The sequence below is a fragment of the Venturia canescens genome, chromosome 11 (assembly GCF_019457755.1).
Source record: "Venturia canescens isolate UGA chromosome 11, ASM1945775v1, whole genome shotgun sequence".
Lineage (NCBI taxonomy): Eukaryota > Metazoa > Arthropoda > Insecta > Hymenoptera > Ichneumonidae > Venturia > Venturia canescens.
The window spans coordinates 5,946,343-6,058,280 of NC_057431.1; the positions used below are offsets into that span (position 1 = coordinate 5,946,343).

Genomic DNA, 111,938 nt, shown 5'->3' on the forward strand with positions numbered 1-111,938 from the left:
TTCCCTCAACACAATTTCGTCCTACATCGAGCCGCGGATAAAAATTCTTTCCTAAAAGAATACATTAAGGGGGTGGGCCGAGTGGAAAGCGAGCGCGAGCACGCACAATGGGAGCCGCGCGCGCGTTCCTCACGAAACTCCTCGACTCGGCCCCGCTCCCGTCGCCCCGCGCCCGGGAGCGCGTCGGGCTAAAAGCCCAAAAAGCTTATTCAGATATCGAGAACCGGCTGCTCGATATTTCCGAATCCGCTAACTTTGCCGCTCCTCCTTAATCTCCCGCGGGAATGTCTCGACCCCCGCGAGCCGCCTGCGCTGTTTTTTATGTCTTTTAAATAAAACCGGATAGCGCGGACCGTGCGAGCGGGGATTCGGAGCCCTCGTGCGGACGGATTAAGCAGGTGGGAGTGTCTTTGGCCTCGAGTGGACATCCATTAGTCGGCTTTGCGCGCCCCCCTTAAAGCTCTCTCTAATTTTTCTTCCCCGGCCTCGGCGCCACTGGAAAAGCCACATGGGATCGCCTCAGGAGCTTCGACGCCGGCTCGAGTGACAACTGACAGGAGCAGCGCCTCCTCGTCGCCGATCTGCCAAGCTCACGGGCAAGCCGATTGTCTCGGGTTACAAAGGCCCGCCAACCGGATTTACTTCCCGGCGCAGTAAAAAAATAAGCAAGGATCCGGGCGCCCCTTAAGGGCCGACGGGCAACTCCGCTCCGGCAAGTTCCAGGAAACCGGCGAGGGGGTCGACAATTTTGAAGAAAGGGGGAAGAATCGTGTCTTCGAGTTCTGGCCGTGATTGCAGCCTCTCGGTGCACGAAAGGCCAACGAGTGTAGCCGGGATTTAATGAATTATTTAAGCTCGCCAGGACGATAGGCAACTCTCCCGGAGAGATAAAACTCGAGGAAGAAGAAGAAAGATGGGAAGATGAGGATAATGGTATTGCGTGACAGTCGACTGATGAATATTAACCTGGAGCAGCACGAGAAAGAGAGAAAACCTACCAAAAGTTGGCAGCTTTATCTCCCTGCATTACTCGAAAATTTATTCATATATAATGAGCGCCTGAATTATGCAGCGGGTTAACCCCTTGCTCGCCCCGCCGAGCCTCGGCCTATGCCCTGACGAGACCCCCGCAGCAGCCTGGCGCGAGTCTCACAGCCTCAGAACTCCTCTCGCCCTGTTCGCAGCCGCTGTACATATGGGTCACTCCTCAGGAGCGAAAATGCGATGGGATTCGTTCGAGGACGCAGTGGACCGAGGCCAGGACCCGATTTCCCGGAGTCGGGAACCTCCGGGGGCGCCAAATTCCGCGCAGGGATCCGGAAGTGAAGCTCCGAGCTCGTCCGAGTCTCAACGCCCCATACACGAGGATTCGCAAGTGCAAGAAGCAAGAAATACTTGGCCGGATTACGTTCGGCGAATAGCCGGGCGAGGGTCTGAGCGTCGAAAATATTCGTCCCTCCGCGGTCGAGGGGACGCATTTTTCGTGAGTGCGGAGGAGAATTAAGCTACGAGGGAAACGAGGATCGCGAGTATTTGATTATTACCCTTTTAATCTCCGGGCGCGTTATTTCCCCGAGGTTGATAATAATTAGTCGGAGGGTCGATTGCCCAAGGCATGTTATACATTCATACGAACCAACTATTTATTTTCCACGTTCCACCGGACCCCGGACATGCGCCTGAGGATTCTTCATTGGAAAATTCTCCCTGCCCCCGGCCCCTTAAGGACGCGATTAAGAGGAGAATAATTAGACACTCGCGTCAAGGGCTGAGGGCCAAAAGTTGCGAAACACGCGCCGGTTCACTCAAACGGACAGACACACGGAGCGAGGAGCTCTCGCGGCGTAGCTCGAAAGCAGAGCCCCGGCCTCCCGCTTCCTGCTGTCTCTCGCGCGTGTGTGCGCGCGTTTGCCTCTGCTCCTGTCCATTATTTATTCAAAGGGCATTACAGGCTTCGCTAATTATAATTTATATCGCAGGTATACAGAGAAGAAGCAACGCGGGAGACACGACTGGCAACGGGATGCCTGGAGGACGATTTTCCATGGCAGGGAAGCACTCCACTCCTGGAATCAAACCCTCCGATCGATCGGGCTGACAATCGCTGGATCGTTTCGCTCGAAACTCCTCCTTCTTTCCCCACCAAGTCCGAGGCCGCCGGTGGACCGTGCCAGGGAAACTTTCACCTCGTCCACGAGCAGGACACGCGGGGGCTCGGGGAACTCTTGGATTATTCAAATGACGAAATAACTCAATGTCGTACTGGAATTTGCCGAGACTGCGGAAGCGAGAGCGCGCCGCCGGGAGCCTGTCCCAACGAAGGGACGAAAAAACGCGCCAATCGGGACTCGGGACTCGGGAGGACGAACGAGACCCGAGCCAAGTCCAAAGTGGGCATTTTTTCCTGTTCAATCTCGGTCGAAACTAAAATAGAGCCAGGAGACCATATTTGGGAAGCGTGACGTAACTTCCGGTTCTAATCGACCGGAAAATGTGGCGTTTGGACCTTGCTTCGGTCCTGGGAGCCTGTGGGTACTTCTGACGTTTTTAAGGCTGATCCTCTGCGACAGCCCCAACCAAAAGTTATGTACTGTCTGCATATTAAGGAAGTTGAAGCGATATATATGACATCATACGAAAAATACATTAGATTTTATTATTCCAAAATAATGAATTGAAAATTTACGTGAATCTTCTTGAATAGCGCTTAATTATGTGTGAAAAATTTGAAGAGGTTTCACCGCCTAGTAATCGAAATATTCATTGTCGAAAATGACAAGGTTAAACATCGGCTCTTGTGGAAGCTTTCAAAAAATTGCAAACTTCAACAATAAATATCTCAATTTCACGACGGTGAACCATCGGCATATCACGCCAGAAGTTTAATACTATTTTAAGCTTTCTGTTTAAAAAATTTTAATGTGCAAAGTTGGAAAATAGTTTTAACATAAGATACGCTTCAACCTCCTTAAAAGGCTTGATAATTCGTTCGGATCGTAATCAATAACTTTGTAAAGAGCCTATATACGTACTCGGTGCCAGCAGATATAGTACAAATATCATTTGCTTTCGTAAAATTTATTCTAAAAGTATTTTTGATCCGACATCGTGAGTACATTTTTTGACGGAACTATCCGGGTTACGCTTCAACACGCAGAAAAGGTTGTCTACACAGACGACATTCGCTTGTTCGCTTGCAAAATATATCGTATGCAGCCTAAACCTTCGTACTTCTCGAGGCTATATCTGTCAAACTAAATTGATTACATTTTGATTGATTACATTTATTATGCCGCGGAGTATACTCCAAAGGGCAAAAGATAAGAAATGATACAAGCAGAGACAAATGAAGCTATATAATAACAAAAATATAAAGTAAAAATAAAAATAAAATATAATAATATAAAATAAAATATAATAATGAAGTTGATACACAGCATGAAGAACAAACAAACGAAGGAGATATACACTAAAAGGAGAAGCAAAAAAAATTAAAATCAAAATAATCAAAACAAATGTCGAAGATTAGTGTAATAAAGTAGGCCATTAAGCTAGACTAAAACTAGAACTAAAACTAAAACTAAAATTAGGCTGGAGTACAGAGAGAATAGATGGTCAATCACCTTGATTTTTTTTCACAATATCTGTGATATCCTGCTCTAGCTCCTCCTCGTTTTTTATAAACTTCCTAATTTTAGTACTAGCGGTAGAATTAACCCTAGAACGCATGACTGGGGTGTGAGCACACCCCACGCGAACTTCAAACTACGCTCCCGTCCTAACAAGTCACATTATCGACGGATTTTTTTATATATAAATTCAATTGAAATTAGTTTTATCGTACATCATTCTTTTCGTTATAAAAAAATGAAGAAAATGGTGCAGGATAAAGTCAGTTTAGCATCGTAGGACCGGATTTATAAACAAAAAAAGAGTGGGGTGCGTTCAAACCCCGGTCATGAGGTTGAGGGTATGAAAAAAGGCACATGAGGTGTAGGGTTAATAATGTGCCGTTTGCTTATGCATGGTCCATATGTTACGTGTTAATTGAGTCAACTTCGATTACATATATCTCGGGTTCGGGATGGTGAAACTTGTTAAAATTTTATAGAGGTGTTGTTCATATGTTAAACAATACGTATGCCAAATTTAAATGATTTCCTAATTCAACTGTCTCGTGGAGGAACCACCTTAAGGACTCGAAAGAGATATTCTTGCGGGGGACGATCTCCTTGGGAGATCCTTGCGATATTTTAGTACATAACGTGAATTCGATTAAATATTGACGGGGCTGAAGCTCGCAACGAAAAAACATTTGTCACATTCGCCAAGTTTTTATTTCACCAAGTATCCGCGTGAAAAAGCAGAGAATCGCAAATTTGGCAGGCAACGAAATTATTGGAGGGATTTTTTTACATCATCCCGCTCGATTCGAAAGTTGCGAACCTCGTCAATTTGGCAGGGGGCAGCAGCGGAAACATTTGTAAGACGAAAGGAGAGAGGGCAAAAGGAATGTCGGTCGACGGTTGGGTTTAAGGGGGATTTGAGTAAATAAAATGAAGAAGAGCTTTGGCTCGTAGCGGGTGGGAGGCAATCAGCGGTTTTTCCTCGATTCCGTCGTGGCCTGTCACTCAGTCAACGAAGTAGAAGGACAGGAAGGGGGGCTCGTGCGGTTCGGCTTCGCCGGGGGGGTGCATTATTCATTATGCAGCTCGCAACACGCCGTCACCTGCCACCGCAACGGGTTCCGCTCTTCCTATTCTCGGTCTCTCTCTCTCCTCCTCTTTCTCCTGCCCTAACAAGTGCGGAGCCTCGAGGCGAAGAGATGTCGTGGGTATTGACCAGCCCGCGCCGAGGATCCAGGCCCAAACAAAAGGTCCCTGTGCGATTCGACGGATGGGAAAACTCGGAAGAACTTGCTCGGGGGAATCGTCCCCAGGAATCTTTCTATCGCGTGCCAACTTTATTCGCACTTGGATAATTAATGCCTCTCCGGAGCTGAGGATCTTGGAGCCACTGATTTCCACCTCGGAGGTTAAACTGCTCTGGAAATGGGGGAAAAAACGAACGAGCCACTTTTTCAGAGAACGAGTGTTCGACGGCAAATTGAAAAATCCTGTCACCCCCGCCGGGCTCCAACTCTTTCGCGGCAACTCTTGAAAGGTCCGACACCGTTTCGTCCCTTTTCTCAATTTGTCTCGTGAAATCTCGAGCCCCAGACTTCTCCGGTGAATCAACCCCTCGGCGCGGCGGATCGCGAACGCTCGCTGCTGATCGAGGCAGCGGGGGCGGGGGGGGGGGGGGGGGCGAAGGGCATTGGAAACTACTTTAAAGTAATTAGAGGATTGTCAAGCCGTTCTATCCTTTCGCTCCGACCCCTGCTCACGACCCAGAACTCCGGCTCTTCCCATTAGAGCTGTCCTTCGAGTGGCCTACACACTCGCTCCATATATTTCTCGAGTGGGATCATCCCCCTCGCTCAATTCTCACCCTCCGAGAGTTCTTACTTTCGATATGTAAACAAATCGAGCCTAGAGCTTGCGCACGCGGAAGTTCCAACGTCGCTAAACTGGCTTCGGGTCAATCGGAAGGGGAAACCTTAATTTGGGAACCTCGCTTGGACGAGAGTGTTTGGGGGGGGGGGGGGGGGAATGTTGTTTCTTTGTTTCTGAATCTCATGAATTTTACGAACTTTTCGATCGTTGGGCACTGATCACAATCAGCACAATGCGACTTCCAGTTCTTATGTCTGGAAAGAGACTTTCCAGGGGCTCTTCGGAATTGAATTTTTTTTCAATTTTATTCAAATTTTCAGGCCCTTTGGATCATTGGAAACGATCAAAGGAGAGATCCAACAAGAAAATAAAGTTTTAAGGAAGTTGGAGGCATTAGAATGAAAATTATGTCATCGCTTTTAAACCGATGGCGTCTTATGAAGTGAAGCGTACAAAAAAATCAGACAGTTTAGGAGCGACGTTGCTGCGAGTAAAATCGACAACAAGTTGGGCCAAATAACATGTAATCTTGTGGAAGTCGAGACACATTCAGTGATATTTCCGTTAAAAATTATGATAAAAATGTGAAATTTTTTGGGCAACATGAGCAAAGCTTGCTGGGTAATGTCATTTTTTGTTTCCTCGTAGAGGAAGCTATGTAATGATGAATTTTTTTTTTTTTTCCAGTTTTCAATGTCAATGTGCTCAAAATGTTCCAAAACATCGAAAAATCATATCTAGAAAAAATGTCCGGATGTGTGCGTGTGTGCGTGTATGTGTTTTGGCACTGCAAAATTAAAACGCTTATAACTCGGAAACGGTTTGAGATACAGGACTACCGTTTCGCACAGATGTTAATCTATACGAGCTCTTCATTCTCTGATAATTTTGTCAGAATTTGTAAAAAATTAGGAATCCTACGACCTTTTGAAATTTTCATAAAAAGGGTGTCGACGCTCCAACTTTCGAAAATTTTAAGATTTATTAATAATTTTTTTTTTATAAATAGACTATTATAATAGGAAGGCTGGTATTGAATTTGGGGAACATCGGTTGAGCGGTTTAAATTTTATGATTTGTTGAATTTTACGAAAACATGAGAGTTTTTCAAAAAATCGTCTAACCCCTTGAATTTTTGGAAATTTTGTAAAATATCGTGTACAAGTCTGTACTTCCTCTATACTTTCCAGCAAAGTTGTCGGAATTATTTAATTTCAATGTAGATAGAAAAACGATGAAAATTGAAAGCTGCAAACCGTTTTTTCTGATGACTCGTCATTCAGTTGTTTTTTATGGATTTAAACAAAGAGATAAATTTATGTTCGTAAAAGAAGGTAGAGAAAGAAACATTATTTGCTTGTATACAAAAAAAATGCTGCAAATATTGCTTCCTCAAGATGGTGAAGATGCACGATGCTGAAAGCTTCCTCTATCCGAAGAAGCCAAAATGAAAAATATAGCACCCACAGAGTAAGCTTTGAGCATCGTGCATCTTGACCATCTTAAGGAAGCAATTTGCAAATTTTAATTTGCAGCATTTTTTTTTCAGATTTATTAGGAGATTTGCTGAGATTATATTAATCCGTTTCCCGTGGAGTTTTTTGAGGCTAGGATCGTCACCGTCCGTATTATCGACTGAGTTTTTCGTCTTTTTTTCCCAACTCTTCTTCAAAGTGTATGCAACATCGCCAAACTGTAAACTGGCCTAACTTTTGGGTAAAAAAAATGACTGTACAGCCTCAACTTCCTTAATAAATTTGAGTTAAATCGAAAGAGCATCGCCGGGTTCTCCCTGAATTTTTGGAGCCAGCAAACGACTCGACGTCCAGGAATCCTTGCCCGACTCGTGCAGGCCATTCGTCCAAGTGCAGCTCGATTGGCTCGGATTTTGTACTGGTCAAAGAAAAAAAGTGGAGTCAGGATCGTGGATGAAAATGGTGGGAAGGACGAGAGGCGCGGGGAGCGAGCGGTGGTCACTCCAGTCGCATTAGTTAGGACTAACAACGCCGGCGGACAATCAAAAGCTGATGGGCCATGATTCGCTATGATAATGAAGCATGAATACGTCATGAGGCGAGTTGAGCCGGGGACGCCAACTCCTCGCTTCGCTTACCGGCCCAACTACACACTATGCGGTGTATTCCCGTTATATAGATAAAGGGAACGAGGGAGGAAGAGGGAAGAGGACCCTCGGCAAGAACGAGGAAAGCTTTCCACAGGAGGGAGACCGACCGAAGGGGGTTTGCTCTCGGCTCCTGCTCGACTGCTGAAGGGATACGAGAAAAGCTTCGCCACACAGACAGTCTCCAAGTATTATAACTGTACCGGGCTTTATCCGGTAACCTGAAGCTCCTCGTTGCGGTCGCGTTATTCCTCTGTTGACGTTGGAATTAACCCTGGAAGAGTCCACGTCGGTCGAGCTCCGTCGCGGGGCCTCTTCCAATTCGTTTCGTCCTATTTTTTCCTGGGAAGAAAAAATCAGCGTTTTAGTACGGAGAACGTGAAAATCGGGGGGGCTTTCCTGCTCGAGCCCCAGCGCCGGGGCAACGAAATAGAAGCTGTTGATGACCTTCCTCAGGAACGTCCCGGAGGCCCGGAGGAAATAAATCTCTGTGACGTCGTGACCGGGATTGGAGTCGTTAATAATAAATCGCACTCGCACGTGCGTTCTGGCGCAATACACACCGAAGACGACGACGCTGCGACGACCGAGCACGGGCCGGAAGCGCGGAAGAGGCTGGACCAAAAATTCGGCTCGTTCTCCACGTCCGCAAAGCCCTCGAGCGCCACCGCTCCTGCTCCTGGAGGCTCGCCATCCCCGCAGGAACCAAAATACCCGAAGACCAGTTTTAAAATACTGGCGGGGATGCCCTGCGTGGCCGCCTCCGCTCCGGCGCTCGAGAGGACGCTCCACGCGGAGAACGAACGATGCAGAGGCTCGCAGGGAGAACCAGGGCCGCGTCGCACACCCGCACACACACTGACGAAAAGCCACGAGAGAACGAACTCGTCAGAGAGAGCGAGAGAGATAAAATACCAGAGTCACGAATAAGGGGTGAGCGAAGAGAGACCTGCGTGGCCCGCATTGGCTGTTGAATTATAAATGAATGGAGCGTAAGGGCTGTTGCCTGGCAACCCTTGTGCCCCGCGTTAAGACAAAATGGTGGTACTGACTCTCTGTATATTGCGAGGGAGAGCAGGACGCGCAGCAGCCCTGGTGCGTTTCCACACGCAAAACCATTTCGCAGCCCCCTTAAGCCTCTTCCTCGCGACCTCTCTCGACGTACTCTCCCCGTTCTCGACCATCGTTCACCGTCGTTGAATCGGCTTTTTCCTGGATATTTAGTTCCCGAGCTTTTTTTTAGTGCTTTTTGAAGTTATGGTGAATTTTGGTTTTTCGTTTTGTCTCATGGATTCACCGACTTTTTACGCAGGCATTCGAGCCCTTTTCTAGATGATCTTTATCATTTTTTTCGTCATTTTTGTAACTTGGAACTGGAACTTTTGGATTTTCTCTTTTTGCTTTCTCATAGAGGAAACTATGTGATGATGAACATTTTTTTTTTTTACAGTTTTCAATGTCAATGTGCTCAAAATGTCCCAAAACATCGAAAAATCATATCTAGAAAAAATGTCCGGATGTGTGTGTGTGTGTGTATGTGTTTTGGCACTGCAAAATTAAAACGCTTATAACTCGGAAACGGTTTGAGATACAGAGCTACCGTTTCCAGATGTTAATCTATACAAGCTCTTCGTTCTCTGATAATTTTGTCAGAATTTGTAAAAAATTACGAATCCTACGACCTTTTGAAATTTTCATAAAAAGGGTGTCGACGCTCTAACTTTCGAAAATTTTAAGATTTATTGATAATTTTTTTTTTATAAATAGACTATCATAATAGGAAGGTTGGTATTGAATTTGGGGAACATCGGTTGAGCGGTTTAAATTTTATGATTTTTTGAATTTTACGAAAACATGAGTTTTTTAAAAAATCGTCTAACCGCTTGAATTTTTGGAAATTTTGTAAAATGTCGTGTACAAGTCTGTACTTCCTCTATGCTTTCCAGCAAAGTTGTCGGAATTATTTAATTTCAATGTAAATAGAAAAACTATGAAAATTGAAAGCTGCAAACTGTTTTTTCTGATGGCTCGTCATTCAGTTTTTTTTTGTGGATTTAAACAGAGATAAATTAAGGAGTTTCGGTACAAAAGTCTAAATATTAAGAAATTGATGAAATTTGGTGATAATGTTCTTCAACATCAAGTGCGAAAACACAAATTTTTTCAAAATTTTCTTCTACTTATTTATCGAGTAATTATGCATTAAAGCAGATTTCTTATGCCCGGAAACGCTATGCTTATACACGTAAACTTTAGTGATCAATTACTCGATAACTGTGTAGAAGAAAAATCTTAAAAAATTTGTATTGTCAAATCTGGCACTAAAGAATATGTTCACCAAATTTTATAAAATTCTGAATTTTTTGAAATTTTTTATGCTTTTAGCATGGTTTAGCATGGCAACATTGTATCGCCTGTACCGAAACTCCTTAAAGTTCGTAAAAGAAGGTAGAGAAAATTCATTATTTCCTTGTATACAAAAAAAATGCTGCAAATTGCTTCCTCAAGATGGTCAAGATGCACGATGCTCAAAGCTTCCTCTATGAAGAAGCCAAAATGAAAAATATAGCACCTCGCAGAGTAAGCAGATGTTTTGTTACTTTTTGCATGGAGCTTCTCTCCGTGGCGCAATAAAGTCCTCGGTCAACCAGTTTTTCATTCATTTTTATTTGGAATTATCGTTGCGAAGCCGATGCTCTGGATTTCTTGGACACTTGCGCCTGTTTTCTGGGATTTGGTTCTCCAAAATGATTTTCTTGCCCTGACAGAATTTTGGGAAAAAAGCTTTTTCGTTGAAGGCATTTGGGAAAGCTCGATCGGAAGATTTTTTCGTGCAGCACCTCTTTGCTGTCGCTTTCGTTATCGGGTTGTGGATTTCCTGCTTTTTTAATCTGCGTCAATTTCCTTTTGCCCGCTGCGCCTTAAAGCCAGAAATTTATCGTGTGCTTTTGTTTTATCAATTTTTCATTCTTTTTCCATGTATGGGATTCAGTATTTTTTTATTGACAGTTTCGCGTCGAATGCCTCTCGCTCACTGAGCCAGCGTTTAAGGTACGATGACGAAAGATTTTAAGGCACGTGCAACATTAATGGCGAGAACTCCGAGGCTCGTTTTGGTTGGGATTTTTTTTTGGATTTTTGAGCGCGAGTGTGAGCGACGAATGTCGAGAATCGATGACTCGATATCGGAGGTAAAATTTTCGTATTGTTCGAGAGGATTATTCGGCGTGAAGGATTGACAAGAGTGTCGGATAAAGCGCGGAGAAGCTCGTCGTAGGAGCGCGACGAGTCGAAATGAATTTGTCCGATATCGAATTTTCAATCTGTAGGAATTTCGGGATCGCGACCGCCGCCGGCGCCGCTTGTGGGTCACGTGCCAATTCGTTTTATTGCGATATATAAATATACAAAGTTGGCTCGAGCCGTCGCGTCGTCGTCGTCGTCGCAGTCTGAAAATGAAAAATCCGATAATCTGAAATACCTCGACGCGACGAACGAGACGAGAAGAAAAATCCCCTCGAGACACAGACGACGAGGTTCGCGTGAAGAATTGGCCAAATCTAATTTGCCCGGAGCACCCCCCCACGCTTCTCTCCATCTCAATTAAAATGGATTTATTCCAGAAAAAACATGCATTTCAGCTCGAATTACGTCTCGTCGGTTCTTATTTTTGGAAGATTATTCATCCGAGATGAGAAAACAAGTTGGGGAGGAAATAAGTGGCCCGGAAATCATGGGACTGCAGCGGGCCAATGGACCCTCGAATCGCCTATTTTCCCTCCTCGATCAAACGGCCACACAGAAATCCCAAATTTTTCTCACTTTCGCCAATTATCATTCAATTCTTCCCGGAAAAGAGGGAGGAGAAAAATTTTCGTCAAATCCGAAACTGCCCTGTCCTCGGTTCCCAGGGTTTATCGATGATTTCATTTCCGTCGTTTCCAGGTCGACTTCTCTCGCTTTCCTTCTCAAGATTCCTAAATTCCAAATAATATTAAAAACCCACAATTTTTCCAATAATCAAATGCAAAATGTCTTGATCAACAGCTCCAAAAATGATAAAAAAAGAGCCCAAAAAGGGTGAAAAAAATCTGAACATCCAAAAAACCATTTTCTCCCCGATCCTTCGGTAAAACCAAAAAAATCCTGTGTTTCGGCGTTCCGCATTTTTCCAGATTCTCACCCCGCCGACATTTCAAAGTTCGACAGCAAAAACGTTTCTCCGACGATCAACGGAGTTGCACCAAAGTAACGAAAACCAATGGAAATAAGAATGGGGGCAAAAAGTCAGTGAAAATCACTACTCCGGATGACATTTCGTCCCCTGAACGTGAAAATTTGTATACATTTGATGGGAAGGAGCGAAGCGAGCAGAGTGGTGACTGACAGGAGGCGTGGGTGGGTGGGGGGTAAAGCAATATGTTTATATTAGCCGGATAATGAATTCATGTTTTGTCGAGAGAACAGGTTGCAGGGAGCGGGATGAAAGATCGCGGAGGCAGATGCTCTTTTGTGAGGCAGATGAGCTCTCGTCATGGAGCTGCTCGTATCGGTAAAAACCGAGGCGGCGAAAAGGGGGATGAAAAACGAGGGAGAGAGAAAGTGAGAAATTTTTTGGATGGAAGGGAGAGTTCGAGGGATGGGAGATGGTGCATCTCGAAGCATTGGGAAAAAAAGAGTCGAATAAAATCCCACAGGTCCCACAAGGGGTGGCGGAACGAGCGCTCTCAGATGAGAGGGACGAGAAAAGGGGGGGGGGGGATGTCCGTGACAATCCTGACCATTCGATACCGCTCAAACGCTCGTTTGCCCTTGTTTGTCCGGATTATTATTGCTTCGGTACTTATACAGAGGCTCATCCCTGCAATCGAGGATCTCCACCCCTCCTTAATGAGATAAAGCCTGAGAACACCCCAACGATAAGCCTGGCCCCCTTCGTCCATCGCTTCTTCTCTCTTGCTCCTCAAGACTTTGATGCTGACGTTCGCAACCAGGGGAAATCAATTTCTGATTCGATGCTCTTTCCTCCTGGCAGATTTTTCATTTTCCAATCCAGCTCGTCGACGGGGAATGCGCTCGCGTACTTTTTCCTGAAAGCAATAAACTTTGAGAAATTTGCACATTTTTTTGGGCCAATCGCGGACTAGCTTTTATCTGGGAATTCAAATCACACCTTTCTTTAAATTCCCTCGAATTCGCTTGCAAAAATTGAATCTCCCTCGCGAACGCTCCCGGGGAGCCCTCAAAGCTACCAACACCGGAGTGCCTACGAAAAAACAACGGGAAAAACGGAGCCCGAGCCGGAAATTCACGATTCCGGGCCAACGAAAAGAGCCTAGAAAATGGCCCGGTGAGCAGAATCGTCACGACGAACGAGTCTCAGTATTTTCGGTTTTAAAAGTGAAAGAAACGAGCTCACGGAATCGAAATCCAGCAAGCTCGCATGAAAGTATCTTAAATTGAGCTCAAACTGAACCGATAATTTTGTAAAAATCCACGATTAATCCAAATCTATGATTAATCCAATATTCCTCAAAAAAAAAACAAAAAAAAAGAAAAAGAAGATAAAGAATCGAGTTAGCGGAAGATCGTGGATGCGAAAGTTATATAGACACGCGTTTGAGGGTCCCCTGGGATAGGAAATCCCAGGCGGTTATATCGACCCTCATAATATTTACGAGTGTGTACTGCGGGGCTATAACTGTACGGGATACACTCGGTATGATATTTCAAGTCGTTTGGCGAAATAAGTCCGCGCAAAACGCGTATAAAATCACACTTGAATAGGGAATATTGGAATTTATATGCGTTTGGCTCTCCTCCTCAGCAACCGAGTTGCTTAACCCTCGCCTCTGCGAGTGTGCAAATGCGAGAGAGACGGAACGGGGGATGGGGAGCATCCCCAAGGCGACATTCTTACGGCAGCATTACTTTCCCGAGGCTGCTGCGATCCCGCGATGTGACCAGTGGCTGGAGGAAAAAGTACGTCGCGAGTCCACGTATCTGTAAATAGGAATGGTTAGCTCAAGCAATTTTTTAATCTAAAAATTTGGACTCGAACGTTGAAACGTTCGTGCAGTCGAAGCTACCAGGACTTGGGAGAAAATGCCTGGAATTAATGATCAGAATGTAAAATATTTCAAACCCCCCACCTGCCCCAGACTTACTCGTCCTCGATATTTGGGTTACAGTACTATTTTGGCCCTTCCAGTAGTTCTTCTTCGTAATAGAAACGATCCTCTCGTCTAGACTCATCAGACATTCCCCGTCAAATCTAGACAACGAGCAGCGAATGCTCCTCTCTGTCTCACTTTTGCATCATTTATTAATCCGGTCCCGACTAATTTCCTCGATATATAGCCAACCGACTGACAAGCGAACATTCGACGATCATAGATTTCTTGAATTTTGGGTCATCCGGCTCCGAATAACTCGCTTTTATCTCTCCCCTTTTCTGCTCCTGCAAAGAGACACACACAGAAATTTGAAATTCACCGTTTTTAGTCTCCACACCCCGGCGCGGCGCTCCACCAGCCACGAGAAATATCCTCGAAAAATAAAGTACCTACGCAAAAGTGTCTACTGGCAATGGCGAATCTGAAATCTTAAAAGCTCGCAAAGCGCATTGAATTGGGGATTATGAATAAGGGATCACGCGGAAATCCCTCGGGCGTCGATGGATGAGATGCCCCCGGATCGTCCCCGTCCTTGTTCAGCTACACGCACATTACCCACTGCCAGCCAGCCCGGGAGAAACCCCGCTCCTGAGACTAAGCCATGTTTGGGGACCAAGGGCCAAACGCCAAGGGAATAAACATGCTTGTTCCTCCGGTTATGATACGCTCAACATATGCGATGCATTCTCATCGTATGTCAACTTCTTTCAACCCATACCACCCCCTTAACTCACGGAAACTCGGGTCTAAACACGCGTCAGCTCTCCCCGCTAACCAGCCTCCCAACAATTTCACTTTCTCGTACGAGAACATCCAAACTTTCCGAGGGAAAAAACGGGGACGAGTATCCGAGGAACTTTCTTTCGGGCCTGCACATTTTCGGAATTAACATTTTGGAAAATAACGAAGGCAAGAAGCTCGGAAATGGAAAAAACGCTTTGAGGAAGACCAATTTCCAAAATATTTTTCCTCGGATTAAAAAAAGCTGGAGCTCAAAATGTTTGATTTCGAAATGGAAAATCAGGATTTTAAGGATAAAGAATTTTCGCAATCGCCGACAACTTTCAGCTCCCTTGACCGAGCATTTTTTTAATCTCACAAGTTTAACGATTTTATTGAGAAACTTGAGTTTTTTGTTCGATTAAAGAGAATCGATTCGGAGACTTTTGGAATGGCTTGGAGGACCAACGAACGCCATCCAACGTTCCGGGGCCGAACTAAAGCCTGGAATAACGAGGCAGAGTCTTTACCGGTTGGCCGAAAGCGAGTGGAGGGATAAGACGAAAAGGGAGCGATTGAGAAGGATCGGAGCGAATCCGGAGTGTGAGTACTCGAGAAAAAGAGGAGCCTCGTTCCGGTGGATTGATACCAAAAATATTTGGAAAATTTATTAATCGCTCCTTACAAACTTTTTAACAGCCGAAACAGTGGTAGAATAAATTTCATCTCTTGGTTATCTCGCGTGGCCCGAAAAGAAATGAGATATTGAGAGCCTTCTGTTATTTTCGTTATTTATTTACAAAGTTCTCTTCTCCTTACACGCTCACGTGTGTACTCCAAATCTATTTTATCTTCCCTTAATCACGATCGATATTTAAGTTTATCTCACATTTTGTGCATCCTCTAGGCAAATTAAAAGGAAAGTTTAAGAAAAGATTCGTGATAATAATCAATGGCAAATGAAGGGGTGCGCGCGAGGCTCAACGGAACTTTGCTCTACTCAACCGGTAAACCCCCGTTTCCGTTTGAAACGAGAGGACAAAAAATTCGAACGAGGAACGATAGGAAATGGGTCCGACGTCCAACCCCTCGTCGGGCTCGTCGTCGGAGTTGATCGTTAAACTTGTTTCTCAACGTCTAATTTCTTGTGTCTCGATTCGTCGAAAACGGCAAGAAAGCCTGCTCACATAATCCTTCGGATTCTCGAGTTTTCTTAGCCTTTCGTGTTTCTTTCCAAATAAGTGAACGTGCTGTAAACGGAGGCCTGTGCAACGTTCGTGTAACTGCTGATTAAAAGATTTATTCGAGGAACGCGCTCTCGCCTCTGGACGAAGCTCCGCCTTCGCTCTCTTCCTCTAACTTCAGTCCCAACACACACACACACACACACAGTTTGGTGCTTCCTCGGCTCTCACGAAAGTATCCTCGCTGATGAGTCCAAGTTCTAATGATGCGCTGATACTGGTCGATGTTACTTGGCTGGCGTCTCCACGGGACTCGCGCATCTCGTCGGCAAGGGCTCCGCTTCCGATTCTGAAACTGTCCTCGTCTCCATCGCACTCTCCTCGTTCGTCGTCGACGTCGCTGTCGCCGTCGTCGATTCGCTTCCCTCGAGCCCCGGGCCACCATCTGTAAACGGTTTTTCAGAGTTTTCAAAGCTGACCTCGGACACTCTAGTTTCTTGAGAAACTGAAATATTTTCGAAATATCGAAATTTATGAAACGAAACAGTTTTTGAAGGCGATCGACTCGAGCTTATTATGAAATTCAGCGATTTCAAGTTTCTGAGATCATTTACCGGGACAGGCGGGATCTGCCATCAGCGAGAGCATCTTTTCTTCGGGCATGTCTTTCGTCAGTTCTTTGAAATGAAGCACCTGGTCTGAGAAAGATTGCCAGAAGGACTGTCCCTCAGGGACGGTGAACATGGCCTGTCAAAAGGAAAAATAGTCTCGTTAAAAAGGCGACGAACATTGGAGCAGTTATCTAGCTTAGTTTACGTTGAAATGTCGAGTTACTTTGAATTTGTTGTAAATGTGCTCGGCTTTTTGTCTTATTTGTTCAGCTTTGAGTTTGAAAGTGGTCTGAAACAAAATAAAATGAATGAAACGAAAAAAAATCGAGTTTCAAGGATTTTTCAATGTTTTTCGTCCCCTTGACTCACCACTTCTTCCTCGCTCAATTTCCAGTCCGCCAAATTGCCGATGTAGCGTCGCAACTGCAGAAAAATAAACGAATAAACTGATTTTCTGAAGGAAAATTAAAGGTTTGGAAAATTTGATTAAAATGACTTTCTTGCTCACCCTCTTGACGGTCTCGACTATTTGGGGATGCTTTTTCAACATCAAAGGGTCGATGGAGAGTGCGAGCATGTCATCCATCGCTTGCAAACATTTGTCAGCGTCAGCTCGATCCAGTCCAAGATTCGACTTGATTTGGGCGTCCAATTCGAGCAGCTGAGCTTCCACGCGAAGCCATCTGTGATTTAAAAAGTTTCGAATAAGGCGTGACCAATTTTTGGAATGCTTGTGCATATGGAAAAAAAAAAGATGCGAATAAAGTTTACCGTAGTTTATACTTTTTGCGCTGTATCGCTCCCTCCTTTGATGGAGTTTTTTTGTTTTCCTCTGCAAAGCAAAAATGAAGATTGAAAAACCTTGGATAGATGTTAATCGATAAAAATATTTGTCGCTGACTTAAACCAACTTTCTGTCATGATTTTTTTTCTTCCAGCGGAAGGCGAAGCTTGATTTTCATTAGATTCGTCGACTTTACTTTTTCCTCGAGATCTCGTGGAGTTTTCTGAAATAAAATCGACGCTCGATTGACTTGGACGATTCTGCGACTCATTTTTTTTCATCTGAAAAAGAAGCGAAGGGACAAACCATTTTTATCGGTAGTTTCAGCCTCCTCTGAGCTGGAGAAATCGGCAAAACGTTTTGGTTTGATTTTGCGTCCGCTGCGACTCACGACTTCCTTGCCAGGCGAAGATTCTTCCCCCTGAGAATCCCCGGCGGTGGATTCTTGCTTCGGGGTGCTGTCGGCCGGGGTCAGCGAACCTTTGGCACGGCCTCGTTTTTTCTTTGCTTCCGGAGTGTCCTGGAAATTGGATTCATAGAAACACGATTAGCGAATGATTGAAAAAAAAATATTGAGGAACTGCATTAGCGTATGTAAGGAATCATCGCACAAACCCTCAAAGCTCGAGAAAGGCTTGTCGGCTCTTCCTTGTTCATTTTTTTATCGGGACAATAATCTTGCAAACTTAGATTCTCAACAAATTTTGCATCGTTTAGATCTGTCCCGGGACAAATGTGAGGAAAAAGGGACGGAAAGTAAACTCACTGGATTGTTGGGCGTGGCGGAGAGAGTTCTGCGCTTGACAGACTTTTTTTTGTCTCCTTCGTCGATAACCAAGGGCCCGCTTTCCATGTCGCTGTCCACGGCTGGTCCCAAAGCCTCTGTGGCACTGTTTTTTTCCGAAGCTTCTCCCGATAAAGCTGGTTCCGATGCCAAAACTGCTTTGTACAGATCAAGACATTGAACGGTTAAATGATTGAAAGAACGATCTTGCTCACCGTCTAAATCCACCGTTTTATTACCTTTCAGATCTTCCAGAGAAGCTGCTTTGCCCTCGTCGCTCTTGAGCTCTTTTTCTAGCGCTATTATCCCATCGTGGAATATTTTTCTCTTCAAAGGCTTTGTGAATTTGTCCTTGTTGTCAAGGTACACAAAAAGCTCTTCCACTTTGCAAACCGCTCTGAATCAATCAATTTATCTCTCAAATATAAGCAAATAATAGTGAAAATGGAAAATTCGGTACTTTTACACTGCAAAACTGTCTCAAAAAAACATTTGTTGACGCTCATTTATTTTTCATAAACGAAAACCCGAAAGCCTGCTAAAGGGGCGTAATTTAAATGAAAAAATCATTCTAAAGAAAACGAGTGTTTTTCTCGAAAAAATTCAAAATTTGCATTTGCTACAGTCTCGCAGTTAGAAACGACTGAATAAATTCGACTTACGTTTCTCCCGTTCCGTAAAAGTAAACATTGTATTTGGCATTCTTGGTGTTTGCATCTGTCACTCCTTCTATCTGTCAATATTATTGTACAAATTCGTTTCATCATCTTTTAACGTCTGTTTAATTCGAACAGGATTGGGGTTAAGTGAGTAGAAGAAACAGAAAAAAAAAATGGATACTGAGGTGTGATGACTATGGCGTCGTAGAAAAATCCGTGAAAAAATGATTGGAATTGAAAGAATCGAAACGAAAAAAAAAGCACGTTTGTACCGGTATCCCGGAGGATAATGACCGGAGAAATGGCGGCTAACAGTTCGTAAAGCTGGCGGCCATTCGACATAACCAAATATTGCGTTTTGTTTACGATGTTTATCGAGAGGGAAATCGGGTTGAAAAAACGAATTGGAGGGTGTTCGTAACGAGCGAAGTTGAAAGAAACGAAAAAGGATTGCACTTACTCTCGCTGGCCACGCTGGATAACCTCGAACTTTGGCAAACACTTTATCGCCCGCGAAAAACTTTTTCGTCAGCTTGACCATGTTTTTTCTGTCTGTTTTCCTCTCGAAAGAGTGAAGCGTGCTATTTTTCGAAATCGAGCGACGCTAGTCGTCGCTTACCACAGAGTTTCTCACTCTCGTCCCCTTCACTACGAGCAACAAGATTTTAATTGAAAAATCTTGATATTTCTCAATAAAAGCGTTTTACAATATCGGAAAAAACGTCCATTTGCAACGAGCGTTTGCACTTGTGTGTATGTACATGCGCGATATGCGCTAACGAAAGAAAAACATGAGCGCGATGCGCAGAGGACGCGGCGTGCTCTTCGAGTCTCATTCGTCGCCGCCGAACGGCGCCACCAACCGGATTCACCACCTGGTCATCTGTCGTCGTGTCTTTACAATTTTACAAATATTTTTCAAAGTCAAAACGTCAAAGTATTTTTCCATTTTCTCGTGAATTATAGAAGAGCTGCTTTTATCAATTACATTTGATTTCATCACTTTTACGATCCATGAAAACAAAGTCAAAACAGAGAAGTCAAAAACCAAAAACGCCTCGAACGACGACTGCTGTTCGGTTTCCAGCATAAAAAACTTCATTTTATTGAATTCGGTAAAAAAATAAGAGACATATTACATTGCGAATAAATAATACAACTAGAAGGGAAGATGGCGTTCATGGAAGCGTTGTGTAAATACATAAACAATGGAAAACGAAACAAAAATAACGACGAATAAGGTTACATGAGGCGTTTGGAAGCTCTCGTGAAGACTTCGACAGCGGCGAGTGCTTCCTTGGCGGTGGGAACGATGTACTGAGCGGGTAAGATGAAGCCATGTTTGCCCCTGTCCCTGAGTTCGATGGTGTAAGAATACTTGATCTTGAGTCGCGCCTTGGCCCAATCGTCGGAGCCGCCGGCAGCTGGATAGAGGGTGTTGGCGCTGTTACCGACAGTATAGACACTGGAGGCGCCACCGGCGATCTTCATAGCGGCAGCGGCCTGCTGACCCACTTTTTCGAGGTCAGCGTAATCGGCGGGTACGCGTCTGTTGTATCCCCAAGGATAAAGAATGAATTGTCCGTAGCTGTGGAAGGAGAGGAAGGCCTGAAACGAGAAAATACGTCAAACTCGGCGGGGCGGAGCCGCGGGGAGGGGAGGGGGGAGAATCCCGCCAAAAAATTGGCGCGAAGGGGCGGTAAAGAGCTTGCCTTAAAATCCGCGGCGCTAGCCTCGAAAAAGTTTTTAATGGCGTTTGTCTCCGGCTCGGAAAATGGCCCGGTGCCGGCGTAGATCTCCCGGCAAGTTCGGTTGCTCGTTCCAAGCCCTCCCCAGCAGTAACCAAAGTTTCTATTCAAATCGACGCCTATACAAACCCCCCCGTTCTCCGGACTGCTGCGATTCTTCCTCCACAAGCGATCGCCTCGGAAAGTGTACTCGTATCTGTCGCATTAAGGTAACAACCAGCACTGTACCGCATGCTGATAAAATGAGTGCTAAATTTTCAAAACTCTTACAGCACGTCTTGTTAACATGTAAAAATATGAAAAACGACAGTTTTGCAAAAATCAACTGACGGATGCCAATTTCCACGGTGACGCATTTTCACTGTTATTTTTCAGATAATCTGCCTTTTTCATTGATCTTATTGCAACTAGTCTCATTTTCTTGCTTTTTAACTCGATCCTTTCGCCGTCGCAGCTAATTGTTGACCGAGTGAAAAACTCGTGTCATTCGTCATTTATGAAGGGATGAATTTGAAGAAAAATCTACGTGGTGAATTCGTCGAGTAGCAAAATGAGACTTGGTGCAATAAAATCGGTTAAAAAAATCAATTATTTGAAAAATACCTGGCAAAATGTGTCATCGTAGAAACTCGCATTTATCACACTTTTTCGCGTTTAATCGGTTCGTCGAACTTGGGCTTAAAGCGTTTTGGAAATTTAGCACTCCTTTGACTAGCCTGCCGTCCACGAGTTACCTCACACCCCCCAAATTCCCCTTAACAACACAACACAAGTGTGCGCTCGCGTGTGTCTCATTCGAAAATTGAATGATTGGATTTACCCGTCAGGATTCACCACTGGTAGGATGTAATAATCCGCCTCTAGTTGCTCGCTGTTTTCGACCAAGTGATTGATGATGTACGTGACCGCAGCCGGCGAGATCCATTCACGAGCGTGAATACCACCGTCTATCCAAATTGCCGGTACGCCCGGTTCCCCTTTGCTTATTCGAAGCACCTTCATTTCGTCGAAAACAAGGATTCTTGAAGCATCGCCTCTCGGGGAAACAACTATTTTATAATTTTAAGGGACTAACCTTCAAGGGACGTCCTTCGAAGGATTTTCCGATCGAGACCACCGAGCAAAGATCGGGAAAAGTTTGCTCGAGATAGTCGAGATAACCGTGAATGTCTTCCAGCCGATGGTAGCTCGACCACTCCATCCGATGACCTAGATTTTTGACACATTTCCTCATTTTTACGAAGCCTTCGCTCGCGATCTAAAATCACGGGAGAAACAAGGACGGCGGTCGGGAAATCGGGCTCTCCCACCAAGCCTTCTTCAGCTCACCCCTAAACCGCCAAGTTTCACTTCCACCACTAGCTACGGGATAACGAGCAGGACGCAGCCGGCTTCGGAGCCGGTGAAATCTCTTACGATCCGGCTTTATCACGACTCCCTGCCACCAAGCGTAACGAGCTAGAAAATCACTTAGATTTTTCCTAATTATTATCGTTCAGTGGCATCTTCCGTTCCGGATATCATGCATCAGTCAAGCGTCCTCGAATTCGATAATGTTAAATTTTTAAAAAGTTTCTCGTGTCTTTAGTGGCGAGTGCGAGTCGAAACTGTCGCTCGATCTCAGTCCGCCGGTGCATTAGCCGAGTCGATTCTTCCACGGGCAACTTTCGCGCTAACGGAATTCGTCCGCCATTTTGTTTCATGAAAATTAAATTCCGGCAGTTGCCTCGATATTTGTCGACAAAAGTTCGAAAGTGCTCGAAAAAATGGAACTATTTGACACGCGTCATTGATCGAAATAAAACACACGATCCGAACGAGTTAAGTGTTTATTGAGGAATGTTTGTTCGCGATAAAATTTGAAGAGCCGCTTCGAAACGGGATTCGTGCCGCGCCCGAGACGCGGGAGCGTCGCATTAATTCCAACAGCTTTCCCACCGCGCGCGGGACGACGAGCGCGATATTTGCCAAATCGTAAACTCGAGAAGAGGCGTTAGTAGACTTGACCAAACGATAGACCCACACTTGCCTTCCCGGAGTAACTGTTATGTTAATCAGTATTGTCGATCGTCTTGAACTGGGTTAACGGATTCAATCGAGTTGTCGGAGGACGATAACCTCAAAACCGGTCGGCTTTCCATGCGGTACAACAGTCGTACGAAATCATTTTATTAGACAGTTTCAAGCCCGAAATTGGAGGAAGACACTCAAAAAAGTCCCATTTCAATTCACTAGGATCACGCTTCCAAATCGAGATTTTCGTTGTTTTCAGCTCGACAAGCCGAACTCGAAAATAAAAATGAATGTAAAAAAAAATGAAATCCCACTGTGTGTTCGAGACGTTCGCTTCGCTCCTCCGCCGCCAGGCGGCGCAGGAATTTCGCTCTAGAATGGCGTAATAATTTGAGTGGAAATTGAACTTCGGAGTCGAAAATGAGAGAAAAGAAGGAAATTTCGTTATTTATTTTTTCACTAATATTGACGAATTTCAATCGAAGCTGAAATTTGAAATTTTCCGTCAGGATCTCGTGAAATTCTCAAGTTTATATATCGAAAGTGAGATTTGCAAGGAAGCGTAAAAAAACTAGTTCCTGGTTGAATGAATCGAGATTTTTTTGGGGGTTAGTAGATAGCGAAACGAGGAGAAAATAGTCGGCAGAAAAAGCAGGAGATTCGGCCCTTCCTGGAGTAATTTCAACAGACCTTTTCGTCCTTCGAGTTCTTCCATGAGCTCGGGAGATGGCAAGGGATTTTCCTGGTCAATGGCCTGCTGGAGATCGGGTATGACGACGTCGTACTTGACGCGTCGTTCTCGGAGGAAGCGAGAGACGCGGGGGATGCGTTCGGGAAGAACGAGAACGTCGACCGCGGCGTCGTTTCCCGACCACATCGAAATTTCTGTCATAAAAATGGGGGTTTAAGAGAATCGCTCGAGGGACCGTCGACTGAGATTTACCTCCGGTTTCCTGGAGAAATGAGACGAACTCAACGTGGTCCGGGTCCGGGACGACTCTCCAGAGCTGGGCGCCTTCGTAGGAGACTTTTTCCTCGGGGATTTCGACCGCCTTGACGACGACGGTGTCGGCGGGCTCGTCGCCGTCGTCGATCGGCAACGCCAGGATGCTACTTTTCACCCCGATCTCGCGACACTCGGCGCTCCCTAAATTGACGAGGAAAATGGCAAAAACGAGAAATCCGACGGGGAATTTTGACTCGAAGACTCGGCCTCCTCGGGCCCGCGAGCAAGCGGACGAACTCATCCTGACCAACTGACATTGCTCCTCCTCGATCCACTACCTTTTATAATATTCTCGCACCTTTTTCCTCTCTCTTTTACCGAGGACTAACGGTAACATCGTGCAAGAACGCTGCGAGCGAGAAAACCGCTAAATAATTCGGAACACGATCACGAGCGAGAGAAACTCGTCGAGATTTAACCGTTCGATTTTATCGATTCGTTTGACGCCACCATTTTTCACACGGTATTAAAAATCTTCGGGTTTTTTCGATCACGGATTAGGCTCATGTAAAAATACGAAATGTCAATGAATCAAAAGTTCAGAGTCACGGAAATTTTATTCCCGAGGAGCGTGGAGCCACCGAAGTTCGAAACGGTCGTTAAAAGGACAAAAATAAAGGGCCCGATGACGCAAACTGAGGTTACAGCGCGACAAGGCTCTGGCGGGGGGCGTCCGAAGCGCGTAGTCGATTTTCATTGGTCAGCGCGAACGAAGCATGGAAGAGCGGGAACAAAGGTCGACGCTGCGGCTTCAACCGTCGCACGTCCGTGGCGTGGGGGTGGCCCTCGCGCCTTTTCCGTCCGCGTTCGGCGGGGGAACTGAACGGCGATAAACTCCGAGGGAAGAAAAGCTCGAGTTAAAGCGCGGCGGAGTTCTTCGTCGCCAACACAACCGCGCGAGTCGCTTACGGCGGGAACTCGGCTCCGGCGAATTAATACGCAACGAAAGACACGAGTCGCGCGGCGGACTTCTTCGAGCGCTCAACGAATCCCGAGACTCGACAGTCGCTCCGAGCCACGCGGCGCTTTCTTCCCTCGCACAGCCTCGCTCTCTCATTTCTCTCGCTTATTTATCCACTTTTATCTTTCTCGCTATTCCACTCGAGCAAGTGATCGCTCCGCCGATCCGTTTGTACATTTTTATTATAAAAACACGATCCCCCGCGCTGACAACGCCATTCCCGAAGTTTTCTTCAACGCTATTACACCATGAAACTCCTTTCCGGATTTATCGCCGTTCTGGCGATCGCTTCATCGGCCCAGGTATCGTTATTTCGTTTATTTAACCATCTTCGATCCACTCAATTTTCGTAATCACAAATTCACTTATTTTACAACCGAGTATGTCAGTTAATTTCTAAAAATTTTCAATTTCGCTCATTCACGATCTACCCGAAAATTCCCCGTCTCTGCATTCAACTGTCGCGACAACAACACGTCCGTTCCTCGTTTCTTTAATCGCGATTCCCGAGTACAGAGCTCTCCATAATTTAATTAAGCCAATAAAATCTGGAAATCAATAAAGATGCGAAAATTGGGGCAGTGCGTCCGTCGAATTAATCGAGTCTGTTGGAAATCGAGGCCGGAAATGAGATCAGCCTCCTGTCGTGCAAAGATTTTTTCGATAGAAAAATAAACGCGTTTTAAAACATTGAAAAAAATGAGAACGCTGCTCGGTGCGTAGTGATTCTTGCCGTTTTGCTCATAAGGTTTCTTCATCCCCTCCCCCCCCCCCCTTGCTCCTACGCCGTCAACGTAGCCATTGCGCGTAACAGCGCTTCCGATAGACCGACGCGCTCAACAATGGCCGCGGCGTTCGGTAGAAAAGAACGAAAAAATGTTAGTCATAATAATCAGTTTTTTTTTTATGTGCTCTTCGATATTCAGGGCGCCAATTACAAAGTCACCGATCAAGTTTATCTCGACATTATGATCGACGATTATCCAGCCGGGAGAATAGTGATCGGGCTGTTCGGGGAAACTGCCCCGAAAACAGTAAAGAATTTTTTGACGATCGCGACGAAGGGTATCGAGGGCCGAACTTATTCGGGCTCGAACTTTCACCGCGTCATCAAAAAGTTCATGATTCAAGGTGAAGAGCACGAATATTGCGAAAAATTCGACGAAATGGACAAAAATTTGATTTTCATTTTCATTCGAAAAAGGCGGTGACATCGACAAGGGCGACGGATCCGGATCGATCAGCATCTACGGCAAATATTTCAACGACGAGGGCTTCGAGCTCAAGCACGTTGGCCCGGGCCTCGTAAGCATGGCCAACGCCGGAGCCAACACGAACGGCTGTCAGTTCTTCATAACGACGATCGCGACGCCATGGCTCGACGGGCATCACACAGTTTTTGGAAAAGTGCGATATTTTTTAAACTTTTGTCTACGCCACTTGGAAAATCTCATTTTTCCGAAATTCGCCGAAAGCGATTTTCGAGGAAGCGATGAAAAAAAAACTTGAATTTTCCGTCCAATTTTAATCGAAAAACATTCAAATCTTACGATCTCGAAAAATTAGGCACCCAAAAAAGTCTTTTTTGACAGCTGCGAAAAATTGAAAAGCAAAATCAGCGTGCGCGATCTTGAAAAAAAATCACGGAAACCCCCCCCCTGCAATCTTTTTTCCATTTTTTCACACTTTTAACACGAAATTAGCTCAAACGAAATTCGTGAAAATTCGTGAAACCTGTTTATCACTTTTCCTTTGGAGAAGAAAAAAAATGGATTTTTGTGAGGAGTTTGAGACCGCTGAAAAAAGCCTGAATTCTGCTCCCAATTTGGATCGAAAATATTCAAATTTTACGATTTTCAAAATGAGGCTAAAAGTGTTTTTGACAGGTGAAAAAATTAAAAACTAAATCAAAATAAATTTTTAGCTCCAAGGAAATATATGAAAATTCGTAAAACCGGTTCAATCCCTTTTCTCGATTGAATTGAAAATTCAATTTTTTTTTTATTCAAAAAAAGAAAAAACGGATTTCCACAATGACGAAAAGAACGTCAAGCTCGATTCGTGTGTTCGCAGGTCATCGAAGGGATGGCCGTGGTGTTTAAGATCGAGCAGACGAAGACGGACGTGGACGACAAGCCGGTCTCGCCGGTCGTGATCCTGGAGAGCGGCTCGTTGCCGGTTACGGAGCCTTTCGTCATCTCCGACGATCCTTACGAGTAATGAAAGCCAAAAACGAGAAAATCCAGTCCCCGCTCTCTATTCCGATAATTGCACAGCTGAAGAAGCTCCCTTAAATGTATTCGCCTCCGGTCACGGGCCCGTGACTTTAGATTTCATCGAAATTCGTACTGGAGTGCCTGAAAAAGTGTTTGTCGAGCGAGGAGTGAAAAAATGTTGAAAAAAACGATGAAAATGTAGAAAAATTGGGAAAAAGGATAATCGGACTGTCAGTAGCACCGCGGATTTGAATGAATGCCAAGGACCGTGCTGGTCACTCAATCAACTCGATTGCACCGAGTTCGTGCGACGATTGAGTGACCCACATTTGAAAAGCCCCCGGTTCTCTCCTTAATTCTCATTTTATCACGGATTGAAAGGAGAAGCAACCGAGAAGAGTGTTTGTTGGCCTCTCGCAGGTTCTCAATGTTTTCGTCGCGCCCCCTCCTTCAATTCCCCACTCAAATCTCTTCCTGTCCCTCGCCTTTTCGGCTTCTTTTTATTTCCTTCCAACGACGCTCATCGAGACGTTTTCGACAAATAAAATCCAGTACGGACTGAACGAAACTCGGCGTGACGCAGCTCCCCTCATCAGCGCTGTCAAACACTCTTTCGCCTGCTGCTAGTCGACTTTGTACGAATTCGTAAAAATCAATTTTCCGTCTCTCCCCCTTAATAGTTCCGAGATACCTTTGAGAACCGAGAACGACGAAAATACTGCGACAATCAACTCGGAATTTTGCTGTCATTTTTTGTATTCGAAGCAGCTGAGACTGGATAACACTTTGGCCGATTTTCACAGAAACACTATATTCACTGATTTTTGAGGGAGCAACTTTTCCAGTGCGTTTTATTTTTACAGCTTTATCAAAAATGTTCCGAATTTTTGACTAATTTTAGAGAGAACGTTGGAAATGACGAATCATTCATTCCACTTCAGTTCAAATTTGACAGTTCAACTGTCAAAAGGGAGAAAAAGCTTTTGACCAAAAAATGTCAGTTTAAAGTGTAATTTTGAACGAAACCGTAGATCGTAGCTCGTAGAATTATTCTCTAGTCGCTCTACAAATTTTTCTTCGAGCCACGAGATTTTTCTGCTCCCCTCTCCAAAGCTCTGAACAGCTACGACAGTTTTTTATTTGACGAAGAGTGAAAACGAGTGGAAAAGTCTCGATGACCGAGTAAATCTTAAGACTGAGTTCCGTACGTCATTAGCCGTAGACAAAAACTTTACTTTTCTACCCGAAACGCACACCTTTCAATCCTTAGTGTGTATAATGAAAAACTTGGACAGTATATGTATATAAAATCGTTGGACCTGGAGCACAATAAATTTTATCACACGCCCGTATAACGCCGCTGTTTGTGTTTCGAAGCCTCGTAGAGCTCGGTAGAAATGTCCTAACCTAGAAATCGGGCACTTTTGTTTGAAAACTTGGAAAAATTCACTGTTTCAGTATCTGGGGGTGGCTCAGAGCGACCGCGATACCTCTGAGCTTCAGTTTTTCGATTCTTGGGTTTTTTCACTGGATGATGAGGCAGCTGGACGTGTAAATCGAGGAGGATAAATAATCGGTAAAAGTAAAATTGAGCAGGCACATGCACGCTGTTGGATTTTCAATCGAATTTGAGAATGAACAAATGCGGGGATAATTTACCGACGGTCGGTAAGAGCGAGCACTCAGGAAAAAGTTATTACCGGCCGAGCGAAAAGAGGTTAGGAACGATTTTTCTTTTGCCGTTCGTCGGGTGGAGAATTCGACACTTTTAACTGTCGGATTTTTCCCCAGAAAATGTCTTATCTTATTATCAGTTCGTCTCGAGATAACCTTTCGTCGATTCATTTTTATCTCATTTATGTGTTGACGCGATGAGTCTTCTGTGCGAGCAGGTTCCGAATCGATAGCCGCGGCGGCTGTAAGCTGCTGCGGAAGAACCGGCTTTTGTGCGCGTGTGTGTAGAATTTTATGACAACAGCAGCGAAAGAGAAAGAGAAGAAGAAAGATGACGCAAGAGAGCTCGTGGCAATAACGCAACGAGTCGTCGGCTGCAACGTTCGCTCGCCTCAAGTCAGTCGTGAGCTGGCGGCTGGTCGTCGCGGGCCTGTTTCACGTGCTCGTGGCCTTGTCAGTTCGAGTTTAACAGCTGTTAATCGTCGAAGCTCGTCGATAATGTGAATTTGTGTGTTTTATCATTGAAATTTTATTGTTGTTATTGAGTTATCAATAAAATATTTTCGTGTCCTCGTTTCCGAGTCAGTGTAACGCGTTGTTTTTATTTGAAAGAAAAAAACGGATGCCGGTCGCACCGCGTGTTGTGGTGACGCAGTGCAAAAATAAACATTTCTCGATTCGCCAGCCCCCCGAGGAGCCCGAATTTCTATCGATCATTGCAAAAATCCTTTTTTTTTTGTTTTTCTCCTTCGACGCACGCATGTTGCTTAACTCGGGGGTGAAAAATAGCGTTGAAACTACACCGATCGGGGAAGCCAGCGAAGGATGCGTTGAGTTCGCGCACCGATCGCCACTCGCAAGGTTTGTTTTCCTTTTTTCTTGCCTCGTTTATTAAAACTCTGCGATTTTGAGCTTTTCGAGCTCGAGGGGAAAGAATTCGGGGAAATCTTTTTGCCCCGAGTCCCAGCTGACTCCGGCTTCCCCGTCAATTGTTTTCAATCCTGCCGGTGTTTTTGAGCGGTGACCTTGAGAGCCTGAAAAACCGCACGTTCTCTGCGGAGTCAATCGTCCCAGCAAAGGGGCCACGAACATGCTTTTGTCTCCATCGCTTTTTTGTCATCTTAAATTGAAAAAAAAGAATCTCGAGTAACTCGATTATCGACGATGTTACGACCCGAAATGTGCGGTCGAGACCTCCGAAGCACAAAATCTCGGCGAACGATTCGCATGAAATTTCGACCGATCAAACAAACCCAAGCATTTACGCATTCCGCAGCAGAAAAATCCAAGCTTTTGAATTCCAAACTGTAAATGAAGAACGACGAGGAAGAGCGGAAACGAAAATCGAGTGAAAAGCTAAAAGCACGCTAATCAACGGCGGAAATCGCGCCCGCACGCGAGCCGGTGTTTTAGCCTTTTCGCGCCTTTTCCTATCGACACTAATAATGTTGGGGTGGGGGGAGCGCGGTTCGCGGTGGTAGTTCGGCCTTGCATCCTCGCTGCGATAATCGAATGTGTGGACAAGACTAGCGTGCGAAATGAAAAATAGTATGAAAAGTGATACAACGCGGGGGCTCTCGCGGCGCGACGAGGCGTGACGGGGACTTGCCAAGTCAGAACAAAAGTTTCGCAGCGAATAATTCACACGTGAATCATGAATGAGGTCGCTAAAATGTCCAACTCGATAAATAAGAACGTGAAACATTCCAATTCCGGTTTTTCCTTCTCGAGAGCCTGCCAACACACTCCCTTATAGGCGAATAAAAACTTTTCCGGAGTATTAAATCCTACGACAGTAAGACTTTATTTAATTTGATAAAAACAATCCTTTTGCGTGACACACGCGACGCACCCGGCCTGGCCCCTCCCGCTACCTTTTTTTCTCTCTTCCACGATGATCCCAAGTCCCTGCTTAATCTCGTTATTTGGCGCGAGGGAGTGGTGGGAACACGCGACCAATCAGGGCGCCGTGTCTCATTAGATATTTCTAGAGTCACTTGCGCGCGACAAATTGTCACTCGTTATTTACGCCCGCTAATAATTCACCCTGCGAAGTCCCGACCCCGTAATCACCGTAATTTCTGTCATCGGCTACCCAAAAGCCGCCTTTTATTTTTCCATTCCAAAATAAACGTGCCGTTGATCTTGAATTTTAAAAAAAGTCAGACGTTCCGCAAAGATCAGATTTTTCGAAGCCGAAACTCAGAACTCGCCATCCGTGAATTCCTCGGTATTCGCGCCGTCGAGCATAATTTTCCGAGAAAGTTGCTTCGAAACGATCCGCAAGAATGTAAACACGAAAAATCACTGAAACCTTCCGGATATCAACAAACTAAGAAAAATCGCTGTTTCCCGCTATTCTGCGAACGTCGTCAAATTTTTGTGTAAACTGGCTGAATTCTTCGTGGGGGAGCATAAAGTTCAAGATTGGAGAAGCGAGCGAGCGGCGTCGTCGCGATGTTATCGCCGCAATAAGTCGTGTGTCATGTATTCCGGGGTGCACAAAGCGCGTCTGTCGTTGAAAACGGATGATGAACCAAAGCCGGAATATCGACCGGGAGGAAACGCGATACACGCGTGTAAGGTATCGATGTATAAACAGGGGGCGAGAGCGAGAGTCAAAACTCAACGGTTTTTTATACGCCGCGGGAGAGATAAAGGAAAAGAAAAAAACGTACGAAAGCAGCGTAACCGATCCCCAAGAACACGAAACTAGCGAGAACGTTAGAGGACAGATTCTCTCACTCTCGCTCCAGTTAACCCCCGCCCCTCGGCGCCTCCTTTGTGTACAGACCCACCTGAGTGTAGCATAACCGGAATTTCGGACTATCGCGCGTGTTCCAGATTTCCGGTCGTGCCCATCCCCATTCCATTTTCCTTTTTTTCATTTATCACATTATCGTCCATTATTCTTATGAATCATAAAGAAATTAGTTTTTTTTTTCAGTTTTATCCAAGCGTTTTATTATTAATTAAATACATTTGCCGATTTTGTTTTTACATTTTGAAATAAAATCAAATTTTTCTCACTTTTTCACACCTTTCGAGTGCCCTTCGGTCGAAAAAATTCGAATTAATCGTAGTCGTCGAAGGAAATGAAACTTTATTCGCCCTTTCACTTTTTTATTAGCATATTTCAAGGAAATTTTGGAGGAAAGAAAAAAGGTTTTTGTTTCCGTGTTTCTTTCAGACGCAAACTGATAATTCTGGCATCCGTATGCCGGAAAAAATTCAAATTTTCCCAAACTTTTCAGTAGGCTTTCGACGGAAACTTTTTTTGTTACATTTTTTGAAATTTCTGACGTTTTTTCTCGCGTTTTTCTGCACTGGAAAAAGGCAACGGTTTTTAAACTTTGGCTTCGAGTCTCTTGTTGCGCAGCATTGACGAAATGGTTTTAACGTGCGAGGCACGTGGGCAAATAATCGAAAGTGCATTCCATCCGAGAGGACAATATTTAATTATTATTCGTAGTTGTTCGTGGTGCGCGTCCACGCCTCGTTCGTTTTTCAAAAGACGCATAAAACGTGAAAAAACGGAAAACGAGGAGGCTCGTAATTGAGCGGTAATTAAGTTGGGCGCGGCTTTCTCACTCTCGTGCAGACATTCTCGAAACTCACCTTTGCAACTGTCCGAATGTTATTATTACCGACGCTCCTTCGTTTTCTACCCCCAAAAGTGCTTCAAACTGAAAAACCGTTTTTCCTCATCCTCCCTTCAACGGTTACGAGCGCCCGTGCTCGCGGCGACTGCAGCGCTCTCCTCGCTATACACGCGCACTAAAATTGGGTCGGCGCTTCGAACTTCACCATAAAAACAAATACGTGAGTGGCACGAGAGTGTTTGACTGCGGTACCGAGAGCCACTGCATCCTTTTTATCGATCCTCGAGCCCCTTCGCCCTTGCGTCTTCATTCCCTTTTCCCCTTCTCGATAATTTTTCTCAAAAAATTTCACGCTTTCATTGCAAAATTTGGCCAATTTTTTTTCGGGCAAGTTCGACATTATTTTTCGTCGTCAAGCTATTCGCGGCGGGCTCCGAGCACCCAGAAATTCAGTATATTTTTCCTCCTTCCTCATTTCGCTTTGTTTATCTTTTCAGGATAGCAGGGGAAACGGAAGCTCGACAGAATGGGCTCGTACTGGCTCAACGTTGCCGTTCTCAGGGTCATCATCCCAGTGACCTTCGCAGCTTGTAAGTTATCGAGGAGCGATGTTTTTTTTTGAACTTTGAGACGAATCGCGGTGCATGCGGCCAGCAAATCTTGATTTTCAGGTTTTTATTGTATCCCGAAAAACTTTCACGAAACTCATCGAATTCCAGCGAGTGACGTAACGGTCGGGAGATTGTCACGCGATAAATTGTACACACACACACACACATGGAAAAACTAAGATAACTGTTTTGCTTTTGTTCAACGACGCAATCAATCAAATGGTTTTTCGATAGGAAAACGACCGGAATTTCCTCCCTCGATACCGCGTCGTTTCAGTGCTTCGATAAAAATGACGAAAAAATGGCGGTCGATCGAAATGTTGGGATTTGTCGAGCGCGCCAAAGTGCTAAAGTGTTTTGACGTAGCATCTCAAAAATAGTTAAGAAAATGGCCATTTTTTTCGTTCCCCCGGAATGATGATTTTTGCAGAGAAATCCGAGGGGAACTCGCACGTCAGAACCCAACGAAAATTTGGAAAAAATCCGTTCGAAAGAAAATCGCGTTTTCCGCCATTTTCGGTAATCCCCCACGAAATTTCTTGATTCGACACTTTTTTTCGAACCGCCTCAACGAAAGGCTGCAGGGAAAGAAAAATTTTGACATTCCACGCTAAGTGAAGGGGAATTCGAACGTCTCGAGTGTCAATGCGATGGGGTGGGGGAGTGGGATTCACTCCGAGGCCACTTTGCCGTTCCAAAATTAGAAGCGCCACTGTCCGGACCGATATCCAACCGCTGCGTGTTTCGCTATGCACGAATTAAACCTTTTCTAGTGACACACGAGCATGAGAAAAAATTCTCCCGGCGCGGTTAATCGCGATGAATAAGTGTCTGGAGTTGAGGCCATCGATTTATAAATAGAACAAAATTTCATTATCGAGTCTCCACTTCTCGGCCGTGAGCAGCTTCCGAACGGACAAAAAAACCGTTTTTTTATCGAAACAAAATGGCTGCAAACAAAATGGACGCGCTTTTCGATCTGATCGTTTATGTACCAATAAAAACTCTTGAACGAAAAATCCGCTTATTTATTTTCCCAAACGCAATTTTCACTCGAGAGAACTTTTTTTTCCACCATTTTTTTTGTTTTTCTTCCCTCCTGAGCAACAAATGACACAGTCTCGGGAAATGAATGCAAAACGTCTGTAAATCACGGAGCTTGCCAACGGCCATAAAGTCTTTGACCTTTTGACGTCGTTGGCCGGCGCTACCTCGCGCGGCGGCTTCAAAGTGGGTCACTGTGCTCCCTCAATTCGAGAGCGCATTATCTCGCGGGGGCGGAGAGGCTCGCGCGGCCGGAGGAGCCCGGGCTCGACGCAATTTTGGCAGTTTTTACGCGTTTTTTTCTCAATTTTTTCACTTTTTTCTTTTTTTCGAATTAAAAATTTTTTTTTTCCAATTAAACGATATTTTATTTCCCTTTTTTTAAACACTTTTTTCAATTTTTTTCAAATCCTGAATTTAGGCGCGCCTCGCCTAAAAAATTGCGAGAACGAAATGTCACGCGTACACATTCAACGGACTTTGCGGCGCGACCTTTCGCACCAGGTCACCCCGGACCGCCGCTCCCCCGAAGACCTTTCCTTCCTCATTTTTCCCCGAACTTCGTCCTCGTCTAATCCCCACGACGAAAATGTCAATTTTCCTTTCTAATACTCGAAAATTCATTTTTCCAAATTCTTTCAAAATCCATTTTTCCTTTTTTCCCCAAACATTTTTTTGTCGGATAAAAACCGAAGAATCAATGTTTTCTTGAAAATCCAATTTTTCCAAATTTTTTAAAACAATTTTTGATTTTTTTCATTGATTCACTTTTCCAATTTTCCACATTTTTGAAAATCCCTTTTTCCTTTTTTCCCCAAACATTTTTTTGTCGGATAAAAACCGAAGAACCAATATTTCCTTGAAAATCCTATTTTTCCAAATTTTTTCAAACAATTTTGATGTTTTTTATTAATTCATTTTTCCAATTTTTCACATTTTTGAAAATCCATTTTTCGTTTTCCAAACATTATTTTTGTTTTATCGGATAAAAACCGAAGAATCAATGTTTTCTTGAAAATCCAATTTTTCCAAATATTTTCAAAATAATTTTCCTCTTTTGTTTATTTATTTATTCATTTTTCCAGTTTTCCACATTTCTTGAGAACCCATTTGTCGTTACTCGTTTCCAAACTTTTTGGAAATCCCCCTTTCTGAATTATTCAAAAAATTTTATTTAAAAAAAAAAAAATTGAAAATCTGATATTACCTAATTTTTGAAAATAATTTTGGTTTTTTTTGTTCCAAATCAGGTACAATATGGCGGCCGACAGGATTGTCGCTGATTTACCTCGGATTGATGCTCTACTCGCCGATGGTCCCGATCGCGACAGCAGAAACGATGAAGGGCCACACCGGAAATTACTTGAAGGCTTGCGTAACTCTGAGCTTCCTAACGAGCCTGACCCAGCTCATGTTTCACATTGTACTTTTGTCCCTGCCACCGTACGGATACTTTCTCGAGGCTTGCACATTCCTTGAGATGATATTCAGGCACCTCGGCCTGGTCAGGTTGGACGGTGCGACCGTCTGGGAAATCGTGTTCTGGCTACTCCCCGAAATCATTGCTTTTCCAACCACTATTGCGATGTACCTTTTGTGCAAACGGACGACCTGGGAACCGCACAAAGAAGACGACGAAAGCTCCACCGTCCAGCCAGCCAAAAAAATTCACGACGATGCCAATGCGAAGGTTTTTTCATTCCCATTCTCATCTTTTACGCTCTCAAATGAGAAATTTCATTGAGGAAAAATAAGAAGCTAATGCAAATGAAAATTTCGATCATTTTTTCTGTTGAATTCTATTTTCGAATATAAAGTACGAGAAAAAGGTTTTAAAGACATTAAACATTTTTTTTTTTTAACTAACGATTACTAATATTAATTATTATTCAACTAATTGATCAATAAAATTGATGGATAATAAATAAATTAAAAATAAACGAATAAAAAGTCCGGAAAATGTGCATTTTCAAAAATACGCTTTTCTTACTAAATAAATCTATAAATTTACTTCAATTTTTATGTTTTTCATTATAAATATAATTGTTATTGAAATTATATTAATTTTATCATTTAATAAATAATGAAAATAATTTTTTTAATTCATGGAAGAAAATGAGGATTAAAGGTGGAGCAAATTTATCAACAAAATTCCAATTTAATTGATTCGAGTATTTATTTAATAATAAAAACGATGAAATTCTGGAATACAAAGTATGAAAAAAAAGTTTTCAAAGCAAAAAAATGGTTACTCAAATTTGATGTTTTTCAAATTTATAAATTCACTTGAATCTTTATATTTTTAATGATGAATATAATCATGATGAAAATAATAATTTAAATTTTATGATTTAATAAAAATGAAAAATAAATTAATCAACAAAAATCCAATTTTTATTCACTAATTTTGTTATTAATTCGTTTTAATTGATTCGAGCATTTATTTAATTATAAAAATGAATAATAAAGCAACAAAAACTGTTGCAGGTAACAAATTTTCTCGGGACTATCGGGACGTACGTCGTGCTGGGATCCCTGTGCTGCGTTTCTTCGTTGACGCCCTCGGTCGAGGGGGCTTTTTACTTCATAATATTCATCGGTGCCTCGAGCTGGTGGGCCTGTCACCGAGAGCTGCGAAAAGGCTTCGCGTTCGTCTGTCGCTTCGTGATGGCAGTCGTCGTTGTACATATTCTCGTTCTCATGACTTACCAGAATCAATGGTCCCAAGAGTTCGTACCGGTGAACAGCACTTGGGCTCGATATTTCGCCCTCGATCCGTACTACACGAGCAACTGCTCGGATCCTCGCTACATCGATTACGTCGATTCTTCCTCCGAGTGGACCAGCTACAGCCACGCTCTCGGACTCTTTTGGCTTTATTACGTTTTGGCACTGCAGTCGCGATTCTTGTTCAGAAAACCGGTACGATCTGAAATTTTCCCTTTTGTCGTGGCACATTCCCCCCCCCCCCCCCCCCCCCCGATTACTCTTCGTCGTGGACGAAGATTCACGAGATTCCTGGGGGGCGAAGCTCGACTGTTGCCAATAACGTTCCGAGGACAGGCGGTATTTCAAATTTACATTTTTACGATCCTCGGTAGCCTCGAAATTGAGGAAAAGTTGAGAAAATTGGGGAAAATTAGTTTCGGGCTGGACATTTTTCGTGGGAATTTATTTGCGATGTACGTGGACTTGAAAAACCGAAAATTCCGGCCTCATTTTTGGGACTGCTTTTGAGGAAAATGATTTTGTTTGATTTTGAAGATTTTGAAGATTTAAATTTTCGGTTTTTGTAATGCTCAATCGTTCGTTGGTACTTGAATTTTGAAAAATACCGTAAAAACAGTTTCCGGGTTCTCACAGTCGCGTTCTCGCCCCCCCACCGAGTCAGGATGACAGGAGCCTTCGTAATAGTTTGTCCCACTAACAAAATTCATGAAAATCTCCATCCGCTGGCATCGGTGATTGGGAATTCTTTGAAGCCCGGCCAAAATAACACTGAAAAACCAAAAAAAAACGAAAAACCAAAACCAAATTGAAATTCCTCGCTTCTGACTAACATCGACGAGCTTACAGCCAAAGCAGCATGCGAGGCTGAGCGGAAAGTTGACGAATTTGGACACGTCCTTGTCCCGCCACGTGTCCATTAGACGAAGAACTCCGTCGCAGCGGTGGCAATCGGCGAAGCGAAAAGCCCGCGTAAGAACTCTGGAATGGCGTGGATTTTATTTCGGTTTTGGAATGTTGCACTTTGATGTGGAAATGATGAATTTTTACAGCTTCCTATCGCCTGTCAATTTCGATGTCGTTTGACCCTCCAATTCAAATTGCTTGAGATTGAAGAAATTTTTTTTTCTTTCTCGAATGTAAATCTCTTTCGTTTCGTTGTGCAGCCATGTAATTCTTTAGTTTTGCTCAAACCGTTGTTCTAGAAAGCGAGCGTGCCAGCCTCATATCAGCCCGACGAAACGACGCCAGTACGTATGAAAAATTATTTCTCCGCTTCGACTCTCGCCGATCACTCACGTTCTAACGCTGCCGGGCTTGGGACGAACCTCTCTCGCTGCCTTAATCCTCACACTAATTCCATTTTCGAGTACATTTTAATCCGAAAGGACGAGGAATCACTGCAGCGCGAGCATTTTCAAACCCCATCGACGATTTTCATGCTGAAACGAAATTTCAAGGTTTTGGGACCGAAGCAGGGAGCTTCGAGACCGACCTCGAAACTGACGCCGAAAATAATTGATTTCTCAAAGTTTTCAACAGTTTAGAAGCTCCTGCCGGAGATGAGAAGAAAAATTTGTTTTTCGATTCAAATTTTCGTATCAAATTTCCTGAATGCGATCGATTTTTTTCATCAATTTTCGAATTTTGGGGTCGTCCCGGCGCTGCAGTGATTTCCACCTCGATTCTCCCGGGCATAGAATCGTATATTAAGAACTCAAATTGCAAGGTGCTAGATTTGCTAGTTTTTATTTTCAATTATAGAGAGAAAGAAATAAATCTGACGAGAGAAGTGTCGCGTTAACAGCAGACCCGGTGAAGGTAAATCGCCGTTGATTCCTCGGTGAGCAAAAGCGAATTTTTTCGTCACGAAGCTGCGGGCGATAAAAAAAATGAAGAATTGGTGGGTCGAATTTCTTCAATTTCTTCGTCACGAAACGACGAAAATTTGGATTCGCGATAAAGAATCGTGACGAACCGATGAAATTGTCGGTTGACCAATCGATTCGATTTTGCTCACTACCAAAAAGTAATTCGCACGTTTGTTTCGCACCTCAGTAGTCTTTTGACTTTTTCACTGTCGCATTCGCCTTGAAGCTCCAACAATTGAGGCTATTTTAGCAGCACACTCGTAGATTCGTGTTTTCTTACATTATAAATCACCCCTAGAAATGAGCAGTTGTGGCCTGTAGAAACAACGAAATGCAAATAAATCCTGAGGCCGTTTCGAGCAGACAATTCATTCGAACTTCTCTTTTGCAGCTGATGCGCTTTGGCTCCGGACGCACCGGTCTGCTCCAAGACTCAACAGGCAGCGTCATCGTCCAGGATGCCCACAACGATGACAGCATCCAGCTACAGTCCCTCAGCGAAGGTGAATCCGACTGGGTCTCGCCTCATCGTAGGAATTTAAAAAAGTCATAAAACGCATAAAAAATACGAAAATTCAGTGTGCCTCGCTCGTTCGACTGTCTCGAGTTTATCACACAAAAGACATCAAATTTCGAGCTCTCCAGATGCTGAAAAAGAATAAATATTTCATAGCTAAACTCTAAGTCTAAAACTTCAAATTTCGTCGATTTTTTTCTAAATTTTTAAACCTCGACAGTTTCCTGTCGATTTTAAAAGCTTTCACAAAGATTTTTCAAACCTTTTTTCGTTGAATTTCGATCGTTCCTCAACTCCCCATTTCCTTGTTTCCAGGAGCTCCGGACGAGGGTCCCGGGATAGTGGAGCAAGTGATAATGGCAGTTTACTCGATATTTCAGTTGATCGTAAATTCTTCCTATTTAGCAACGAACATAATAATGATGGTGAGACAGAAACGAGTGGAATATCGAGTTGGCAGGAAATCAAGTTTTCTGCGATTGAGAGATTTTTCCTGAATTTTCAGACTTGGAGTATCATGTACCACAGTTGGACGACGTTTATACTGCTGATGTGGGCATTGGTGCTGTGGATGGTACCGAACAAGAGAAGTTCGATGATGAAGTGTTCGCCGTTCATAGTTTTTTACGCGACGCTACTGCTGCTCGTTGGTTACATTTACAGTATGAATTTGACGGAGGAGGAATTGCCGACGGTGTTCCACGACATCAAGGTCGCCGAGATCGGTTTCCGCAAGCCCTTCGGCTCGGATCCAGCTCCGAGTTGGCATCAAATCGTCAAAGTGCGTAAAAGCATCGAAATTATAATTTTTTCCCTCCTGAGATGAAACTGACCGGAGCCTTTTCCAGTGCGCCTTCACCACGATGTTCTGGATCACCATGAGACAATACATGGCCGAGAGACAGTCCCAGAAAAGGTCCTCGGCCATGAGAGACATGGTCGCCCCCCTCCACGTCTCCGTTTCCACCGCCACCACCGCCATGAACAAAGAAACTCCCGAAATAAAAAGCCAATTCATGAAGGATGTCGGACGCGTCGTGAAAAAACTGCTCATCAAATTCTGGATCGCGATCGTTGCCATCATGCTCTTCACCAGCGGCATCACCGGAGAACGCATGACCGTTTTCCGGATCATTTACATGTCGCTCTTCCTCGTCTTCGTCATCACTTTTCAGGTGATGGTCGAAACGAACGTTTTTTACGTATCGAAATATTGATTTTCACTCTTTTCCCATGGATTTTCCATGTTTTGTCAAATTTTTCAAATCATCGAACATCTTTTTCCACTTATTTTGAATTCCAACTCGAGTTACTTTGACCAATTGATTAATTGAATTGATAAAATGATTAGAAAGAGATTTATTCGAATTGAGTTTAATAAAATCGATTCAAAATTCATTTATTCAAAAAATTGCATTTCCCATCGATTAGAAAGTGTTTTTACTGATAAAGTTTGTATTTCTTCATCGATTCAGTTCTCCTGGACTGCTTGGAGGAAAATGATGTACGGTTTCTGGATCACGGTTATCGCGTACTCAGTCGCCATGTTGATCCTCGTTTACACATACCAGTTCAGTAATTTTCCTGGCTACTGGACCCGTCTCGGCATCGATGAAGCACTGTGAGAAAGAATTTCACGATCGAGAATCCAAAATTCCTTGAAATCGTTCAAGCCCGAGGCACCGATTGATTTTCCTGATTTGCTTTTCAGGCAAATGGACATTGGACTTGAATCGTACAAAACGAAGGAGCTTTTCGTGCGCCTTCTCACTCCGACGTTTTTCGTGATCGTTACAGTCCTGCAAATCCATTATTTCCACGAAGATTTCCTCGAAATCACGAATATCGAGAGAACCGGGTGAGTTTTTGTCGTTGCCGCACCGAGCGAGCTGAATGTTCCGTGATCGAGTCGAGTCCAAAAATCCTCAGCCGAGCGTGGGGGAAAAAGTTGAAAAAAATGTTGAAAAAATTGCAGAGTCGACCTGGTCTCGAGGCGCGGAAGTTTGGGCTACTCGAGCACCGTGCCCATCGTTTCGACCAGCTCCGAGGAGGCGATTCCCGCGGATGGTGAAAAGAAAACTGTTATTTATACCCTGAAACAGTTGAAGCGTAAGGGGACCTTTTGTTGATTGCTCGAAAGTTTGAATGATCGTCGTGGCGAGGGATGTGACGAAACTTTGGGATTTCCAGATATGTCGAAAATGGAGCGAATGGCACTGATGAGGAAGACGATCGAGAACGTGAAGAACTTTTACGACTGGATTTGGCTGATTCTTGAGATTCACATGCAGAAAATAATTTTCATTTCTTTCATCCTGCTGTGCATCAAAGACGTGAGTTTGAGGGAGTTGAATTTCTGTCAGATTTTCGTCGAAAAACAATCGAAAGGATTTAACTGATGAAAATGCCTCGACAGGTCTGCGCCATAAATTTATTCTTCGTCATCGCGGTCGTGGTTGCGATAAATTTCCAGCGGAGCGTGCAAATAACTTCGATAAACGCGATGGCTGGAATTATTGCGATTCTGATGGTAGCCAAAATGCTCTATCAGATCGAGTACATCGTTCACGAGAACTGGGACGTCAACTGCTCGGTAAAATTCGACGGGTTTTTGTCGACTCGAGCGCCTCCAAAGCCGGCGAAATAATCAATCGATTTTCTCGTGATCGTAGAGAACGGACGCTAACGGGACGGAGAGTGTGACGACTTACAACGTCGCCAAATGGATCGGCATGGACAAAGCGAGAACTGGAGAATTGCCGTACTTGTTAAGGGGCTACATCGGGATGGTGACCGTGACGACGATCCGCGCGATCATCGTAATTCGACAGTGTTTCCATCGCCACGAGAAAGGCGAACCCCTGGAAACGCCCCTGGTCATGTTCCCGAAAATCACGAGAGCCGACGCCGACAAAGGCATTCCCGAGTGTCTCAAATTTCTCTTCAATTATGGCTTTTATAAATTCGGATTGGAATTCTGCCTGATGGGAATCGTCGCCCTCATCGGCACCAGACTCGACTTTTATTCCGTCCTCTACGGTATTTGGCTACTCGTACTTTTCTCCATGAAGAGAACCACGACCGCGAGGGTCTGGCCGTTCTTTCGCATCTTCGCCATCGTCGTTCTCCCACTCCAGTACGCTTTTGTCGTCGCGCCCCCGACCTGGCTCTGCATCAGTGAGTTTCTACGCTCAATTCGGAATTGTTTTTTTATGACAGAAAAGTCGCTCGATCAAAGCGTTTTTTTGTCCAATAAATTTATCGATTCATCGAAATTGTACTTTTCCAACGTTGCAGATTATCCGTGGAGCATTCTGGACGATTCGGGATTGGACACACTTCGAAGATTGCAGGATTGGATGTACTTTCCGGACCCCGAGTATCCTCCGAGCCCGGAGAAGCTCATCTGCGATTTCATTCTTCTCATGATGATCGTTCGTCAGAGTTTGGTGTTCCGGATCGAGGCCCGGAGTCGAGCGACCGGTGAAGAGTTTATCGCCGGTCACAATTTTTCCGTTTCTCAAGAAATGGAGAAGCCGAACTTCGTGAACCCGGTGAAGGATTACGTCTCGCTCGCCCAATGCTGGCTCGACGTTTTCAAAAGAGGCTCCATGATGAGTTTCATGTGGATCACCCTCTCGATCATGTTCCTGGCTGGGACCAACAGAACCAACATATTTTCCCTCGGCTACTTGATCGGGGCTTTCATATTCCTTTGGCAAGGAAGCGACTTTTATCTCAGACCGATAAAAACCATTCTCAAGTGGTGGAATTTCCTCATCGGCTACAACGTCGTCGTCATTTTCTCTAAAGCTATCCTCCAGGGCGTTGGTTGCGTTTTGCTCAAGCAGGTAATTCGACCTGCGCACCTTTCATCGAATAATTCCCAACGAGGAAGCATTCTCGACCACTTTTCCCCATTTTCTCGTCAATTCCCGTGCTCAACTGTCAACGAATTCGAAGCTTTACGATCGGGACAGTGTACGAATTTCGTAGAGCTCGAAATTAGCAAATTTCTACAAAAATACCTTCATTTTCTCGTATTTCATGAGAAAGAGAATGGAAAAAGCAATTTTTCGTTAGATTCGAAGATCTCCAAAAAAGTATTGGAGCGACTTTTATTCAATTTATTCTCGTTCAAGATTTTCCTTCAGATTCCTTCGCGATTTGAAAATTCGCCAAGCGTGGAAAGGAGCGCGTGAAGTAATGGAATTTCGTGGCTTCATTTCAGATGGAAACTTCGGTTTGCTGGTTGGTCCAGCTGCTGGGGATAGCGTGTTTGAAAAAGTTCCATACCTCCGGAACGATTTTCGACGGGAAAGACAATTACTGCGAAGTCCCGCGAGAGGACATCGGGATGGTTTGGGACGGTCTTTGCTTCGCGTGTCTCTTGGTCCAGAAGCGTCTCTTCAAGAGTTACTATTTTTTCCACATAGTGGACGAAACGAAGGCGATGAGTATATTGGCGTCGCGAGGAGCGGAGCTGCTCCAAGATCTGCACCGGAAGCGGATCGAGTATCAGGAGAACGTGGAAAAAGCGGTTTTGCAAAAGCTCAAGTTCAAGATGGACAAAATCAAGGCCGATCAGCAGAGGATTCAAGGGCCGAGTTACAGGGAGCCGGCGACCCACAAAATCGGTAAGACGGCTCACGATGATTTTCTCGTTAAGGCGAGAACATTGAGGCATTTGGGTCGATTTGACCCGTGAAGTTAACCGGCTCGTGACGAGGATCCTTTCGTTCGGTTTTCATCGAAAAAAAAAAATCGCGAGTAGAAGCGTACGTTGACGGGATTCGGCTGGTAAAAACTCGGAAAATATCGAGCGAGATCGTTGAAAAAAGGTGACAAAGTTTTAGCTTTTCGATTGGGAATAACGAACCTCGAAGATTCATTTGATTATAAATTTTTAAACGGACGCGCGCCTTGCGAGAGGTCTGTCTGATCGAGGTATGTTGAGACAAAATCGCGGTGGATTATCGTCGCCGAAGTATCGTTCCGGGTTGAAATGCTCGAGCGGAGGTTTTAAAGGGAGTTCCGGGTCGGGAAGGAAGGGTCGAGAGGCCGGGAGTAGGTAAATTCGCAAATTTGAAGTTCAGCGGATCGTGCGAGTCGAGCTCAAAGTCACGAATTCATCCTCATAAATGCTCATCTGTGTGTCTGTGTCCCGGAAACGCTTCCACGGGAAAAAACTCGTTAAGGAGAGGCACCGTTGGCGCGAGCGTCGAGCGCAAGTTCCTGCGTCTCTTCGGGCGGTCACACGCCGCCGCAGGGTTACAGAACGCCGATCGACGAGGACGAGGACGACGAGGAAGAGGAGCGGACGCAGAGGAGCGAAAACACCAGGAGAATCGGGCCCGACGACGAGCCGCCGCCGCTGACCCCCCGGGCCGCGTCGCTGCTGCAAGCCCCGTCGCCAAATTCCGCGATAATGACAGTCAGCCTCGAGGCTTATCTCGAGCCCACGAGAATCTCGTTCGGCTCACCGCCCAGCAGCGAACTCAACCCCCGCGGACCTTCGCCCGATGAAACTTTTCCTGTTTTTTCGCCTCCGCCCTATGACCGATCCAGGCCGAGACATCGCGCGAGCTTTTCGAGCCGCAGGCATCGCAGACAGTCGAGCTACACCGGCGCCGGCTGCCCTTGGCTCTCCGAACTCCAAACTCCAAGAGCTTCCATTATTTCAACCACCTCACGATCGCCGCTATCCCATCACACATGTAACGCTCCATTTTCGGAGAGGATCTTTATCCATCTTCTCCTCGAGCCATGAAAAACTTCAGCGCCTCTTGTTGCGACCGTGTTCTCATGTACATAAGCTTCCAACACGCGGAACTTGGAACTTTTAGTACGCACCGAATTATTCTCTCATTTATTCTTTTTTTTCCAACGCCCTCCCATCTTTTCAGATTATTTCTCTTCCCTTGTAACTCGATCAACGATTTTACCCACCGAATTCTTCGGCGCGAAGACAATCAAACGTTTTTTGGCCAATTTCACTTTGGAGGCAGTCCATTCCTCATTGAATTTCAACTGTTTCGATAAATCTTCGCACTTACTTGCCTCGTGATAAACTGGACAGTGCTGAAGTTTTTTTAAAACAATTTTTGGCAACGCTCCGGCACGTCTCTCGTAAGGTTTCATTCTCTTCGTGCATTCTCTGCTCAAATTTGCTTCCTTTTTATGACTTCCCATTTTCTCAGGCTCTTACGGTTTTTGTTGGTCGTCGAGAGAGACTGGGAGGGCAAAGTGTACAAAGGGACTGTTAATATGTAAATTTTCGACGTCATCCTTCCCCACGTTCTCGTCCCCCTTCCCCCCTGAGCAAACTTTTTAGTTGATCTCACGAATGAACATTCGAATTATGATTTTTTCATCTTTTTCGTAAAAATGTGTGTGTGTTAGATACGCTCTATCCGAGAGATCGACCTCTGTACAAACATCGTGTGCCAAAGACCAACAGAGAGGGTAATTTTTTCATGATTTTTTATTCATTCCATTCGTCTCTGCCTCGAACCCCACCCTGGAGCCAGAAGTAACAGGAACGACGAACTGATCACTCGTTCTCACGTTTTTTTTGTCAATTGTTCGGTTTACAATAGTTTTGAAAAAAAATCGCTGGCGCAGGGCACGAGCTTTTTGTGCCTAAGAATTGATTTGAGATTTTTGGACCCAGTGTGGCGTTTGAGGGCGAATTAATCAGCTGTGGGTTCCCAGGGTTAATGGTCCTCGACTTTCAATGACTTTCAGGCATTTTTAACTAGCTGAAAACTGTAAATACCCCATTCGTGTACTAATCGATCCCGAATCATGGCATTTTCCTCAATTTTTCCTCTAGATCGTGATCCTGGTTACTAAATATCCTGGCGAAATAAAAATCAATGTTATTTCGTGTCTAACGAATGGGTGAGCCTCGAAATAGGATTCCCGAAGCATGTTTGTCCCCTAAATATTTCGTGTTGTCGTTGCGATATGAAAAAGTGATTTTTTCATTAATGGATTGTCGGAGTAATCGATTCTTTTTGCTTTCGTGCAGCTGTGAGATCCGGCGACTATTACATGTTCGACGATCTCGACGACGATGACGTCACCGATCATCTCGTGCCTGACCTGGACGACAAACGCGAGGAAGACGAACGGCTTCGTCAGCAACAAGCGAAAGGACGGAGAATGACCGTGGCCGAAGTCAGTCTCACCAATAATTTTCGTATTTTTTGCTCAGTTACGAACATTCAAATCGAACCAATAATTACCCGACAAAAGTTTTTGTTGCCTGGCTAATTTTGCTCCTGAATGCAGGTCATGACCATCGGCATTTTACCCGCACGAGTGGATCTAGAATATCAAAAATCGAGTTTTACGATCGTTTCGAACTCACGCACTCACCGATTTTCATCAATCAAGTTTCGATCCAAATTTTTCCCGGAGCCACTCGTAGAATTTATTTAAAAACAAAATGTCCGTTACGAGCTCTTCGATGATGGAATTTCGAAGGAAAATTTCTCGGAACGTTTTTCGATCGGACTTCTGGCTGAAGCGTCGTCGACTTTTGGAGCTTGGGAGTCTTCCATCGCGTTTACCGTCCGAACGGTTGCGGATGGAGCAAAAGTCCACAGGACCGATTTTGTAGGGGATTAAATTCCCTGCAAAAAAGTTCCCGGCCACTTTTCAATATTTCCAACAATTCAGGCCTGAGACGTTAAAAATGCCTCGGAACCGGAGCCAGGCATTCTCCGGTGAGCTCTCGGGACGAAAGTACTGGAAATAGGAAAATCTATCCAGGAGCTTTCCGTCGGGAAATTCGATTCCCCGCAACATCGGTCTCATGGACTTTTGCTCTATTCCCAGCCGTTGGGACGGTACGCCACCCAAAACGAGTTGGAACTTCAATCGCCGATAACTTTTCAGGCCTGAATGACATCGACTAACTTTGCCAGACTTTTCGACTCGAAATTCAGTCCCCGAGTCGAGCTCGCCCTAAAACCAACGACCTCGGGACTCCTCGTACACACTTTTCTCGCATACTCGCAGAGTCTCATTTGTGTGGCAAAAAATCAAGTTTTCAGAGTGCACTAAGCTTTCTTATCCCCCATTATTGAGTTACACTCTTTGAAGAACAGGAAAAAACTACTCGAAATAAATGATTGCCGGAGCTCACCGTAAAACCTACAAAGTTGAATGTCGAAATACGATTTTTTGAGTTAATGGAATTTGCAGCTGATGACAACAGTGTTAAAGACTGACATAGAGATAGCGACCCACGTCGCGATGTACGGAGGAACGCAAAAGGACGCTCTTCGGCTTCGACGTCAGAGCGTGCCGCTGACCCGCAAGAAATCATCCATGTCCTACCTGAGCGCACGTTCCGAAACCGACACTGCCGCGGCCACCGATGTGAGATTCCCGCTCCCTTAAAGCCTGCATGCATGCCCTCTAACGAAGCGATGAAAACAAAAAAAAATCAAAAATCGACGCTTCTCCTTAACTGCCTATCGCTGATTATGATTTTCCTCTCAACTTCATTTCTGTAGCTCTAATTATTCGTGTCTCGCGTCACATTCATTCGCGCCGAGGCGTTTCGAACAATCGCATCAACGCTTTTGGCCCAATTTTCGAAACGTCTCGACCGCGAGTTCGTCACGCACCATTCGCTAGCTTCATTTCCATTGAAATTCGTTTTCACGTATCGCGACTTTTTCGAAGAACAGTTCAATTTTCAAATTTCAACTTTATTCAATTTTTATTTCTGTTCGATTCATCGAGTGATCATCGATTTGTCAAGATTAAGAAAAATAAATTTTACATTAACAATCAAATAAACACTAAATTCAACGTTTTTTTATACTCAATTGAATTTTATTGGAAAAACGGTCCTTCAAAAAGGTCGGGATGATTGTTCATCGAATGTTCTCGACTGTGGCCAGAAAATTTTCTGGTTTGCTGTCTCTGCAGCTTGTGAATCGATTCTTTCCGTAGCGCTTGTTCTCCCTTCGTTTGTGCTCTTTCCCCCTTAATATATTCCCGGCATCTGAAATCGCTGATGATATTTGGACTCGATTTCGCATCTGCCTGTAGAAAAAAACTGATAAATGTTTTTGAACAGTACCTTAATCCTCGTTCGACCGTATACAATTGACGAAAATACGAACGTTGGTGTGAGGAACGATGACAAAGTACGAAAATAAATCTGCAAACGTAACGCACGCTTATTCGTAGACGACTGCATCGATGTAAGCAGCAAAAGTTGAAAGCTATCGCTACTTGATAATTGTCGTTGTACCAGCGATTTTAATTTGTCTGCTGCTAAATTTTCTTTATTTTTCACAAATATTCTCCTGCTTCGAAAATTAACGTGGTCTTTTGAAACGCTTTAGATCCGAGACGCTGCCAGCCTCGACTCCGCCGAGGTCGAGGACGTCGAGCAAGAGCTGAAGACTGAAGACCTTGCCAAGACCCCCGCTGACTCGGTCCAAGGAGACGAACTCACCGAAGATCCAACCAGAGCTTCGGGCGTCGACAAAGATCGAGGAAAGGACCAAGACGAAGAGGACGACGAGGAGCCCGAAGGAGACCCGGACAAACAGAAATCAGTCTCTCTTCTAACGTACCTGAAATTCGTTCTCGTCATCCTCAATAGCACCATGGTCTCCATGACCAAATACCTTAATAGATTCTCTAGAGACTACAGATATATACGTAAAGTTCTTACCAAAGAAAAAAGAATTCTCAAGGTCAGTGGAAAAAAAAATTTCGTTGCACTCCATTCTTTAGATCGTTTTTTAAGAAAAATTTCTTTTAGTTGAATAAAATTAATTCTTACGAAAGTTCAACCTATATTGGACAAAAAAGCTACGGAATTTAGTAGATTTTTATTTTATAATTTTATTAATTCTGATACAAAAAACAAAATGAAATTGAAATTTTAGTGCTTTCAGCACTCTTTGTTCACTCGCCAAGCTTCTTTTTCGTAATTTCAAACATGAAATTCGCCGAGTTTCGAAATTCTTTAGAGTTTTGCTAATTTATTCTCAGTTCGCTGTGAAAGTGTAAATTTTATCGGGTTTTAATAAATTTTCACGAAATTTTTCACCAGAAGCGGTTAAAAATCACGATTTTTTTAGAGAGATTTGGGAAATTGAGGAACGCACTGGGGAATGAAAAAAATTGGCGAAAATGTCAAGTTTTGCCACAGCTTTTTGAGTTGCTCATTGGTTGGTAATTGCTGAAAGGATGAACTACGAAGAATGTAAGATTATTGGGTAATTTTGTGTGCAGGCCAAACCAGATTTCCGGATGGGAACGCGATTGGGAATAAATCAAATATGGCAGCCGATACCGGTGATGAAGCAGAGGTGAGGAAAAGCCAGGAGAATCCTCCATTTGATTTACCACTAGAAAGAGAGTCTTTGTTGAAAGAAAAAGGAAAAAAGACATATATAAAAATGACGCAGTACACACGTAAAAGTAGAGCCAATTTAAGCTTCTCACTCGAAAGTACAGAAAAGCAAGAAAGTCGTTGAGGGGGAAGAAAAAGCCTCGAAGAAGCTCCCCGAGAACCAGGCGATTTCTATCGAGTGGAGATTGAAAAACCGAATAAAAAGTAACAAAAATGTTTTTCGCTTCGAGTCAATTTGCGAGTTTAGCCACTTCTAGATCTTTGCTCGTCCTCTAGGGATCGTTTATTTGATTTTTTTTGCCATTTGCCTCTAGATTCAGTAGTTTAAATGCTTGCTCTGATAGATCTGACAGCGAGGAAAGCACGGACGAGAGCTCCGGGAATGGCCAACGGCCTGGTCCATCGTCAAAAAGTACCAGGAGGTGAGACAGTCGTCGCTTTTTCAAGCTTTTTAGAATTCCTAGGCGAGCTCGTAGACTCGTAGCGTTTATCATTGTTCCCTCGAGCCCCATAATTCGCTCATTTATTTTGCAGGTCACTCGGACCCGGATTGAGGATCGATCGGTTGGTTTATCAATTTCTGTAATTCGCAGTCGTGAAAAAATCATGAAATTTTCGAGTAAGAATCTCAGAAAGATGGATTCGATTGAATTTTCGCCTGATAAACGAGTGTCGGTTGATCCTCAAACGGGACAAAGAATTTCGAGTCACAATGACAAAAGAATCCTCGACTTTTCCTGTTCCCCAGAGACGAAGCCGTAACTTCCTGGTTCCAAAAATACCTCAAGCGCGCCCTTGACTTCGCCCGGAAGCAGAGTGAGTAAGTGTTCCTTCCCTTCCGATCCAAAGACACCTCGAAAGCTTTGACGACCGAGTGACGAACCCCTGAAAACCATGAAATTTCGAACGGCAAGAAAATAATCTACGCGTAACTTTCCTGTCCTTTAAAAAAGTAAAGTCCCACAATCATCAAATTTTCAAGAGCAAGAAAATCGACATAAACGTAGAAAGAGTGTTGTGTCTGTGCCAGGAAGGAGAGCTCGCTGACAGTGCCACACATCCGAATACTGGCGCCGAGTTTGGAGCGAGGATTGGACGTGTCCTCCTCCAGGTACAATACCGACTGCTGGAGATATTAAAAAAAAAAAAAAAAACAGAATGACAAATGAACGGAAAAACGAAGCAAGAAACACAAAACAAATAAAAGCGATTGATGGTTCTTTTGCAATCGAATGTTTTTCACCGGCTGAGTCGCTTGACACGCTCGCAAAGCACGCCAATCCTCGCATGAGTCACAAACAGTCTTTTTTTTCTCAATTACCTTTTCATCTGCCCTCTTTTACGAGTTTTTTTTTCTCTTTTATTTCTTACTCCTAAATCACGAATTTTTGCAGGTACACTTTTACAATCGTACAACGATTTACAGGTCTCGTCTTCTCGCCCGCCCGGCAATCGAGCTGAGCTTTCAGTGTGCTTTCGTGATCATTTCTTCGTCGTAAAAATTGCCCGCCTCCCCATTTGTCATTGTCGTTTTACGAGTTCATGCTTCTCTCGACAGCTCGATATTTGGGCAAGCACAAGCTGAGCCCGAACCCGAGGACGAGGGCGATACCTTGGAAGAGCTTTCCGAAGACGACCAACCGCCCATCGTCCAGCTCGCAGCTTCCATTTGGTTCGGGATCCTCGCACATTCTACTTTCATGTGCTACTTCATGGTTTTTCTTCATCACGTGAAAAACGCCTCGGTCATTTCCATCCCGCTGCCCCTGATGGTCTTCTGCTGGGGCTCTCTCACCATCCCCAGGCCCTCGAAAACTTTCTGGGTCACCCTCATCGCTTACACCGAAGTGAGTCGCGCCCGCGCTTTCGTCCATCTTTCGACACGTCGACGAAATACGTGCTCACTCGCCTTTCTGCTTCCTCAGGTCATCGTCATCGTCAAATGCATCTTCCAATTCGAAATCATCCTCTGGAACCAAATGGCCTCGCCGAACCACCCTCTTTTCCCTCCGAGAATTCTGGGCATTGAGAAAAAACCGAATTACGCGCTCTGGGACCTCTGGCTACTTCTCATGATTTTCTTCCACCGGTGAGCGATCGAATAATCGCCTGACGAAAACTCGAAGAAAGTTTCTGCAAATTCATTTGAAAAAAATGAAAAAAAGCAATTAGAAAATTGTGCTCAAACGTGCGTTTTTTTAATTGGAAAATAACGTTAAAGTTTTTCGTCTTTCAAAGGTTCATGTTGAAGTCTCTGGGCCAGTGGACAGCACCGGTCAAACCGAGGAAAATCATACCGACGAATCTGACGATGAGGACGAGGAACGAGGATGGGCAAGGAGGCGGCGAGCCGGCCCGTTTCCACTGGCAAAATGAGGAAACGAAGTGAGAGTTTTTCCCACGATAATTGGAGAAGGACAAGAGCCGAGTTGCCAATTATTTATCTTTATTTTCCGTAGCAATACAACGGAAACCGAGGGAACGAGCACGAAGCGTGAGAGCTCGAACGAGGGGGAGGAAATCGAGGCGCCGAAGAACGAGGAAATCACGGACTCGAACGAGAGGCTCGTCGTCGTCAAGACCACGGAAACGAGCCCTTGCGACAAAGACTTGAAAACAGCTGTCAACATGATGTGAGCGCTGGGATTCACCTTTTTTACTCAATTCTCGCAAGGAAACACCTGGAATGAACCGTATTTTTTTATCTCGCAGAGCCTTGAAGTATTGGGAACCCATGAAAATATTTTTCGACAACATCCTCAGCCCGGAAGGCAAAGAAAAAACGAACGTTTACGCCTACATGTTTCTGTGCGACTTTTTCAACTTTATTCTTTTGATTTTTGGCTTCTCGGCTTTCGGAGTAAGTTGAGAAACGACTCGATTCACTCAGTTTTCCAAATAAACATTAAACTTTCCCCATTTTTTAGTCACAATACCTCAAATCTCGAACTTACGCTTGAATTTTCTTACAGACTCAGCAAGGGGACGGTGGAGTGACAGCATACTTGGCTGAAAATCGGGTGCCGATGCCCTTTTTGTTGATGCTGTTGCTGCAGTTCGCCCTGATAGTGATCGATCGCGCATTATTTTTGCGGAAATCGATAATGGGGAAGCTCGTTTTTCAGTATCTTCTAGTTTTCGGAGTTCACATTTGCATGTTCTTCATTTTGCCCAGCGTCACAGAAAGGTGAATATCAAAACTTATTCAACGGACAGAAAAACTTTCTTATGGAATAATGAAAATCGTTTTCCGCAGGCGATTCAACGAGAAACTGCCCCCCCAGATCTGGTACATGGTCAAATGCTTCTACCTCCTCCTCGCCGCTTATCAACTCCGTCTCGGATATCCTACCCGGATATTGGGAAATTTCTTGTGCAAGAATTACAGCATCATAAATATGTACCTCTTCAAGGGGTAGGTTTATCACTGGGAGTCAACCCTCGAACTGTACCCTCGTCCCAGCACCTTTGAACCTTACACAGATGCAAATCGGAATTGCACGAATGCAACTCGCTCTTTTGCGACCAAAAGTAGACGATTGTGGGGTCAAATGTTCTGGCCAGTTATCATGTGACCGTGGAGGATGCGGTGGCGGAAAAAATTCTTGCAATGAAAGATGATTTCGGATTTTAATCTGTAAATTTGATTTTGCTGGTGCTCATTTTTCCAGTTTCATGGTCGTCCCGTTCCTCTTCGAACTTCGAGCCGTCATGGATTGGATCTGGACCGACACTTCGATGACGATAATGGACTGGTTCAAAATGGAGGACATTTTTGCGAGCATCTACCAAATAAGGGTAAAATTGAGGAAAGATTAAATTTTGAAAGAAGGAAAAAAGCAGCAAATTGACTTTCGTCTTAAATGCATTTTTTCGGTGTTTAGTGCACTCGAGGCGTCGAAACCGATTTCCCTCAGCCTCGGGGAGTGAAGAAAACTCAAGTCAGCAAATACATGGTCGGAGGAGGCGCACTCTTCCTCATGATCGCTCTGATCTGGTTCCCCCTTCTGCTGTTCGCCCTCGGGGGCACCGTCGGCGACTCCAATCCACCGACCGAAGTTTCCATGAAAATAAGAATCGGCCCTTACGAACCGATCTACGCCATGTCCGCACAGACCAGCTCCATCGTTCAATACTCCGAGGCCGATTTCCGATCCTTCAAAGACATTTATGCTCGGGATAAGGCCGCTGTGACCTTCTTGGAAAATTATGTTAACACCGACGTCACCGCCATCACTCTCAGCGGCTCCTCGAGAAAACTTTGGGCCATTTCGCCTCCGGACAGAGAAAGGCTCGTTTGTGCACTTTTATTCGTAGAATATTTCACAATTTCGAACCCTCCGTGGTCACCGGGGTCAAGATGACCCGGAGAGCAACTTTAACCTAGAATTTCTAAATTACGGGCGCTCGAGGAAGCTTATCGCCAGAGTTGTCATTTTTTTCGGTGAAAAATGGTTTTTTTTTTCTTAAACCCGGCCTCGCTGATGGCTTTCGTAATTTTGAAAATTGGATAAAATCTTTTCCCATGATATTCTTGTTCGGAAAGGTTCAAACTAGTAAATCTCGATTTGTTTTGCCTCTCGTTCGGAGCGTCACTGGCAACGCGGCGAGTGTTTAAACATCGCTGGGGTCGTCCTGACCCCGCGTGACCAGCGCGTTCTTCCTAGAACGTGTGACCCCGGAGGCTTAAAGACGATTTGCAATAACCAACGTCCTGACGAACTTCCTGACATCGAGAGCCTATTTAAGAACTCAAATTTTCCAACTCACAGATTGAGAATGGAATTGGAGTCGAACAGCACGGTGATTGTGCACGTGGAATGGACCGTGGCGAGAAAAACGGACGTGAAGGATTTCAACGGAGTGAGCACGGAAGAGAGAGACATTCCGTTGAAGGCCTGGGAGAACGGTCAGTTCAATCCGGTGCGAAAGAGTCTCGCCGATTTACTGTTGGCGAGCACCGACTCGAACTCGCCGAACGGCACGATCGTAATGAGAAACGCTTTTCCCAAGTTCCTCAAAGTAACGAGTCGCACGGTCGAGCCGGTTCGTCAGTTGATGAATTTGTGTAAGTAGAAATTCCAAATACGCCGGAGGAGGAGAAAATTATCGTGTCGATGTTTGAGCAGCTTTTTTCTTGCGTCCAGACGGTCCAGATCGCCTCGATGACTCGGACACGGACCATTTGTACAGAAACATCAGCCTCCATCTGTCGACCAACGCCGACTGTTGCGCTCACCAGCAGTGGTGGGTCGTGAAGGAAAACTGCGACGATGTTTACGAGAAAAAACTGTTGAGCAAAGTGCCTCTCAACGACTGCAGATACATCATGATGTTCTTGTTCAACGACAAAGCTTTCCCAGAAGGTCTCAGCTTCATCAGTGGCTTTGGGCAAGTGTTTCTTCCGAATTCCCAGTCGCGAGACAGCCTCGCGTAGCGAGGACTCGGAAGTCATCGAGGAACGTTGAAAAATCTTCGAGCTGTTACAAAATTTCGATTTTTTTGGTCCTTAGGATTCTGGGTCTCTACACAACGGGGGTGATCGTGATGAGCCAGTTGATAAGGCGGAGCGTGAGTGAGATGGCGCCGAAGATAATGTTCGACGACTTGCCCTACGTCGACCGAATTCTGCGTCTCTGCCTCGACATTTATTTGGTTCGTGAGAGCGGAGAGCTGAGTTTGGAGGAGGATCTTTTCGCGAAGCTCATATTCCTCTACAGATCACCGGAAACGCTGATAAGATGGACGCGTCCGCCGGAGCCAGGCTCCAGTGGAAATCCGGAGGAGGACGAGGACGACGACGAAGACGTCGTGGTTCGCCAGGGCGAGCAGAGAAACGCCTGAGAAAGGAAACTGCCACTCGCTGGAAATTTTCCAAAGTTCCCTACGATTTGAACTCATTTCCGGCTCTTCGGATGCTCCGAACGTGAAAAAAGCACGAACAATCGGAAAATATGGCGGGTTTTTAAAACCGGAAAAACGCATTTATTTAGAAAATATTTGCCAGTTGAAAAAACGAGACGACGTCGCTCCGCGAATAACGAGAAAAGCCAGAAGCTTTTTCTCCCTCACTGACATTGCCGAAACGTTTTTTTTTCTACGTTTATATCGTTATTTATTCCAATCGTGTTTTTTCTATCGTCATCATCGTTCCGTTCGCTTTAAGGTTATTACGTAAGTCATGTTACCGCACAGTGGGTCCCCGAGACCCCTGAATCGTCAATGTCCTCGTTGGGCTAACATTTTCAGACAAAAAATCAATATTTTCGTGTCCGAAAGCGACAGATAAGCTCGGACGGGAAAATCCCTTCGAGTTTTTCAGGTCTCCCCGAGCGAAATTTTTCCTCAGTCGCGAACGCTATGAATTTTAAAATCGTACTTGAATAATACATGGAATATTCAGCCCTTCGATTTTGCATCGATATTTGTACATATTTCATTAACTCTCTTTTACTTTGTGTTCGATTATCGCATTCTCCAGTGTGTGAGTAAATACACAAAGTGTACGCTGAATAATAAAATTTGAAAACTTTCAATAAATCTTATTCATTCGATTACCACAATTTTCTTTACGAAGTAGCCAATAAACAAAAATCAGTCCAGCAAAAAGTTTCAGAAAGAGAATGAATGACAATGAAATCGGAAGAATGCAAAGCACTGACAAAAAATTTGAAAATTCCGTACACAACCTCGAAAGGTAAAAATGAATTTTCATCGAAAAAGTCAAAAATCTGCCTCAAGGCAACTCCTCCACTGCGCGTTAGTCAAATGAGTGCTGAATTTTCAAAACGCTTTCAGACCAACTTCAACGAAACTTATTGTTAGTACATTTGCATTAAAGCATATTTTATTAACGTGAAAAAATACGAAAAATGATAGTTTTGCAAAACCATCGACCGATGAATGCAAATTTCTACGATCACACATTTTCGCAGGTATTTTTCATTCCTTCAGAAATGACGATTGAAAAAGTTTTATCACTCGGTGAACAATTATTATAGCTGCAACAGCGAAACGATCGAGTTAAAACAACTGTCAATTTTCGGATCGATCTTTCGGAACGCGAACTGGACAACGGGCCCGAAAACGACTCGAATCTTATCTTCGGTCTAAAAAGTTCGCGTCTCGGATAACGAGCTTTAATAATAGACGATTCTCTTCGTTTTTTCATGACGCGCGGAACGGCGTACGCTCGAATTTCATTTGTTGAAGATTTGGCCACGAAATGTCGACGGAACGAAACAAGAGTTCGGAAAAGTGGATTCCTGCTTTACAAATGCGTTCGTTTCCGCGTCCCGTTGTGAACTGGAGCTTTGCTCAGAATCTCAAAACTCAAAATTGCCAAAAATCTGACAAAAGAATTTGACGATTTTTCTAAATACTCGAGATTTTTCTTTTGTTACCAAGAGCTCAAAAGCCAGATTAAATTTTCCTGTTTTCTCGTCGTATTTTTCTCAAAACTTTTCACGTTATCAGAACTTTTAGAAGACGAAAAAACTCGTCGATCGAAATGGAAAAAAAAAAAAACACGTTCTCTTATTCTTTTATCAGCTTTTCAATCCATTTTTCCAATGAGTCTTTCACCGAATATCATTTTTCACAATCCCTCGCCGATCACCAAATTAAGGTAGTTCATCCACGAAACGATTTTCTTACGAAAGTCTTACGAAAATTTACACAGACTTTAAATGGCTAGTCGACCGAAATCCCAAATTTTAAAGAAGAAAAATGCACTTTAAAGAAAAAAGACTGTGCTTAAAGACGCGATTGTCTTGCTAATAATAAAGATATAATAATTAAAGGTCTTATCACTCAATGGTAAATACATTTTTTCAACTCATCTTTTGGCCAACGAATGACAAGCCCTTAATTAATCGGGATCACTGACCGAGCCCCAAATTTTATTCGTCCCTCCCTAAAATACTGTAGTTTTTCGAAATCGCTTTAGAGAGTGCAAAGGGAAAATACAAAGGAAAATGGATCGAGAAGTGCGTTAATAAAAAGCCAAGAAGAAAGAAAATTCTAAATGGAAAGTAAAGATCGAGCGAATTTAGAGACCCATAAAAAATTTATTGCGTGCTGTTCCAGCACCAAAAAATCTTTGGGCTCGAAATGATCTCGATTATTATTAAAATTTTTATCTCAAGGGTGTTAAGTTCTGCAAATACTTCGGTCCGTGGCGGTGGAGTCGAATGAAAATTAGATTATGATCAGAGGCAGTTTGGATATTGAATAAACATTGAATATTTTCCTACTCAGAATTTGTTTATTTAAGAAACAAACAATTCCCATTTTAATCTTAGCTCATATTCCCACTCGGAGAATAATAAACGATTAAATCGTCAAGATCGAAGATTTGCGGATGCGACACGATAATATTTTTATCATCGAGCCAACTTTCGTCATTATTTATTTAAGATCGTCAAAGGCGTTTGAGCGTGATCATAAATTACACGAAAAGTCATTCATCTCCCCCCCTGCAGGTGAGGATTCAGCACTTATTTCTCTCCTCCACGACGTCGATCCACACCGAAGTCTTATTTGTTATTCAAATTCTTACCAAACGATAAAAATCCGATGGAATTTAACTGCTGATAAAATAGCTGCTGTGCTCTAATTAAAATGAAGAAAAAATAGGAAAAAAAAGAGAGAGAGAGAGAAGAAAAGAAAAAAACAAGCACGAAAATTTGGGGACTGAAATATGAAAATTTCGTAAAAAATGTAATTCGATCGTTTGCCCAGGTGCTTCCCACCGAAAATGAAAGAATTCGACATTCGAAAATTCGCTCGAAATATTCCGAGGCTTTTGAGTCTTAGAAAAATTGGAAAATCCTCGTTTTTTCTTCCCGAATAATCAGCATGGACATTAATAATGTTTCTCGTGTTGCCAGGTTCCGCTCGATCGAGGAAGCTACCGAGCGGCGAGTTATCACGGCGTTCCGAGAAACGTTGACCCCTCGACCACCCCCTCGCCGAACGGGATCGCCGATAAGGACTCCGGCCAGGTTTATAAGCCGGTCGAGACGGGCCGTCCGGATCGTCGCTCCGAGAGGGTACCGCCGGGACGAGCTACTGGAAAAACAGAAAGTCGAGAGTCGAGGGAGGCGAGAAAATGAGTCTGCTGAGGAAACGCGGTGCGCGGGTGCTGCTCGTCGGTCTCGCTGTAACTTTGGAGCTCGCTGCGGGCTACTCCGATTTAAAATGGGGAGGGAGCCGGGACGACGCGGGGGCTGGGGAGCCGCTTTATCTCACGCCTCTCCTGGAAGCTGGGCAGGCTGAGACCGCGAGAGAAGAAGCGAAAGTCGACCACCCGGGGATGCTCGGGGTCGAGAGCTACGCCGGCTACTTCACGGTCAATCCGCTCTCCAACTCGAATCTCTTCTTCTGGTATTTTCCGGCAAAGGTAAAAACGCTTTCGAGCCGTTTTTTATTCGCTTTCAGAGGCGGGAGGTGCTCCTTCGTTATTTGAAAGCCTCGGGAACGCTGCCGAAAAAATTTTCCTCGAATTATTACCTCGCTCTACAGAAACACACTAATTTTCGTGTCTCTCAATCAGTCGTCAGAGACGCCTGGCCTCTCCATTTATTTCATCAGATTTTTTCAAACGCTCAAAACGAAGTGAGACGCCAGTCAACGAGACCGAGGCAACTGTTCCCCGTTCGCTCGTCGACAGCAATCATTAGAGAAAATGTTTTAGTATTTATTGGGACAAGGCTGAAGGTACCCCGATCAAAAGAATTTATATTCGACATGAAAGATAAATATGAAAAGTATATTCCGCTTATACATGTATATTTTATATTTGTTTAAGAAAAATAGATTTTTCTTAAACTTTCGTACACACAAATGTATCAATTATGTATTTATTTTATCGATGATTTTGCCGATTTTTTTCGTGTTCTTATTAACGATACATTTTTTTAATATGAAATATATTTTTAGATAACGTCAAGTCGTTAATATGTAACCTTGAAGCAGCACGTAAACATGAAAAACGTATATTTTTCCATGCACTAATCATACATGTTTGGTGTTTGATAAATATGTGCTCATTCCAATTCAAATGTAATTTCAATACAAAAAATATATGTTTTATATAAAAAAAACGTATTATCGATCGATTATTATAGTATTATGTTACGTGAAAAATATTCATTGAAATTTGAAAAAAAAAAAATTGTATTTCATGTTTATTAAAAATGTATATTTAATATAATAAAAAAATGTATCGTTAATAACAACACAATGCATGATCGATATACTGAAATTGGCAAAATCATCGATAAAATTCATAAATTAAATAATAATATAATAATAATAAAATAAATAAATAAATAAAAATTATTCATACATTTGTGTATGGATGAAATTTGAAGTACATTTTTTATGTACGCGGAATATAATTTTCATACAATACGAAATATATTTTAAATATAAATTCTTTTCATGGGGTTAGGTTTTTTAAGGAGGGCGGATAGCGACGATACAATGTTGCCATGCTAAACCATGTTAAATACATGAAAAGTTTCAAAATGATAAGTATTTAATAAAATTTGGTGGACATTATTCTTTAGTGCGAAATTTGACAATACAAATTTTTAAAGATTTTTCTTCTGTACAGCTATCGAGTAATTGATCACTAAAGTTCAATAAGAAATTTACTTTAATGCGTAATTACTCGATAACTAAGCAGAAGAAAATTTTGAAAAAAATGGTGTCTCTTCGCACTTGATATTGAAGAACATTATCACCAAATTTGATAAATTTCTTATAATTTTGACGAATTTAGCCACCACCCTCAATATGGTGTACGAAAAACGAATGAAAAATGGAAAATGACTAGAATAAAACTGAAAATTTTTGTTCAGGACGATGCAGCGAATGCTCCCGTCGTGCTGTTCCTCGAGGGTGGCCCCGGCGTGACTTCCCTCTTCAGCTTGTTTTTCCAAAACGGTCCATTATCCATCGGATCTGAGACGGGGAGTCTGAAGCTGCGAGCCGAGTCCTGGACGAACAAGCACAACGTGATTTACATCGACAACCCGGTCGGGACCGGTTACAGTTTCACGGAGTGGGAGGGCGCTTTGCCAACGACGGAGATCCAGATCGGGGAGGAGCTGCGAAGCGCGATGGTTCAGTTTTTCCAGCTCTTTCCGGGGCTCCGCTCCAACGACTTCTTCGCGACCGGCGAGTCGTACGCCGGGAAATACGTGCCAGCGGTCTCGTACGCGATCCATTTGTACAACGGGGTTGTGGAGGAGGAGAAAAGGATTAATTTGAAGGGAATGGCGATCGCGAACGGCTACACGGACCCGGTGAACCAGCTCAGGTGGGCCGAATATCTCTACGAGGTTGGCCTCCTCGACGCGAACGGCAGGGAGCAGTGCCTGGAGCTCGAGAAACAGGCCAGGGACTTGATCCTCAATCATCAACACTCCGCGGCTTACGAGGTCATCGCGAAGCTCGTCAAGGGCGAGAACTCTCTGCTGACGAATCTGACCGGTTACAAATCTTACCACAACATTCTCGACGCCGAGGACGAGCTGGAGCTCGACCTCGCCGTCGCCTGGGTCACCCGCGTCGACGTTCGACGCGCCCTCCACGTCGGGGACAACGAATTCACACCCAATTCCGAGAGAGTTTACAACCGCCTTAAAGACGACGCGACCCAGTCCCAGGCCAACCTCGTCGCCGCCCTCCTCGAGCACTACCGCGTCCTCGTCTACACCGGCCACCTCGACATCGTCTGTCCTTACTCCTCCATCCAAAACTACCTCCAAAAGCTGGCCTGGTCCGGAGCCGAGGAATTCAAAACCGCTGAGAGACAACTCTGGCGCGCCGCCGACGGCGAACTCGCCGGTTACGTCAAAAAAGCCGGCAACCTTCGCGAAGTCCTCGTCAGGAAAGCCGGACACTTGGCCTCCCTCGATCAACCCCAATGGACTCTCGAACTCCTGGAAAAATTCACCCGCGGAAGCCTCTAGGAATTAACTTCCCCGGAGACAAAACGACCCCTACCTTAACCAGTTTCGGTACAAAAGTCTAAATGTTAAGAAATTGATGAAATTTCGTGATAATGTTCTTCAACATCAAGCACGAAAACACTCATTTTTTCAAAATTTTCTTCTACTTAGTTATCGAGTAATTACGCATTAAGGAAGTTGAGGCATTAGAATGAAAATGGTGTCAACGCTTTTAAACTGATTGCATCTTATAAAGTGAAGTGTAAAAAAAAATCAGTTCAATTTTCAGACAGTTTAGGAGCGTCGTTGCCGAGAAAAATCAATAACAATTTGGGCCAAATAACATGTAATGGCTTGCTGAATAATGTCAATTTTTTTCAGATTTATTAGGAGATTTGCTGAGATTATATTAATAATAATCTGTTACCCGCGCAGTTTTTTGAGGCTAGGATCGTAACCGTTCGTGTTTTCGACTGAGCTTTCACCAGTTTTTCGTCTTTTTTTCTCAACATTTCTTTAAAGTGTATGTAACATTGCCAAACTGTAAACTGGCCTAACTTTTGAAAGGTGTACAGGTCATAACTTTTGGGTAAAAAAAATGACTGTACAGCCTCAACTTCCTTAAAGCAGATTTCTTATGCCCGGAATGTACACCTATATATATGGAAACGCTATGCTTATACACGTCAAATTTAGTGATCAATTACTCGATAACTGTGTAGAAGAAAAATCTTAAAAAATTTGTATTGTCAAATTTGGCACTAAAGAATATGTTGACGAAATTTTATAAAATTCTGAACTTTTTGAAATTTTTTATGCTTTTAGCATGGTTTAGCATGGCAACATTGTATCGCCTGTACCGAAGCTCCTTAAACTTTACACTCTCGACAAACTTTTTCGTTCTACGCTTTGTCAAAGAGCTCGAGTAACGTGCTCCTATTTTCGACCAAAATATTATCCGATCTAAAATCTCTCGGGAAGCGCTTGAAAATTCTTCAGAAATTTCCCACCTCCCCGCTCAATATCTTCCATTCCAACGCGACGTTTTTTCTGTTCGACGATAATAGTCACTTGGCAAGTTTGATTGACATTCGTAACGAAATTTTATTGGAGTTTTCTAACGCATTCAAGTGCTTCTTTCGACTTGGAAAGATTGCACAGCTGGGCAATTCCGGGATTATTTTCCGAGTTAAAGACGTACGAGGAAGCTCCGATGGGCGATTCTACTTTTGAAAATGGAAACAAGTATTTTTATAAAATTCGGATTTTTCGAGTACTTTTGTCTCGTGACCAGGCACGCGTCCTGAGATCTTTTCGTCTTTGGTACTTTTCATCTGTTGTTTCTATCGTAAAAAATGATTCGCTAAAGCCCGAGGAATTATTGGGCCATTTAAAAAAAGTTTTTACCTTCGAAAGTTGCCAAAGGCCGCGATTCGTTTTTCGAATGGCCGTAAAGACCTGCCAATTCGATCCGAAACGTTTCAATATAGACAACTTCGATTTTTCCAAGTCTCTTCGAGCTCCTCAATTTTCAAAATGTCCAACTGTCTATTTCGATTGTGAAACAGCAGCACCGACCGAGACGGCCTTAATCGGTCAACTTTACAGTTCGTCGTCGCCTCAGCCCGTCCTTATCATCGACTGTTTAACCAGCTTGTTTTTCAATGACACAATATTTTTTCCTTCTATCGTTTCGTTAAAAAACCGTCTCGAAATTAAAAGCCTCACCAAAACTATGAAAATGGGCTCTGAAAATTATTATTTTATTCCTTATCAGCTATCCGATAAGCCAGATGTAAATATGAGCCAATATTTGGGCTCGGTTGACGCGTCAGAAATTGTAGATATCGAGCACTTTAAATACGATAGTTTTCAGTCCACTCCTGCTACTCCGCAGCCTCGAATCATCGTGAATACATCAGTTTTTTTACAGTAAGTATAAATTGACATCGGACACTGGTGGTTGGTAAAAAGCGTGCTTTCCAGGTTTTATGAAATCTTCATTTGTGCCAGTTGAGAGTTTCGTTCGAGAAAGCTCGCTCGAATAATCGCGAAATTCGATCTTCCATTTCATTTTATTTCTTTTTAAATTCAGCTCAAAGTATTTTTCTTTTCTTTTTTTCTTCTTCTTCTTCTTCTTCTTCTTTTTATCAAAACATTTAAATATTTATATAAAAAATTCTGCTTCTTTTTGCAACTCGCAGTGTACGTCAGAATAAAAAGTGAATTGAGACGAGCAAGAAGTTGTTCGTGTCCGACGAATAAACTCGGGCGCTCGTGTTGATGAATTTATTTTTTTCTAATTCCATTTAAATAGAGCGAATTCCACGAGGGCCTGGGTCGTTTTTAAACATGTGGCAATCGGGCGTACTCTGGGGCTTGGCACTGGCGAGTTTTGTCGCTAGTCAATCGAGCGCACTCGACGAAGGATCCGACTGCCCTTGCATTGCTTTTCCCAAGTGCCGAAAACGTGGAGAACGTCGCAGGTGCGTTTGTGGGTGAAAAGCCCTCCGGACAACAGGTTTTTCAATAATTTTTTACGACAAATTCGGACTATTTATCGAATCGAATATACTTACGGATTTATGTTAAGGTGCTCTGTCACTTGTTCAGTCGGTAAAAATCCTGTTGCACGGTTTATTTCGAGTAGCTTGATATTTGACAGAAAATATGAGTTACACGCTATTCTCATTTTATCAGAGAACAAGGTGTAACTTTTATTTTTCTCAAAAAATCAAGGGTGTCCGAGTAAACCGTGCAACCATTTTGCAGTTATCTCTCTCGCACTCGCGCAAGTGATAGATCACCTTAACCCTAGAACGCATGACTGGGGTGTGAGCACACCCCACGCGAACTTCAAACTACGCTCCCGTCCTAACGAGTCACATTATCGACTGATTATCGACGGATTTTTTGATATATAAATTCAATTGAAATTAGTTTTATCGTACATCATTCTTTTCGTTATAAAAAAACGAAGAAAATGGTGTAGGATAAAGTCAGTTTAGCATCGTAGGACCGGATTTATAAACAAAAAAAGAGTGGGGTGCGCTCAAACCCCGGTCATGAGGTTGAGGGTATGAAAAAAGGCACATGAGGTGTAGGGTTAACGTTGAAACGTGTGCAGACTCATTTTTTAATCGGAATAAAAAAGAAAATGGCGGCGCCACAGGTGCTCGAGCTCGGCTCCTTTAAAAGTCAACGAAACCAAATTTTTTCGTTAAATATAAATTACTCGGCTTTGCATATGCCTAAAAAAAATGAAAAAAATAAAAAAAAAATACACTTTTTTTCTATAAAAACATTGTTAAAAAGAATATTCTTGGTGATGATTGATATAAACTTTGAGGTGTATGGAAAGGGCGATATGTTGAGAAATACCTGTGAAAAATTTCAAGTTCAAAGAGCTCAGACTTTCCGTAGGGCTCAAAAAATGGAAAATATATAGTTGTGGTTGTAAATGAATGTTTAAGGGGAAAAAGAGGAGATGGAAAAATGGAAAGTTGAGGAAAATACGTTGGTCGATTCGAATACGAATTTTGATTTGGAATATTAGCCGTTTACGAAATTCGAAGCCTCAACGCGACGATGACATTTTTCATCGAGTTTTCTTCCCCCGACGCGCATTCCCGGTATTTTCTGAGCCTGAGAAGACGCAGGTGTAGCTTAAAATCGCGTTTGGCAGTGATCGGGGAATAAAAGGATGAAAGAGTTCGGAAAAATAGGAATTTTCGAAAAGACCTCGAGGCGCTTTTCATTCGCGTCGCTCTCGTAAGCTTCCTCGGGAATGTTGCTTATTCTTATGCTGGAAAAACACCCTCCAGGGAATGCCAGTCTGGAAAAGCACTTTACCTCACGCCCCTCCTGGAGGCTGGCCACGTCGACGAGGCGAGAAAGAAAGCCCGAGTGAATCGTCGCTTGATGTGCAACGTCGAAAGTTACGCGGGCTACTTCACCGTCGATAAGACCTTCAATTCGAACTTGTTCTTCTGGTACTTCCCGGCTAAGGTGAAACAATATTTTTCTCATTAAGGAGTTTCGGTACAAAAGTCTAAATATTAATAAATTGATCAAATTTGGTGATAATGTTCTTCAACATCAAGTGCGAAAACACAAATTTTTTCAAAATTTTCTTCTACTTAGTTATCGAGTAATTGCGCATTAAGGAGGGTGGCTACGTTCGTCAAATTGATAAGAAATTGATCAAATTTGGTGATAATGTTTTTCAACATCAAGTGCGAAGACACAATTTTTTTCAAAATTTTCTTCTGCTTAGTTATCGAGTAATTACGCATTAAAGCAGATTTCTTATGCCCGGAAACGCCATGCTTATACACGTGAACTTTAGTGATCAATTACTCGATAACTGTACAGAAGAAAAATCTTTGAAAATTTGTATTGTCAAATTTAACTCTAAAGAATATGTTCACCAAATTTTATTAAATTCTTATCATTTTGAAATTTTTAATGTATTTTACATGGTTTAGCATGGCAACGTTGTATCGTCCCTAGCCACCCTCCTTAAAGCAGATTTCTTATGCCCGGAATGTATGCCTATATATATGGAAACGCTATGCTTATACACGTGAACTTTAGTGATCAATTACTCGATAACTGTGTAGAAGAAAAATCTTAAAAAATTAGTATTGTCAAATATTGGCACTAAAGAATATGTTGACGAAATTTTATAAAATTCTGAACTTTTTGAAATTTTTTATGCTTTTAGCATGGTTTAGCATGGCAACATTGTATCGCCTGTACCGAAACTCCTTAATGTACCAACGGCCTGGGAGTGGTTGAATTTGGGAGTTGAAAGAATCGGGAGGGGGGCTCGAAATATCGTAGATTTTGGAACGTTGTCAGTGGGAATCGAGCGAGTATGTTGTCAAAATTGAAAAAAACGAAATAAAATGGAAAGTTCGACGGCTGAGGGACGCCATAAAAAGTAAAAATGTTCGCAGCACGATTCAGCGAGGGCTCCCGTCGTGCTGTTCCTCCACGGTGGCCCCGGCGTGACTTCCCTCTTCAGCTTGTTTTTCCTAAACGGTCCATTTTCCATCGGATCTGAGAAGACGTGTCCGAAGCTGCGAGCCGAGTCCTGGACGAACAAGCACAACGTGATTTACATCGACAACCCGGTCGGGACCGGTTACAGTTTCACGGAGTGGGAGGGCGCTTTGCCAACGACGGAGATGCAGATCGGGGAGGAGCTGCGAAGAGCGATGGTTCAGTTTTTCCAGCTCTTTCCGGGGCTCCGCTCCAACGACTTCTTCGCGATCGGCGAGTCGTACGCCGGGAAATACGTGCCAGCGGTCTCGTACGCGATCCATTTGCACAACGGGGTTGTGGAGGAGGAGAAAAGGATTAATTTGAAGGGAATGGCGATCGCGAACGGCTACACGGACCCGGTGAACCAGCTCAGGTGGGCCGAATATCTCTACGCGGGTGGCCTCCTCGACGCGGACGGCAGGGAGCAGTTCCTGGAGCTCGAGAAACAGGCCAGGGACTTGATCCTCAATCATCAACACTCCGCGGCTTACGAGGTCTACGATAAACTGATCGGAAATGGGGCCTCTCTCTTCAGGAATTTGACCGGGTATGAGGCCACGGCCAACATCCTCGAAAGGAACATTTCGATGAGGCCTGAAGTCGTGATCAAGTGGGTCGATCATCCCTACGTTCGTCGCGCACTCCACGTCGGCGCCAGACAATTTACTCCATTTTCCGAAAAAGTTTACGATCGTCTGAAAACCAACAGGTTCCAGTCCCAGGCGTACCTCGTCGCAGCCCTCCTCGAGCATTACCGCGTCCTCGTCTACACCGGCCAACTCGACATCTTCTGTCCTTACTCCTCCGTCCAAAATTACCTGGAAAAATTGTCCTGGTCCGGAGCCGAGGAATTCAAAACCGCTGAGAGACAACTCTGGCGCGCCGCCGACGGCGATCTCGCCGGTTACGTCAAAAAAGCCGGCAACCTTAGCGAAGTCCTCGTCAGGAAAGCCGGACAATTGCTCTTCCTCGATCAACCCCAATGGACTCTTGAACTGTTGGAGAAATTCACTCACGGATCCCTTTAGACGAGGAACCGTGTCTCGACGCTCCGTAGGGGCGGAGAATTCTTTTTTTAATCTTAATTTTCAAGGATATATATACTGAGAAAATATAAATAATCGAGCCTGAAATATTCATTTTTATCTCCGATCCGAAACTAAAAGTTCCGAGGGGGAACTGAAAATCGATGAATTTCACGAGTTTTTATGAGGGCGAAGCTCGTGGCCTTCCAAATTCTCGATCATTATCTCACCTGGAAACTATAAAAAACGATCTTCACCAAATTTCAGATTTTATTCGAGATTTAATCTCGAACTTTTTCGTGGCAAAGTATTTTTTCGTACATTTTAATTTATTTCAAGGAGAATCTCTGAATTACGTGAATTCATTGTCAGAAAAAAAGCGTTTATGGCGTTTATACAGGGAACGAATAAAAGCTACTTCTATGAAAGTTTGTCTCGGCTTTTCTTGTTTTCCAAAGATTTTCAAACGAGCTCAAAATTATCTGGATCTGCGCACATGCATCCGGCGAATCGAACGAGCGTGCTTTATCGATCTCACTTTTTTCCAGGTGAATAAAGGATTTAAACTGAAAAAAAGTAGAACCTCTCGAAACTGCGCTCAGTCTTACGAAATCTTAATTATGTTTATGCATCGCGCGATAAATTTTTCGAATAAAGTAACAAAATGCTCGTGGCCTTCGGCACGATATTTCAAAAGAGCGTTTTGAAAAAGCCCGATTACAAGAATTCTACACGCGTTTCGATTCAATCGAATCGTTCTACAAACTCATAAATTTCGTTTGCTCCTGCGAAGAAGAAAATCATGGGGTCCCCCGCGTTGAAAAAATATCTTCCCAAAATACGAGATGCCTGCAAAAAAAAAAAAAAAAATGTTTGAATCCACCAAAAAAGATTTGTAGCCTCGAATTATTGAATTTATGCCACAAAATAATTGGCTGACGCCTCGCATCTTTCGTCGCCCCACTCCAGCGGGCTGCAAAAAGTATAAAAGCTGCAGAGATTGGAGGGGCGATTCGGAGCGAGGAAAGTTGCAAGCGAGTTCCCGATTCTCAAGCAGTTTAGCAGCTCAGTGATAAATCGTGTAAAGTCGAAAGACGCAGAAGAAAAGCCATGGGCTCGGGAAGGTCTTTGGGAGTGAAATTGGTACTCGGAATCCTCGTTGCTACCTTCGGAAGCGTATCGAGTTATTCGAACTCGAGTTGGCGAGGGAAGCGTGCCGCCAGTGGAGGGCCGCTTCTCCTAACGCCCTTAATACAGGCTGGGAAAATCAGTGAGGCAAAATGGCGAGCCTACGTTTACCATCCGGGGATGCTGAAAGTGAAAAGCTACGCTGGTTTCTTCAGCGTCGGTGCTGATGAAGATCCAAATCATTTGTTCTTCTGGTATTTTCCTTCGAAGGTAAGAATTATTGTTGGACCTCGAGAGTTTCACTTGAGCGCGGTTGCAATATTTAAAAAAAGGCTCAAACGAGGAGAAAAAAGATGCAAATATTTGCAGAAAGATCCGGTGGGCGCTCCGGTGATCGCGTACATCGAGTCTGCTTTTGGAGAGTCTTCCCTCTTCACTTTATTCGCCCAAAATGGTCCGTTCTCGGTGAACTCGGATGGCAGCAGCTTGGCGCTACGAGAAGAATCCTGGAACAACGAACACAATGTTATTTACTTGGACAATGCGGTCGGATCGGGTTTCAGTTACACGGAGAAGGACACCGGTTATCCACGGACTATGGAACAAGTCGGGAACAGGTTGTGCGAAGCTTTGCAGCAATTTTTAAAACTCTTCCCTAAACTTCGAGGTAACGATTTTTACCTGGCCGGTGAAACTTTCGGCGGCAAGTTAATCCCTGAGGTAGCATTTCACATCCACATGCACAATCACCGGGCAATCGTTGAAGAAAAGGCATTCAGGAATACTCAGACTGTATCACTTTCCCAACCGATCGAGGACAAGAAAATCAAACTGCAAGGAATAGTGATCGCTAATGGCTTCACACACCCAAAGACTCAGCTCATGTACGCCCAATACTTTAGAGATACGTTCCCATATCTTAAATTGTCAGATAACTTAACCGAGTGGGAAACCGAAATGGCGTACTTCTTCGAGAGGAAACGATACAACGAAACTTATTATACTGCCGAGAGATTCCTCAAGGATGAAACGATGCAAAATATCATTGCAAATTTTACAACAATGGATTTTCCCTTCAATTTTCCCTGGAACTCGGTTCCATCCGATTTCATAAAAAAGCCCCTCAGCCCTTCCATATTCAAGTTCATTCAAGATCCTACCGTAGTTCGGGCCCTCCACGTCGGTGACAGGCCCTTCAAACGGCATGATTCCGTCCTGAAGAATAATCTCGTCCACAACATAACCGAGTCCCACCTCTTCAAACTCGAGACTCTCCTCTTCATGTATCGAGTTCTCATCTTAACCGGTAAGAAGGACCTGAGTTGCCCTCATAAATTCGTCGTCTCTTACCTCTCGATGTTATCCGGGGACGTCGGGGACGCGTATCGAGATACAAAAAGGTTTAATTGGCGAGACGATGAGGGCAAAGTCGTTGGCAGCATAGTGAAAGCGGAAGGGCTAACTGAAATGCTTCTTGATAATTCTGGACACTTGATCTCCGTTGGTAACGAAAAATTAGTTCTCGGTATCCTGGAGTTGTTTATCAACGGTACGCTGAGAGTCGTCGACAAACCATTGTCCGTATCGTCTGCCCTAGAAAGGGGAGGACATTATTGCGCGCTTCACAAAAGCGACGTTATTCAATCGATGATGTTCCACTTTGAGAGCTACGCCGGTTACGTAAACGTCAACGAAAAATTCAACTCGAATTTGTTTTTTTGGCACGTCGTCGCCAAGGTGAGTATCCGATTTCGCCACTTCGGAGCCTTCTGATAAAGTGCTTTAAGCGTCCCTTAAGGTGATGGATCAGTCGGTAATCACAAGCGTGAGTGCGAGAGAGATAGCTGCAAATTTTGAAAAGGACATTTTTCCACATCGTTCGTCTGATCGAAAAAATAAAAATGTCATCGGATTTTTGCGATCGTGCTGCGTACGATGACATTTTTATTATTTTAATCGGACGAACGATGTCAAAGAGTTTCAATTTGAAAAATTCGAGGTGTGATTACCGACTGATCCATCATCTTGAGACGCGCACTGGCTTATTTTTTTATTCGATTATTTATCGAATAAAAAAGCGCGTAATGGTATTTAATTTTGCGTAAAATATTACGAAGAAAAATCATTTTTCGCAGTGTTGCGATAGCTTATAAAATTGAAGAAAAATAAAAATAATAACTTTTGAAATTTTGGTTTATACTTGCGATAATATTACTGAGAATAACCTGCCAAAATTTCGAAAAGGTATTCCTTTCACGAACCCGAATATTCTGCAAATAATTTATTATAAATAGCAGTGGCGCAATTCCAGGTCAGATTACCGAACATTTGATGAAGAATTAAAAGTTGAAATATCGTTTAATTTATACGGGAGCTTATGGAGATTCCACCGTCACGAAATTTCTATTGAATAATTCGTTTACTAAATAATTCTAAATTCCTCACACCAACTGTCTCGCGCAGGTAGAAAAAAAATTTAAGGAATCCGTAGCAACGATAAAAATAAAGTTAAAAGAGACGTCAACGACAAAAGTTGGAAAAATGGCAGGAGCACAAGCTTTTCCTGTATAACCGTGACTTCTCAGAAGTTAGCAATCAGTCGAAATTTCGAGCGCCCCGATTTGCGTCACCAAATAAATTTGCACATTGCTTCCTCAAGATGCTCAAAGCTTGCTCTGCGAGGTGCTATATTTTTCATTTTGGCTTCCTCGTGGAGGAAGCTTTGAGCATCGTGCGTCTTGACCATCTTGTGAGGAAGCAATTTGCAAATTTTCATTTGCAGCATTTTTTTTTGTATACAAGGAAATAATGTTTCTTTCTCTACCTTCTTTTACGAACATAAATTTATCTCTTCGTTTAAATCCATAAAAAAAAAACTGAATGACGAGCCATATCGGAAAAAAACAGTTTGCAACTTTCAATTCTCATCGTTTTTCTGTTTATATTGAAATTAAATAATTCCGACAACTTATTTGCTGGAAAGTACAGAGGAAGTACAGACTTGTACACGATATCTTAAAAAAATTCCAAAAATTCAAGCGGTTAGACGATCTTTTGAAAAACTCTCATATTTTCGTAAAATTCAAAAAATCATAAAGTTTAAACCGCTCAACCGATATTCCCCAAATTCAATACCAACCTTCCTATTATGATAGTCTGTTTATAAAAAACAAAAATTATCAATAAATCTTAAAATTTTCGAAAGTTAGAGCGTCGACACCTTTTTTATGAAAATTTCAAAACACACGTAAACACACCCGGGCATTTTTTCTACATACGATTTTTCGATGTTTTGGCACATTTCGAGGACATTGACATTGAAAGCCGAAAAGAAAAAATGCGAAAACTATAAATTATTGTTGTGACTTCCGAATACTACACGAACGCGATTACTCCGCGAATAATATCCAATATTTTGAATGTTCCCTTGCTCCGTATATTCTTTGGCTATCGTACTTTCGAGAAATGTTTAAAAAATCGATTTTTTAAAAATCACAAAGAGTCTGCTCGCCCAAAACTGCAAAATAGTGATGACGACCGATTATGCTTTTCAGAATAATCCGCATACTGCTCCCATAATTGTCCACCTCCCAGGTGCACTGGGGACGAGCTCGATGTTCAAGATGTTCAACGCTAACGGTCCGGTATTCATCGACCTGAGTGATGGCTCTGTAAGTGGGAGGTTATCATCGGTGTCCTGGCACGAAAAATATCACCTTATTTACATAGACAGCCCGGTCGGTGCCGGCTACAGTTACACGGATTTCGACGAGGGTTATTCGAAGAAGGATGCTGACGTCGCCAACGACTTGCTCACAGCTTTGACTCAATTTTTCAAACTCCATCGCCAGCTCCGGAACAACAGTTTATTCTTGGTCGGTGACAATTACGCCGGTAAATTAATTCCAGCCCTCGGCCATTCGATTCACTCGTACAATGAGAAGGCGAATTCGTCGACGAGGATGAATCTCAAAGGGATGCTGATCGCGAGTGGTTACGTAAATCCGTTGGAGCAGCTCGTCTACGGCGAGCAACTGCGGCACGACGGAATCATCACTGACGAGTGCGAATCGGAATTTATCACGATGGAGACGGAAGTCCACGATTTTATAAAGAAGAATGAACACGAGGAGGCTTTCGAAGCCACCCAAAAATTTCGCGAAAAACACAACTGCAGCTGGGGGGACTACAAGTCCCTTGATTTTCCCTTCAACGCGATTGGGCCCTGGGACTTAAGGGGTTACAAGAAATTAACCGAGTTTTTAAACCGCTCATACATCCGTCGAATCCTTCACGTTGGCAATCGCACCTTCGAAGACTTTTCTAAACGTGCATTCGATCACCTTAAGGGTGACATTACTCGGTCCCAGGCCGGAACACTCGAAAAACTCCTCAATCATTACCGAGTCCTCATACTCAATGGAAAGGAGAACCGGATATGTCCGTACAAGAACGTCCAAAATTACGTTTCCAAACTGAAGTGGGCTGGCGTTGACGAGTACGAAGCTTCCAGTCTGCAAAAATATGACAAGAGTTCGTACGAAGGGGAATTAAAAAAAGGTGGCAATCTCAGCTTCCTCGTGGTAAAAAAGCGAGTTGGAAATTGGATCCTAGAAAATAATCAAGATTTGAGTGTCGAAATATTGAATGATTTCGTCGCTGGGTCGCTGTAGGAATGAACAACGACCGGCCACTGCCTCCAAAAAATCAATATTCGCTGTGGTATCTTCATCTTGTGATTTTACTATTCAATTATTAATTAATAGAATCTATGAACTTATAAAATTATTACTTTTTTCTTCGACTTTAAAGGAAAATAAAATTCTTTTCGTATGTTATTAGGAGTAATGGCGATTAAGGTGTGATGACACCGCATTTTCAATAGTTTAAATAAACCTAAACAATGCTGTATTGGTAAGAAAAAAAATCTTGAGTTGCCTTCTCTTTTGGGATTGTCCTTAGCCCGATAAACGTCTCGTTTGAAGATTGTGCAATGAGCAATGGAGCGAGAAAAAGCGATAGAGTTGTTCTTCTTGTTGGCTTTTTCTATTTCAAGGTAAATCATGCCTGAAGGATCGTATTTTATGGGGGTTTAAATTGGATCAATATTTACTTCCTAATTAAAGATATTATCACTATAAATTAATGTCAGAGTTATTAATTCGAAATGGTAAATAAATTTTCTCAGCTTATCTTATTTCGGCGAATGAAATGACAAGCCATTAATTAATCGGGGATCCATGACAGTGAGCGAAGCCCAAATTTCATTCGTCCCTCCCTAAAATACTGTAGCTTTTTATGTTAAAAATCGCATTAGAGAGCGCAAATGGAAAGTACAAAGGAAAATGGATGCCGAGAAGAAAGAAAATTCTGAAATAAGCAAATGTGAGGTTGCACGAGTGCTCGGTACCAATTTTAACGTAATTTATCTTTATTACTAGTAAGACAATCGTCTCGAACTAACTTCGTAAGAAACGTTCATTCGTTATATGGAAAGATAAACGATTTTTTACGCACAGTCCTGCGTGTGTTTTACTTCATAGTTAAGCACATTTATCTCAATAACCAATAAGACGAAGCCTTTAAAATTTGATATGCCTGCAGTCGACTACCCATTTGAACTCTGTGTAAATTTCAAGACTTTATTAAGAAAATCGCTTCGTGCATGAATTATACCTTAACGGTTCCACCGTTACGGAACTTTGGATAACGAGGAGAAGAGGCTTTGAGGCCTAAAGTTTCGGAAACGAGGATACAGCTTTTTCGGAGACTCTGATCCAAATCGGGGAGCCAGCGCAAGTGTGACCCAGTAAAAAAATTCTTATGGTCAATTTCAATTAGTTTTATAAGGCAGAAGGAACCAGCAGAAACGATTGAAACTTTGGTTTTCAATGAGAGATTTTTCGTCTCAACGAAACTTTTTTTTTTTCCATTTATAAATAGCACAAAATGTCTGCAGTCTTGCTTTTCCTTATGGTCGCTCGAGGCTTTCCAAATTCGCGGTCATTCTCACCTTGAAATTATAAAAAACGATCCTCAACAAATTTCAAATTTTATTCGCGATTGAATCTCGAACTTTTTCGTGGCAAAGCATTATTGCAAAGTTTTTTTTTTTACATTTTAATTTATTTCAAGGAGAATCTCTGACTTCGTGAATTCGTTGTAAGAAAAAAGCCTTTATACGGGAACGAATGAACGCTATTTCTATGAAAGTTTATCTCGGCTTTTCTTGTTTTTCAAAGATTTTCAAACGAGCTCAACATTATCTGGATCTGCGCACATGCATCCGGCGAATCGAACGAACGTGCGTTATCGACACCACCTCTTTCCAGGTGAATAAAGGATTTAAACTGAAAAAGTAGAACAATGAATTGGCTGAAAAGGATCGAAATCTCGTTGACGACGAGAACTCTGGAAACGGCACGTCTCAAAACTGCGCGCAGTCTTACGAAATCTTAATTATGTTTATGTATCGCGCGATAAATTTTTCGAATAAAGTAACAAAATGCTCGTGGCCTTCGGCACGTGTCGTACGTCAGACGGACATTTCAAAAGAGCGTTTCGAAAAAGCTCGATTATAAGAATTCTACAAGCGCGATCACGCGTTTCGATTCAATCGAATCGTTCTACAAACTCATAAATTTCGTTTGCTCCTGCGAAGAAGAAAATCATGGTGTCCCCGTTGAAAAAATATCTTCCCAAAATACGAGATGCCTGCAAAAAAAAAAAAATGTTTGAATCCACCAAAAAAGATTTGTAGCCTCGAATTATTGAATTTATGCCACAAAATAATTGGCTGACGCCTCGCATCTTTCGTCGCCCCACTCCAGCGGGCTGCAAAAAGTATAAAAGCTGAAGAGATTGGAGGGGCGATTCGGAGCAACGAAAGTTGCAAGTGAGTTCCCGATTGTCAAGCAGTTTAGCAGCTCAGTGATAAATCTTGTGAAGTCGAAAGACGCAGAAGAAAAGTCATGGGCTCGGGGAAGTCTTTGGGAGTGATATTGGTACTCACAATCCTTGTAGTCCGAGTACCGATTGGAAGCGAATCGAGTTATTCGAACTCGAGTTGGCGAGGGAAGCGTGCCGCCAGTGGAGGGCCGCTTCTCCTAACGCCTTTAATACAGGCTGGGAAAATCAGTGAGGCAAAATGGCGAGCTTACGTTTACCATCCGGAGATGCTGAAAGTCAAAAGCTACGCTGGTTTCTTCAGCGTCGGTGCTGATGAAGATCCAAATCATTTGTTCTTCTGGTATTTTCCTTCGAAGGTAAGAATTATTGTTGGACCTCGAGAGTTTCACTTGAGCGCGGTTGCAATATTTAAAAAAAGGCTCAAACGAGGAGAAAAAAGATGTAAATATTTGCAGAAAGATCCGGTGGGCGCTCCGGTGATCGCGTACATCGAGTCTGCTTTTGGAGTGTCATCGCTCTACACTTTATTCGCCCAAAATGGTCCATTCTCGGTGAACTCGGATGGCAGCAGCTTGGAGCTGCGAGAAGAATCCTGGAACAAGAAACATCATGTGATTTACATGGACAGTGCGGTCGGATCGGGTTTCAGTTACACGGAGAAGGACACTGGTTATCCACAGACCCTGAAAGAAGTCGGGAACAGGGTTTGCAAAGCGGTGCTACAATATTTCCAAATGTTTCCTCACCTTCGAGAAAACGATTTTTACCTGGCTGGTGAAACCTTCGCCGGTAAATTAATCCCCGAGGTAGCATTATGCATTCAGGACTACAATTTCCATGAAATTGAAATGGAGACCGCAGCGAAGAAGCACTCGAAATATATGCTTGGATTTGCCAACGATAACAAAAAAATCAAATTGCAAGGAATAGTTATCGCTAACGGCTATACACATCCGGAGACTCAGCTTAAGTACGCCCAATACTTTTTGGATATGAAGAAAATTGTACTGTCTGAGAAAACACCTTTTGACACTTGGGAAACAGAAATGAATACCTTAATCTCGAGGAAACAACACAAGGAGGCGTTTGAAAGTGCCGAGCGTTTCTTTAAGGAGGCACCGATGCAAAACGTCATTAATAAATTTAATGTACAGAATTCGTACACCTTCAAGTTTCCCTGGAATTCCGTTCCATCCGATTTCAAAAACCTCAACGAAGCCATATCCGAGTTCTTCAATCGTTCCGACGTAGCTAAGGCCCTCCATGTCGGCAGCAAAGCCTTCACACAGAACTCCATGGAGTTGAAGAATCGCCTAGTCCACAACATAACCGAGTCTCACCTCTCTACTGTTGAAAAACTCCTTTCTCAGTATCGATTTCTCATCTTAACCGGTAAGAAGGACTTGAGTTGCCCTCATGAATTCGTCGTCTCTTATCTTTCGACGTTATCCGGGGACGTCGGGGACGCGTATCGAGATACAAAAAGGCTTGATTGGCGAGACGAAAAGGACGAAGTCATTGGCAGCATAGTGAAAGCGGGACGGCTCACTGAAATGCTTCTCGATAATTCTGGACACTTGATCTCCGTTGATAACGAAAAAAACGTTGTCAGTGTCCTAGAGGCATTCACCGAAGACTCGTTCGGAGTTAACGAGGAGAAACCAGTGTCCGTAGTATCTTGCATGAAAAAAGAAGGCCGTTTCTGTGCGCTTTACCGAAGCTTCGTCGCTCCATCGAAGATTTTCCCTTTCAACAGCTACGCTGGTTACATAAACGTCAACGAAAAATTCAATTCCAATTTGTTTTTTTGGTACGTCGTCGCTAAGGTGAGTATCCCATTTTGATCCTTTGGCGAGCCTTCTTTTCAAATGCTTTCCTCCAATTCTGCTAGGCATGGAGGCGTCCGACTTTGTAGACGACATCTCTGAAAGGGTAGGATTCAATGTGTCAAATAACCAAATTTTAGAACGGTCGATATTTCGAAATTTTAGGAGTTTTAGTATCAGATTGGAGAAAAATAAGTAATTCTTATTTCCGACCGACTATTCGGTAGTTTTCATTTCGAATGCAATTTTAACAGACCATAGGAATGTCAAAAATTCATATTTTCGAATTCAAAATGGAGAGCAGTTGTTTTTAGACAGACCAGAATAGAGAGTAGCAAAAAATCGAAAGTGTACTTTTCGAGGCTATAAAACTTGGATATGCAGAATAGCGATGGCACGAAAAGGCGAAAGTCAAAATGGCGAGTCTGAGTAAGAGCGTGTATTTTGAGCTCCGCTGTATATTCACAGTATCGCAAATTCTAGTAATTTATGAATGGAAAGAGCGATAGTCAAATTTTCGGAAAATCGATATCTCAGTCGTCGTTCTATAGGCGATTGTTACATTCAATTTTCGACGTAAACGTGCTTCGAACCTTGTAGTTTCTACTTTATTTATTTTCAGCATTCAAAGCTCTAGTCGAATTCATCTGTCTTCATATTCTCATTCGATGTTTCTAAACTCGAGATTTTAGTCCTTCGAAATTTCAGTCATTCCAACATTTTATGCCCATCCGTGTTTCATCATTTTTTCAATGCCAGATGTAAGCTCAAATTTCAACGAATACTGGGTCGAGGTCCCTCTGAGGTTTTATTCTCAGCATCCCAATGTTTATCACTGTTGGAGGAGCCATAATAGAACGTCTGAAAACAAACAAACAAAGCATTTTATAAACTGATTTTTTAACAAAGAAGAAACTATAACTTAGGTCCAATGAGGTGATATCATAAAAGTAAAAAAAAAAAAAAAATCATAAAAAAAAAAAAGTAAAAAATAAAAGTAAAAAATAAAAGTAAAAATTCGACCCCCACCCTAAAAAATTGTGATGATGAACGATTATATTTTTCAGGAGAAGCCGCATACTGCTCCAGTAATCCTGTGCCTCCACGGTGTATTGGGAAGAAGTTCGTTGTTCAAATTATTCAATGCCAATGGTCCGGTAACCATACGAGATGGTTTTGTCGAGGAGAGTTTGTCGTCGTGGCACAAAACGAATCACGTTATTTACATAGACAGTCCGATTGGTGCCGGTTACAGTTACACGGATTCCGATGAGGGTTATTCGACGAGCGATGCTCAAGTCGCCGCCAACTTACGCGAAGCTTTGATTCAACTTTTCAAACTCCATCCACAGCTCCGGAAGAACGGTTTATTCTTGGTCGGTGACAATTACGCCGGTAAATTCATTCCAGCCCTCGGTCACTCGATTCACTTGTACAACGAGAAGGCGATATCGTCGAGAAAAATCAATTTTAGAGGGATGTTGATCTCGAATGGTTACGTAAATCCGTTGAAACAACTCAACTATACTACGCCTCTGTCGGATGATATCATCACTGACGAATGCAAATCCGAGTTTCTCACGATGGAGAGAGAAGTCCACGATTTGATAAACAAGGATAAACACTACGAGGCTTCCGAAGCCACCCTAAGATTTCGCGAAAAAGGCGTCTGCGACTGGGGGAAAGATCCCATGCTTGATTTTCCCTTCACCGCCCTTGGACCCAAGGATGAGTCGGAATACGATAGATTAATCAAGTTCTTGAACCGGACGGACATCCGTCGAATCCTCCACGTCGGCAATCGTGCCTTCGCAAATTTTTCTCAACCAGTATTCGATCACCTCAAGAATGACATTACTCGGTCCCAGGCTGAAACACTCAAAGTACTCCTCAATCATTACCGAGTCCTCATACTTTCTGGTCGGGCGGACTCCATTTGTCCATATACGAACGTCCGAGGTTACCTTCGTGAAATCATTCCGGATTTTCCGAATTTCGCTGATATAAAAATGACCGAGAAGTTTACATCTAAAACCGAGTGCAAATTAAAAAAATTCGGCAATCTCACGTTGCTGGAGCTAGACAGACTTGGAAATTGGATCTTTGAGAACAATCAAGATTTGAGTCCCGAAATATTGAATGGTTTCGTCGCTGGATCGCTGTAGGAATAAACAACGACGGCCACTGCGTCCAAAAAATCAATATTCGCTGTGGTATCTTCATCTTGTGATTTTACTATTCAATAATTAATTAATAGAATCTATGAACTTATAAAATTATTACTTTTTGTCCGACTTTCAAGGGAAATAAAATTCTTTTTATTTGTTATTAGTAATAGCGATTAACTTAAAATAATGCTGTATTTAAGAAGGAAAAAACCTCGAGTTGCCTTATTTTTTGGGGTTTTCCTTGATCCGATAAACATCGTTGATGACGAATGAGGAAAAAAATACCGAAAAAGGCGTTCGTCTCGTTAGGATTACATCACATTTTGCTGGGTGCCGAGGCGCGAGGTGTTACTCCGAGAAATTTTGTCATCACCTATTCTCGTAGCGGCGGACGTCTAATCATTCGATTTCAATAGAAATGAGCCACGGCTTTCCGGGATAGATTATGAAACGTTCGCAGCGTTCATTGAAATTGGTTGAAACGATGTTAACGGTTTTGAGTTTCAGCTGCTTGTATTGACTCTTCGTTTTTCGAAAGCTTCTACTTCTGTGGGTTTATCATTTACACAGTTGGAAAGATTCGTAGTTACGTAGTCGTTGATTAGCATATCAAGCTACTTCCCTTTTCACTCGTCCGAAATTTTGGGTTTATAAGGCCGCGATATCCGAGCAGCGAATCAAAACGATTAAATTTTCGCTCTACGTCGATATTGAATATTCGATTTATCAAGCAGTTTGTCAGGAGTTTCATTCGAAGTGACGAAAAATCATAGTCAAAATGAGTTTCCGTGTGAATCTCAGCGGGGCATCGATCCTCGTTATTCTCCTTGTAACATCCGCCAAAGTTTCGAGTCGTTCTCATTTCCCCACGAGTAGTAATTTTGGAGTCGAAGAACCACTTCATTTGACGCCCCTTCTCGAGGCCGGACAGGCCGCCTCCGCAAGGGACGCGGCCAAAGTTACTCATCGAGACTTTAACTTTGAAAGTTACGCCGGTTACTTTACGGTCAACAAGAGCTTCGATTCCAATTTGTTCTTCTGGCACATCGCTGCTGAGGTGAGTAGTAACTTTGCTGCTTGTTCGGAAGATTTTTCGTTTTTCAATCATTCCATTCAGTGGCCTCTTAAGCCCACGTTGAGATCATGTCAGCAGAATCCTCATGGTTTATCACGGTTAGAAGAGCCATGAAATGTCTGAAATTCAATGAATTAACGATTAGGAAAATAACTAAGGAGCAACGATGCTCCACTGAGCTGATCTGAGTTCACCTGTCAAACTGCGACGATAAACGAGGATTTTTTTTTGTTTCCAGGAGAATCCGAAAAGCGCTCCGGTAATCCTGTACCTCCAGGGTAGTCTGGGCGTCAGTTCCATGCTCAGTTTATTCACGGAGAACGGTCCAATATACATAGATGAGGATGACGCCTCCGTAAATATTCGGCGGTTGTCCTGGCACAAAACGTATCACGTTATTTACATAGACAGCCCGGTCGGTTCCGGTTTCAGTTACACTAATTCCGAGGAGGGTTATTCGACGAACGACGATCAAGTCGCCGCCAACTTACGCGAAGCTTTGATTCAATTTTTCCAACTGAATCCCCAGCTCCGGGACAACGATTTCTTCTTGGCCGGCAGCAATTACGCCGGTAAATTTATTCCAGCCCTCGGCCACGCGATTCACTTGTACAACGCGAATGCGAAGTCTTCGAGCGCCATCAATTTGAAGGGAATTTTCATCTTCAATGGTTACGTAGATCCGGTTAACCAACTCGTTTACAGTAAGCCACTGTTGGATGAACAGCTCATCGAAGTCGAGTGCAAATCCGATTTTCTCGAGATGGAGAAAGACGTCAGAGCTTTCATAAACGCGAATAAACATCTTCAGGCTTACAAAGCCACCGAAGCGTTTCAAGCCAAGCACAGCTGCTCCTGGGGAGACGATCTCCTCCTTAATTTCCCCTTCAACGTCCTAGTGAGCAACGGATTATCGGATAACGAGAATTTATTCAAGTTCTTGCAACGCCGCGACATCCAACACAGCCTTCACGTCGGCAATCGTGCATTCACCGCAGTTTCTAAACCAGTAAGGAACCACCTCGAGGCCGACATAACCCGGTCCCAGGCCCAAACACTCGCTACCCTCCTCAATTACTATCGAGTTCTCATCGTTTCCTCTTACGGTGACACTTATTGCTTACCTGAAAACATCGAAAATTATCTTTCCAAATTGACTTGGTCTCGCGCTAGCGAATACAAAAATTCTCCAATTCAAGAATCCGAGAACTATATCGAAGGAAAAGAAAGACTGAAAAGAGGCGGCAATTTAGCTTACCTTTGGATCGAGGAGTCTGATCATTGGATCACAGATCAGAATTCAGATAAAGTTTTAATTGTCTTGAAAAAATGGACCAAGGATAGCTTTAAGAAATAACGAGGTCACCACCAACACTCGATATTTCACAGTGGAATTTTTACTTCATTTATGATCTCAGCGATTTGTCTAAAATTGTAAAAAAGTGTTACGAACAAAAAATTCTTTAACATTAACAAATTATGGAAAAATGGGATTCATTGTACAGCATATTACTAATTAAATAATTAAATTACTAATTAGTGTCATCCCAATAAAAAAATGAGATTTCATACACAAACTATTAAAAAATTATTTTCTTGCTCCCCTAGCCGAAAGTACGCACTTTCCGGCCGGGAAGAGCATTTTCTGATTCGTTATCACTCACACGAAAGATTTATCAGGTTCGAAGAGTTGTGAAATTTCTACTGATTGCTTCAATTCAATTCAATAGTAACGAAGTAACGGTGCATGGGGAAACACTTCATTTTGGAGGCTTTCCTGCTTCGAGTGAATTTCATAATCTCAAGCTTCCAGCAAAGACCAATGGAAGAAGAAAAATCGAAAAAATCGTCCTACTTATTCGGACCTTCGTTCCACCTCGCCTATTACCCGTTTCTCGTTTACTCCGGTAGTCTCGACGTCCTTTGCCAATCACGCTGGTTACGTCCGAAAATTCGGCAATCTTTTCGAAGTCCTCGTCAGAAAGGCTGGACATTACGTTTCCCATGATCAGCCGACTTGGATTCTGAAACTTTTAGAATAATTTGTCGACGGATCGCTCTAGCAATGAATTACGTTTTGATGTTATAAAAAAATATAAATATTTTGATCTTCGGAATAAATGATTTGCTAATATTGTAATTAAATCATAATTCATTATTAAGTTTTTTTGTTTTGCGACTCAATTCTGGGTCCCATCTGTCCGCTGAGGTTCAGCCGCTTCAATGACGTGACTTATCGGCGAGCAATTCTGCGTTTGAAAGAATTTGTGATCGCTCTTCGTTGGCAATCTCGTTGACAGAAATTACTGTGGCTCGAGGGGGACCAGAATCTCGTTTCGGTGAGGAGAATCCGTGGGATGCCACGTTCCAAGGATTGCAGATTTTCTATCAACGACGAATATCCACGTGCTGAAACATTTCGAACAAAATTTAAGACGCATGGCACATTTTTATTCACATTTTCAAGATTTCGACGTTTATCGATGTCGATTTCGAAATATTTCGAATCAACTTGTGACTCACGGATTGCCACGTCCCGACTCAAACACAGGTGAAAACAGGAGAAACGAGGCAGCAAGTCGTTCGGTTTCTTATGATTTTTTTTCTTTTATGAAACAATCATTTTTTTCATGCTTCAAGTGTTGAACCGAAATGTCGAGTCTTCGAATACTTCATGTTTGCGATTAGGTTCCAACTCTTTGCGCATGAGTTGCGAGCTCTGTACAACGAGGAGAGGTTTTCTCATCCCAAGACCAACGTCCCTCTACACTATTTTGATCGACGATGGCTTCAAGGCTGGTCGAGGATAAAATTGGAAAATTTCGATTGCAGGAGAATTCGGCGAGTGCGCCTGTCCTACTGTTTCTTCCAGGTGGCCCGGGGCTGAGTATGGCGATGGGTTTGCTAATGGAGCACGGTCCATTCTCGGTGGCATTGAACGGTAGTCTTGAGACGCGAATCGCTTCCTGGAACAAGAAGCACAACGTGATTTACATCGACAGTCCGGTGGGGACGGGTTGGAGTTTCACGGATTCGGAGGAGGCTTACGCGAGGTCCCAGCCCCAAATCGGCGACGAGTTGCTCCAAGCGATGTTGCAATTTTTTCAGTTGTTCCCAGCGCTTCGGGGAAACGATTTCTTCGTGACCGGTGAATCATACGCCGGTAAATTTGTTCCGGTGCTTTCCTCTGCGATCCACGTGCACAACGTTGATGCGAGCGAGGACAAGAAGATCAATTTAAAGGGAATGGTGATCGCGAACGGTTTCACGGACCCCTTGAACCAGCTCGTCTACGGCGAATTCCTCTACGCCCTCGGACTCGTCGACGCCAACGGTAGAGACGAGTTCCTCGCCCTGGAGCAACAAACCCGAGATTTAATCCTCCAGGACCAACACGCCGCGGCTTACTAAGTCGTCAAGAAAATCATCATGAATCGGAACGCCAAACAGTCTTTTCACCAATTTAACCGGGTACGATTTCAATTTCAATGTTCTCGACGACCAGTTTCTACGCGACGTCCCGGAAGCCTTCTCTCGTGGCTCGACCAGGCCGACGTACGTCGCGCCCTCCACGTCGGCAACAATAACTTTACGTTCGTGTCCCACCAAGTCAGGCAGTACCTCGAAGACGACCTTACGCGTTCTCAGGTCCACTTGGTCGCTTCCCTCCTCCAGGACTATCGAGTCCTCATTTATACCGGGAACCTCGACGTTGTTTGCAGTTCCGTCTCGGTCCAAAATTACCTCGGGAATTTGAGCTGGTCCGGTGCCCAGGAATTCAGAACTGTTCGGAGACAGCACTGGCGAACCAGCGATGGGGAACTCGCCGGCTACGTCAAAAAATTCGGCAACCTCGTCGAAGTCACCGTCAGAAATGCCGGACATTTTCCCTCTCTCGACCAACCGGAAAGGATTCTCGAACTCTTGGAGAAATTCACCGGGGAATCGCTCTGAAAATAACCATTTTTACGCTGCTTTTATCGAATATTTTTTTTAGAAACTTTTGTACATAAAAATTCAATAAACTTACCAGTTAAATTGAATTGCTGCAAATGCTGTTAAACTCGCATCATCGAATCCCTCGAATTTTCCACTGAATTCCCTCGATTTTGTTCGCCGAACTACTGCAATGGAAAAATCCAATTATTTTGTTCATTTGTTATAGAATTTTCGAGCTTTTCGATCGCTCAAAAAATTTTGAAAAAATCTTGGCTACTTTGAGCATAGAATTTTGGAGGATTTCATCTCGGGATCACCCTGGAGACAACCAACCAAAACGAAAGATTGATATGCCAAAATGATTTTTATTTGACGTTTGTGGTCAACGTTTTGTTCATGTTGCGTATAAAATGTCATGCATCTTGCACTTTGTTCGAACCTCGATAAATACATTTTTACCAACGTTACATTTAGTTTCGTTGAAACATTGAACATTGAATTTTCTATCAAACGTACCGATTCTGAAATCGTTAGTTCATTATTCTTAATTCATAAATTTGTACCAAAAGTCTTTCGATCGATCACAGAGTTCGCGTACTACGTTTTCAAAAGTCTACGAAAACTTACAAAAGGTTTTTCGTTCATTGCTTTCTTTGTGGATAATGCAGATCATCGAAAGTTATTTGACACAATATTGTGGAGAATCCTTCGGATGAACGAACGTAGTTTTTACTCATTTACGCAAAAAAAGGAAAAACTTTCAACAACGGATATTTATTTTGGTATTCAGATCACCGTAGCATTGCAAAATCAGTCTAAAAGGGATTGGCGTTTAAAGTTTTTCGTTTTTTCGATCGAAATTTCAGAATCGAAGTTTTGCCTACTTTTCGTTAATTTATGTGAAAAAACAGCATCAAATTAATCTCGTTTTTGACACGTTTGCTTCTACGTAAGCCCTTGAAGTTAAATTATGAAATATTCGAGCCTTCGATAAACTTAGGCAAGTATCGCCTTTGTTGTTCGTTATGAAATTTCTTCTAGTTCAATCGAGATACGGTAGTATATATAAATCGACGAGCGAGACGTTTTTGTGCCATTGAAAATGTTTGATTCCAGGCACTGTGTGGAGCTTCAATTTTCCAGCTTTGTCGAGGGTCTGCAGGCCTATCGCATCTTTCCTATAAATCTCACGATCTTTCATCTCGACGACCGTTTTGTTGTAATCGAAATATCCAAACTGGCTGCTCTGCCAGGGCGTTATGACGTCGTCATCCGGGCCACCGATCAAAACCATGCGCTTTAATTTGGTCAGAGCCGCTTTGAAGTCCGTTGAGTTTGACGAGAGCTCCTCGTTGTTTACGAATGGTAAAAACTTGCTGTACTCGAAGTAGAGTTTCTGGAACAAGGAGAACAAATTTGTCAATCAATTTGTGCCAAAAAATCAGAATCTTTGATCATTCGTTGTTTATCCGATTGAAAGATTGCTTGGGTAAGGGAGAAAAAAATTACTTGATGGTCAGGATCGTTCCAATAATTCCCCACACTTGTGTGCTGTCCGATTTTTGAATAAAACAGTTCGTAGGCTGTTTCACAGACAAGATCCGGGAAGAATAAATGCAGAAATTTGGCTGAAAATACATAATGCGCACTCACAAAAAGTTCACTTCTTGGCTCAAATCGCTTAAAAAAAGCTTCAAAACTCACTGCCAAATTGTCCTGCTTGTGGAGAACTCAGCGAAATAAAATTGCGCACGTTGTGGTTAGGAAATCTCTGCAAAATGGCTCTCGCTATCAAGCCGCCTTGACTGTAACCCAACAAATTTATTCCCTCTGGAAATGCTGCTGCTATCGCCATCACGTCTGAGCCTATTTCTTCTACTTGATGCCACATTGGTTCTAAACTGCTCCATCCTGCGTATCTTGGAGTATTAAAAACTTGCGTTCCTGGATGAATCTGAAAATTCACTGTTTTATTCATTTTTCATTTTTGCCCATTCAATTATTCTAATTTCCTTCTATGGAACTGAGCTGAAGAGTTAAAAATAAAAGTTTCTCAAGTTGATCAACCACTGTGTTTACTCTTCAAAGATACTCAGAGTCAATAGATTCTGCCTCAATGACTTTGCTAATCAAATATAGGCTTAAGAAACTTTTGTCACTTGTGTTTTTTTCAGGTAAACTTGAATGCGTCACTGAAAATCAGGATTGAAAAATTTTTATTAACAATCGAAGTGTAAGTTTTCCAAAAAAACGTAATTTTTTTTCGTAAGTCTCACTACTTTTTAAATTCATGATGATGATGACACTGGAAAAACAAAAGATCTGTGTTGCGAGTAAATGATTGACGAATTAATTGTTTAATTTTTCGTTTCAGACGAGAACGTGTAAAAAAAACATTAACTTTCCTTAGAAAAATGATTTTGAGCTGTTAAAAAATGTAATGGAATAATTCTAAAATTTCGAAGAACACTAAAGACGCGAAGAGAGAAGTGTAAGGTTTTTAGTCTCCTTATTCATGTGCCCCTCGTCGTCGTCGTCATTCGTCTAACAATTATGGATTGAAAGGAACCCGGAAAACAATGAGACTCACTTCCTGAATGCGATCGCTTATTATTTCCATACTGTCACTGCCCGTGAGAACCCCATGAATGACAACAACGGGCCTGTACGGTAAAGCGCTTTCGCAGCCTCCAAATATTTCGAATAATATTACTAGTAAACAATACTTTAGATACATTGTTATCTTATAGTTTGAAACGATTCACCGAGACAATAAATAATAAAAAAATAAAAATAAAAAACGATGACTTTTACGCGGGACGTCGTCGTGAGCGTCGCAAGTATCGCGAGTCCCGCGAAAGCGAATATGTTGGACTGTCCAGCTCAGCTGTTCAGCAAGTCAGCAGTCAGCAGGATGTTTTCAAGGTCAGTCACTCTCTTTCTCATAGTTGTGTATATATAAGCAAGTTCGATTTTTCGCGGATAACATATTTTTACAAATTCGTGAGAATGGATTTAGATGGACCACGAAGATAATATTAATTTCATTATTATTTCGTATTTTAGTTTTCGATCTTTTGTAAAATGTGAATATTTTTGTTTGTTTTTATTCACTTTACAGCGATGTTATTGACGTTTGCTCTGGAATTATTTCAGGGACTATAATCTCCCGGATTAAAAATTTATTTTCATAGTTTCAACCACCCCTTCCGTTTTAGAATAATTTCAGTTTTCAGTTATCAGAATCAGGATGAATCATTTTTTTCACATATATTCGTTCGTTAAAATTTTTCGGCGATCATTCGATTCATCCATTCGTTGCGGGAGTCATCTGTATACCGACGGTCGGTAAGTGACCTACGGTCGGTAACGAGAAAAAAATATTTTTGCTAAACGGCGGGGGTTATAAATGCCGGTACATCGATTCAGGCCATACTTTGACCGACAATCGTTAAGAAAGGTTGAGCAATGCGATTTATCATCTCGTTCCTGCCTCCGAAAGAAAATTCTTTCGTTTCCTCCCTAAAAGCGTTGATTCGACAAAAAATTCGGTGACTTATTTTTTGTTTTCTTTCACAACATCGCAATTTTAGTATTTTTCATTTTTTTTGGGTTTTCCTACGATTCGCTTTTCTTAGTGAATGTTTTTTTTTTTTTATTTTTTCTTTCAAAATTTGATTTTTCGTTTTCCACTAATCATTAACTTACCGATTAAACTTATCGTCAGTAGGTATGCATTAAAGCGTATTTTATTATCGTGAAAAAATATGAAAAACGATAGTTTTGCAAAGCCATCAACCGATAAATGCAAATTTCCATGATGACACATTTTTACCGGTATTTTTCAAAAAATCTTTTTTTCTTTTTATTAAATTTTTTATGATATTTCATTATTTGTTTATATTTATTTATTTATTTATAATGATTCATAAATTTATAAATATAATTATAAAATTTATAAAATAATTTAAAAAATATTTTTAACCAATTTTGTTGCACCAAGTCTCATTTTGTTCCTCAACTAATCCTCTACGAATTCACCACGTAGATTTTTCTTAAAATTCACACCTTCAGAAATAACGGATGCCAAAGCTTTTTCACTCAGTCAACAATTATAGCTGCAATACCGAAACGATTGAGTTAAAAAAACAACAAAATGATGGATTCGTAGATTCGTTGGGGGAACAAAATGAGACTTGTTACAATAAAATCGATGAAAAAAGGCAGATTGTTCTTTGAAGAATACCAGTGAAAATGTGTCATCATGGAAACTTGCATTCATCAGTTGATCCTTTTGAAAAACTATCGTTTTTCATATTTTTACATTTTAAGGGGGAATATCAGTGTGACAGGCAGAAAAACGAGGTATTTTTGGGATTTTTTTTTTAAAATATGCCTCGATTAAATCATATGCACTTTTTTGTATTAATTATTGAAGTAACGAAGTATACGACGAAATTTTTTCGTATTTTCAGTACATTTTATCGAGCAGAGGAGCGCTCGCAAAACGGCGTCTGAGAAAAAGGCTCCCTGAGCTCGGTAGGAAATTTGAAAATCTTGATTACAAAAAAATGGCGGCCATGAAAAAAAAAGAATTCAAATTTTACACAAAACTTTTGCAGTCAATTATTAATAAATAAAAAAAGTAAATAATTTGAAAAAAAAACACTCTAATCCCTTTTGAACGAAGTCGATTCGAGAAAATTTGACCGAATTATGCTGCCAACCACGTCAAAAAAAATGCTTTCGAGAAAAACCCGTCCGGGATCCGTTCGGCCCCGCACACGAGGCTCTGAGAGTCTCGACGCACTTGGCCTCGATTTCGAATACTTTTAATCTCAATATTATTTCAACATTTGTACGCATATTCTCAAAGGCCAAAACAATCTAAAAAAAAAAATGGATTTTTTCTTTCCTTCACACCGATGTTTCCCCTTAATTAAGGAGGGTGGATAACGGAATAAAAATAATGAGAATTTGATAAAATTTGGTGATAACATTCTTTCACATCGAGCGTACAAATACAATTTTTTTGCCACATGGTTATCGAACAATTGAGCGTTACGGAGGGCGTATCGCGACGATACAATGTTGCCATGCTAAACCATGTTAAAAATATTAAGAATTTTAAAATGACAAGAATTTCATAAAATTTGCTAAATGTATTCTCTAAAAATCTAACAATATACATTTTTTTAGATTTTTCTACCACATAGCTCTCGCGTAATTGAACACTAAAGTTCACGTACATAATAACTTCGATTTAACGCTCAATTATGCGATAGCCATGCGGTAAAAAAATTTGAAAAAAATTTTATTCGTATACTTGATGCCAAAGAATGTTATCACCAAGTTTCATCAAATTCTCATTATTTTTATTTCGTCATCCACCCTCCTTAAGTCGAAGTTCTCATGCACGAGATGTATAACTGTATTTATGTAAACTCTATGCTTATATACACGTGAACTTTAGTCTTCAATTACTCGAGAGCTAAATGTTATATCGTCTTGTATATTTTGAAAGAATATGTTTACCAAATTTTATGAAATTCTCGTTACATTGAAGTTCTTAATATTTTTAACGTGCTTTAGCATTGCAACATTGTATCGTCGCGATCCAACCTCCTTAATAAGACACGCTGCAATGAAAATCCACTAAAAATACATTAAATCGGTACGTTAAACTCGGTCTAAAAGCCCTTTGAAAATTTAGCACTCATTTGAGCGCAAACACGCAGTGCACCGGTTACCTTAAACTCAATCGCCAAATGTCTTTTCCCACTTTTTTTCCCCCTCAAGCCTGAACCCCCCCCCCTCCCCCCTCCCCCCCCCCGCCCCGCGAGAGCCAAGAAAGGGGCCTCCGCGCAAGGGTTGAAGCGAGCGAGATTGGTGACGGCCGCTGTATAATAATTTAGCAGTAAAACACGAACTGGAATGCGTGCTGTCGCGTGTATAATCCTCGCGCGGTATATGGAAGCGAATTGCAAACTCATGCTGGCGAGGGCTCTGCCCGAGGGCGAGAAGAGGCAAGCGGCGCTTCGTGGCGAAAGCATCCTGGCCGAGCGGCGCCGGGGCCGGGGGCTCCAACCGGCACGTGGCATTTCCCGTGGCGCGTTTTCAATGTTCCTGCGGTCCCATACATCACGACCTAACTCTGACAGGATCCCCTCGAATTTGCCTTTTTATTCTTATTCGGAAAACAGGCCGCCGCGCGCGGGGAAGAGTCTCGGCGCGGGGAGTGTCGCGGGAAGACGGGATTTTTTAGTTTTGAGGACGAAACTCGACTCGCGGAGCGCGAGTTTCTTTTTTTTCATTTTATGCGAACTGCGGGGTGCGGTTTTTTTTTTTTTTTTTTTTTTTTTTTAAATGAAAAATCACTTTCGTGATAAGAGAAAATCACTTTTTCGTTGAGTTTTTTAGGATGAATAATAATCGCACGAATTTTGGCTTTTCTTTGACGAAGCACCGTCAATTGCGAGGGGAAATTAATTGTAGAGAATCGAATAAGAAAATGAGCGGCGGAGCGACTCGATCGGTTTTTTATTGAGCTGGTTCATCCGCGAAACGATTTTCTTAAGAAAGTCTTGAAATTTCGACAGAGCTTAAATGCGCTCAAATAAATGGGAAAAAAGAGAAAAATACACTGGATTTTAAGGACTGTGCTTAAAAAATCGTTTATTTTTCTACGTTACGAATAAACGCTTTTTACGAAGTTTATGAAAAAGGTACAAAATGACAATGAAGTACGTAGCGAAGGTTTGGGAAATAATTCGAGACGATTGTCTTACTGGCAATAAAGATAAAGATAAAACCTTAAAGATTGAACGAAATTGTTAATGAGCACTCGTACAACTTCACGTTTGCTTATTTTGGAATTTTGCTTCTTTTTGGCTTGGCCCATTCGTGTCACAGCCTCCTGTCTTTTTATTACCATTTTTGTCTTGATCCATTTCCCTTTGCGCTCTCCAAAGCGATTTTTAAGATTAACTCATGGCTTGTCATTTCATTCGCCAAAAAATGAGTTAAAAAAATGTATTTACGATTCGAATTAATAACTTTGACATTAATTTAAAGTGGTCATATCCTTAATTAGGGAGTAAAAATCAATTCGATTTGGACACCCAAAAAATACGATTCTTCGGGCATGATCTACTTTGATAAAGAAAAAAAAAAACGAAAAAAATGAAAAGGAAGAAAAAAATCGAAATTTTAGGATTTTTGCTCATCGAATGTTAATGCACAATTTTTATCGACTTTTCGCATTTTCTGTGTGTGCGTGTGTGTTTTTTTTTTCAATTGGTTTAAAAAAAAATGCTGAAAATTAAAATTTGCAAATTGCTTCCTCACAAAAGATGGTCAAGATGCACGATGCTCAAAGCTTACTCTATGAGGTGTTATATTTTGCATTTTGGCTTTCTCATAGAGGAAGCTTTGAGCATCGTGCATCTCGACCATCTTGTGAGGAAGCAATTTGCAAATTTTCATTTTCAGCATTTTTTTTGTACACAAGGAAATAATGTATTTTCTCTACCTTCTTTTACGAACATAAATTTATCTCTTTGTTTAAATCCATAAAAAAAAACTGAATGACGAGCCATCAGAAAAAACAGTTTGCAACTTTCAATTTTCATCGTTTTTCTGTTTACATTGAAATTAAATAATTCCGACAACTTATTTGCTGGAAAGTACAGAGGAAGTACAGACTTGTACACGACATCTTAAAAAATTTCCAAAAATTCAAGCGGTTAGACGATCTTTTGAAAAACTCTCATATTTTCGTAAAATTCAAAAAATCATAAAATTTAAACCGCTCAACCGATATTCCCCAAATCCAATACCAACCTTCCTATTATGATAATCTATTCATAAAAAAAAAGTTAGTAATAAATCTTAAAATTTTTGGAAGTTAGAGCGTCGACACTCTTTTTATGAAAATTTCAAAACGTCGTAGAATTCGTATTTTTTTATGAATTCCGACAAAATTATCAGAGAATGAAGAGCTTATATAAATTAATATCAGTGCAAAACGGTAGCCCTGTATCTCAAATCCTTTTCGAGTTATAAGCGTTTGAATTTTGCAATGCCATAACCCGCACACACACACATCCGGACATTTTTTTTAGATATGATTTTTCGGTGTTTTGGGACATTTTGAGCACATTGACATTGAAAACTGTAAAAAAAATGTTCATCATCACACAGGAAGCACACGAGGAAGCGAAATCGCACGAATTCAAGTTTTTTGCTCGTAAAACGTAATCTAAGGAAGTATCACGAATTGTGGAGGGAGAGAGAAATAGTAGAGAATCGAAACAAGAAGAAAACGAGTGCCGGAGCGAGTCGATGGGTTGGTTATTATTTGAAAAATGGGAAAAATGAGGTTTTTTTTTTAAAATAAATGACTAGCTTCGTAATTTTTGGAGTTTGAGCAGCGCGATGACGAATTTTTCCATTAATCGCGGCCGCAATTCGAGTGCGGAGGTTTTTCTTTTCCGCGTTGGGATGCAGCGATGCGTGCCGCGAGGTCGTCTCCCGGAGTCCAATTGCTCCCGGGCGACATTCTTCTCCGTTCGTGAGAAAAAAGCGGCTCGCTCGGTCCAATCAAGGATGTTCGTGGTCCGGTGCACCCCGGAAATGGGCTCGGAGGCGGGCCCCGGTAATAAAGGCGATGGAACCAGCGAGCCGGGGTTTTCCAGTGTCCCCAGGATGACGGATTCCGTCGGAGGACATGCCTCGTGAAAAAAGCGCCGGCGGAACGCGAGTTCCGGGGCGAAAGGAATTGGCGAGCGATATCGCGCTGCTTGAACAGCCCGCTCCGGGAAGATCCGCGCGGGAGGCGGCGTGCTCAGCCGAAGTTTAAGTCGCTCGGGCGCTCAGATATTCAAAGTCGGCAATAGTTTATTCATGGCCGGTCGGAAAGTCGAGAGATATTGGAAGCGTCCGCAATGTGTGTGCACGCGAGAACCCGGGGCGGGGGGATAAGAGCGCGCGAGGACTCGGCGATATTGGTCGGGCGGAAGTGTCCCCCCGGGAAACGGGAAACCGCGGCGCCGGGAGGGCCGCGGGGGCCGAGGGCGGTGGAAAAACGTCGCGGCTCTGAGCCCCGCTCCACTCGCTCGATCCGTTTCGATGCCGGCGGAAGAGCACCCTTGTGGCCACCAACCCTTCGATCTCGTGGCATCTCCGACTCCCTGCTTTTGTCTCCCTCTCTTGGAGCAACCTTTTCATCCTTTTCTCGAGGATATCGCCTCACGAATTGAGGAAAATGGAAACCGGCGCTGCGTACGAATGTCACGCGGCGCAGCCTCCCTCTCGCTCTCCCTCTCTCGGCCTATTTACGTGCTCTCTCATCTCAAGATCGATCTCGATTTGCCTCTTTCGCTTCTATTCGAGGTCCAATAAAATTCAAATAAACTCCGGTGCGCATACTAAATTATCACATGTTCCATTACCCAACCCTCGAACGTGCGAGGACGACGCTACGAGCGAGACTCAGGCTCGGGTCCGCACGAGAGGGGCTCTCGCGTCTACTTTTCTTTTTTTTTTTTGGAGCCTATAATATCGAGCCTCTGCGACATCTTTGTTTGTGCTGGTCCATTGGATGCGGTGGGACGTTCTCAGCTATTGCGGGGGATCTCTTTCGGAAGATTTCGCGACGAGTGTCCAGGGTTTTGGGGGCTTTGGTCCGTTTGCCGTCTCCTGGACGACGGGGACTCGCTAATCTTCTAGGAGTTTTTTATTCGAGGAGTTTCCTCCAGGAGTTTCCTTCAGGACTGTCCTCCGGGAGTTTCCTGCAAGAGCAGTGAATCCGACGCTGCGTCGCCATCAATATCAAGACTTTCTAATGAACCGCGATAAATTTGGAACCCTTTCGTCCGAGGGTACGTCCGAGGCCCCAATTTCTTTGGAGCTTTGCCGGGGTCGTGAGCGTGGCGCGATTTCCGCCATCGCTCACTGTCGTCGGCCCTCCCGGAGAGCCTCCACACTTCTGTCACATCCCCGTCCGCCTCGGCCGTGTGTGCGAAAGCGTGCATTGAACCGCGTCGAGAAAAATACGTATCAGTTTCACGTTCGTTCGTCCAGCAGCAGCAGCAACAGCAGCAGCAGCAGCAGGACGAAGGGGCGCGAGTCACACTCCGGTTCTCTCTCCCCGGATGCGGGATATTTTTCGCTCTGGGTCAGCTGGCCGTTTCCCAGGAACGCCCCAGATTTCAACATTACTCAAGGAGGATCAACCTGCCAGGGAGCGTGGCCATTGTTCCTTTTTGCCGTTCGACTGGCTCCGCAGCATCTTTTTCTTTATCGCATCGCCTCGGAGAGCGCGAGTCTCCCCTGGAAGCGGCAATTCCGCGGACGATTCTTACTCCATAAACGATACTTTCAAATAAAAGTATCGAAGCTCGATTTAAGTCGCTCCGAAGGAAGATCCCTTCGAAAAAACGTCTTCGCCGAACTCGGCCGCGGGGTTAAGGGGCCTCCGAACTTGGACGTTCGGTTTTAATGACCCCATCAAGTTCGCAGCCCCGCGCCCCGATCAATAAATCACGTGAAACGTAATAAACCGGCGCGTTTTCTCCACGCGTTATTACGCCGCTTCGCCTCGCGCTCCCAATTCAACAGCTCCAAGCAAACAACCATTTTCTGCAACGTCAATGAATCCCATTTTCCTCCCATCCGGCGTGGATAATTGATTTTTTCCGGCGGGCTTCGGAGGCCTCGCTAAGGTTTGTGCCGGCGCACATTCGGCGACGTGCATTCCTCCCTCGCCCGCTCCTGTTGCATTATCGATGCACCTGATTTCACACTTGTTCGTTCACAGCCTCTCTCCCTCCTTCTCTTTATTGCTTCTTTATTTATTTATGTCCCAACTGAACATCGAGAAACTCCGGGCCGCTGCTTTTTATTTATGGAATAACGTGCCCGAACTAATTGTAAGTTTGCCGATTCATTCGGCTCCGTACTTTCTCTACTTTTTTATATGGATTCATTTGGATGATCATTTTTTCGTCAGTACTGTTTCGCCTGCTCTTTCAATAATTCACGATTATTTTGCCGAATTCATTTTTCCTAGCATTATTTCTTCGATTTATCAATTTTTTTTTTTTTTTTTTTTTTTTTTTTTTTTTCATTTTTATGCCAAACGTTTTTTCGTTCCAATTTTAATATTAATTATTTTATTTTTACAAATTTTTTTTATTCGTTATATAAATATAAATAAGTTATGTTTTGTTTTATTAACTTATTTGAAACAAAAAATTTCAATGGATAATAGATTTAATATTAAAATTGATAATGTTAAAAATCATTTATTTAAAAAATAATAATAAAAAAGATGTAATAAAAGAAGAATCAAAAAATTGTATGTAAAAATTAGTACAAAAATATAAAATTAATATTATTTTTAGTATAATATTAATATTAATCCTATATTAATCTAATAGTTCATATTAAATATTATTGTTAATAAAATAATAATATTCATTTAAAAAATTTAATTACATTTAATGGCGTTGTACAATGTGAAGAACAAAAATTTGCAATAGTGCATCTACAAACGTTCTCTCCTTTTCAATTATTTGATAAATTTTACATATTTTTTAACGTTATTTCAGTCGCACTTATATTTTTCATTACATTCAATTTCACTAAATATTTTCATTTTTTTTTTAATTTTAATTTTTTCTCTCTTTTTTCAAAATTTAACTTAATTTATTATTTCTTCCATTATTGTAATAATTTGGATGATATTAATATCGTAAAGATGATGTGAATTTGGTCGCGGGTGAGAGGACTTCATTGGCCTCGAGTATCGATAAACATTCAATGTCATGCGATTTTCTCTCACTCTCTCTCTCTCTCTCTCGGCGGATTTTTATGCTGGGGTTTGTATAGAATCTTGTAGCAATTTGTAGTTCCATTGTGACACGTCGATCAACATAGGCACACGCCCCTGCTTCTCTATGTCCATGACGAAGCTCATAAATCTTGCCCCTGCCTCGTAGGGCGGGGGGAGAAGCGCGCCGAAATCGCGAATTTATATATTTATCGGGGCATCGTGATCGGCGAATCGGCGAGTGAAATGTTGAGGCGAAAAATGAGAGGAAAACACGTCAAAAGTTCCGAGTCATTGACAAAGTTTCGTGCACCCGGCACCCCGACGAGTTTCATTTCGCTCCAATGAAATATTCACTACGATGCTCGGCCAACGCTCAATTATTCTGGAATGAGACAAATAATCATTGCTCGTTGCTCAGCCGAGGCGATGCTGCTCCAAACCAACGCTTCTCAATTCATTTTTCCGTCGCATCCTACGAATAAATTCCTTATCGAGATTCGAGCGAAAAATATTTTCATTAATGCTAAAAATAATACAAAAAATGTCAAAATAAACAAAGAAAAACGTGTAAAAATTAGAATTAAAATATTTCTAAAGAAACTACAATGAAAATAATTAAATATAAAAGAAAAATTCAAAAAGTAAAATTAAAATATGAATTTAAAAAAAAAAGAAGAATTTTAACATAAAAAAAATAAGAATTCAAGTAAACGACTATTTGTTTACACGTTTTATTGAAAAAATCATGAAAATTATTTTTAAAAAATTGAAAAAATTATGATTATTAGAAATTAATTTGGCAAGTTTGACATTTTTTAAATTCTACACAAAAACCGTTGAATCGAAGAATTTTTCGTGCACATTTCGTGGCCAATAGTTTTTCGTTGTTTGATCAATTTTAAATATCTCCTCTCGTCTTTCAATATCCGTTAATATTCATTTCCAATTAAGTTTATTGAAAAAAAGGATTTCAAAATAATAAAAAAAAAAAAGAATTTGAGTAAATAATTATTTGCTTAGACATTTTATTGAAAAAATCATGAAAATTATTTTAAAAAATGAAAAAAATCATGATTATTAGAAATAAATTTGTAAACTTTGACATTTTTTTGAATTTAACTCCAACAGTTTCTCGTAGTTTGACCAATTTGAAAAATCTCCTTTCCTCGCTTTCAACATTTATCAATTTTCATTTATAATTTACTGTATTGAACAGAATCTTGCAGATATTAAAATCTAAGAAACCCGCGTGGCTCCGGAACCTCAAAAATGAATGAAAAAGCACCGTCGAATGCACGAATAAAAATCTCCCCGAGACAATGCTTCGTTTGATTTTTCCTCGGTGAGCCCACGCAGCAGCGCCTCACGATTTTCTTCGACGCTCATAATTACCTGGTGCGGGGATTGGCCCGCGCGCACGCGAGTTGACGCGGCTCATGGACGCGCTCACGAGCTTATAATCGTCCTCGATTGGCCAATTGGCGTAACCACCCCCGCATCCTAACCCGCTCGTCGGTACGAGAGTTCGAGGCTCGAGGTACACCGGACGTCCGAAATTGGCCGTGTAACGGCCCCCCCAGCGGCGCGCGTAATCCGTGCCACGTGTCGGACGTGAGTCCGCGGCGAACGACGAAAACGCCCTTTCCAATGATATTATCCGTGCACTCGCATCCGATCGCCTGCAACGTGCAACGTGCACGTGCCTTCTTTTCTGCTGCTTCAAAAAAGCGACCCTTTCGGTTCCGAGTCATCCCCAGGCAGGCAGGTCTGATACTCGCCTCTGGTACATTCGATTCGCAGACTTCACTCGTGATTCCTTCGACACTCGTTAGGAGAGACTATTTTTTCGAATCATTTCCTGTCACAGAGTTTATTGGTTGTACGAAAAAATCTCTGGGATCGGACCAAAGAAATTGAAAAAATAAGATTATTGAAAACGTTCGTAAAATTAACTCGATTAAATAACTCAAAGTGAAGACAAACATTTTTTTACTGACACAAAAATCCTCTGGAACCAACGATTATTCTGGAAATCATTCGGGAAACGATAAAAAATCATTTGACTCCGACCGAGAATAAATCATTAAAAAAAAAAAAAAAAAAAACTCATCGAAATGACTGAAAATAAAAATAAATATTTTTTTTTGCAACTGAGAGAAAAATCCTCTGGTGCCAACGATATTTTCACGCAATCATTGCCAAGAAATCAAAGATTCAGTTGAATCCAACCGAAAATAAAATACTTAAAAAATTAATAAAAATAATCGAAAATCAAAATGAAATGAAACAGTAAAAAAAAAAAGGAAAAAAAATCTTTAAAAAAAGACTAAAAATCAATGGATCCAGCAGCCAAAAAAAAGTCATCGGAATCAACAAAAAATAGTATTTCATACTGAAAATGTGTAAAAAAAAAAAACTAAAAAGAAATTGAGAAAAATAATCGAAAAAGGAAAAAAAATGAGTTCTGGAAGCTCGCAACGAGCCAGTCTCCCAAGAGTCCGGATTAAAATCCTCCGCAAGAGTCACAGGCACCCTTCTGCTCCAGTGATTTTTCTACTGTGATGATTGCGCTGGCAAAAGGTCGATGAATTTGTGAAAAAGAGCATCAGGGTGAGCCCGCGACATATGGCAAGGCATCGCTGCTGGTGGGGCTCGAAGCAACAATATTTACGGAAGGTCCCAGCAAGCGGGCCGATCGTGTTTTGTCAAGACTGCGACGCCCCCGGGGCTCGATCGGGCGATTCGATGTACTTTGCTGCTCCCCCCCCCCCTGCCGGGGCTGCACAGAAACGGAAAAGGGAGGAAGGGAAAGGGGAAGAACGCGGTCGCTTTGGTCTCGCGCAGGCCGCGATAATCCCGCGTAATACTCTTCGGTGCGGCATATCCTGGGGCAGAGCGGTCGCGGGGAGGGGACGTCTCGGTTACGGGGTAATATACCACCCTTACATCCAATTTCTATGGACTTACACCTTGTTCAAGGCTCCGATTAGCATTTTGATTGTGGCTTTCCGCGACTCCGGCTTCTACCGCGAGATCCACGCCTCTCGGAGCTCCGCTGCGCTGCTGCTTCCATTCGCATGTGTGTCTACGAGCCCCCTTTATCGAACTTGACACCGCTCGTTTCCTTGGAAATGGCGAGGCCCTCTCGGAGCGAGGTTCTCAAGGGCGGCGATGCGCTTTCGAGTTTTTCAACTTACGGCGGGGCTTCGGAGCAGAAATTTTGGGAGGATTTGACTTCAGCTGGGAGCGTTCTCTTCGTTGTGGAAAAACGAAGAGATCGTGGGTACTTAAACCTCCGTAGGGCTCATGGGAAGGCTTTTATGGTGGAGGGACAATTGGAGGAAAAGTTTTCGTCATTGGAGGCTTCGGACGAGTTTTTCGAGGTTAAAGATCGGTCGAATTCAACTTTAACAGGGACCGTTCTCTTCGTTGTGAAAAAACGAAGAGATTCGTGTGCAATTAAACCTCCGTAGGGCCCACGGGGACCGTTTCACCCCGGAGAGAAGATCGAACTCAGTTTTCCCCTCGTGTGGACGCTTCATGGGTGTTTCCATCCCGAAATATCGCTCCAATCGAACTTTATCATAGACCGTTCTCTTCGTTATGAAAAAACGAAGAAAACCATAGCCGATTAAACCCCCATAGCTCTTCCGGGGAGCGTTTTATCCCACCGAGAATCCAAGACCAGTCATCTTCGCCACTTTTTAAAGAAAAGCGAACTTTCAGGGGTCGCAGGTTCAACCAAATATCATCGGGACTCTTGCAACCAGCCCGAAAATTATGCACAGCTCCTAGCTCGACCCGCACGAAAGAGTGAGAGAGAGAGAGAGTCTGAGCCGGCAGCGGGGTCGTGGGATCTGTATTTGCTCGAGAGCTCGGCAATCACGTCAGGGTGGTCCGAAGCCCAGCGGCGACGTCGGATTACCGAGATCATAATCAGCCAATCGTTCTTAAGGGGGTAGGCTCGAGGGATGTGTACGCATTTGTGTATGCGCTCGCAATAACATCGAGGCGCGTTTATTGAGCGCGCGCGCGTGTGCTCGTAGGTGTCAAATGTCAAATCCCCGGAGACTGGGTCAGTCGCCCCTCCGTGGAAAGGGTCGCGAATTGATTTCTCCTCCAGTGCATAAAAGCTTCCGAAGATTCTTTGTCTCCCCTGCGTCCCTCTCTGGGATAAAGGGCGCCCATGAATCAGTATGATTAGCAATAAATTTGTACTTCGTTTATGGATTTCTGATACGTCGGACCTGCCGAGGGGGAGCGACGCAAAGTTTCGACACTTTTCTTACTTTTTTACCGACATCTCTCCCTCGATTGACTCGATTTTCGATCATTTTTTAATCTTTCAAACAAAACCATTCCTTTCATCTTTTTATTTCCCTTATTTTCCCTTCCTTTTGTCATTTGTGCAAAATATTGAATATTACATTTCATCATTTTTTTTGTTTTCGATTTTTTGCCTCTTTTTGTCAACTTTTCGACTTTAGCTCGTCGCTAGCCCGTTTTTATGGGTTTTTATAACTATTTCAATTTGTCGGATAATGAATAAGTTTATTGATTCTCGCTTCGAGGATTGATGGAAACCATTTTTATTTTGAAGGCTTTTCACTACGATCGTGCAGACTCGAGGCCCTCGCTCTTTGAGCGAAGGCATTAATTCCCGTTCCGGGGCTCGGCGGGGATGATTGGGCAGGAAATGGCGGGTAAAGCGGCTCGAAAAGCGAGCTCGCTCGGTCGCCACTTCCCATGCACCGGGAACCCCGAGATCGCGAGTTCGCGCGCGCGGATGGGAGAGAATCCCAGTGGCAAAAAATTAGATCGCTCATTAACGCGGCGAGAACGATTTAATGAAGATGACCTCATGGACGGACAGTGCGCGATACGCTCGCGCGGATATCTCCTCGAAAATAGGAGCTCGAAAGCCGCGAGTGTGCGGGGCTTCACCTCCCTCCAACGAGGACGCCGCACACCATCCGCGCCAGAGACTCTGCTCGGTACGTGCAGCCGGATTCTCACGTCAATAGCCGCTCCCGCGAGTCAAGTGGCGAGAATTGTCGGCAATTGTTTCCGAAATCCCGCGCAGATGCCTAACCGAGTCTCTCTCCGTTTATTCTCTCGCTCGCTCCCTCCGCGGGCTGCAAACCCGAGCTCGCATCAACCGAACACTGCCAACAACATTCACGCGCTTTCGTACAACGATCCAGTGGCTTGCCATTATCACGATCTTATCGTTTCGACAATAAACTAAAACGCTGCCGAACCTGCTCGACCGGCGAGACTGGCAAACATGGAGAATCGAATTTTCAAATGATTTCGAACGCAAGCGGTGTGCTGCGGGCCCACGAGAAGTTGCGAAAGGTAGACTGACTCGTGAAAAGTCGCGGAAAAGCATGGAAAATATATGACAAATTGTGGAAAGTCGTGATCAGTTAGGAAAACTCAAAAAGTTCTTGGGGAAGCGTGAAAATTTGGAAGACACCTGGGAAAGAGGCGAGAAGCTATGAAACATTGTGATAAATCATGGAAAGTCGGGATCAGTTATAAAAAATCATGAAAACTTATGGGAATGCGTGAAAATTCATAAAAAACTGTGTTAAGCCATGAAAAGCTATGAAAAATTGTGGAAAGCCGTGATCAGCCACAAGTACCCATAAAAGTTGGTGGAAAACTATGAGAATTAATAAAAAAAACCATGGAAACTGATGAAAAGCTACGGAAAATTATGACAAATTATGGAAAGGCGTGATCAGTTATAAAAAATCATGAAAACTTATGGGAATGCGTGAGAATTCATAAAAAACTGTGTAAAGTCATGAAAAGCTATGGAAAATTATGCCAAATTATGGAAAGTCGTCATCAGTCATAAAAACCCATAAAAGTTGTTGGAAAACCGTCAAAATTAATAAAAAATCATGGAAACTCATGAGAAGCTCCAAAGAAATTATGAAAACTTATGAAAAGTCGTGATCAGTCGCGAGAGCCCACAAAGGTTGATGCGAAACCATGAAGCTGAATAAAAAACCATGGAAGCTCAAGAAAACCTACGAAAGTGTAATTTTCGATAGATCTTTTAGCTCCGACCACAAAAGACTCTGTGCCAATCCGCTTCCCGTCGAGCGACTCGATCCCTAGAGTCAGCCTCACCAAAATTTTGACTTTCCTCAACTTTTTACAGCTCCATTCGAATCCAATCAACGAACGAAAGACTATCGAAGCTCGCGAGAGGAAGAAAAAGGCTTTTCGATCGAATTCGGTCCTCCTCGTACGAGCTTTTCCTATCCGTGAAAAAAAACAAAACAAAACAAAACAAAACAAAACAAAACAAAACGACTCGGAAAATTTCACATCGATAAAAAGTGAGCGAGCAAATGTCCTGGAAGGCTTGAACAATGGCGAGAGAGAAAGAGAGAAGCTCGCGTTCACGAGCATAACAAAGTTCTAGAGCGGAGCATAAGTGAGCGAGGGGAAGAGCTCGTCGTCGAGATATCGCAGCTCCGGAGAAGAGCACACTCGGTCGATCCTGATGTGTGAATCACTCGGCACAAATTACGACAATTACCAAAGAGCAGGGCGAGGGAGAGGCTCGACGAGGCTTTTTAGCAACGCAACGCATCTCTCTCGCTCTCTCTCTCTCTCTCTCTCTCTTTATCTCTTTTAGTTTCTGTGCGTATCTGACGCATTATCCGCGCTTACATGGACGACAACACTTGGCGAGCTGCGTTCCCACGCCCTCGTCCCATTCACGCTTCGCGCAAATCTTGATTCTCAAGCCGCGCGAGAGACCGACCCGGCGACCACGAGTGCAACTGATCTCCGTCGTGTTTCTCTCTCTCCCTCTCTCATTTTCTCAGTCTTCCTCGCGATATCACGCGGCAATGAAACTCCGCGGAACGCTATGACACACGCGAGACTCTTCGCAGTGGGAGGACCGTTTTCTCTCTCGCTCTCTTTCTCGGGCCGGTTAATTGCAAAACTCTGTGGGAAATAAAGCGGACAGATTTTCTTAGCCGGAATCCTTTCGTTCGCGAGATCTTCGTACCTCAAAGTCGTTCGGCCGTCCGATAAAGCACGGTCGAGCTCCACTTTTTTCGGGTCGATGATAGTTTAAGGATATATTGCACAGGCGATACAATGTTGCCATGCTAAACCATGCTAAAAACATAAAAAAATTCAAAATGATCAGAATTTTATAAAATTTGGTGAACATATTCTTTAATGCCAAATTTGACAATACAAATTTTTTAAGATTTTTCTTCTGTACAGTTATCGAGTAATTGATCACTAAAGTTCACGTGTATAAGCATAGCGTTTCCATATATATAGGTATACATTCCGGGCATAAGAAATCTGCTTTAATGCGTAATTACTCGATAACTAAACAGAAGAAAATTTTGAAAAAATTTGTGTTTTCGCACTTGATGTTGAAGAACATTATCACCAAATTTCATCAATTTCTAATTATTTCGACTTTTGTATCATTCACCCTTAAGGTCCCCTGACGACGACGAGCGCAGTTCCGGATAAATTTCGAATTATTTTATTTACTATTTCGAGTTTTCAACACAGTACCTTAAGGGAGAACTCGCAATTTTGTATTAATTGTGAAAAAATTGTGCGGCGCTCGAGTTTCGGAAAAGTTTATATCGCGAAAATAATTTATCACAGATTCCTCTTCTTTAAAAAAAAAAAAACATTACCTTACGAGGCTTTTGAGAAAGAAAACATGGAAAAACTTGAGTTTTCCACCCGTCGAAAGCGGACGTCAGTCGTTACGTTGGACTGCTGGCAACCGAGCTGATTGAACTTCAGCCAAATTCAGGAATCGCCGGAATTTCATCAAATTTATTTCTCAGACTGTCTCTCACGCGCCTTCGTCCAATAGCTTCGCTTTTTTATTAATTAATTGATCATTCCTTTTTCTCGATCGCATTAGACCGATATAAACTTTTTTTCGCACAATGAAAATGTTGCCTAGGTTATGCGTTTTTAAAGTGTCACCGGTACCGAGTCAACCATTAACTAGTCAAGTTGAAGCATAAATTTCATCTTTTGTTATATTTTTAAAGCATTTTATTACATTCTTGTGATAAAAATATTCTCGATGTAAGTGATAATGATAACGAGTTTATTTGCATTAGGCCGATTAGCCTATTACAAATTGTCAAATTATTTATAAAGCATTATGAAGTTTTACCGCATTTTTCAATTTTTCAAATATTTTGCTTTATACATTACCTCGAGCTTACGATTACGAATAAATATTAAACTTAAAATCAGAGGTGAAAATACATTTCTATTTTGCTTTTCGGGTTATTTGCAGTTTGACTTTTTAATATCCGAGCACAAAGCTTTTTTACAGCTTTTTTTTTTTTTTTTTTCATACTCTGTGGGGATTTTTCTCAACGCGAGTGTTTATTAATTTTATTAATAATTTAGACTTGAAATTAATCACCATAAAGTAGTTGCAAGCTTGATTAGTCATAGAGCGGCGGAGCTACTTGAAAAGATGTTAGTTTAGGGGCTACAGAAATGAAGAGATAAAAAGCTGAGATTAGAAAAGACTGGTGCGAAGCTTTGTTAATTGTATCGATTATATTATTGTCTCCGATGTCGATTAGGTAAGAGAATAATTGGAATTCGGACGAGTCGCGGGCGGGGGCTGGTAGCAATGAAAGCTGAATGGCCCTGAAGAAAATAAATTTCGAGATGAGTAAATAGAACGAAAAAAAAAGTGAGGATTAAAAATTGAAAAATCGCGCGAGAGTTTGAGCTCGAGTTTTCGGCAATTCCGAAAATCCGCCGCTTCGCCGTGTAAATAAATCGTAGTAGCGACAATCAGTCAATTAAAAATACCAACTCGTTCGAGAGCCTGGCGATGTTTCGGCCAGCCCCGGCATAACGGGCAGGGCCGTTGGACTTAAATTTTCGGCAGCGTGCCCTTTTATCCCTCGCAGAGGGATAAAAGGGCGAGCGGCAAGGTATCGCGAGAAGGAGGCCGCGGATACGAGCCTGCGCTGCTCATACGTGTATTCAAGCGAATAGTGTGGCAGGAGGGTTTTGCAGAGGCTCTCGCCGACGGGATCGTTCTCTCGGTAGCTGTTCCAAGGGTGCTCTGATAAGGCTATCGCGCAGCAGCCCTCCGATCCTGCTTGAATTTAGCATACATTTGAATAACGGTGGCTCGTCTCTCTCTCTTTCCAGGTCTCCTGGTCTAATCCCTTAAACGGATGGAAAGAGAGAGAGAGAGAGTGAGAGAGAGCGATGGAGTTGATCCCTTAACTAGGTATCCTTTCATCTCTGCCCGCCCACATCGACCTTTCGTGCTTTCGGCAGTGGGGTTGGCCCCCCGCGGCCGAGAGCCGTGCGGAGACCCGTTTAAAGATATTTCGTTAAAATAACAGTGAGGAGCCCGTTCTCTCTTTCTCTCCGGCGCTCTTTGGAGCTCTTCAGTCGTCAGCCTTGAGCGATACGAGCGTTTTAGCGAGCACACACTCGACTCGGTCGCCTCGAGCGGTTGCTGCACTCGCGGTGCTGCCTCCCGTCGACACCCGGGGCGACCCCACCTACGGGGAAAGAGAGCGGCGGGAGGCGAGAGAGAGGGAGAGAGACGCGAGGCTTTTTCTCGACGGGAAAAAGAGGGTGGCATTTGCAATGCAGAGGTTAAATGGGCCAGCGGAGAGCCCGGGCGAGAGGAATTGACGCTGGAGGAACCCGGTGGGGGTGTATTCGGAGGGGGCTCCGGGGTGCGGAAAAGCAGGCGAGAGAGTCTCTCGCGCGGCGTAGCCAGCACCGGTGCACAGACTCGATTGCTTTTTTACTTGCTCTTCTGCCGTTCTCCACTCTCCTTTTTCTCGTTGAACCGCACGCCCGCGACCCCCGAGCCCGCAGCCACCCTTTTTGCGTCTTGTCGTCTCGTTCCCTTTGTCTTCGTCCCTCTCGCTCTCGCTGGAGGATCGAGAGCTTTTCCGAGCTCGCGCTATTCCGAGGAAAAAGACATGCCTCGGAGGGGAGCTCGGGGAAAGGGATGAAAACGGAGGGGCCGGGGAGGTGGCGAGATTAAACATTTATTTAAATGGCAGACGCTTCCAGTCGCTCCTCCCAACAGAGCGAGAACCCCCGACCCAGGACTGCCTCCGCGGCTCCGTCCTTGGCGAGATAAACGACCTGAGCGAGGCTCTTTCGCCCTCTGAGGAAGTGCCGCTTCGAGCCCTTTTGCTTGCTAATCCAGACCGGATAATCTCACTGTACACGGAGCTTTTTTATTTCTGGAGCTACAGCAACGCTCGGTCTCTTCTTACGACACCAATAAGCCGAGGATCCTCGAGGGGAGGTAAAAAACCGAGGCGCCAAGATTACTCGGCCGGTTCTCATCGCGGCGCCTCCGCAGAGCGACTTTTTCACCCGCCTCGGGAGAGCTCTGCGTTCTCCGGAAGGTTGCGCGATTTCGGCCGGTCCTCCGGCGACCTTGACAACCTTCCGAATTCCCGCTGATCAATATCCCGGGGAGGCAACGATCGCGTGATGATCCCGAGCCTCCTGACCGGTTAACCCCGTGACACCTTCGCCGAAGCGCGCCCGACGATCGAGCAATCGGCTAATTGCTCGAGGGCTCGTCCACGGAGCGGCGGTTCCCCCGTTGCTGTAGGCTCCGCTGAAGCTCCCTCAGATTTTAAACAATTACGAAGTAGGCGTGCCAGCGCTCCGGCGCTGCTATCGGCGCCTCGCGGCTCGTGCCCGCGACCGTCTCCCGGGGGAGAGTCGCACCCCCGACGGCTTCCTGGTACTGCGTACCCATGAGCTGTGTAGGTTGCTTTACGAGCTCGTCCGTCTCGTGGGACGAGCGTGACTCGCTCCGCATCCCCGTTTCTTGTAGCCCCGCGTGTACCAAGCCCTCGACGCAGCTTTCATTCCGCAGCAGCGACGGTACCTCGGGCGAAGCAGTTTCGCTTCGAGTTCTCGGCGACGTCAGATTCCGGGGCTCCGCTAACGGATCCTCGTCGTCAACGTCGTCGCCGAAGACTCGTGGGCCTTTGCTCTCGACCGGCTCGAGGAAAGGCCGGTGGGAAACTCGCCTGTCGATTGGCTGCGTCAACAAACTACCGAGGAACACGCGACCTGGTGATTAACCGGAAGATCTGCCGACGGACACTCTCCGGTGGCTGGTCATCTCATTTTTTCCTGGGTCTGCCGCTTTCCCGGCTCTGAAAGCTCCCCACTCCCCGGAACAAACGTTATCCGGGGCTCCGGGCGGCAACAAACTTTAATTCCATGAAACTACTCAAATCCATTTCAATCTCGTATAACCATCCTCGCTGCTGATGCTCCTTCCTGCCTCCTGGCAAGCCATCCTCCCCCCCCGCCCCCAAATGCTTTTTCCCACGAGTGCAATACGTTTTGCCGATCAGTGCGGAGAATGTGAGCTTCCCCCAGCGAGAGAGCATTCCGCCGAGGGGTGCCGACACACTCTTCGCAAATTTCAATTTCCTCACTCGCTCCACTCTTCCTTCGCGTACGCATGCAGGTTTCAATTTTCTGCCCCCTCCTCCCCTCGGCTTGCCTCATCTCCTACTGGGTCCGCACTCAAAAGTCATCCGTCTTCTGTGGCGCTAGGAGCCGCGCAATTTGTCAGAAAGCTGAAAAACAGCGGGGCTTCATCCTTCGGGAAGGATCCTTGATGTCGTCACTGCCACATATGCACTCGCCTTAACCTTCTCCTGGTCGATGGAAATTTTCGTTTAATGGAAATTACCTGGCCCTTACCTGGGCGATGATGCACGAGGACTAACTGCCACGCAGGAGCTCCTGCGATTATTAGAATCAGATGTTCCGACCCACCTGCTCTGCTGTCGCTGCCAGGCTCGCGTGAGCCACCTTCTTCCAGTGCGATGCAACTGACGCGTTACTACTGATGTATCTTTACATGCATGCTCCGCGTGACTAATTCTATTACAGTACCTTCCTCTGATTCCTCTGTCCGCGTTTAACTCTCTAGGGTCCTTCAATAGCCTCGTTAATGCAGGCATCGTCAGCTGATCAGCTGACGATGCTTTAATGTTTTCGCCTTAATGATTGTCGTCTGGCAGTAAGGTCCGTGAAAGCGACTGCTCATTACGCCTTGAGGTTTATCACCCGGTTATGAAAATTCATGAAAGCGACTGCTCATTCCGCCTTGAGGTTTGTCACCCGGTTACTAAAATTCATGAAAGCGACTACTGATTTTGCCTTTATGATTGTCGCCTGGTTACTAAAATTCATGAAAACGACTGCTTATTTCGCCTTGATGACTGTCGCCTGGTTACTAAAATTCATAAAAGCGACTACTGATTTCGCCTTTATGATTCTCGCCTGGTTACTAAAATTCATGAAAGCGACTGCTCATTCCGCCTTGAGGTTTGTCACCCGGTTACTAAAATTCATGAAAGCTACTACTAATTTTGCCTTTATGATTGTCGCCTGGTTACTAAAATTCATGAAAACGACTGCTTATTTCGCCTTGATGACTGTCGCCTGGTTACTAAAATTCATAAAAGCGACTACTGATTTTGCCTTTATGATTCTCGCCTGGTTACTAAAATTCATGAAAACGACTGTTCATTCCGCCTTGAGGTTTGTCACCCGGTTACTAAAATTCATGAAAGCTACTACTGACTTTGCCTTTATAATTGTCGCCTGGTTACTATTCATGAAAGCGACTACAGAATTTTGCCTTTATGATTGTCGCCTGGTTACTAAAATTCATGAAAACGACTGCTCATTCCGCCTTGAGGTTTGCCGCCTGGTTACTAAAATTCATAAAAGCGACTACTGATTTTGCCTTTATGATTCTCGCCCGGTTACTAAAATTCATGAAAGCGACTGCTCATTCCGCCTTGAGGTTTGTCACCCGGTTACTAAAATTCATGAAAGCTACTACTGACTTTGCCTTTATAATTGTCGCCTGGTTACCATTCATGAAAGCGACTACAGAATTTTGCCTTTATGATTGTCGCCTGGTTACTAAAATTCATGAAAACGACTGCTCATTCCGCCTTGAGGTTTGTCACCCGGTTACTAAAATTCATGAAACCGACTGCTCGCGTCGTTTGATGATTATCGCTTGGTCAGTGAGATCGATGAAAGCGACTGTTCATTTGGCCTTTAAGTTAGTCGCTTCGTCAGTAGGATCCATGAAAGCGGCTGCTGCTCCCGCAATTCCCTGATTTCCGTCTCGGGTGTCCCGAGCTCAAAACTCCAAACTTGATTTTCCCCAAAATTAAGCATCCCCGAAAGAGTATGTTGGGCCGTAGCTCGAGGAACCCTTGTCCCTGCTACCGAGCAAAAGTAGTGCTCGGTTTTGTTTCGCAACGGTGTTTTCTCTCGTAACGCGAAGGGATGTAGTTCCCCGTGTTATCAGGTGGCTAGAAGCAGGCCTGAGTGTAAGCTCCCCGCGGGGCTTCCCTGGTGGCTCGTTCGTTCTGGTCAGTTAATAACGAGCTGGAGCATGTGGCCTGGAGTTAAACCCTGCGAGGTTTCGTTTCACGCTTTCCTCGGCGTTTCCTCCACTGGACACACCAACGGGAGAACCTGCCAGACGAAATGGCGTAAGGGTGCCTCGCTCGCCTGATAAATCTCGCCTGTTTAAGGCCTTCGGCCCTTTTCACTGCTCCTTTGTGTGCACGTTTGCTCACCATTCGGATGGATATTAGCCGCCTCGTACTAACATGAACCTCGCCATCGCATGATTCTCGTTTCGACCACATCGCTCTCGGTCTGTGTGTGTGTGTGTATGTGCGTGTATGTCTGCCTGTACGAGTTTCGTGTACATCAAGCTCTATGCTCGAACATCATGATATCTCCGGGCCTAGCCGAGTTACGGCAAACATCGAGTTAAACCTTGTCCGCAAATTCAACCCCGCTTCGCCGCTCCCCCTTTCGGTGCACTCTCCATCCGGAGGAGGGTCGTTGGGGGGGAGGGGGGGGGGGGGGATCTCGTAACCCCGGAGCTGCCTCAATTGGGACTTGTTCCTCGTTTTAATTAAACCCACAGAACGATGAGGCAAGATGACCACTCGCGAATTATCACGAATGGCCTCGCGACGTGTGTGTGTGTGTGTGTGTGTGTGTGTGCGAGTGCAAAATTCAACGAGAACCGGAAGCCTGTTCCCGTCGATTTGAAGGGCCGCTGGTTAAAATGCGCTCCCGCGTCTCAGCCTGTTTTCGCCTCTTTTTTCCGCAAACTCGGAGGCTCTTCCCGCCTCCGGTGCGAGCTGATTTTCATGGAATTGCACCGACCGTGTTTTGGCACTTTGAGCATAAAAGTGTGCGTCGCGTTCCTCGTCAAGAGTCGAGGAACGTGACGTTGATTGGTAGGCGGAGTTCTGTCGCCGTCGCAGCGCGTTAAGCCTCCGGTTGGCTTTCGTTTTTAAGGTACTGTACTGCACGCTAGTCAAATGAGTGCTAAATTTTAAAAACGCTTTTAGACCGAGTTTAACGTACAGATCAAATGTATTGTTAGTGGATTTGTATTGTTGGCACAGCGTGTCTTGTTAACATGTAAAAATATGAAATCGAGGCGGGGCCGAACGGATCCCGGACACGTTTTTCTCGAAAGCATTTTTTTCGACCTGGTTGGCAGCATAATTCGGTCAAATTTTCTCGAATCGACTTCGTTCAAAAGGGATTAGAGTGTTTTTTTCAAATTGTTTACTTTTTTTATTTATTAACAATTGACTGCAAAAGTTTTGTGTAAAATTTGAATTCTTTTTTTTTCATGGCCGCCATTTTTTTTGTAATCAAGATTTTCAAATTTCCTACCGAGCTCAGGGAGCCTTTTTCTCAGACTCCGTTTTGCGAGCGCACCTCTGCTCGATAAAATGTATTGAAAATACGAAAAAATTTCCTCGTATACTTCGTTACTTCAATAATTAATACAAAAAAGTGCAAATGACTTGATCGAGGCATGTTTTAAAAAAAAAATCCCGAAAAATACCTCGTTTTCAGCCTGCCACACTGATGTTCCCCCCTTAACATGTAAAAATATGAAAAACGACAGTTTTGCAAAAGGATCGACTGATAAATGCAAATTTCCACGATGACACATTTTCACTGGTATTCTCCAAAGAATAATCTGCCCTTTTCCATCGATTTTATTGCAACAAGTCTCATTTTGTTCCCCAACTGGTCCTCTACGAATCGACCATGTCGTTGCTATTTTAACTCGATCGTTTCGCCGTTGCAGCTAATTTTTGACTGATTGAAAAAACTTTTGCATTCGTCATTTCTGGAGGAGTGAATTCAAATAAAAATCTACGTGGTGAATTCGCAGAGGATGAGTCAAGAGCAAAATGAGACTCGGTGCAATAAAATCGGTTTAAAAATACAGGTCCTTTGAAAAATACCTGCGAAAACGTGTCATCGTAGAAATTTGCGTTTATAAGTCTCGATCATTTCGCAAAACTATAATTCCTCAAGTTTTTTCACGTTAATAAAATATCCTCGAACGCGTATCGACTAACGTCCAGGTTAATCGGTACGTTGAACTTGGTCTAAACGCCTTTTTGAAATTTAGCACTCCCTCATGCAGTACAGTAGTTACCTTAAGGAGGGTGGCTAAGTTCGTCAAATTGATAAGAAATTGATCAAATTTGGTGATAATGTTCTTCAACATCAAGTGCGAAGACACAATTTTTTTCAACATTTTCTTCTGCTTAGTTATCGAGTAATTACGGATTAAAGCAGATTTCTTATGCCTGGAAACGCCATGCTTATACACGTCAACTTTAGTGATCAATTACTCGATAACTGTACAGAAGAAAAATCTTAAAAAATTTGTATTGTCAAATTTGGCCCTAAAGAATATGCTCACCAAATTTTATTAAATTCTTATCATTTTGAAATTTTTAATGTATTTAACATGGTTTAGCATGGCAACATTGTATCGTCCCTAGCCACCCTCCTTAAAAGCGCGAAGCACTGCCGACTGGCGTGCTCGGGAAGGAAAAAATGGGAGCGACAGATCATCGGATGCTCCGGTGTTTTCTCGCACCGTCGGTGCCGTCCGTCGCGAGGATGATTTGCGGAGGCTCTCGCCGCGGCCTCTCGGCGCCGCTGATCATCCTCCGGA

General features: G+C 43.3%; 12 protein-coding genes across 23 annotated transcripts; 9 read left to right on the forward strand and 3 right to left on the reverse strand.

The window, feature by feature from the left end:
• Window positions 1-15,145: 15,145 nt before the first annotated feature.
• Window positions 15,146-19,312, reverse strand: Jasper (JIL-1 anchoring and stabilizing protein). The gene is made up of 12 exons (XM_043432657.1): window positions 18,996-19,312; window positions 18,539-18,609; window positions 18,116-18,273; window positions 17,859-18,031; window positions 17,399-17,612; window positions 17,220-17,315; window positions 17,080-17,140; window positions 16,817-16,991; window positions 16,678-16,731; window positions 16,532-16,597; window positions 16,312-16,444; window positions 15,146-16,142 (listed from the first exon to the last, which is right to left on the reverse strand). Exons 1-12 carry the CDS (start codon window positions 19,074-19,076, stop codon window positions 15,985-15,987), a joined length of 1,440 nt encoding a protein of 479 aa, XP_043288592.1. The 5' UTR covers window positions 19,077-19,312; the 3' UTR covers window positions 15,146-15,984.
• A 298-nt stretch (window positions 19,313-19,610) lies between these two features.
• LOC122418436 (carboxypeptidase B-like) lies at window positions 19,611-24,044 on the reverse strand. 2 transcript variants are annotated; one of them, XM_043432655.1, is made up of 7 exons: window positions 23,240-24,044; window positions 22,987-23,181; window positions 21,613-21,741; window positions 21,359-21,492; window positions 21,104-21,279; window positions 20,248-20,479; window positions 19,611-20,143 (listed from the first exon to the last, which is right to left on the reverse strand). In XM_043432655.1, the coding sequence occupies exons 1-7, from the start codon at window positions 23,541-23,543 to the stop codon at window positions 19,778-19,780; spliced, it is 1,536 nt and encodes a 511-aa protein (XP_043288590.1). In that variant the 5' UTR covers window positions 23,544-24,044; the 3' UTR covers window positions 19,611-19,777. The 2 variants fall into 2 exon arrangements, with proteins under 2 accessions (XP_043288590.1, XP_043288591.1); XM_043432656.1 differs by lacking the exon at window positions 21,613-21,741 and having other exon boundaries at window positions 23,240-24,033.
• A 173-nt stretch (window positions 24,045-24,217) lies between these two features.
• LOC122418440 (peptidyl-prolyl cis-trans isomerase 6-like) lies at window positions 24,218-28,729 on the forward strand. Its single transcript, XM_043432659.1, has 5 exons — window positions 24,218-24,565; window positions 25,190-25,394; window positions 25,468-25,670; window positions 26,337-26,479; window positions 27,938-28,729. Exons 1-5 carry the CDS (start codon window positions 24,512-24,514, stop codon window positions 28,032-28,034), a joined length of 702 nt encoding a protein of 233 aa, XP_043288594.1. The 5' UTR covers window positions 24,218-24,511; the 3' UTR covers window positions 28,035-28,729.
• Window positions 28,730-28,876: 147 nt separating this feature from the next.
• Piezo (piezo type mechanosensitive ion channel component) lies at window positions 28,877-55,454 on the forward strand. Of its 10 annotated transcripts, XM_043432643.1 has the most exons (37): window positions 28,877-29,014; window positions 32,253-32,345; window positions 34,661-35,100; window positions 35,898-36,332; window positions 37,343-37,387; window positions 37,902-37,958; window positions 38,400-38,538; window positions 38,841-38,950; window positions 39,031-39,306; window positions 39,374-39,700; window positions 40,001-40,146; window positions 40,237-40,383; window positions 40,501-40,634; window positions 40,716-40,858; window positions 40,942-41,118; window positions 41,198-41,702; window positions 41,823-42,376; window positions 42,757-43,162; window positions 44,928-44,990; window positions 45,559-45,707; window positions 46,740-46,916; window positions 47,897-48,253; window positions 48,798-48,874; window positions 49,233-49,340; window positions 49,949-50,029; window positions 50,477-50,765; window positions 50,844-51,007; window positions 51,157-51,303; window positions 51,378-51,551; window positions 51,631-51,778; window positions 51,891-52,105; window positions 52,175-52,333; window positions 52,590-52,716; window positions 52,803-53,209; window positions 53,691-53,986; window positions 54,066-54,309; window positions 54,432-55,454. In XM_043432643.1, the coding sequence occupies exons 2-37, from the start codon at window positions 32,282-32,284 to the stop codon at window positions 54,760-54,762; spliced, it is 7,818 nt and encodes a 2,605-aa protein (XP_043288578.1). In that variant the 5' UTR covers window positions 28,877-29,014; window positions 32,253-32,281; the 3' UTR covers window positions 54,763-55,454. The 10 variants fall into 10 exon arrangements, with proteins under 10 accessions (XP_043288578.1, XP_043288582.1, XP_043288579.1 ...); XM_043432647.1 differs by lacking the exons at window positions 37,343-37,387; window positions 37,902-37,958 and adding an exon at window positions 36,987-37,109 and having other exon boundaries at window positions 49,263-49,340; XM_043432644.1 differs by lacking the exons at window positions 37,343-37,387; window positions 37,902-37,958 and adding an exon at window positions 36,987-37,109 and having other exon boundaries at window positions 38,400-38,511.
• Window positions 55,455-57,903: 2,449 nt separating this feature from the next.
• Window positions 57,904-61,069, forward strand: LOC122418439 (venom serine carboxypeptidase-like). The gene is made up of 2 exons (XM_043432658.1): window positions 57,904-58,321; window positions 59,787-61,069. The coding sequence occupies exons 1-2, from the start codon at window positions 58,031-58,033 to the stop codon at window positions 60,900-60,902; spliced, it is 1,407 nt and encodes a 468-aa protein (XP_043288593.1). The 5' UTR covers window positions 57,904-58,030; the 3' UTR covers window positions 60,903-61,069.
• A 549-nt stretch (window positions 61,070-61,618) lies between these two features.
• LOC122418245 (venom serine carboxypeptidase-like) lies at window positions 61,619-67,392 on the forward strand. The gene is made up of 4 exons (XM_043432371.1): window positions 61,619-62,813; window positions 63,199-63,367; window positions 64,706-64,889; window positions 65,843-67,392. The coding sequence occupies exons 2-4, from the start codon at window positions 63,234-63,236 to the stop codon at window positions 66,956-66,958; spliced, it is 1,434 nt and encodes a 477-aa protein (XP_043288306.1). The 5' UTR covers window positions 61,619-62,813; window positions 63,199-63,233; the 3' UTR covers window positions 66,959-67,392.
• Window positions 67,393-68,215: 823 nt separating this feature from the next.
• LOC122417826 (uncharacterized) lies at window positions 68,216-73,155 on the forward strand. The gene is made up of 3 exons (XM_043431638.1): window positions 68,216-68,353; window positions 68,453-69,820; window positions 71,638-73,155. The coding sequence occupies exons 1-3, from the start codon at window positions 68,264-68,266 to the stop codon at window positions 72,754-72,756; spliced, it is 2,577 nt and encodes an 858-aa protein (XP_043287573.1). The 5' UTR covers window positions 68,216-68,263; the 3' UTR covers window positions 72,757-73,155.
• Window positions 73,156-75,054: 1,899 nt separating this feature from the next.
• Window positions 75,055-76,017, forward strand: LOC122418394 (venom serine carboxypeptidase-like; the record flags this gene model as incomplete). The annotated part of the gene is made up of 2 exons (XM_043432566.1): window positions 75,055-75,348; window positions 75,448-76,017. Coding segments are annotated over exons 1-2 (864 nt in total), but the record flags the coding sequence as incomplete, so codon positions are not given.
• On the forward strand, window positions 75,991-79,146 carry LOC122417827 (vitellogenic carboxypeptidase-like). The gene is made up of 2 exons (XM_043431640.1): window positions 75,991-76,818; window positions 77,886-79,146. The coding sequence occupies exons 1-2, from the start codon at window positions 76,039-76,041 to the stop codon at window positions 78,981-78,983; spliced, it is 1,878 nt and encodes a 625-aa protein (XP_043287575.1). The 5' UTR covers window positions 75,991-76,038; the 3' UTR covers window positions 78,984-79,146.
• A 618-nt stretch (window positions 79,147-79,764) lies between these two features.
• Window positions 79,765-81,418, forward strand: LOC122418395 (venom serine carboxypeptidase-like). Its single transcript, XM_043432568.1, has 2 exons — window positions 79,765-80,043; window positions 80,300-81,418. The coding sequence occupies exons 1-2, from the start codon at window positions 79,765-79,767 to the stop codon at window positions 81,416-81,418; spliced, it is 1,398 nt and encodes a 465-aa protein (XP_043288503.1).
• Window positions 81,419-82,845: 1,427 nt separating this feature from the next.
• LOC122418396 (venom serine carboxypeptidase-like) lies at window positions 82,846-84,015 on the forward strand. Its single transcript, XM_043432569.1, has 2 exons — window positions 82,846-83,463; window positions 83,611-84,015. The coding sequence occupies exons 1-2, from the start codon at window positions 82,846-82,848 to the stop codon at window positions 84,013-84,015; spliced, it is 1,023 nt and encodes a 340-aa protein (XP_043288504.1).
• A 330-nt stretch (window positions 84,016-84,345) lies between these two features.
• Window positions 84,346-86,878, reverse strand: Ppt2 (palmitoyl-protein thioesterase 2). 2 transcript variants are annotated; one of them, XM_043431641.1, is made up of 4 exons: window positions 86,591-86,878; window positions 85,705-85,954; window positions 85,510-85,628; window positions 84,346-85,396 (listed from the first exon to the last, which is right to left on the reverse strand). In XM_043431641.1, exons 1-4 carry the CDS (start codon window positions 86,735-86,737, stop codon window positions 85,043-85,045), a joined length of 870 nt encoding a protein of 289 aa, XP_043287576.1. In that variant the 5' UTR covers window positions 86,738-86,878; the 3' UTR covers window positions 84,346-85,042. The 2 variants fall into 2 exon arrangements, with proteins under 2 accessions (XP_043287576.1, XP_043287577.1); XM_043431642.1 differs by having other exon boundaries at window positions 85,705-85,965; window positions 86,591-86,721.
• Between the last annotated feature and the right edge of the window lie 25,060 nt (window positions 86,879-111,938).

Coding starts and splice junctions, on each gene's coding strand:
- Jasper (XM_043432657.1), bottom strand. CDS start 19,076: ATGGTCAAGCTGACGAAAAAGTTTTTCGCGGGCGATAAAGTGTTTGCC. Junction 16,732..16,816: donor TAGTCGAGACCGTCAAGAGG/GTGAGCAAGAAA, acceptor ATTTTTCTGCAG/TTGCGACGCTACATCGGCAA. Junction 16,598..16,677: donor AATTGAGCGAGGAAGAAGTG/GTGAGTCAAGGG, acceptor ATTTTGTTTCAG/ACCACTTTCAAACTCAAAGC.
- LOC122418436 (XM_043432655.1), bottom strand. CDS start 23,543: ATGAGTTCGTCCGCTTGCTCGCGGGCCCGAGGAGGCCGAGTCTTCGAG. Junction 23,182..23,239: donor ATTTCTCCAGGAAACCGGAG/GTAAATCTCAGT, acceptor TTTTTATGACAG/AAATTTCGATGTGGTCGGGA. Junction 21,280..21,358: donor TCGAAGGACGTCCCTTGAAG/GTTAGTCCCTTA, acceptor GACGAAATGAAG/GTGCTTCGAATAAGCAAAGG.
- LOC122418440 (XM_043432659.1), top strand. CDS start 24,512: ATGAAACTCCTTTCCGGATTTATCGCCGTTCTGGCGATCGCTTCATCG. Junction 25,395..25,467: donor CAAAAAGTTCATGATTCAAG/GTGAAGAGCACG, acceptor CATTCGAAAAAG/GCGGTGACATCGACAAGGGC. Junction 25,671..26,336: donor ATCACACAGTTTTTGGAAAA/GTGCGATATTTT, acceptor GTGTGTTCGCAG/GTCATCGAAGGGATGGCCGT.
- Piezo (XM_043432643.1), top strand. CDS start 32,282: ATGGGCTCGTACTGGCTCAACGTTGCCGTTCTCAGGGTCATCATCCCA. Junction 40,635..40,715: donor TACCCTGAAACAGTTGAAGC/GTAAGGGGACCT, acceptor TGGGATTTCCAG/ATATGTCGAAAATGGAGCGA. Junction 42,377..42,756: donor GTTGCGTTTTGCTCAAGCAG/GTAATTCGACCT, acceptor GCTTCATTTCAG/ATGGAAACTTCGGTTTGCTG.
- LOC122418439 (XM_043432658.1), top strand. CDS start 58,031: ATGAGTCTGCTGAGGAAACGCGGTGCGCGGGTGCTGCTCGTCGGTCTC. Junction 58,322..59,786: donor TCTGGTATTTTCCGGCAAAG/GTAAAAACGCTT, acceptor ATTTTTGTTCAG/GACGATGCAGCGAATGCTCC.
- LOC122418245 (XM_043432371.1), top strand. CDS start 63,234: ATGTGGCAATCGGGCGTACTCTGGGGCTTGGCACTGGCGAGTTTTGTC. Junction 63,368..64,705: donor AAACGTGGAGAACGTCGCAG/GTGCGTTTGTGG, acceptor AACACCCTCCAG/GGAATGCCAGTCTGGAAAAG. Junction 64,890..65,842: donor TCTGGTACTTCCCGGCTAAG/GTGAAACAATAT, acceptor AAATGTTCGCAG/CACGATTCAGCGAGGGCTCC.
- LOC122417826 (XM_043431638.1), top strand. CDS start 68,264: ATGCTGAAAGTGAAAAGCTACGCTGGTTTCTTCAGCGTCGGTGCTGAT. Junction 68,354..68,452: donor TCTGGTATTTTCCTTCGAAG/GTAAGAATTATT, acceptor AAATATTTGCAG/AAAGATCCGGTGGGCGCTCC. Junction 69,821..71,637: donor TTTGGCACGTCGTCGCCAAG/GTGAGTATCCGA, acceptor TATGCTTTTCAG/AATAATCCGCATACTGCTCC.
- LOC122417827 (XM_043431640.1), top strand. CDS start 76,039: ATGAATACCTTAATCTCGAGGAAACAACACAAGGAGGCGTTTGAAAGT. Junction 76,819..77,885: donor TTTGGTACGTCGTCGCTAAG/GTGAGTATCCCA, acceptor TATATTTTTCAG/GAGAAGCCGCATACTGCTCC.
- LOC122418395 (XM_043432568.1), top strand. CDS start 79,765: ATGAGTTTCCGTGTGAATCTCAGCGGGGCATCGATCCTCGTTATTCTC. Junction 80,044..80,299: donor TCTGGCACATCGCTGCTGAG/GTGAGTAGTAAC, acceptor TTTTGTTTCCAG/GAGAATCCGAAAAGCGCTCC.
- LOC122418396 (XM_043432569.1), top strand. CDS start 82,846: ATGGCTTCAAGGCTGGTCGAGGATAAAATTGGAAAATTTCGATTGCAG. Junction 83,464..83,610: donor TCCAGGACCAACACGCCGCG/GCTTACTAAGTC, acceptor TGGCTCGACCAG/GCCGACGTACGTCGCGCCCT.
- Ppt2 (XM_043431641.1), bottom strand. CDS start 86,737: ATGTATCTAAAGTATTGTTTACTAGTAATATTATTCGAAATATTTGGA. Junction 85,629..85,704: donor ACAAGCAGGACAATTTGGCA/GTGAGTTTTGAA, acceptor ATGTATTTTCAG/CCAAATTTCTGCATTTATTC. Junction 85,397..85,509: donor GGAACGATCCTGACCATCAA/GTAATTTTTTTC, acceptor TCCTTGTTCCAG/AAACTCTACTTCGAGTACAG.